Here is a 125,584-nt window from a genome sequence, read left to right on the forward strand (position 1 = left end):
GGGTGTTCAAGGAAAAGGGGGACGTGGTCCTTGGGGGCATGGCTCAGTGGTGACATCGGTGGTAGGGGGTGGTTGGACCAGCTGACCTTGAAGGTCTTTTCCAACCCTACTAACTCTGTGACTCTGTGTGGAAACCAAGCCCGGGCCGCGGGGCTGTGAACCCCGCAGGCTGCTGAGGAGCCGCGAAATGGCGGCCGCCTCCCTCCCGCCCCGCTGTCCGCAGAGCCCCGCCCCCAGGCGCCATTTCCGCAGCCGCCGCGTCCGGGGCGCGGTCTCCATAACAACGCCGAGGCCGCCGCGCACCTCACGGCCCGCGGGCACCGCTGGGCCCCGGCCCGGCCCCGCTCCGCGATGCTGCACGGGCAGCAGGAGGAGGACTTCCAGCGCTTCCTACGCCGCGTGGACGACATCAGTAAGAGGGGCCGGGCAGGGTGGCGCCAGGGGGACCCGGGCAGGGCACCTGGAGAAAAACTGGGGAAGGAAAATGGGGCAGGAAAGGGGAAAAAAGGGAAAAATCTGACATGTGGTGAGGCCTTGCTGGTGGCTGAAGCCGCTTTGTGACTGGGGTGGCCGTTTGTTTATCCCTTTATTGGTTTCTTTATCCCTTTTTTAGCCAACTTACTTCAGGACTTAAATTCGCCAGACCCAGCTGTGAAGGAAAATGCCATTGCGGAAACAGAGAAAAGGCTCCGTGAGCAGGAGGCCGGCAAGGAGGAAGAAAGCAAGACTACGGTGAACAGGACAGTCATCAACACACGGGCTTCTGTAAGGGCTTTTCCCTTTAGAGTTAAAGCAGTATGCAGTTCAGGCATTTTCAGATAATACTAACTCACATACCTTACCCAGAAGAAAAAAAAAAAAAAAGAACAATACATAAAAGCCTGTTCTGAATTTAACATTTTTTTATTTTGTTCCCTAGCTCTCTTATTGGGAAGTAGTTGATGTCATGTTGACTTTGTCTTAAGGCTGCTAATGACACAAAGTACTTCCCTTTGATTTATTCAAGGTAGATGCAAGTATTGAGTTGCTCTAACTTCCAGCTTTTACTTGCACTTCAGGGATTTGAGCCATGTAAGTTAAACCAGTTGAAGACACAGGAGTCTTTTTAGTAAATTCATTAGGCTTTGATTCATGTGAGAGGCCTGGATTTTAGTGACCTGCCTCATTAGTGATGCATACAGAAGCTCTTTGGTAATGCTGGAAAAAGTTAAGTCCATCCTTGCCATCTCTTGGTAAAGTGTCAAACTGATATTCCTAATGTGTGTCAGTCAAAGATTTTCAGAGCCCCTGTAGCTTTGAGCAATTTAACCACGCGTTCTTTTGCTGTTTTACCGAAGTATCTGTGTGTGTACATGCATGTGCTGTATTTCTCTTTTTTAGGACGTGTCAACTGCAGAGGCAGTGAACCCAGGTAGGACAGTGTTCCCTCTAGCGTTTAGCAACTCTTCCATCTGTTTTAGCAGAACTGGAGTGAGGATTGCTGCTCATGTAAGACCCAATTCCACTCCCCCTAAAATCCAAGATAACTTTTCTTTAGAATTCAGTCACATCTAGAAACTTAAGTGTGGTTGCTAGGTAAGAAGTTTGTTGGTGTAGTTTGTCATCATATTCTAGCCTCATGTACAAAGCTGGTAGTCTGAATTTAGAAAGAAACAAGCTTGTATCTAGACATGAGCTGTTTTGTGGCAAGTATGCAACTCCTGAAAGGTAAGATGGTCTTTTTCTGTGATTGTGTGACATTCGCATTGCAATTTTACTTTTGAAATAACCCCTTAAGCTTCTGTATGTAGAGAAGTGATGAAGAAATCCCCTAGAAATTACTTCTTTCTCGTCTACAGATTGATTTTAATAAAGCGATTATTTTGTATTTTTATTTCTGTAACTAAAATGCCACTAACTTTTCTGTCTCAAAGATGGCTTTCTGGCAGCTTTGGAAAAGGATGCAAAAGAACGAGCTAAACGAAGGAAAAGAAATGAACGCTTAGCCAATGGTAAGTGCTAAAGGCTTTTCTAGCTAATTCCTTCAGAAACTACCTAGCAGGAACTGGGATGATTTAAGAGTCTGTTGTGCTACTCTGTTAATGCAATTCTTAGGTACACTGAGGCAATGATTTGCTTTTCCAAGACAGTGGTCCTGTGGGCAGTGCCGATTAGCTGGATATAACAGGGTTGTATACTTCATGTAGTGTTGCAGCCTATTCTTCTCCATTATGTCCTTATGGTAAGGGTTTGGGATGGATGCAGGAAGTTTCAGTGCTTGAGAGGTGGACTAGGCAAAGACAAACAATTCCCTCTTTAAAAGAGGGATGGACACCAAAGAGCTCAGAGGTCCATTGCAAATAATGACTAACAAAGATAGCTGCAGTGGAGCGGGACTGGAATTTTCATGATTATTCCAACAGGAGGATATGGCTTCTGTTTCCTCAGTCACCATTTTTAGGGACAAAAATAAATGCCAAAACGTTATTCTGAATGCGTATGTGTTGTTCTACAGCTCTGAAAGAGAAGGGAAACGATGCCTTCAGGAAAGGAGACTATGACACAGCCATTCAGAGATACACTGAAGGTCTGGAAAAACTGAAAGACAAGCAGGAACTCTATACCAACAGAGCACAGGTCAGCACGTGAAAGTGAGCTACCAGTGTACTGTTTTCAGTATTTATATTGCCAGGATAGAATCCAAAAAGGATTTTTCTGTTACTTAAGTGAATTTCCTAAAAGGTAATACCTGTTGCCTTACAGAGAGGCTTAAAGTGCAGTGCAAGCAGTTTTTCATGGCCATTCTCCACTTCCAGGAATTAGTGAGTTCTGCTTTACTACAATACTACCAACAGTAAATTTTTCTGTGGCTAGAAGTTAACAGCAGGGCAGTACAGACTGAAGTTTGTAATCTTTTTAAACACTTTATGAAAGAGTTGCACAAAGAAGATGATTAGAGGTGTAAACTTCTTGCTCTTGAGTAAAGTACCTGATGCTCCCAGGAACCTTCCCTTTGGCAGGGGCAAGTCCTTGGGGAGACATGCATGTCTCCTCCTTCTTGGATGTGGCCCAGGTCAATCCCTGTTCCCCTAAAAATAAATGGGAGGAAAAATATCATTACAGAGTATAGTTTTGTTTAAATGCACTTTTTCCTTTTTTTTTTTTTTTTTTTTTTTTTTTTTTTTTTTTTTTAGGGGTCACTTTTATAATTGCAGAATGTTAACATTTACTTTGCATTCTTTTATTGCCTGGTCTAATTCATTTGCCTCTCTTTAAATTTTGTTTTATTACACGTATTCTAAATTACTAACTCCAGTGAAATGGAAAAGAAGTTCAAAAACAGCTAGCAATTATCCTGCTAAGTCAATAGCTAGGCATATCAGCAGTGTAATTTTTTTTTCTAGTTATCTAATGTTTGTGCAATAGTTAGCGGTAATCATTTGACATACTTTAATTCTGATCTCCGGACTTCCTTGGTTGTATTTCAGGCCTACCTGAAAACTCATGAATATGAAAAAGCCATTGGTGATTGCGAATGGGCATTGAAGGTAAGTTCAGCAATCTGTATTTTATGATCAGGTTAAATGCTCTCAGAGGAAGGATGTGTGTATAGGTGATGATATGGAGACAGCTTGCAAATGGAAATAGAAGTATGTGGTGGTATTGCACAGACTTCTGCATCCTGAGTTAACCTGAATGCTGTAAGGCAGTTTATATTTCAGTGCTGCCTGTATGCAGAAGCCTTCTTAGCTCTTAGAGCTTGTCATTAAAAAAAAAAAAGAAAGTTTGAAGTGACAATAAACTATAACTATAATCTTGCCTATCCTTCGGAGAAGGAAGAAGCAAGTCTTTAAGCTCACAAAGAGCAAGTATTGATGTCAGGTAGAAAAGGTGAATATTACATCAAATGCCAAAAAGCTGAATCCATTTGTGTTACACCGGTGATGCCCATGAGTACAACACGATTAACAGATTATTAATAATACTGGCAGCATTATTTAAAGAAATCACTATTCTGGACACGTAATTGAGCTGTAAAAGGTCACCTGGATTGTTAGTTTTGAGTTAGATGTTTCAACAATTTTACTTATTTATTTGTGTACAGCTAATGGAAATTACTGCTCACTTTATTTATGGTAGAATTGATAAAAACACATCCGGAAGTTGTGTTATACAAGTTCTGTGATTACAGACTTATTGATGCAGGCCTTAACATTACCTAAATTGTTCTGGGTAAGTTTTTGTGGGAAGGATATTGGCACTAGCAGCTTGCAGCATTTAACCAGACCAAAGCCTGTGTTCCTTGCATGCAGAAGGGAAGTTAGTACCAGGGAGTACTAATTCAGCATATAAACTTTAGATGTCTCTAGTAGATCATAGAATCAGGTAGGTTGGAAAAGGCCTCTAAGATCAAGTCCAACCTTTATTTATTAATTAGGAATCTGAAAAAGTATTTCTAGTCTCAAGTTTCTAAATACGTTATGAATAATTCCTTTTTATCACAGTGCAGTGAAAAATGTATTAAAGCGTATTTTCTAATGGGGAAAGCTCACCTGGCCCTGAAGCACTACAGTGAGGTAAGCTGACTAAATCCTGTGGCTGTGAGACCATGCTTCATTTGGATTTTGGTGTGACATTGTGAGTGAGAGGGACTAATTTGTGGTCTTGCGCATTGGACAAACAAAAAAGTGTTCAAAAACTATTAAAGAGCCTTGCTGAGGAAAGCTTTCAGAAATGATTCTAATAGAAATAACTGTAGAGGATGGACTGTAGAAGTCTACACAAGTCCACTGTGAGAGGGTTGTTGGCAGTTTGGTCTGTGAAGAAAGTTCTTGCTATCCCAAGCTTAGTGATGTGTTTATCACAAGCATACTAACAAGATACAAGTTTGTAGTGGGTTTACATGGCAAGGTTTTGGTAGCAGGGGGCCACAGATGATAGTTAGAGTTCCTGCAACTTTCATTTCATGCCTTATTTGCTGTTTTGTCACTGGAACTTTGTTGTTGTTGTTCCTACCAGCATGTTCCTGGGTATGTACTTGACTTTTTTCCTTCTAATTTGGAATAGCAGGCTACTGCTGTTTTGGGTTTAGGAACTGATGATAATATTCTTCTCACACTTTTGGTTAAAAAAAGTTTTGATTTGCCTTGCTTCATAAATGTTATTCGTCAGATTTTTTAAGTACAGTAGCCCAAGAACTTCTGAGCTTAAACAGCATGATTCTGACTAGGATATTTTTTTATCATCTTCCCATTTTTACCGTAAATTAAGAGTCTGTTTCTTTTTCGAGTTAAGTCTAGGCAGTGTTACCAGAAGATCTTAGAAATTGATCCCCAAAAGGAAAATTTGTTTAAAGGTAAGAAATATAAGTTCTTATACTGTTGTCCCTTGTTTTCTGATCTAAATATTTAACCAAAATGCTTTGTTTTCTTTTGACTGCCAAGATTGTATAAATGAGGTGAACTTGGAGGAAAAAAGAATGAAAGAAGAAGACAGAGCAATGAAGGAATTTCTGTCTGGGAAACTTGCAGCTCTGTCAGTAAAAGAATTGCTGCAGAAACTTGACAGGCCTGACCAGAATATCCTCTTCTATGCAGGAGGCATCAAAGCTCTGACAGGAGCTGTGAAAGATTGTGAGTACTTGATGCAAAGGTGATTGGTCATGGGAGTTGTAATGCAAGTAGATGAATACAAGTGGGGTAGTTTTTAAAGGAACAAAAGCCCTGTTCCTCTGAAAAAAACAAAATCAACAATGTTTGATATTTCAAAATTTATGGCCAGTAAATTTTTTATTTTCATTTCTTTTTTAAATATCTAAACTGATGTTGTCGCAGAGCTGTTGAGACTTCCTTAAGGATTTGGGTATTTATTTGTTTATTTGTTTAAGAGGTATTTATTATTTTAAGTAGGTAAATCTCTGTTAAAGTGTATGGATTTTCAAAGCTGTTCTCATTTTTAAGCCTTCCTCAAAAGCCTTTAATGTGAAGTTGATCATTTTTTATAGCACCAGGCATGAATTAGAGTAGTCTTGAGCTTCAAAGCAATTTCTACAAGTATTTTTCTTGAAGATTTTCCCTTCTTTTCATGATGCAAACATTCTTTCCCCAAAGCTGTTGATCCAGTGACCTTTTCCTTCAACATTGTATTACAGAAGAGCAGGTGTCTGCCTTCACTATGATGCATCAGCCAGATGGCTCATAGAGCTGACTTGTTTATCTCTGAAATTTTTTCAGGCACTGAGCAAACTTTATTTAGAACAAACAATGGATTCAGTATCATCAATGACAACGAGGTCGTAAGACGGTAAGAGCTCTCCAAAAGAGAACAGTAGCATGTTACAGCATAAGGAAATGAAAATATTGTTTTCAAGAAACACAATCACCTCATGAAATGCAGATGAAATGATCACATAATAATGGAATAACTGATTTTAATGTCTGAAAAGACTGGCTTATATCTGACTCAAACAAATAGTGCTCTCTTAGATGCAGTGGACAGAATTCCTGAGTTCCTGCTTCTGTCTCTGATCTCCTATTTCTGTACAGTTGCCCTGTCTTTAGTGGTGAGAGCAATTTTGTAAAAGCTTTCTATAAAAGAACATCTGATGTAAGAAGTTAGTCACTTTAAGTATGCTGACTGGCCTCCCTGGTGCTATTAATTGATGTCAGTAAATAGCCTCAGTCCTGTAATCAGGAATAGGATTCTCTTTGGAGACCTGTATCTTCTGCTGCTGTATTTTCTTGGCAGGTATTATAATGCGTTTTGGTAAATAAAAAACAAATCTGACTAATACCTACCTAAATTGCTTTCTAATCTTTGCCTCATAAGGAATCTCCTGTCTGAATGTATATCTGAGTCAGTTCCAGACAGATGATATAAACAAATAAGAGTTCTGCAAAAGTTGTGCTCTGCAAATTTTGCACAGCTAAGTTGGTTTGGAGCAGCACGATCTGGTTAAACAAGGCATGAGAGCTGTTCTTCTCCTGAGGCATAATTCCAAATTGGTACCAAGCTGGTACGCCCTGGCTAGCCACAACTTTCTCAGTGCAGAACTGAATTCATTACTTGTGGTTTACAATGATTGTGTAGGGTCTGTGTGTGTTGAGGGTCGTGTAGAGGTAGTAGTTCATAAATCTGGCCTCAGAGGAGGTCCTGGGGAAAACAAGTCTGGGAGTCCTAAGAATGTTGAACTAATAAGCTAGTATTGGGGTTTATAAGCTTAAATGTTCATATGGCGATCCTCATCTGCATGAGGCTTTACTGATTTTTTTTCCTAGCCAGAGAGCTAACTGTAACTGTTTCATCTGTCCTTAGTTCTTTCTACAAGCTCACGTTTCTAATTTAGGGGCTTCTGTGCAGAGAGAAAACACATCGCTGAAGTGGATCTGTCTGTTTCTCTTCTCCTCCTTTGGCAAGCTGTCTGCGCCGGGAATGGTAAAACAGTGTAACCAACATTACTCATTGTTAATGCACTGTTAATATGGCACTTGCTGTGTCTAAAATAGTTGTTTGGCACGAACATCACTTTCCCAGAGCACTTGGGTCTAGACCTTATTGTAAACAAAGATTTACAGGTCAAACACAAGTGTTGGGTGTTTGCTGCTAAGAGCAACCACGGCAGTGGTGCTTCTTTCTATCATGAGACGAAACTTAAGAGTCTATTTATATAAACATTTTAAATTTACTGAAGGGGCAGAAAGTAAATTCTCTGTGATTATTGCTGGTTCTTAAGATAATATCACTTCTATAATTTTATCTTTTTTAAGCAGTTACAGCAGTGAAAAGCAGGGCCATGTAGAAGTAGTGTTAGAGAAGGGTTAATTCCTTTGTCATTCACAGTAAGCAGTCACTGGTTAGGCAGCCTTAGCCTCTATTTCTAGGAGGTCTGGAGGCAGCCCAGAAATGGCCCAGGGTAGCAAAGTGGCCGCTGGTGTGGCAAGATTGCCACAGGAGGGCAATACAGAAAGTTTGGTATCTGCACCTCAGCTGGGGTCCTGCTGATGCCCAAGAGAATGTTCATGCAGCATGGTAGGAGGAAAACTTGCTTTATATTCTTAAAAGTAGCTAGAAGAAAGACTCATGTGCAGCTACATGTGTTTGCCTGGTGGGGCAGTGTGCTGTTGTGCCTGAACAGCCTGGCTGATAGCAGTTTGCAGGCAGCTGACACGGATCTGTTGAGAGGAGCACTTTGTGCTCACAGTTCTGGTGTCTGTTCCTTTGAAGCAACGCATGGTGCCAGAGCAGGTACTGTGTAGCGTGTGAGAGCAGAAATTCCAACACCTGTGTGTGTGATGAAGTCATGAGGCTGAGAGCAGATTAGTGAGTTCTACTTTACCATTGCTCTGCGGGAATGTTATGCAAGGTGAACGTGTCAGAGTGAATGAGCGCGTTAGTGGATGAAATAAAGATACTAAACCGGTTAAATCAGCACTTAGAGAGAAAAAAGTGTCAAATAATGGGGATTTTATCATGTGTGACATTGCTCTTAGATGTGCTCTGCTTTCAGAAGAAAATCAACGGCTTCTATTGACTCACCCTGATGTGAATGCACAGCTGTCAAAACTACTTGCTTCCGGTGTATTGGAGATCCAAAAGGAGACATTGGCACTAATCTTGCTCTACTCAGAGAATGAGAATGGGAGGAGATTGTTGGTCAGGCATCAGGACCTATCCAGGTAGTTAATGCAACTAAAATTCAGCAAAGCTTGCTTAATCCCTCAGTTCAGAGATCCCAAACTCATTGCAGTAGCACTACATTGAGCAATAAATAAGTGTCAGACTTTCTGAAAATAATATAATGATATTGAGGGTTCTGCCCTAGAGGGCTAGGCCTAGTTGAGCAAAAGTGGAAGTTATGCATATGGAGAAAACAGCTTTAGTAAACACTGTACCTACAGAGGTCTGTGCAGCTAAGTAGAAAGGGCTTATTTCTGAGGACATTAATGTAATTTTGAGGCATAGTTACCTTTTTTTAAACCTACAAGTGTGTGTTTGTCTAGCACTCCAGCAAGAGCTTATATTGCTGTCTCTTAATAGCTCATGGTTTCAAGCTGCGAATTGCTCCTCATCTGGTAATTGGCATTTATGATTATTCAGTGTTGCCATGAGTCACTGAGTGGAGAAAGAAACAGTCTATTACCTCTGTGCTATTGTCCTGCTATTTTATTCTACAGTTAAGCAGAGGAGAAATCTTAATGTACCGGTTTGCACTAAATGGTTTAAAGAGTCGGGTGAACAGAAAAGATTCTCCAACAGATGTACACACTTCACTATATTATATACAACATTAATCACAAGACCTTTTTTCTTGCAATAAAGGCTAAAGAAATGAGCCATGTCTAAGGGGAAGCTTAAAAGAAGCAAATAATATTACTTTGCTTTGGCATATCAGGAGCCTGAAAGCTCTCCAGGCAACTTCTGAAAGAGATCCTGGGTTTGACTGCTATAAAAGAATTAGGATGTTCAGAAGATAACTTATAACTATAGGTTCTATCACCAAACTACAAAGTTGGAGAAGAGCAGCAGGGAATTTCAGCTCACCAGAGGAGCACCTAGAAATGCCAGCACGTGTTTGCAGAAGTGCTTATTGTGGGGCAGAGGTTATGGGTTTGCAGTCTCAAGTCCTGTAAATTCCATGCAGCTCCAAATCCCATAGCAGCAAGCATGCTGCTCCAGAAGCTCAAAAGGTGACTGGTAGGATGTTTTTATTCAGGCAGGAGACGGAATTTTTCTTTGTTCCTATAAAGATTGTAAATTTACACTATCTGACCCATACACACACATGGACTGTTGGGTTTGCTCAGCATGTCCTTTTAAGCCATGCAATCATCACTGACCTTCCATGTGAGCCTTTACAATCTGCAGAAGCTCTTCAGTACTAGGCTATGCTGACAGTGTTCTCTGTCCTGACTATTACATTCTACTTGTCCATCTCCTAAGACTTTTGTCAGTAGCAAAGCATCTAGGCTTCAGATGCATTGTGAAGCTTAGATGCTTATAAAATGTTCTGATGCTGATGGAACACAGTACTTGTGGTTGTGCAAAGAGGTATCACGCTGTGAGAGAATACAGTGCCAAAATCCTAGGGGTTAAATATATTTGGAGGGCCTAGTACATAAGACCTGGGCAAAACCTAGTGAGCTTGAGGAGAGTAGATCCTAAGAGTATAAACTGTTGGTACACTTAAAGTACAATTTTGATCTTTAATTATTAAGCTAGAGCTGATGCAAGTTTTGTCTGTTTTGTTTCTTTTTTAATAACAGATGGCTGCAGATATTGGTGATGTTCGTCAAAAACACTGATGCCAGAGCTAGCAGTGCCATGAATATACTGTCTGATTTAACTCAAGAGGAGAAGTAACTTGCATTTCTTCTTTTTTATAAGTTGTGCTTTGAAATGTACTAAATGACCTAATGATACAGGCTGTTGGGCTTTGCTGCAAGGGTACAGTGTTGACTTGTTTTACTTTCTCTGTATGTTCCTGTTTTGTTGCCTTTTGTGTGACTTCAGTCTAAAGCTCGAAGTGTCCAAATACAGCTTTCTTTATCCCCAACAGGTTCAAAACCCAGTGTCGCATCATGTTTTCCACGGGTGTTTTACCTGTATTCACCCAATTACTGGTATGAAAAGACTCAGTTTCGATATCTCTCATTTACTCTCCTGTAATACAGCTTGACTCCTTCCAGTTCTATAGCCAGTTGCTCATAGACAGAACTCCTCTGTGGCAGGACTACAGTAGTTACACTTCTAGTTCTGTAGGCGTAATAAATCCAATTTTGTCATATACTTCCCTTAGGAAAATGTTCTGTCTTCAATATTTAGTGCTTGGTTTCTACATGTTGCATATTCAGTGAAAGCTCTAGACTTGGCTGCAGGTTCCCACTGGAATCTGTTAGGCAATGATTTCACCCCCCAGTTTTGTTTTACTCTTTTTGTGATGTGACTTTAATCCACTGTCACTAACTAATTAGATCTTGGATAGTGGCTTATTCTGTATTCTCCTAAGAAGAGATCAGGGTAAAAAGATCTCATTAGGCTACAAGTAAAACATGCTGGATTGTTTGGTTGTAACCAGAGAAGATCCCTTGTCTGGTTATTACTTACTTAAACTACAAACTTAAAATACTGTTGACACAGAAATTCATCCTCAGGAAGAAGGAAGATGACAGTGGAGACGGGTTCTGTTGCAGAAGTGCAGGTGCAGCTGGAAAGTAAACATTGCCACTTTGCTCAGAAATTTCCACTTCTCCAGCTGAGCACCAAGAAAATGCAGTCATTATACCACTTTCATATGGCTTATTGCTCTCTCCTTTTGAATGTTCCTGGAATTGCAACTAAAGCAGAGGTTGTTCTGTTCTGTGGCCCAAGTAAGAGGTTCGAGGTTAGGGGCTACAGAAGCCAGTCACTTTTTCCTGCGATGTAGGACTGTCAGAACTTCAGTGGAAGATTAGCTGTGAAAATGGCGTTGATTTGTAAAGTTTGTGCAGTTCGGATTTAATACAGGCAAGAAAGAGTCTGGAATCCCAGACAGGGAGGTAACCAAGGAACATACAGGTATTCCTGTCATTTGTTCTTAATTTCATATTCCACTTTTTTGATTTCTCTTTTTAGACCTCTGCCAAGATGGTGAACCAGGCAGCGCTTGCCCAGTGCATTGGCATCATGGGGAATCTGTGCGCAGATACAGTCATCCGAATGCAGATGGCTGACTGCAAAGAGTGCTGGCAAGCCTGCATAAAGCTTGTGGTAAGGAGGCTTGGTGGCTCCCTACAACACTGTTTTCAACCCGATTGCTTAGGAAAATGGCACTTGTGTGATCGTGTTTGCCTGCCTCCCCTTGTCCTGGACCCTTGACTGATATCTTTTACATCTGATAGCATGATAGGAAGTGTCAAAGCAGTCTCTTGTTCACCTAAGTGGTGGCTCAGTAAATGGGTGGAGGAGAGCAAGTGGTCCCTTATTGTAGGCAGCACCTTTCAGGGTAAGGATGCAATATGAACTCAGTCTTCAGGAACAGAAGAATTCAGGGGTTGGGAAAGGATCTTGTCAACTTGCTACACATCAGAAGCTTCAAAGCAAAGCACGCACGAGAACAAATCCGTATCAAAAAGATGTTGTTGTCCCTGCTGCTCACAGAACTTGTTCTGCCCTGGAGTTTGTAGTACATGGGGGAGCATTGGTCAGTAGGTGAACGCACAGAGGAGTCTGAAGAAGCTCACATCCTCAACCTCTGAACTGACTGCACTTTTCTCTCCTTTGTGTACAGGATGAATATTTTGATGTGAACACTCCCAAGTATCAGGAATGTTTGTTTGCAGTGCTGGGCCTAATGATGAACTTACTGCTTGAATCAAATGCGATCATCCAGGTATGCAAGATTTGTGAGCGTTCTTCGGTAGCTTTCTTGTTATGATCGCTTTCTGGGAGATTCAGAATTGTTTGAGCAGTTGGAGCATCTTCTTCCCTTGTCCCTGTAAATGGGCCTGATAGCAGTCTATGAAGCTATATAGGAACATTCCAATACAGTGCTGAACTGTTGCTGACAGAGCTGTGTGTGCCCTAACCTCCGCGGGGTTCTCTCGTGTAGAGTAATTTTTCTATTAACCTGTTTCTGCTTCAATGCTTTCTGGCAATCAGCTGTTCCTGAGTTCTTGACACTTTTTCAGTGCCTTGCTGTGGACATAAGTGGCAGATGCATGTCTCTTCTTGGGGATAAGGATGGAAGAATTGTGACTGTAAGTAGATACCTGTAGACTAAGAAAGGGTTGACAGATGATCTGTCCTGATTACTACAGTGCAAACTACTGCCCAGTGCAACTCTTGTGGAAGCCTGTACTTCAGGCTTTAAAGCCTACGAAGAGTTTTGAGTATTGTTATTACTAAAGAAATAATATACCATTTAGGTTATTTGGGTTTGGGTACTCCATTTAATGCAAGAGGTTTCAGTGTTCCCTTGAAATCAGTTAAATAGAAGCTCATACAAAAGATTTCATCCTTAGGCTCGTTTTCAGTATAAAGTATTAAATCAATGGAGAAGCAAAGGAGCAAGAACAATTTGGGTGTTTAACAGCTGTTTCTTTTTACAATTCCTCTATGTGAATCATTCCTAGGAGGCTGTACTCCTATTAATGGTGTGTAACTCCCACAGATAGCAATTATTCAAGGCAAATGGGTAGAAGCAGATGTGGTCTCAGCTGGGAGTCGGTTCACCTCTCTGAACTAAAATGAACTGTACTGATCTGCTTTACTTGCAATTACTTTGACTCCTCAATGCCAGCAGTGCTGGGCTGGTTTCTGCTAGGTACTTGTTTCAATAAATAACTATGCCGGTAGTTGTCCTGATCATGGTTTGGTCTCGCCTCTCTGTACACTGAATTTTTAGAAACTGTGCTGAGTTGAGTTTCCAGTAAGCAATAACAAAGCCATGTCCTGAATGTTCCTCATATTCCTGTAAACTTCTATCACTTTAATTACTTTTCTTTTATTCAACAATTTGCGAAAAGGAAATGTAAAAATTCCTTAAATAAAATTGTCTGTATAAGTAAATTACTTTTTTTTCCCTCTCACACTGTTCTTGCTAAGAGAGCCATTGGAGTGTTAAGTCGTGTCCTGCCGGCATCATCTTTGGCAGTAGAAGCAGTAGTGAAAGAAGGGGTGGTGAAGAAAATGATCAAATTCTTGAAGGTAAATTGTGTCAACTGACTTCACTTTATTTTTGTTCTTATAGTCCCTGAAGAAAACCCTGTGTTTAGCCTTCTTTTTTAAGGAAAAAGACACATGCAGTCACACTGACTGCACGTATTTCATCTGTGTTGTCCATTGTATCACGGTAATGGTGGTCTCAAGTACAATTTTGAGTAGTTTTGAGCCTAGGCTTCCCCCTTGTAGTCTGTAGCCCAAATTTTTTAGGGGTTTATATGTGAGCCAGTTGCTTCTACCTGTGCACAGCTCTACCTGCAGGGACGTGCAAATTTTAAGAATTCACTACTGCAGGCTCAGTTGGAGGATTAAAGCTTAAAATAGGGGTGGTCAAATTTTGACCACTGAAAGATAATGGAACCCTTTACCCTGATTACCAGTGAGTGTTGAATTGTGCCAGGGAGGAATTTATCCCTAAATATATACATATATTGATCTGTAGACACTGACTGTTTTGCCATATATCTGTATATTTAGTGGAATGTGTATCCACCCAGGCTGCTGTAGATGCTGCAGTCCTGCTATCCAGTGGATAAAATAAGTCTAGAAAAAAGCTGTGGTGCTCAGTTTAACTCTACTAATTAACCAGCATCAGAGGATTTGTTATTTTGAAAGGAATTGGGCTCCAGAGATTCAGGGAATTGTGTGTGCATGTTGTTGGCAGGGAGGAGACGTTCTTGTCCTAGTTTTCAGCATCTGTTCATCTTGAGATACCTACTGAACCAAGGTCTTAATTTTGTATTTGGGTTTAGATATAAGGAATAACTGTATCCATGGTACCTAAGCTATTCTGTAACCTACAGCAAGTTGAAGCATGGACTGTATGGTTGTTAGTGTACACTTTATTCTTATCAAAATCTAGGCTGGAGGACAGATCACATCCAATTACGCTATAAAGACTCTTTCCATCTGCACAAGAAGTAACAGACAAGCCCAAGAAGAGGTGGTGAAGTCAGATAAAAGTAAGTGGCAACTTCATTAATTGGAGGCTGAATGCAGAGATGTAATCTTAGCATCATCCAATTACTTTCTTCTCTAGAACAGAACTGAACACTTTTACACTTGCAAGATTTAAGCCATGTTTTCTGAATAACATGGCCTGACATAGTGCTTAATGAGCCTTAGCTCTGTGTGTGGATGGAAACATGCGCATCAGATAATGAGCCTGAGGTAGAGAAACTCTGCTTTACTTTTGTAAAATGGCTTGCTATACACTTTCAGGGCCAGAAATCCGTATCTGTGAAAATAATACTTGTAAAGTTCAACTGAGTTGGGTCATATTCCAGAAGTTAGTGGCTAAAACAAGCAACTTCATTGAAACATCTAATTTCAAGAGGTTGAGATTGTTTATAGTTTGCTTCAACTTATATGTGGATATTTGGCTTCATAGTAAAAAGAAATGTGTCTGGAGATGGAATGGCAATATCAGACAGGTAGGTGTCTTGGAGCATTTGGAGTTACTAATATCTGCTCTAGTTGTTTGGTGTAACACTACTTAGATGGCTTTAAAATCCAGGTTCAATTAATGCTTATGCAGTTACAACTGAGAATACTTAAATGTTATCTAAATGGTTGAACCTGTCAAGAAACTGTCAGCTCATGTAGTTCAACTTGAACCCTAAGGATTTACACTCATTAAAAGCCTCTCAGAGCACCGTCTTCCTTTTGTACACCCTAAATTAGTTTCACTGTCATATGCAGATGAAGCTTACATTACCTTAGATTAGTGATAGCAATTCTCTTTGCTTTTGCCAAAACTCTGGATATTCATCTTTTGAAAAGTCACTATTTCTGTCATCTCAGTTTGCCAACCCAGACATAGCTCTGCTGCTAGGAGCTCACTGAAATCAAGCTATGAAGCCTGTGACATGAAATGGTGTTCTAGCTGGGCCAGTTAGTTCACCTTCACTGGCCAGTGCTGGTACCACTGTGGCAGTCTGGAGCAGCCCTCCCTTTTCAAAAGGTATTATTGCAGCAGAAAACTGAAGAAGCCTAATGTGATTAGGAAGAACAGATGGGGACGTGAAAGCAAATAAAATCAAACTTACATAACCCCAAGGAGACTTGATGCATGTGAGGGCCATGGGTGTATCTTATTTTGAAAGCAGCCTCTTCCTAGACTGTATGGCCTGAGGAGATGGGGCTTCTGTTCACAGATGCCAGCAGCAGCCACTGTATAACTCTGTGTCAGGAGTGTAGCCCAAATAGTCTGCTGCTGTACATTAGGTTAGGTTACAGAAGCACAGGGAGCTGAGCTGCTTTGTGTAAGCTAAGCATACATTTATTCACACACACAGAGAGCTTTTTTTATGTTCCTTTTCCTTTTTTTCCCACCTGCTCTTTCCACAATCTCAGCCCTGTTCTTGGTTTGCTGGTATGGTAGGGTGAGAGGGGTTGCTTTTTCAAGTTCAGCGCAATATCCCTTAGCAAGCAAAGCATGTTCAGTTTCAGGGGAACGCTTAACAAATGGAGAGTAGAGTGTAGGTTGAATTTTGTGAGAAAACTGTATAGGTAGGTGAAGCAGGACCGGACCTTGAACCTTGCTAAGAAATTCCCTTGCTCTCCAAAGTTTTCTAGAAAAAAAATCTAGAAAAATGCACTCCGTGGAACAATGCTTGCTCTCTAGTAGTTTAGGTAAAGGCAACAGAAAATATCAGTGCTATTTGAACAAGTCTGTGCTTTCTGTACAAAAAATCACTCTTGTTCACAGGGTTCAGTGTGCTGTTGAAGCTCTTGGACTCAGAGAATGAAATCATTGTGGGAAATGCTGCTTTCTGCCTTGGCCAGTGCCTCGTAGTTCCTGGAGCAGCGACATCCTTACTGAATTCCAATATTGTGATGACTTTGTTGAAACACGCTGGTGGTGATGCTACAAGAACGTCAGTGCAGGAAAATGCTGCAATTGCTCTGGGGAAGCTGTGTGTTGCTGAACCAAGGTACTCCATAAATAAATAAATACTTTTCTTCTGCACTGTTCACTTATTACTAGTTGATAATTCTTGAAAAACTGACATGGGAACTTACTCTGGGATCTAGAGCCTGTTGGGAGGAAAGGAAAAATGGGGAAATCTAGTAATGCCAAAATAGAATAAGTCAATTCCATCCATAGACCTGGCAGGTACGGAGCAGATGAGGCATTTGTTTAACTATCCTGTGAAATGTATCACTCTTCCTCCAATGGAATTTCCATTTGTGGTACTGTCCACCCAAGTTTGCTTTAGGAGTTTTGTGTTTTTAGCTGTCTTATTTAAGTTTATTCCTTCCGTTTATTTCACATTGTTTGATGTTGCTTCTGCTGGAAGAATGGGAGAAGCGGTGTTCCCTCTGTAGAGGTCAGAGAAATGAGCTCAAAACCAAAGTATAAATGTCAGCAAAGAATGCCTGTGCTGCTGCCTGCCAAGAGTGTGCCAAGTCCTAGCTAGCTGCAAACTGTCAGTTGGACACCAAGCTGCATTCTGGTAGAATTGAATTTCAGCACACTTACTATTCCTGCAGAACCACTGAAGAAAGCAAAGGATAACGTTCAGGTTCTGGAAGTTGAAGTACTTCGCTCCTGCTGGAGTTCTCAGATGAGCAATAGCTGAACTATCTGCTCTGATATTTGCAAAACGCTCCCCAGATATGAAAGGGAAAGACCTTGTTTAGTTGCTTCTGTTAATTTGAAATTTCAACTATTTGAACAACTGTCAAATATTATATAGAACTTGTGTTTTCCTTTATTGTGGGGAATAATAATTTAGAAACATTGTACTGTTACTTTAAATGTAGCATTAAAAATCCTGGATGGTTTGGTCATGGGGTACAGCAGAGCAGTGGTGGCTTAAAACTCGTGTTGTTAGTCAGTTCATGTCTCTGAGCAACCTTTTTTGTTGTCTTTTTTCAGGCATATTGTTCAACTACGTGAACTCAATGGCATGGCCATCCTGAACTCCTCTATGAAATATGTACATAGCATCTGAAGTCCTCAAGAAAGTTTTTGTATAAGCTGTTAATATCCCTTGCTGTTGAATAGCTTCTTCTTTTCTTAATAAAACTAACTCAAAGCAGATAACCTGTTCAACCACTTATCAAAAGTGTGTACTTATCCTACAAAGAAGCCAGTGAAACAACATTGATGTAAATATCAGGAGAAAGAAGTTTGTTTATTATCTAGGCTTACAAAAATAACAGTTCTGCTGTGATTGTATTTACCTTAATAAACAATGTTGCCCTTTCCTATTGGCAAGTCCTTTGTTGTTTAATTATTGAACAATGGGTCATCTACTCTACTTTCTAGTTGGTGTCGGAACTCAGTATTTAGGAGAAAATAGAAATAATCGTCTACACTTGTGGAGTAAGGTGCCACTTTGGAGAATCCTTTTCCCCACATACTCTCCAGTGGTTGCTAAATTATGCTTTGGTATTGCACGTGTGATATCACCTCATTCTTAGCTGCTTAAATACTTGGGTCTTAATTTCACTAAGCTGCGAGTCTTTCTGATAACTTATGGTAATGCAGTTTATGTGTGATTTGGGGGTGGTTGCTTTTAAAAGCATTACTTTTGCTGTTTTGGTAAATTTAGTCAGATTCCATTGCCCTTTACTTTTGCGCAGAGTAAGAACAGTAGCTGATCTTCTTGATCCAAAGTGCTTTCTCATGGCCCTTTGTGTTCTTCTCTAATCAAGTCTAGGGTCATTTTTATTTTTTTTTTAACGCAGTAACACAAGTAGTGCATCCTTCAATTGTCTGTGTTGTCGGGAGAGGTCAATAATGACTTTAGGGTAAGGGCAGGGGAAGTGTAACTTGAAAAGCAAGGCATTAATGCATTGCTGCTCTTCCAGAAAGGCAGTTTAAACCACGCGAAGAAGAGTGGGGTCTGAAGAACCTGCTTTCTCCATTAAAGTATAGCAGCTTTACTGCCAAAGTTCATTGTCAGCAATAAAACACAGCCTTAAAATCAAGGCAAAGCACTAGGAGTGTTTGTTAATCATCTGGAAATCAAAAAAAAAGCACAGGTTTATTGGGTTTTTAAGATGCTTCTCTAAAACATATCCCTTGAAGACTTTGAAGTCTATGTATGTAAACTTATCTCTTTAGAACAGTGGCTGACAAATTACAGATCATCTCCTTTTTCAAACAGGTGCTGAATCTTCTTGCTTCAGAAGAAAAAGATTCTCTTGTGCCTGTTTTTTTTTTTTTTCTCCACTCACAGTGAAAATCAATAATCACGCTGTTTTTTTAAAAAACGTTACCTTTAAATTGTGGGCTGCCTAGGCAAATATGTAACAAACATTGATACCTTTGTGGAGTATTCCAGTCCAAATAAGCACTGCTCTTTCACTGTGACAAATGCCAAGCATTGTCTTAGCAAAAAAGTCCATTGAACCCTGTGTTTACAGAGGTAGGATGTCAAAGGGGGATTGCAGGTGTACTGTGACACCAGAAAATTGCAGGAGTTGAAATCCCCTTAAAAGCCTGAAAGCTAAAGGTCTTTCTTGACTTTGACTGACAAGTCGGGTGTTGCTTAAAAGAAGCCCTGACATTCCAGTTGCTATTGCTCCCAAAAGAAAATGGTGAGCGGGTCACAGAATTGCTTCTAACTTCCCTCTGCAAAAGGTCGTTGAACTCACTCATCCTCATCAACAAGCATTAACGCTGCAGTGTTTATGAGCAGGCTGGGCACTATTGCCATTTGGGATTGGGACGTGGACCCAAGCAATTGGGCCATTTCAGAAGGGTCATTGAGCTTGTACAAGCTATAATCCCATTTGAAGTACAAAGAACCTGCCAGCATGATACAGGTTGAATGGCAGACCTCAAACTTTGATCACAGTGCCTTGGAAGCAGTAACAGCAGCTGTAATCTAAGAAATGCAGGACTGGGCCTGCTGACAGCTGTGTGCAGACAAGGCCAGGCAGGGGTCAGATTAGTGAGCAGCAGAGAAAGGAGGCTGCAGCTGGGAGGTGTGGAGCTGCTGGAAATGGAGCTTTCTCCATTCCCCAAGCATTTTGTGTGCTAGGTAACACGACAGATTACTCTGTGCTGGTTGGGGGTAAGACTGACTAAAACTGGAGTCCCCATGTGTCAGGTGCTGAACAAATGCCAGTCAGGATAACTTCCTTCTCCAAACGACTTAAAGAGTGGCAGAGAGATGAAGTGGCCTGACCTTGCTTATCCTGCTCAGGTGAGTGACGTGGCTGGGACTGGAAATGGGATCTGTCAGTACCTAACCTACTGCGCTATCTGCACAACACTTCATCAGTTTGCTGAAGGGCGGATAATGCCTTATTGTTATTACCCTCAGCAGCAGTCACCTCTTCCTTGGTGTCCTTTACAGTGCTTTTCTGAGCTGTCATTATGCTGCTTATCTGAATTACGCTCATTTTTTAGATGCGATTTCCACTGCACTCACAGCACTCGTGGCTATGTAATAATGTTCTCTCTTATCTCCTTCGCCTACATTGCTCGAAATTTCCCATCTCCCAGAGTTTCTCTTGCTTTTGTGTGTGTGCAGCTGCCTGGTGCTAAAAGGGTGCCTGACCCGTACTGCTTGCAAACTTCAGGCCAACATTTGCGAGGACACTGGAGCCTAACTCCCAAAGGAGAAAGGGTGTTACTCTGACTCTGCTTGACAAGCCTCTGGCCTTTTGTTATTATGAAAGTTTAAGCTGTACTTGTTAAGCCGTTTGTCATGCTTGTGCTTTCCCTACGGTCCTTACTCCAGCCTCACAGGAGCCAGAGGGGTCAGGCCCGTGCTGCAACCAGGCTCCCCTGGCCGATCCAGGCCAGGCCTGGTGGGGTGGTGGTGGCAGCACCACAGCCGCTTTCCTCTGTGGCCTAGTCCTACCCAACAGGTCATGGGGAGAGAATGTGTGCCCCTTGGGCTCACGGAGGCAAAGAGTGGTCAGAATGGTTTGGTTTTTTTTTTAGTGAGGTGCCTCCATCAGGCATCCAGGCTGATCCCTGTGTTTGCCTCAGCACAAACTGTCAAAAACTTCAGACCCTCGTTGGCCCAGGCACCATTTTACCTTTTAATTCAGAAACAAAGTGCTGCTTCGCACAGGCAACCTCTCATGTTCACAATCACTTTTTCAATTTTTGCAATGCACATGAACACACACGTTTCTGTTAAAAATCAACAGATTCCAATTGGTGCGGGCTTTTGATTTTTTTATTTTTTTTTTTTTTGGAACAGGTTATTGGTTGCTGTCTGACCTAAGCTCTTATAAAGTAACCCAATACTCTGCCCCTCCAGAACAAACCCAGCAAATGCTCCCTGCTGAGGAGCAGCAGTGAGTCCTTAGCAGGCTGCTCCCCATCTGGATAGGCTGTTATTGGGGTGACTCAGGAGCTGCTTCACAAAATGCAGGAAACGTTTCCCATCTTTATCCTGATTGCATCTGAACTATTGGATTTATCTGGTGAGTAATGTGCCCTGTCCTAAGCTCATGTGCTGACTTTCTGCCGGCTTCTCCTGTAGGGTCAGTGAGCAGAAAAGCTATGTTAGGTACTGTGCCATCAGTCTCAGGTGTGAGACAGCAAGGAGATCAAGGAGCAACCTCTTTGTTTGTGCAGCTGTGCTGTAAGGCTCGAGATTTTGTTTGAATGGTTTCTGCTGTGGGAGTGTTGGGATCAGGGCACAGCTGTGATATGAATCTGACCTGGGAGAGGGTCCCTTCCCTGAAGGGTGTGGAGGAAAGCAGAGCCAAACAGCCACTTCTCACAGAGCTGGTCAATAGCACAACTGGGGGCTAAACTCACATCTGCTGCAGCCTAGGTTAAAAAATATATTTCCAGGCATCATTGTTCATTACATTAAGCGGGGTCTTGCCTGTTCACTGTACAGTAGTGCACTGTTCTGCATTTTCTTTGGGTACAGCTGGCTGGCCAAACATTTCTGACAGCTTGAAAGCAGTTTGTAATGTTGTCGTGCCTCAAGCAACTTCCTAGGGCTACTGTCACTCATGGCAGGGCACCACTCAGTCTTCACTTTCTACCTCTTATTGTGAGCCTCTGAGCATACACTGCAAGGGTGCATAAATTAAACTTGGCTCTTGAAAGCAGCCTTGAGTCTTCAGGCAGAGTAGTTTCTTCAGTAAAGATAAACTTAGGAGTGGGCGTTCAAGGAATTTTCCACCAAATTTGTAATTCTATTTGTCTTGTTTTTAAATTAACTTGTCCCATTGCAAGGTGTATTTATGTATATTTATAGCACTTTTTTAATCTGAGACCTTGATTCGGTAAAGCATTTGAGTGCATGCATATCTTTAGGCAGATCACTTATGTTGCTTTGCTGAGCTGGGGCTAAATACAACAGGAATTCTGTCTGTTTATGCGAAATCACAATTCAAAATATTTTGTAAGCTTAATATCCCAGCCTCCATCATCCTTTAACTTCCTTTTTTTTTTTTTTTTTTTTTTTTTTTTTTAAGCAATATTTCAGCTCCTTGGGTTCCCTTATATTGCCTTTGCCTGCTCATTATTACCAAAGTACTACTGGTTCTGCAGGTGACCACAGGGAAGTCATCATCTCCTCTCGAGGCACTGCACTTGGGCACCAACCCCAGGGCTTTTATCTGAAATGAAGCTGCTCAGCCTCTGCTTTGGCTTTGTCAAAAACACAATTTAAATGCATAGCACTTAAATGCATAATCACATCTTAGTTTTTAGATGCATGCAGTCGCTGGCAGGTGCCTAAGGGAAAATGCTTAAAGTTTTGGGGGAGGAAAGTCCATTAATATTTTAGTCCATGGCTTTGAAAGCATCCTTGCAAATGTCAACCTTCTGAATGTGAGGAGAAAAAAATTAAATGTGTGGACTAAACAATAGCATTTAAAATCTTAGGTCTGCCTCTAAAATGACAAAGTGTCTGCTCTGGATGTGAAAAGCTAAAGGTAGCACGCTTACTAAGCTCTGTGTCACTTTTTCAAAACGAAACAGCTTGGTACAGCCTGGTCAGCCACTGTGAATGGGGAAACTCATCACAGGACTGGGGTACGGGGGGGCCAGGCAGGTATGCTCAGTCACATAGACATGGATTTTTTTGATGCTGTTGAAGAGCTACCAGCCTGTTCCTGGGCAACCCGGGGGCTTCGTTCTCTGTAATGCCTGTAAGAACAGCAGTCCTAGAGCTGCCTGTCCTTCTCCTGAAACATTCTCCTCCCCTCTCAGCCTGCTGCAAACCATGAAGAGCTCACCTACAAGGAAATAGACAAAAGCTTGCTTTCTGTTCATCAGGTGCCTCCAGAGACGAGCCCCACATCAGTGGAGCACCAGGCCTGGGCTCTGCTGGAGGAGCCCAGCTGAGAGCCGAGAGCAGCCCGGTGCCCAGCGAGGAGCAACCCGTTACAGGAGCTGACTCGGAGGAGGTGACCTTTCACTTCCAGACTGCAGCAGTTGATCCTACCAGTGAAATGACAGCTGACTTCATTGCTGTCCACACAGAGAGAGCTCCAAGAGCAACAGCCACGCTGCCTAAGGAGGTGGTTAGGAACTTGGAGGGGTCTGATCGACTGCCTGCTTTAAAACTCCAGGAAGGAGATGCATTTCCTAACAATCTCCTGAGTAATGTAAGTGTCCCCTCCTCTGCACAAGGATCACAGGCCACCACCCATCCAGAGCAGTCAGAGAGGTCAGTGCCAGGCAGAGCTCAAACTGTCCCCGAGGCTGCCCTCAGCCCGACCAGCAGTGCTGGGCTGCCCCAGCCCACTCCCACTGTGGGGGTGCACCAAGACTCTCGGGGGGTTGCAGCCATCTCTCCCATTCCTGTTCTCAAGCAGAGGGAGGTGCCAAGTCCTAAAATTTCTCTTCTGACTTCAACGGTAAATTTCCATCCTCCAAGAAGAGAAACAGCAGCATATCCGTTTCCCACCAGTGTTAGGACGGCTCTTGTAAATGCAGGGGTGGGCCAGTTACCAGCACTAGCACCCCCCACTACAAAAAGGCCAAAGGATGCAAGTCCCCAAGTCCAGCCTGACAGCAGAGCTGCTGTGACACCTGCATACGTCAAGAGTGTAGATGCTCAACTTACTACTTCTGTAATCGCACAAAAGCCAGCTTCGGTCGGCCTTGATGCAGCCTATTTCAGAGTCACGAAGACAACTGCTGTTCAGTTTCCCCCTCTTTTATCTCTTAACCAAGAACCAGCAGGCAGTGAAGACAGAAACTCAGTAACAGCTGTAATAAAGGGCTCTAGACACACAACTGTGTTGCCTGCTCTTCAGCAGCTCCTGCAAGGCACTGGGCACTCTTCTTCATTACCAATGCATCCTGAAGCTCTAGGTCATGATGATTTGATTCCACCTCCATTTCAAGGGGCCCTTAATGTAGCTGGTAGACCACAGCCTCTCCTGTTGTCCCGGACTCTCAACTGTACTAAGCACCATGCTTCACATGACACTAACAGGAGCACTCAGGAAAGCACAGTCCTAGTTTTACAAAGAGATGCTGATCACCAGATGATGACAAGTAAGCCTGAAAAATCCACATCCTCTGAGAGCCCCCGGGCTTCTTCTAATTCACCTTCATTAGGGCAGTCACAAATCTCCACGGTAAACCTCTCCCAAACTACCAGAGAGCTAAAAGGAGCCACATTTCCACCCCTTCCAAGTGCATCTACCTTTGAGAAGGCAGCCCTTCCACCTTTAAGCACTCCTGCTGCTGTTCACGCAGCAATTCAGCCACGAGCTACATCTGTTCCTCCTCATGCTGGATTGCAGCCGATGGGTGTCCCCACCCCTGCTGCGAGAGGACTCCACGTACTGACTTCAACTGCTGGTTCTGGGTCTCAGGTTCAAGGCGTTTCAGCCCATCCTGGACCTCAGGAAGCATTTGCTGCGATGCCACAGATGAGCACGGTGGAAGATTCCAAGGGACAGAGAAGTCTTCCACATCGGATAGATAAGGCTGGTTCTCCACTGACTCCACAAGCCAGCGTGGTCTCCAGCCCCTCTGGACTGCATGAGGAGAACCAGAAAGCTTCTCGTGACAGCTCTGCCCCTTCAGCCTCCACGATCCAGCATGCTGGCAGCCTGGAAGCTTTTGTTGCCAGCTTGCACCCACCTCACACACAGGAAAGCCAGCCCAGCACAACAACAGCACGTCCTGAGCCAGCAGTGCCCGTTGTTTCTGAGATCCCGGCACATCTGGCCCAAGCACTGCTGCAGCAGTTTGGTGCATCGCATGATGCAGCTACCAAAAACCTCAGCATTTTCAGAACTGATCACCCCAAAATGTTCCCATCATCCCTGTATTTGTCCTTTCTGCTTAAGAATACTGATGGCATGATATGCCTGCTTCCCATGCAAGAGTCCCCTTTGCCTGCAAGTTTCCCTAATATCAGTGTTGGGACTCTGGTTTCTGTTCAGCAAATCCTGGCAGCATCAAATTCTTCATTAGTAGATCTTGCAAACTTGCAAAATGGGAGTCCTTCTAGCTTAATTCTGGTTAAGCCTGTTTTTATCCTTTCTCCCATGGACAGAGCAGACTTACAGATGGTGCCCTCTCCTCAGGGTGAAGATGACCACAGAAGTGCCCTCTTATTCACAAACAAGCAAGGTCTGACCATGGTTACCAATGGACACAGCCGTGATGTCCCAGAGAAAACCAGCTCCTCATATCCCACTAGTGAGTCTCGGAGACCTCAGACTGCTCTCTCCACTGCTTCTGACCAGCGAGCAGAGAAAGCAAAAGTAACTTCTCAGCCAGTGCTGACTACTGCGAGTTACGTGGCCAACCCTAGTTCCTTTCAAGCCACTGCCCCAGCAGCAGATCACTTTCTGGACCTGCAGCTGAGGATGAGCACAGCAGCACAGGCTGCTCACCTGCAGGAGCTGCCTGAGGGGCTGCAGGCAGTGCCTGCCCCTTCCCCAGGGGCTGAGGAGCCTTCCCCTGGTGGTACGGCAACCAAGCCTCCTGCCTCCCCAGGGCCACCAGTACTGGTGCCTGCACAGCATAGCCCTACAGCCCCCACAGGATTTTTAAAAGCTGAAAAGCCTCTCTCTTCTTCTCTAACCCCTTTGCTGTCAGCAGTGGGGCTCACTGCTCTTCCGAGGCCAGCTCAGCCTCCATTTACTGTCGCAGGGGCTGGGGGTCAGGGGCAGCGCGGTGCGGGACTGGCGCTACAGACCACCACCCGTGGCCGGGGCTCAGTGAGCCCATCTTCCTCTGCCCCAGTGCAGTGCACAGAGTGTTTGAGCTCAGCTGGAACTGTAAAATATCCATTAAAGATGTCCCCAAGCATTGTGTCTTTGCCGTCCATGTCACAAAGTCAGCCAAGCACCGAGTCGCTCCAAAGGCTGCCGTCACAAGTTGCATTTGTACCCAGCACCGTGTCGGCTTTCTCAGCATTTCTAGCTGGAAATGATGTCAGAAGCTCAGCAGCGGACAGCACTGCTTCTTCTGGAGACACTTTGCATGCTAAAGCAGCATCAGCCCCCCCCACCTCTATAAAACCTGATCTCACCACGCACTTGGAATTTATTACCATGGTGCCCAAGCCCATTGTCAGGATGGAGACCCCAACAGCAGTACCAGCACGCACCATGCTGGCAGCGAAGGTCAAAACAGCAGCTTCTGGGAAACTGCTGGTGCCCAGCACCCCCCCAGGGATGTACAGCACGTCCCCCGTGAGCCTGCCCTCACCGGTGTCTGTGCGAGTTCCCCAGCCATCCGCTGCGAAACGTGACCAAAGCAGTCAAGCACCTTCTGCATTGTCCTCACCGGCCAATGTGGGAGAAAATGGGAAACCAACCGAAGGCACAAGCCCAGGAAAACGGGGATTCTTGGGAACCAGCACGTCCCTGCCGGCCTTGTTTAGCACAAAGGCAGAGCAGCCCCCTGCAGCAGCTCTTGGCAGCCAGGCTGGTGTAGCTCCAGCACAGCCGTCTGCGGCTGCAGAGCCTGTGATTGCTCTTGAGAGTGAGCCTAAATTAACACAGACCACCTCGCCGTCTCCATTAGCGGTGACTTCTCTCTCTGCAGCTAAGAATGATTATATCACCACTTCAGTTACCCAAAAAAAAGTGTTTTTCCTGCCAACATCAGCTCTCCAATCTGACCCAAAGGTGGTGTTTCCTACAATGGCTGTAATGAACAGCTCGGCTAAGGTCCCTGCATCAGGGGCAAAGAGTGAGGATGTGTTTCTGGAAGGGGACACGGCCACTGCCAGCCAGGAGCTCAGCCAAGCAGCCACATCCTCAGCACCTCAGGCAGGGGAGGAGAAGGTGCCCAGGGAAGCCCGCATGGAGCAGGACGCTGCTGGGCAGCCCACGGGGCCATCTACAGCAAAATCACTTTCTGTACCTGCGAGTAAGGTTACCAGCGAGCCAGCTGCCTCCAATAAAGCAGCTGAGGATGATGCTGAGACACTCCTAACCAGAGACCTGAGCCCACTGCCTCCTACCACAGAGAGCCCCTCGCGTCCTGCGGGGGCCATGGCAGCACGCACTGCGGTGAGCGATCCCCAGCTGGGTGCCACGGGCACGGAGGCCGAGGAGGATGCCGAGGAGGAGGCTGGACCACACTGGATGACCCACAGAGCCCCCACAGGCTCAGAACCTGCCCTTACACCCCTGGGTTCGGAGCTGAGTGACTCCCGGCAGAGGAGGGTTCTGCAGCAGGACGGTGCCGTTCTCAGCGGGTAATTGTCACAGCGAGTTGGTGTTCAGGCTGTGTGATTTACGGGGTGTGGGGGCTTAATAGCCAAATTGCTCCATGAGCTCAGCATCACGGGTATGATGTATTGTTGTTTCCAAAGCATCCAGTTCATTCTGCAGTGACCTCACAGCTTACAGGAAAAAATCTTTTCCTGTTTCAGATATTAATGCTGTCCTTTGGACCTCACTTTCTTTTTCACAGTAGCCTTTGACTCTCTGCCTCTCCTCCCAAAACAATTCTACGTGCAGATTCACAAGTGGGAGCATCTGCTAGCACTGTTTGCACACTGAGCTCACCGATCTGCTTGGTTCCACCGAGGGACCTGATCTTATTGCAGAGCTGGGCTGGGCTTCAGCTTGTTTCCTTCTTTCCCTGCAGGATCGCAGTTGTCAGCGATGAGGCCTGCGGCTCTGGCAACTACACGGTGCAGATGAGCCTGCGCCCTGTGGCAGAAGCAAGCCCGGAGCTGCAGGGCTCAGCGCTTCCCCAGGACACCTTCCTGGCCTCCCTGGCCATGCGGAGCAGCAGCAGCCAGCCCGTGCTGCGGGTCCGCTCCTGCTGCGTGACACCCTCCAGCAGCCCGGGGGGCCCCGGCGCCGTGTGCTGCCTCCTCCCCAGGTACGGCATGGGGATGGCCTGGGGACACCCCTCTGCTCCTGTCCCAGGGCTTCAGCCCAGTCTCTTTGGTGCTGAGTGAGATGAAAGTGGTGAGAATGAACCCAGGAGTGCTCTGCTCCCCTCGCTGTCAGCACCAAGGGCTCCATGAGGCATGGGGCTCTCCTCCCTTCACCTGTTATTTTATGCAATGAGCTTTTTTTTTTTTTATGCACTTCCACATGATGTTCACGGCTATTGCTGCCTGGGTTGAGCACAGGGGTGTTGGAGGATTCATTGGTTCGTATTTATAAAGCCACCAGGGCATGAAATGTGTGCTGCAAGTGCTACATGTCATTGCCATCAGTAAAAAGGGATTTCAGATTTACCTGTACTGGATAAAGGGAGGTCACCTCTACACTGCCTCTGGAGATGTCTGGATCAGGGAAGGGTCATCACATCACAGCAGCCTTTGCAATGGTTTAGCACGATAACCCTCCAAGAAACAGTTCTGCTGTTCCAGGGTGCTGCCCTCCACAGCAGGTACACGTCCAGGCTGGGGTGCTGAGGTCTGCTGGATTTCTGTTTGGCTCTGCCTGCAGCTACAGACACCTGCCCCAGACCTTGTGCAGAGCAGTGCCAGCACATCTCCCTCCTCCCTGCCCTTACACAGGGAGTGCTGGAAGTTCTGGAAGTTGAAGCTGCTTCCATTTGTCCTTGCCAGGCTGCTACCTGAATGCAGACACATCCAGCTGCTGCAGAGCAGCGAGCCCAGAGCTGCCAGCTTCACCATCCAGCTGTTCCAGATGCTGAATCACTCGGTGGCTTATTTGCACTGCGAGCTCAGTGTGTGTCTGCACGGCAAACCGGGCTGTGAACAGGTACGTGGGCAGGGTCCGCCCTCACTGGCCTCAGGATCTTTTGGAAAGATTTGGTGCTTCCAGCAGGTGCAGTTGATGTAAAGAGCCTTGAAGGAAGGCTATAAAGCTCCAGAAATAATTTATCTTTGCCTTGAGTAATCCAGATGAGAAGTATATTAACAAGCAAGTTAATCGCTAGGGAAAAGGAATTATGGACTAGATACTGACACAGGGCCAGGTCCAAGCATTGGGCGAATCATCCTTGGAGCAGCAGCAGAGCTGGACGGAGCCCGAGCACAGGGGATGGCTCCGGCTGCTGGGACAGAGCAGAGCCACTGGTGCAGCGTTTGGGATGCCACATTTGGGACATGTTCAGAGCCTTCCACCTATCTTCCCCAGGGCTGCATTGACAGTGTGGAGCCGCTTCCCCAGCCAGGTGACAGGAACAGCCCTGGGCAGCTGCGCAACCTGATCTCGTTTGGTCCAGTTCTGTGGCTCAAGGACAGGTTTCTCTATAAGCCTGTGCAAGGTGGGTCCCTGATTTGCATCCCTCTCTGGCTCTCTTGCAGGAGTCTCTGCTCAGGGTGACTGCCTGCTGTAAGAAAAATGACAGCGGAATAAGGCTGGTCACCAGTTGGGAGCATTTTCATTTCCTTTCTATCCACAGATGAAATACAGCAGCTGGTTTAGTTAATCAGATGTTGTCCAGCAGTTAGAAAGGGGAGAGAGTCAATCCAGCATGTCACGAGCATGACAGACTACTTAAATCACTGGCACCATCTCTGAGAGTCACTTAACTTTTGTGTCTGATGTTCTTATGCAAAGAGTATTTACTGTGAGATCTGAAGGCAAAGTGTGTTAGAAGGGGAACTACCGGTCCAGGCTGCTCTGTGGTAGAAACAGCCCTACGTGCTTGATGCGCTATAAGGACGGATGAGGTTTTAGCCTCCTCTTTCTTCTTACTTATCTCCTTAACGCTGTTCACAGCTCGATTACTTTATTTCCAGGTCCCGATTCTGCCGTGCTGGTGCCCATTCTGCTGGGGTCCCTGACTGGCTTTGCTGTCCTGGGCAGTGCTTTCATCAGCCTTTGGCTGCATCACAGACGGAAAACCAAAAGCCCAGGTTGTCCACGGTTTGGAGAAATCCGTGGCCTGTGAACTAGGAGCAGCTGACTTCTGCAGATCCCACAGCACAGCTACAACGATCAGAAAAGTGACTGATTTTGCATTGCACGCTGTATTGCTTTGTAGAGCTTCTGCAGACCCGGGGAGCAAGCTCTCCAGCCTCTGCCTCAAGCGCATCTCTCCTGCCTTTCTTCCCTTCATTGTGAGCTGATCCACAAGCTGCAGCATAGCGAGGGCTGTAGGAGCAGCTCAGCTAAAAGGGAGAGCAGAGCTCACAATGCCATATGTGCAAGCACCAGCACGCAGTCTGTTCACAGAAATGGAAGAGTTGTCAGGGTGCAGGGATCTACCTAAAATAAAGCACTAGACTAGAGCCATGCCAGCGGGCAGACCAGCTTGTTAAGAAAATAACAAAACTCAAGGTTAGTGGCTGGGAACAGGGAGAGGAACCGAGAGCTTCAGAGATCCAGCTCAGCAGCTCATCTCAGCAGTTTTTCTCACGTCTCAGGAGCTGGGTCCCCTTTCTCTTCGCCTGTCCTCGTGCTGGTGTTCTCTTGCTTTTGGTGGAAGCAAGTTTCCAGTATCCTCCTGTTAGTAAAATCTACATAATGGGAAAAAAGTTCAGCACACAAAAGCTTTGTCTGTAAGCCTGCGTTTCAGAGCACATAAAAAATACCCCATTCACCTTCTACGTCCTAAGTTTTCTTTACCCCTGGGGCCAGGATGCAGGCAGCAAAGGGGCTGTTGCCAGAGCACCTGTGTCAAATGCAGCAGAGGAGTAACTCACACTTCTACCTGGGTCCATTTCCCTACAAGAATCTCTGCAGATCTGCTATGTAGCTACAAATTCTAGGTCAAAACCCAGAGACAACTACCCTGCAGAAACACTAATTATTATTTGCACAGCAGCAGCGCTAAGGAAATCAGCACCGCATTGCATTCAACAGTGCCTTACCTACACAGCCCCTGTGCTAGGCTCTTAATGCCATTTATGCCCCAGACGAGTGTCATTAAACCCTCTTTACAGCTTTCAAGGCATAAAGCAAACTAAAAGCTTGTGTGCATCATAGCTCAAAGTGTTTGGCTCTCCTGCGCCCCAGCCCTGCAGTTTAGCCGAAGGGCTGCCCTCCTCCCTACAGCCGGCTCTGCACAAGCAGCAGGGAGCGGAGCAGACACAGAAAGCCATGCTGCTTTGAGCACCGTGCACCCACAACACATCCCTGTCTGAAGCACGGCAGCTTCTCAGGAACATGGAGAGAGGCTGCGCCTGGCTCAGGAGCTGGGCACAGCACCCAAGTGTGGCCAGGGGCAAAGCAGGGGACACATGGGGGTCTTCTGCAGTGGGACCAGGGCCCGGGGGGGCAGCGGCTGCCTCTGGGACAGGCGGGGAACTGTCAGGGTGGTGCTCAGTGGGCACCCTGTGGTAACATGGGTATGGTGGAGGGGGTCAGAGTTATCTGGGGGGGAGCTGGTTTGACCTCAGCACCACACAGCCGCCCCCTTACCCTCCCCTCTCCGGGATGGGGGAAAGAATCAGAAAAATGAAGCCTGTGGGTTGAGATAAAGGCAGTCCACTAGGACGGAAAATAAAGGAAAATACCCCTTTGGCCAGTTGGGGTCACCTGTCCCGGGTCTGGCCCCCTCCCAGCTCCTGCTGCTCCCCAGCCTGCCCGCTGGCAGGACACAGATTGAAGCCGAAAAGCCCTTGGCTTGGTGTAAGCACTGCTTGATGTGGGACAGGATGGGGATTTGTGCCCAGCGAGGCTCCAGGCACTGCAGCACTGCAGCTCCTTGCATGGGGTGAGCGTGATGCTTCGGGATCCACCTCTTGGCAGTGAGTAACATGGCTCGTTTTGGGCAACTCCCCACCTCCCCATGCAAATTGGGAGCAGAGGAGCTCCTTGGTTCTTCCCCGAGAGCGCCCGAGCAGGAGGCAGCCAGCCAGGCTGCCTTGTCTGTCATGACTGCAGAGGCAGACCCACAACTGGGCAGCTTGACCATCTTCAGCAAGGAGGATTTCGAAGAGGACTGGGTTAAGGTGGCCAGTGGAGGCTTTGGGTGCGTGTACCAAGTCAAGCACAGGAGGTGGAGGACGGTCTATGCGGTGAAATGCTCCCCGTACCTGCTGCAGGACTCCAGCGCAGACAGGTAACCACCAGCTCTCTTCCAGCTCCTCCTGGTCGTGCCACCAAGGACAGATCTGTGGCGATGTGGGGCTAAAACTGGTGGAGGTGTCCAAAGGGGCACCCCAGAGGTTTTGGGCAAGCACCAGTGACCTGGAGGTCTGCCTCGCTTTCCTGTGTGTCTATGTGCACGTGCAAGAGGAAAGGAGAGCTTATTTCTGACAACATTGAAATCTGGGAATTAGGAGTAGCTTTTAAACTAAATTAGTAAAGTTGCTAGATTTAAAGCCCAGGGACAGAGAATTTCCAGCTTTTTTGGCTGGGCTTGCTGAGCCAATGAAGTTATTTATCTAAAATTCTGATCTGTTCAAGCTGGAAGGATCCCGTCTGGTTAAAAATCACATAGCAATAGGACTTTCTTGTAACATTACTGACAACAGTTGGTTTCATCTGGGCAGTGATTAATGGTATCATAGATTGTATGATTGTCCCCTTTAATTTGCAAGGCTTGCGTTCCTCAAATGTTACATTTGCACTTTCTCTTCTGGGGAAGAAGTGTGTCCAGTCAATCAGTTTTACTTCTGTGTCTACCATTCCAATGAGTTTCATCTTGCGGGTTTCATGGATTATCTCAAATGCTAGTAGATGTTCCAGAAGAATTGTTGAATGCAAGCAGAAATGTTCACTGGTTTTTAAAAACATTTCTGCAGTCACCAGGATTTGAAAAACCAAATCTGAAAATCTGAGTTTGGGAAAAATATCTGGGAGTGTATGTGCCTTTACGAGTTATTGTACAGGTCTCCTAGGGATTGGGGTTATGCTATTTTGTCCTTAAAACAACTTTGCACTCTAACGTAGGTTTCTCAAAGGCCTTCCCCTTACATATGGCAAGTAGCCTTGGGGCTGCTCTGGCTAACGTTATCCTTCTGTCACCCCCACAAGCTCTGCATTACAAGGCAAGAGCAGGCTGTCCTATGCCACGGCTCTGCCCCAAATCCTTCCTTTCCATGAGAGCTGGAAGGACCAGCATCAGTCCCTCAGCCCTGAAAGTCTGTGGGATGTCATTCAGTGGATTAGTGGGATGATGCAAGGGATCCCTGTGGGCACGGGCATGCCGGGAGGGCAGGAGCTCGGCGGGTGCAGCTGAACCTGTGCATCACCTGGAAGGGTTGGGGGTGTCTGAAAGGTGCTCTTGCTTCAACCCTTGTCAGCTGCAAAGGTTTTTAGTCTGCAGATCTGCTGGGGATGACAATTCTTAGGGAGAAAAAGAAAGAAAAATCCCAAGGAACACATAGAAAAAAAAATATAGCCACAGATGCAGTCACAGGTTTCCAACACAGTTAAAGCACTTGGAATCTTGTAGGATTGCTTCGGGGCTCTTGCTCTTCTCCCTGACAAGCCTCATTTATTGTGGCTCCAGCGAAGGGAACTGGAGGCCACTCAAGTCACTTCTTTCTTTGGGAGGGACAAGCACCAAGAGGCAGCACTCTGTGCTGCAGGTTGCGGCTGCCTTACTGGGGTAAGCCTCTGTTCCTCCGTGGGAAGCAAAATACCCGAGACAACTCCTCCAGAGCTGCGTTTTACCCGGGGAGCCTGCTGGAGGAAGTCTGGCAGAGGGATTTGCTTAGCTGAACTAAGTTTAGACACATTAGTGTCTTGGCATAATGTAGTTGCAAGCCCAGATCCATTCCCAGGTGTGCTTTATGAGTGCAGGTTTGGCACTTTTATTGCCTGGCTGCTGTCAGCGTACTCTGAGCTTGTTCAACAAGTTGGGAAATGCAAAGATTTAGTGGAACAGGTCTGGCAAAGCTGGCAACAATGGGCAGACATGTCTAGACTGCCCCAGGACCAAAGCTGCAGGCAGAGCTTAGCCATGGGCAGGTCCCTGCAGGTTCGTGCATGCCCTGGGGACAGGGGGCATGGAAAAGGCAGGGAGCACCCTGCTGCTGCCCATGGCATGCTCGCAGGGAAGCGGCACTTGGGGAATGCACCAAGGTGTGAAAACAAACAGGTGGACGAGGATTCTCTAGGAGGCTGGTGGTTGAATTTGCCCACAAAATCCTCAGGTCATTTTGTAAAGTCCTGTCAACTCATGCTTTTGATTTGTGGCAATGAATCTTGCTGGGGTTTGCAGGGCTGCTTGGAAAGGCTGGATACGCCTAAGCTATACAGTCACTCAGTAACTGCCTGTGGATCAGCACTGATGACAACTCTTGGTTCATTTTATTTTATTTTATTTTATTTTATATTTTATTTTATTTTATTTTATTTTATTTTATTTTATTTTATTTTATTTTATTTTATTTTATTTTATTTTATTTTATTTTATTTTATTTTATTTTATTTTATTTTCCAGAAACAATGTGAACTGCCTAATGGAAGAGGCCACCAAGATGGAGAAAATCAAATTCCAGCACATTGTCACTATCTATGGGGTCTGCAACAGCCCTCTGGGCATAGTGATGGAATATATGGCCAGAGGGTCCTTGGAAAAAATTCTCCCCACTCACAAAATGTCCTGGCAGCTCAAATTCCGGGTTATCCATGAGATGGGCTTGGCTATGAATTTCCTGCACAGCATGACACCTCCTTTGCTTCACCTAGATCTAAAGCCAGGGAACATTCTCCTAGACGGCAATATGCATGTCAAGGTATGACCTTCATGTTTGTAGGGACAGGTTATTTCGCTTAGTAGCAGTGTGTATTGCTTGTTTTGAGTCCAGGATCCTAATGAGGTGGGGTCTGCAGGAACACTCAGTGAGATGTTGACCACTGGGGCTTGTAGGAAACAGCTGGTAAATAAATTATGTGGAATACTCCAGGCAATCTGTGCCAGAAGGGGGGATTTTGGGGTCTAGCTTGGGGGCAAATGCTGCTCTGTTGGACTCAGAGGAAAGCACTGGCTTCAGTTTTGCCAGAGTCCTATTATGTTTCAGGGGCTAGGTGCCTCCTCATGCTCCTGATTCTGAAGGACAGAGAGATATTTAGCTCCCAGCTAAACCAAGGAAAGGCGTGTGAGTGCTAGGGGGGTGGCTCTCATTGTCTCTGCTTGCAGATCTCAGACTTCGGGCTCTCCAAATGGATGGAGCAGTCGAGCCGAATGCAATACATTGAAAGCTCTGCTCTGAGAGGCACTTTGAGCTACATCCCCCCCGAAATGTTCCTCCAGAACACCAAGCCCCCAGGAATCAAATACGATGTGTACAGGTAAGGGCTGCCTTTGTGCACACAGGTGAGACGGGGTTGCCACCTGGCTCTTGCACAGAGGAAGAGAGACTGTGGAATTGCCTCATTTTATTGCCCCGTCTCTCTGCCTTGCAAATGTCCTTGGTGGGGACGTGCTGGGAGCACTGGAAGCTACGTGTGCTGCTCTGACCTCAGAGGTGCAGACAGAGAGCAGGGGTTGGTGTGTGGATAACCAGCTGGTCCCAGCCAGGAGCCTCTCCTGATCCCATACGAGCTGCAGACTGCCTTGCCTTCGGTTCCCTCACACCCCGCTAGGCTGCTGGGAGCTGTTCTGGGCAAGGAGTAGGATTAGAGCGCAGAGCAGGCAGCGTCACTGCTAAGATTTATTTTGATTTTTAAGACAACTGTAACATTGCTTGGCTACTTGGGTATTCAGCTTCATTTTGGTCAGTAGCAGGTGGAGAAAAGATGTGTAACTTTTCCTTTTGGCCAAATTGCTGTGCTGCCCACATATGCAAGGTACATTATGGAAATTTGTCAGCTCCTTGGTTACTGCATTACACAGCAACCCGAGACAAAAAGCAAAGGATTTGCATGAGCACATGAACTTGCAACAGGGGACTCTGTGACAAAATAGGGATAAAATGGACTCCAAAGGCACTTAGAGCCTGACTTTCATGGGAAATGCAGTAAGTCACTCATTCACTGCACCAGCCCTGCGGCTGAGACGTTAGAGATGTATGCAGTGATTCAGAAGATATTGTCCTTTTGGGGCATGGGGGATGAAATCCTAGTTCTTCCATCCTGAAGGACGCCATTACAAATTTTTCCATTTCTCAAGAAGATGAAAGCAACAGGTGGATTTTATGTCCATGCACAATGAGAACATGATGGGAATGATTGCTCACGATCTCTCGTTGCCTGCAGCTTCGGAATCGTCATTTGGGAGGTGCTTATGCAGAAGAAACCTTATGCAGGTAAATATGAGAGCACTTCTTACATGCTCTGCACTTATGAAATGTTTATTACAGCCACATTCATGGAGAAAAGCCCAGCACACACAGCTGTGACTCTTTCAGGAGCCAACATGATGGCCATTATAGTCAAGGTTGCAGCAGGAAAGAGGCCGTGCCTGGAGCCCACTCGCGATGACTGGCCGGGGGAGTGCCAGCAGATGGTAGACTTGATGAAGAGGTGCTGGGACCAGGACCCGAAGCAGCGGCCGAGCTTTACAGGTGCAGTACCCAAATGTGGCACAGATTAGGGAAAGGTCAGCTGCACGGATTCACAAAGGGGGATAAGCTTGTGTTTAAGTCATTACCAGATAAATTGCCTGTTGCCGTGGAAATGGTTGGTGCCCATCTGCTGTCAGCACATTCCCTTTCTCCCTTTTTCCCCCTCCCTGTGCGGGGGCTGTGTGGAGGACTTCCACAGCCTTGGGTGCCAACTGGGCTCCGAGCACGTGGGCAGCTCCCGGCCTCCTTGCAGATATCCCTGTGGAAACAGACATGCTGCTGTCCCTGATACAAAGCCTCGTGGTAGATCCGGAGAACGAGCGCCTCGTCAGGAAGATGTCCCACAAGCCTGCCATCTCGGGCAGCCAGCAGGTGAGCCTTGGAGGCCTCCCAGCGCCCTCGGGAAGTTTCCCAGACTCCTTTCCCTTGTCTTACCAGTTCCCAAGGCTGGGTTTCCTTTCCCATCACTGGGCACACTTTGCCCAGTTTGTTTGCATAGGGTTCCATCCACGGTTCTTTTAGGAAAATAAATAAATAATTTAGGAAGCTGGCTGGTGTGCTAAATGATAGACAGTCCAAGAGGAAGACCCTTCTTTCTGCTTGCTGAGAGGAAGAGGTTTTATCAAGGAGTCCTCGGTCATAAACAGAAGCTCAGGCAAACACAGATTCACTCAGGTTCTGCTCATGGCACTGGCAGATGTGTTCACTGGATCATTTTCTAGCTTCAAGAAATGGAGGACACTGCAATTTAAATAACCTTTGGGGAGGGAAACAAATAAAATTAAATCCCTGTGTTTCTGTGACTAATAAAGAATCAGGTTTCAGCAGAATTAGTAGCTGAGGACTAGTGCAGTTCTGGGGGTTAGCCAAGTTGTGCAGTCAGCAAGAAACAAGAGCATCCAGCACAGCACGTCAAGGAGGTGGGGGGGTCTGGATTCCCTGCACAACAAAGCAAATGACCAAATGCGTTGCTGCCATGGGCACGTGCTGAAATAAGAAGGTCGTGTTTGGGTATGTTTGGTAGCAGAGGAGTGAGAAGGACAAAACCTCACTGATCTCCAGAGATCATTTTCAGGTTCCTGCATTCCCATTAGTGCCATGATTTGCTCTGCTGACTTTCACAGGACTTGATAAAAAACACATTAATGGTAATATGAAATTCTAGAGCAAAGAAGAAATCTACAAAAAGTATATAATGCAAAGAGGCAACTTTCTCTTACGGCTTTTTCTTTTCCCCTTCCTGAAAATGAGAGTGACAAAGAAGAGTTTATCTTCTCCCAAGCCCCCAGAAGTGCCGGTAAGTAGGGAGCTTTTCTTCATAATTCAAAGATAAAGAAGGGGAAATCCACGAGAATAGCCTATTTCCTTGCTCTCTAGAGATAAAGATGTGGCTCTAGGAAGTTTTCCTTGTGGGTGACTTTTCATTTTAAGTTAAGGAAGATGAACTATAAAGGAAATAGCAGAGCTCCCATGATGGAGAGCTTGGCCTCTCTGCTTTGTAAGAGCCTGCTTGTAGCCATCTGGCCTTACTTCTCGTTCCTTATCTCTAAGATGCTTTTTATCTCATCGCGTAGTATGAAGATTCACCTGCTGTCCCTCCCTCCCATTTTGTGCACACCAAGCTGCTTCGCTTGGTCTCACTCCCTCCCTGCTGTTTTGTTTCCCCCGCCGATAGAAACGGGTAAAGAGGAGGTCCGTGTGCCACCTTCTCAGGGTGAGACTGAAAGTCCCGAGGACGTCCTGTCCGAGGAGATCTGCAGAGTCCACGACAACGGCCTGACGCTGCTTCACGTCATGGTGATCCAGGGAGACGTGGACAAGGTGAAGTTTCTCCTGAGCTGTAGAGCCGATGTGAACAGCCAGGCGGTCTGCGGCTACACCCCGCTCATCATGGCTGTTCAGAGGAGGTCCCCGGAGATCTGCTCGGTGCTGATAGAGCACGGCGCGGACATCAACATGCCCGACGAGGATGGTTGGACGCCTCTTCACTTCGCAGCTCAGAATGGGGACGACAGAATTGTCCGCCTCCTGCTGGACCACCAGGCGCAGGTAAATGCTCAGGAGCACGACGGGTGGACCCCCCTGCACTTGGCATCACAGAACAACTTTGAGAACGTGGCCCGCGTGCTGCTGTCGCGCCAGGCTGACTCCAACACCCAGGAGGTAGACGGGAAAACAGCCCTCCACGTGGCAGCCTGCTTTGGGCACGTCAGCTTGGTCAAACTCCTCGCCAGCCAAGGGGCAGACCTGGAGAAGAAGCAGAAGAACCACAGGACGCCGCTTCATGTCGCGGTGGAGCGGGGGAAGTTCAGGGTCGTCCACTACTTGCTGAAGAACGGGGCCTCCGTCAACAGCCTGGATCAAAACCACTACAGCGCCCTGCACCTGGCCGTGGCCAGGGGGAAGTACCTGATCTGCGAGAAGCTCATCAAATACGGAGCCAACGTGGAGCTGAGGACAGACAAAGGCTGGACCCCGCTGCACCTGGCTTCTTTCAAAGGGCACATTGAAATCATCCACCTGCTGAAGGACAGCCACGCCAAGCTGAACGCCAGAGGAAGCATGGACTGGACGCCGCTTCACCTGGCCACTCGCTACAGCGAAGAGCCGGTGGTCTGCGAGCTGCTGAGATGTGGGGCAGACCCCAACATCGCCGAGAAGTCGGAGTGGGCCCCCCTGCACTTTGCAGTCCAGCGGGGCTCCTTTCTGACCGTCATCAACCTGCTGGAGTGCAGGGCAGATGTCAACGCCAAGAACAAAGTGGGCTGGACACCCTTGCACCTTGCTGTCCTCAAGGGCAATATGGCCATTATCAAGACCTTGATTAAGGCCGGTGCTCTGCTGGATGTGGAAGATATTACTGGCTGTACAGCCCTCCAGCTGGCAATTAGACATCAGAAGGAAAATATCATTACGCTGCTCCAAGGCAAGGACTCAATGATGAATAAATCAGGGAATAGGACTCTGGTGAATGATGCTAAGATTTCAAGACCCAGATTTGTTCCAAGAAGGACAGATTTGTAGACTCATCAAGTCTGGCATTTACGACTTGAGTTTTCCAACATCAGGTGCTATGTCTTAAACCACCATCTCCTGGCACCTGGTGATTGCAGGAGATTATTTTTTTTTTCTTTAATGGAAGTTCCAAAGTATAAACACTAAAAAAGTAAAAGTACACAGAGCTATAGAAGGAAGATGACAAGTTATTTTTGAGAGTCTGACCAAGTTTGTAGAAGTTAATAGTTGAGTCTAATCCAGTTTATAGTTGACTTTGTGATGTTGGTGTTAGGCAATGCTTTCCTGTTGTGATACTCATTGTATCACAACGGAGATGGAAATGGATATATGAACTCCCTTTTTATAAGGACAATGCTGGAACTGCACAGCAGTGCACATATATACATGTCTTCCACAGATTTTATTTCTTTTATTCCATGTTTTCCTACAGAGCAGATTGGTGTAAAATGGCTTGGCACAGGTGGGAATTGAATCTTGAGATTCTCACCTGCTGCTGGAAATAGACACTAAGCATATGGTACAGCAATGTGTCAGATTTTCTGACATCTCATTTTTGTAACAAGAATCTTTATTAAAAATAAAACTAGGACGAAAAATCACTAGTAAGAACGATTTAAATGGGTGCAACACAGAGAAAAAATAAAATAAAATAAAACAAAACAAAACAAAACAAAAAACTTCCTGAATAATTCCACCCCATCCTTTCAGAGAAAATTTTAAAAAAGAGCCAAGAGCTTTTTTTTTTATGAATGTTCGAATTATTTATTGACCACCTCCATGCTTCAGGCTTTCAGCACTGAGGCTGTCATTGGCAAGATGGCTTGAAGGACTTGAAGGATAAGCCAAGAAAGGGTGCAGTTCTGGATCCTGTTCTCTGCTGTGAAGGCTGCCAATAACCTCCAGTCCTAGTGACAAAATGCTGTTTTAAGATTTTCACAGGTTAAAAGAGTTCCTTCTTAGAAAAGCAGTATTTAATCTGGGTAACCAAATCTCATGGCCTGCTTTTTTAAAGACACTGAGTAGCTGGGAGCTTACTTTGCATTTCTGTGGGAGCAGTCAGGTGGGGCTTGCTTGCACCCTTAGCTGCAGATTATTAGCACACAAGGCTTGATTATCCTTCTGGAAAACATGCAGTCTTCATGGATTTGATCATTCTGGTCTCAGACCCCGCAGTGCTTGCACAGCAGTGCTCAGCAAGTCACAGCCCCCAGCAGCCCTCCTCCAGGTCCCAGCCATCATGCCAACAGGTCATTTTGCCCCAGCAGTGAGCTCTAGAAAAATAACTCTGGTAGCTGTGCTCAGCCTGCAAAGCAGCGGAGCTGTGCTGGAGGCTCTGTCTCCTCCAGCTGGATGGCTCTTACTGTTTTCATTTGCTCTGCTGGTGTTCCAGTGCCATCTTTGGTGCTTTACCCACTCAGAAAGGCTGGGTCTTTAGGGTCTCAAGGGTCTTTACCTTGTGTGAGCAGGGTGAATGGTAGAAGACATGGAACTCCTCGAAACAAGCAGAGCTGCCCTAACACCGGGAGGTTGTGCCCAGTAGCTCCCTGCAGGCTCCCTGCAGCTCCCCTGCAGTGTCTGGGGGCTGCTGGTTGTATGGGGAAAGCTGGCAGCTGGCTGGGCAGGACAGAGCAAGGGGGTTGGAACAGAAACATCAGGCTTCAAGTGCTCTGTGGAAATGATGATATATTGTCAAGAGTGAGTCATAACTGTATCTCAGTGCTCGGCACAGCGTGCTTTTCCTTAGATTAGCTTTAACCCACTGAAGCTCTCTGGACTGCGCTAAATAAAAGATCAGGTGGGACGGCTGTAATGACCACGTCTGCTATTAAAAATCTCTTAGTCACTCCTTGCGCATTTATTTTCTTTTGATATTTGACCAGCTGGAGATGTAACGAGGGCTTTGCCTTAAACCAGGCGGAGGGAGGGGGCAGCAGCGTCCTCGACTGGGCTCTGGGCTCTGGAACCTGCCTCACCCGGTGGGAACAGGGCTGGTGTCTGCAACACAGCCCTGCTGTTTTCTGCCTTCAGATCCTGAAGGAAACCTTCCCCATTTTTCATATGCCAAAAAGGTTTTCTTCTTCTGGCTGTCTTCAGAAGACTAACTTTATTACAACATGATGGGATGTAATTGACTTTGTTTTCAATTGAACCATTTTCTGTGGGGAAATGGATGATGTTACTTATGGGGAAAAAAATGAAGTGGTTCATTAACTGCTCCCTAGTAAAACCCAAATACTCTATCTTGATAAGATTAAAAAAAAAAAAAAAAAAAGCCTACTTTTTTCATTTTAATTTTTATATTAACTACAGATATTGACTTGAGTTTCCAAAGAGCTGGAGGAGGATGGGGATGTACAGGGTGGGTTCAGAGGCTGCCGTAAGTGAGACAAAGGAACTCTGTAGCCTGTGCCCTTTGTGCAGTATGGGGTGAAGCCTTTATCAGATGGTGCTGTTATCTCTTCAGTTTCCTTCCTTCCTTTCCCCAGTTACATCTCCCTAGGGGGTGCCTTGTGCAGTGTGGAGCCTGTATATATACATCAGCTGTATCATTTCAGACAGACCTTCAGTGGCTGTTCATGGATGAGCTTCCCTTTGTAAGGATGAAGCACTGTGTGCAGAGAGAGCATCTGCAGAACTGCCCTGCAGGTGACCGAGGAGCTTCATTTGCTCAGTACTGTCCCCATGCTTTTCTCCACCATGCGAGTAGTTCCCCAACAAGGAGCTAAACCCATCTGTTCAGCTTTGGAGCCCAGTTCTGGAATTCCGAGTTGTTTCCCAACATTGGCTGCTAAATGTGCCCTCCCTGATGGGAGCTTGAAATTCAAAGCAGTTTTACTGCATCGTGTGGACAGCAAAACCGTGACAAATATCTTCTGTTTCTCATGGGTTTGTGTTGCAGGGGAGTAAAAAGGACAACATCTCTGCATGCGTCCTGCAATTGTTACGGTTACTTCTTGAGCATGCTGGAGACAAACTCACTGCACTGTTATCAACAACAGCAAAGCTGGGAATGGCTGCCTGGCTAAAATGCCACCACCATGCTCTGTGACTGGTGGAGAGGACGGGTGTCTGCCCTGGGGACAAGCAGCATTTGCAGGGGTCCCACTGGCCGTGGCAATGCCCAGGGCCCCTATGCCATGCCACCACAGCGCTCCTCACCACGAGCCTCATGCAGAGGGGTGGCAGCAGCAAAGCGGAAGCTTTGCCTCTAATTAAAATGTCTTGTTTCTCATTCTCAAACAGCTTGGAAACCTCTTGCTGAGACCTAAGCTGTTTAGCTGTTGTTAAGCTGTCAGAAGCAAAACATTAAAGAAGGATGAGGCGCAGACAGATAGCTCTCCCTTGGTGTGACATTTTTACTCCAACACCACTTTGAAGATGTTTTTCTTAGCAGTGATGCTTGAAATTCTGCGAGATGATGGATGTGGCTGGCAGCAGACATGTCTGTCTCCCTGCACTGGTAGCGTCTTGCTAATGAAAAAATCCAACAACCCAAAAAATAACCCAAACCATCAGTGGTAACTGAAGTAAGTCGGGGGGGAGGACTGTTGATGTGCATTCCCAGGGGCCCGGATTTGTGACAGGAACCTCTGGTGTTCATTTGATGTGCTATAATCTCCAAATAGAGAGGCAGAGGGAGAAAAGTGAGGCATGAAGGACGGGCTCCTGCCCGTACACAGGGCCTGTGTCCCAGCCTGTCTGTGTTGTTGTGGCTTTCAGCAAGGGGCAGGGACATAGGAGCTCGCTCCCTTGTGTCTTATCCATATGTTTTGGCTTCTTTGCTGGCCTCTGTACTCCTACATGTGATGGCATTTGTTATGATGATAGGGGAGAAGCAACGAGGGAATGTGTTAATGTGTAAAATTAAGACTTTTTTGAATATTAGTGATTTTTTATTATTATTATTATTTTTTACCTCTTCAGCCTTGATGTAAGCCCATATCTCATGAGCTTTTCTTGCTTACTTCCTTCTCTTCTCAGGGACACAGATGTGACATTACCGCTCTGCTTTCAGGGCTGAACTGAAGGCTGTAGGACAGCAGCATCCCTGACAAATGCTGAGCAATGACAGGCATTCAATCTTTAATTATTCAGTAATGATGGTGCCACCTGAGGGTTTATTTTTGAAGTTTGTGGCCAGCTCTCGAAACCCTGTGGCTGAGATGTGGAAAAGACTGCCTGTGTGTCTTTGGCAAGCCAGCTGCTGAGCTCGAGCAGAGCTCGTGGCAGTGCCGCAGCCGCCTGCCGGGCGGGAGGAGAGGCAGCTGCTCTCAGCTGCCACTTGGGGAAAATGGAAAATTAAGGGGCACAGGTTTGGTTTTCACACAAGAGACAGCCTAGATGCTGCTTTGAGAACCCTTGTGTTGGTAACATAAATTGTAATTATTATAATGCCTTCAGATGTAATTTGTGTAACTGCAGATGCTGGTAATCTCATGAGTCGATAGATTTTATCCAGGATTATCAACTAATTATATGAAGCAACCAAGATGCTGAGAAACAGGGGATCAGCCTACAATACATGTAAATCTTCTCTTCAAAACATGCAGAGAGGCAAACAAGGAGAGGTGCCTTGGTCCTGCTCTGCGGAGCAGGGAGGATGCTGCACGTGTTGCTTGGTAACTGGCCCCGTAAAGCCCAGGGCAGCTGCATCCCTCTGGGAACAGCACCAACATCTTGCTCTGAGGGCACCCACAGCAGAAGGCACCATGAGGCAGCGGTGTTTGTCGGAGCCCTAGTGCAGGGAGGATCCTCAAATGCCAATTTCCCCAGAAAAAGTGAGATGCTTCTGGATTCCTTTCTGCTGTGGTGCTGAGAGCTGCTGTAATTCTGATTTCCTCAGGGATGTTCTGCAAAGTGGGAGCTGCGGCGCTGAACCAAGGAGGAGAGGAGTGGCTGGAGGCACTTCGGCCTCTTGGGCATCCCCGTGGGGCTCCTGCACTCAGCTTTGGTGGCACAGATTGACCTGGGGGGAGCAAAGTGCTTAATCTCATTTGAAAATTAACACGGAATAAAGAAATGCAATTGCCACATAATTCAGCAGCTCATTTCTATCATCGCTCTGATAGAAAAACAAAACTCAGCTCGTATGTCATAGAGCGTTCTCCAGAAGAGCTTAATTAAATTTATAATGAAAATAACAGGGGATTAAGAAGGCACAAGGGAAATGTATTCCTCTTACAGAGCATTACGGAGGTGATAGAAGCACTTTTCAGAGAAAATTACCTGTTTGCTGCTCAGTTTCTATAGAAATTAAATGAGTCTTTACAAACTCTGGAAAACTGCATTCCAGCCCCCGCTTTGTGACTGTGCAACTTGCAGCTTGTTATTTCTAAAATTAATCGTGGGTCTCCATCCCCCCTTTTCCCTTGTTCAAATACATTTTAGTCTTTTGTCCCTGCTGATAAATATACGGATGATTATATCATGTTCTGAACCACGGGCTGCCAACGCTGACAGCCGAGGCAGCACATCAGCTGTGCCTTTCGAAAGGAGCAGTAGCAGGACGTAAATCTTCCAAACAGCTCATTGCTGGAGTGCACCACTTTGACTCCTTTAAAGACCTATGTCATCGAGCCTAAAGCCTCACGAAAATCATGTCTTTAACGTATCCAAAGCCGCCTGGGAGAACGCAGAGCAGTGCTGCTCACTGCCCCGATACACAACACACTCCTGTTGTGTTTCTCATTTTCTGCAGCGCTATTATATTTTATTATTATTGCAATAGAAGAAAAGCTTTTATTGCAGCCACTGTGTGAGGACCACATAGGGAGTGGGATTGGATGAGGCTTTCCCAGCATCTAATTTCTGCACTCGAGCTGGGAAGGTCACTGCTCTGCTAATATTTGTAAAAGGCTCTGAGGTTTGTGGATGGAAAGCAAGGAAGGAGTGCCAAGTTTTATTTCCCATCAGCCTGTGTAGGCCAAACTTAACCTGGCTCTTTTTGGACCTATGTGCTTGGAAATTAACTTCCCCTTTTCCATCTGAAAAGTGCCATTGATAAGTGGTGCTGAGCAGCACGCTCCTGTCGGTGATCCTAGATGGCAGGGCTCCCTGTGATGTTATTCACAACAGACCTGCACTGAGAGCAACTTCTGCATCCTGCTGAGACACTGAGGCTGGAGGGAAGCTTCTGAGTTTGTTCTGGACATGGGGTGGATGTGATGGGTGCACCTTTCCTCACTGAGCTGCTGCTTTTCCCTTCTGGTCACAGCTGCTCTAGAGAATAAACTGCAAGCAGCCAAGAGCTGAGAAGAATTTGGACCTGGAGCTCAAGCTGGCAGCACAAAGAAGTGCTACAACCCTCCAGGTTGGCTGCAGCTTGAAGAAGGGAAAGCAGTCCCCATGAGGCAGCCCCGGGTGACCCATAGAGAATGGATGCTTTTTTGTACCTGGTTGCAAACCACAACCCCAAGCAGCTTCCTCCCGCGGTGGGTGCTTTGTGTCAGGGTTTCTGTGGAGTTGTGCTTGAGGCAGGATGGCTCCGGAGTGCTCCAACACCCCTATCCTGTGCATTGCCCCCCGCTGCTGGGCTGGTTCCAAACCAACCCTCCCCAAAACTCCTTTCCTTGTCGCTCAAATCCCTTGGGAAATGCAATGCTTTACAGTGCAAGGGGGCAACGTTCAGATTACATCAGCGCTGTGCGTGGTACAAAAAGGACCTAATGTGTCTGAAACTCGGGTTTTCTGTGATTTGTACTTGTGAAGCTGAAAAGCTAAAGCCAGACAGGCTGAACCTCTGTCAGCTGGCACCTCACAGAGTTATAGATGTGTAAGGGTAATGGGTGTAATTCATTCCCGGTCTGATTTCACAGTGTTTTCCATTTACTTAGCATTATGCTTGTAGAAGATGTTGAAGGATCAGCTCCAGAGGCAACTGGGTTCATACACAATTTCAGATGCCTTTAGTTAATTAAATGCCTGCTGCTGAAATGCAGAGGGTGGAGGGGTGCTTTTAAAGTATTTCTATTCAGGTTCAGTCACAAGACTGGACCCCAGCAGCTTCTACTAGCTCTTCAATAAATAAATATTAAAAACAAAACAAAACAAACAAACAAAAAAAAAACACCACTCTGGTCACTTATTTTTTCAGTTGGATGTTTTATTTCCCTTTGCACTGGGTTGGAGGCACCACTGTCCTTGATCCTATTTGCTCTTCCTGCAGCGATCCTCACTCAATTAACCACACTGGTTTAATTTGGGAGTGCTGAGCCTGCTGTCTGCGCTCAGTTCTCACTGCTTCCACCCAGGAGATCCACGGAGAAATGGCTGGGGTGCTAACACGATGTAAGTGGGGAAATCTTGTGTTTTTAGGACAAAGGCTTTCCATGCGCTGAGACTGTCTGCATTAATGGACCCTTACAGACATTCAAGTGACCAAGGATTTCTGCCCGTATTACTGAATGTCCACAGCATCCTCCAAACCTTTTAAATCTCCTCAGGTTATTTAAGCAAAGGAAAACAGCTGTATCCACAGAAAGCCAAGGTCTGCAGCCATCCCAAGGAGCATTTTGGAGTGCAGTGGATGCTATTAGTATGCTTTTTGCTTCCTCTCTTAACACACACAGTTCTCAACAAACACCACAAACATATTCAGTGGAGAGGTAACAGATCTGCAGGAGCAGGGAACGGTCCTGCCACATCTCACTTTCTTACCAGAGGGGTGAAAGCTGGGACTGCTATCGATTTCTTAAGTGCTGTCTGCTCTCTTAGTGCTGCATCTGACTACAAACAATTTTTCACATGAGAAATTCACAGTCTGGCTAAGAGAAAGCGAGCAAGTGGCATTCGTCATGCTTAGCGTGGAACAATAAAGGTTCTGATGAAAAATTTGTTTGCAGGAGAGGTGGCTTTGTTGTGATCAAAATAATTTGTGGGAATTTCAGTAAAAGGTTTAGGTTTTCTGTGGGGAACTCTTTACAGCAGAATGTCTTGAAGTATTTCAGGTTATGTTTTGTATTGGTGAAATGTGAAATATTTTTGTTTCAATAATATGGAAATCAAAATAATGGTCTCTGTAAAATAATAACTCTTTGGCATTTTTCTGATCTGAAATAAATGCAGGTGTCACACCTAGAACTTCTCCTCTAGAGGAAAGTGTCTAGAGCTGTAGAAAGTATTGGCTTGAGGAAGGTTAACTTCCATTTGTGATTAGACAAGTCTTGGGGTCCTCCTAGGAACAGGGCTAGAGGCAAGGGCTGGCCAGTCATTCTGTTATCTCCTCCCCCCTCCAAAACCAGGGAAAAAAACTCCCCCAAGAGATTCTTCTCCCGACTGAAGACTATCGTGCATAAGTGCATGATTTATGGTTCTCAAGCGGTTATGTAATTTATCCCTCCTGATTCACTGTGGCTCTTTGGGAAACATCACTGAAGGAACGAGGATACTTCAGTACAAAGAGTGTCTGTACGGGAAAAAATATTCCCAACCTTTAAATTCAGGTCCAGCTCTGGGAACCCCCTTTCTAACTTCCCATCATCATGTTGTGTTTATTTGCAAAGTCATTTGTAACAAGAGACAGAAGAAGGAAAGGATTTCAGTGTTTCCTGCCCTTTGCACCACCCGGTTCTGCTGCATAGCCTGGTAGGAGGGGGGTCCAGAGCAGGAGAGGATGGGGGGGAGAAAACCCTTTCTGCAATAATAGGTATTTGCCTTCAGCTCGGTGCAGACAGGAGGATGTCGTGCTCTGGAAAGGAATCAGAAAGCTCTTGTCCAGCTTCAGTACAAATCCATCCCCGGAGTTACCCACGTGCTGAGTCAGCTCGCTTGCAGAGTGCCCTCCTCTGTCGGGACGATTCTGGTCGGAGGATCACAGCACGGCGTCACCTCCTGCCTGGGGTGCCACATGTCTGCCTGTGACACACTGCTCTTCTTCTCTATTGCCAGCTGCTCGATTCTTATATTTAAAAATTGCACATTAAAACCTAGGCTCTTCCTTGTCCGTGCTGTCCACACCCCAGTGCAAGACATGAGATCCTTCAGCAAGTCAAACTTCGTCACAGCCTCTGTCTTTTCATCCCCTGCTGTCTCCAGAGCTCCTGACATACTTTATCACACAAATACATCTTCAAAGACTGTCTGCAGCCGTGGCGCTTCCTCCCAGACAGCCCGGGCTGAAGCTGCGCTCCCCCCATAGGCGATGTTTTGCTCAAAGTGTTTTAGAGCCTTGGATTTTCACAACAGAAACCTTTTGAAGCCACCGCTTTCCTCTGGCTGTGTTTCCAGTGTTTGCCTCCCGAAGTGGCTTTTTCTCAGCAGTGGGAAATCCCAGGGGGAAAACTCCTTCTGCTCCACAGTGACGAAGGTGTTTGTTGGGCAGCAGTGGAATTATGATAGATATGGGATTAAGTTTAAATAATTGTGTGCTGGGGAGAGGGGAGGAATAGATCTGAATTAAATACAGCTGGAGGAGAAGTCTGTTCAGTAGAAATGCATATTGTTTTTTTTCCCACATGGCCCCATAGGTGCAGAGAATCAAGATGTTTGACAGCACTGATGTGATTTTAATGTAAGAAATGGTGAATTATGTGTGTTTCCAAGTCAGCAGCTGTAGAATCTGTATGAATCAGGTGCCAGGTGAGCAAAAAAACTGCTCATCCTTCGTGGGCTTGGCCAGGCCTGATGTGGGGAACCGGAGGTCCCAGGGCCAGGCTTCACAGCTCCCAACAGCAGCTCCCCAGCCGGCTCCATCCTTGCGTGTGTCAGAGGAAGGGGTAAAAAGAAAAGAAAAGAAAAGAAAAGAAAAGAAAAGAAAAGAAAAGAAAAGAAAAGAAAAGAAAAGAAAAGAAAAGAAAAGAAAAGAAAAGAAAAGAAAAGAAAAGAAAAGAAAAGAAAAGAAAAGAAAAGAAAAGAAAAGAAAAGAAAATATTGTTTTTAATGCTTTGTGTCATTGTAGTTGAGTTGAGCAGCGTGGGGGCAGTTGAGCAAGGAGATATCTTCCACTTCCAATTGCTTCAACACTGAACTCTTGGTGCAGTTTAAAAACACACAAAAAAGATGTAGAGTTTAATCTGCATTTTCTCTGCTGTAGTTTATATAAGGATTCAAATAATTACACCTGCAAATAAGTCAACCCCAAATTAAAAGTATACGTAACATTATTACTTTTGCTTGCAAGCCATGGATCATGGGCCAAGCTCTCCTGTAGAGCTTGCTTACAAATTGGCTAAAAGCCTACGAGAACAGAATTAATCATATAATGGTTCAGAGAGGCAGTTGCTCATTGTATCCCTGTCGAAAAGCTGCGCTCTGTTTGGTTCACAGGCAAGACTGCAGATGCTTTTATGAGTCACTAATAAGCACTGCTGCATTTATTAAGTTGCTCTTCTGCAGGGAGGTGACGGTGGAGCTTTTCTGTAAGCGAGCCTCCAAGATTTATTGTTGGAGCTGGAACTTCTGAAGGCAGGTTAACAGACTGGGGCTTCGGGTCCCAAAGCTGTACTGTGCAGCCATTTAACGGAGTCACCCGTATACGTGCTCAGCCTGAGTTAACCAATTTCCTCAGCAGGGCAGCGTGAAGAGCTTAACACTGTTTTTTTACAGCTCCCTTCTGTCTCATGCCACTTGTTAGGGAGGGCAGGTGTGAAGTCCTGGGATAAATATCCCAGAGATTTTTTTGATCTGCTGGCTGCAATAGCTCGAGAATACAAATATCCATTTATGATATCCTGAGTTGCATGAGTGCCACTCAGGCAACAGAGGCAATTTGTGAATCACACAAGTGATATCTCATTAGCTTCTTAGTTATTTAATTACTAATTAGTTCCTTTTTTCTTAAAAAAAAAAAAAAAATTGAAAAATGGAAAATGAAGAAGGTAGAATATCAAAGTTGTCCAGTGACAGAAAGCCCCCCAAAAACATGACTTAGCTCTCCAGCCTAGAGACTTGTGACAATTGTGCCTCTGAATTTAAAAAAATAAAGTTAAATTAAAAAGATACTCCTCCTCTCTCTGGAGCAATTATGGAGAGGAAGGTCAGGCTAGGGTCGATAATAAAGAGGTACAGAAATTAACTGCAATAAGGGATAAAATGAGACTTTGTTCACTGCTGTGAATGTTGTGGTACAGTGCCATTGCCTCACAAAGAGAAACCCTCTGGGTGCTGACAGAATTTGGATTTGACAGATTTTAAGTTTGGGGCATCTCTGGGCTTATTCCATGGCACTTCTGCTCTTCATAAGAGCTTGTTTCTCAGCAAGGCAGAGGAGTGTTTTCATATAACTGGAGATGTTATTGCTATTCTTTGGATAAACCTATCTGTCTGCTCCACATAGGAAAAAAAAAATCTTTATAAGAGGTCTGGGGAAATAATGTGTTGATTTGGAAGCAACGCAAGTCTGCCGAAAAGTTCTGGAGAGCTTGACCTGCCTTTATTTTTCTGGAATATTTATTGTCTCCCAGGGGAGCTGAGTGGGTCCACTTGCCAGCCAGCTCGTTCCCAGCAACTGCACACGGCTGTGCCATGCTCAGGGCCTGTCCCCAGGGACCCCAGTGAGACCAGGGAGATGTCACAGGGCACGAACCCTCTGAAACATTTTTTTAAGAGTAATGGGGAGGGAACAAAACCAGCAGCCACCATAAAACAAAAGCAGACAAAAGGTGGAACGTGTTCAAATCCTGCTGAGGCTCTGGCAGAAGAAGAGCTTTCAAGATCGTTTTCACGTTGACAAGATGTTCAGGATGTCAAGGCTCTTCACATTGCTGAACAGCTGGGAGAAATGGGCATTTTCTGATGGAAAAATACCCATAAGGGAGCAACAGAGGAATCCCATGTTGTCCTTTGCACCTGGGCTTGAGTGCTTTGATGAATTTAGAAGGGAATGGCAGTACATGCCAACGGGAGCTGACGTTCCCTCCACAGCTCAAGAAAATCTCTCTGATGTTCCTTCCCTGGCTTGAAAAGGATCTCTTTGGCCTTTTTGCCTGGCACAATTGGTTTGCCAGGCTGAGGTTGGTTGTGCTGAGCACCTGGGGGTGGCAGAGGGACTGCTGCCTGCTTCCACCTGTTAGCACAGTGCCGGGATCCTCAGCCTGTCCCCTGGGTGCACACCCTGGGGCGTTGGCTCTTACAGGCCAGCAGAACAGACCAGGGTAATTGCAATAATTAATTATTTTGGCTCCAATTGGGTTTCCTGGGTCACAGCACATTGACAAATTGCCTCTTTTATGCAGCATTGATGTAGCTGAACCCAGCAAATACAACAGATGCGGAAGACAGCCAGGTCTGGTGCTTGAACCTCGATGTCAAGTGCCCTGTGCTCAGCTGTCTTAATGTGGGTAGCAGGAGCTAAATTGCAAGGATTGGATCCTTGGGAGCTGGCTGCACTCTCATTTCAAGAAGAAATCTGCTTTAGATTATGTGAGCAGAAAGGCCAAAGCTTTATCAGGGATTTTTCTGCCCTATGTCAGACAGGGGAACGACTCACAAATTGGTATTGAATGTATTTCAGCTCATCTACTCTTTGCCCTCTCCATGTGGAAAGATGCACACCTTTGGTTATCAGCAGAGATTAAAGAGTTTCAGACTGTTTGGGTGAGCTTTCTACAAGCTGCAGGACATGTTCCAGCAGCAGGAGACGTGTGTGCTGTGCTCGCTGTGTGTGCTGTGCTCAGCAGCACAGTGCCCGTCCCACCCGAGCAGAGTTTTTCCTCTGCAGACCGGGGTCTGGAGCCCAGCTCTGATGCGTCCCTCGCTCTGGGCCTTGGCCTCACTGTGTTTGCAGACAGGGTGAAACATTCAATCTACTTTTCTGCACCTAAAGATCTGTTTCCAGCCGCCCTGCATCACTCAGAGAGCCTTTATTTGTCGGACTGGAGGTGAAGAAAAGTCTCAAAATTAGGCTGCCTCATGGAAAACTGTCTTTTTTGTGAGTAAGTAGATAAAGTCCGCCACCATTGCACCAAGCTCACTGGATCACATTCCAGTGCTTCACTCTCTGTAATCTTCTTCTGTGATTCTGCTTTCATCCCTCAAGTCTTTTACTGAGCTCGTTTTCCAGGAAGGCGGTCGGACGTGCCCTGAGATCCCCCATGCAGACCTGGGGGATCTGTGCCTAGGTGGGCTCAGACACACGGGCACAGCTCCGTGGCTGAACAGGTTACTCGTGTACCTGAGCCACAGTAAATCTCTGTGTAACCTTAACCCAAAGCAAGTGCAAGGTAAGTGTGTTATTGTAAACGCAATGCAAGCGTGTAACCCAGAGCATTTTGCTGCACATCTGCCACCCGCTGAGAACATGCCCAAACTCAATTACCATAGCGCAGTAAATTGCCAAGCCACAATAATTCAGTCATAAATCTGCATCCGCAGGTTAATTTGGTGTGACTTCCTCATCTAGACTCCAGCCTGCACATATACTGCAGGAGCTGCTTCCCCGTTGTTCTGTGCTTGTACTGTCATTTATAGCAAAACATCTTCTCCAAGTCTTTTCTGACCTTAACGATGCCATGATTCTGTAACAGCAAAGTGAGTGCACTGTGCTACACGTGCTAAGTCTATTCCCCAGTGTCCCTGCCGTTAGCCAGCCCACTCGTTAGGCTTGGATCAGCCCCTTTCCAGACTCACCAGTTTTGGTTTTCGGTCAAACCCTTTCATTCATCCTCATCCATGCTATTCCCTGACAGTGAGCCCAGCCCACGGCCCAGGGGGCTGTCAAAGCTGTAATTCAGCTCTTTAACATCAGCTCTGTGTGCCACTGAATCATCTGATGCAATGGATTTAGTCTTGGCCAGACATGGGCACGTCGGAGTGTATTTGACCTGCTGGCACTGTGGTTATGTCAGGGTTTGGATCAGCCTCAGAGCAGGTGTTGGATGCACTGCTGCTGCTGGAGTCTTTTGGTGCCCTGTGAGGAGCCATCGCAGCCATTCTGCAACCTTCATGCTTTTTTTTTTTGCTTTTTTTTTTTTCTTTTTTTTTTCTTTTTTTTTTCTATTTAATCAGAAACATTATGCCTGATCAAAGCCAATTTTGTTTTGTACTAAAGCTGTCCCGCAGGGAGGGATTCTGCAAGCCATGTGCAGGGATATTTATTCAGATCAGCAGTGACTGCTGATTCCTTCACATAGACAAGCTCTAAACTCACAACCTGTCTCCTTCCATCATCTTCTCAGCTCCTGTGTTTTCCTCTGTAGCCCTGGACATTTTACAGCTTGGTTTGACAGAGCTCATAAGATCTGCAGAGGTTTTCTTGGTTGTTGACTCCTGAGTCACTGTTACAATTTGGAGACAAGATTAGGTTTCTTGCTAATGCTGATTTGGGGTTTCCTTGTTTTATCTTGTGGTCTAAAATCACGTTCATTGCTGCATTAATAGATCTATATTAGCAATAGTTAGCATTAAATGCCTGATGCAGATACAAAGCCTGTAGCAATGGCCTGATTGCCCCCAGGTGAGGTTTGCTGCCTTTCCATCTGCTCTGCACACAACTCGAGGGGGTTCACACAGTGCTTAAACCACACGTGGATACGGATAGGAAGGAGAGGTCTCTGTGAAGACAGTTGTCATCTACTAATTTATTTCCCCACATGCAGGAGCCACCACCAAAGCCCATGGCAATAGCCCCTGACCCTGGCACAGCCCAGCCATGCCCCGTCTGCCTGCACAAATACACAGCGCAACCCTCACATGGGATGTGTGCAGCCCTGCTCCACGACTGTGAAGAGCCAGGGCCTGGCCGTGGACCTGGGACCACAGACACAGGTTTGGTACCTCCCTGTCGTGCTGCCAGCCCAGAGCTGCTGCTTTCGGGAAGCTGCAAGGCCCTGCCGCAGGCGTGTGCTGTGCCTCAGGGCATCCCTGGCCCCGCCACTTAGCAGCAAGTGTCCCCAGCCCCAGGGCAGGCACCCAGTGCTGGCCCCAGAGGGCTGAAGTCACCCCCTTTGGGCTTTGGTTTTATAAAGCTCGCTGTTAACACGCAGCACATCGTATTCCAGTTACAGGCTCCCCTGGCAGCGCATTAATCTCCCTGCGGTGGCTTGGTTACAACCTGGGCTCCTGCTGCACAGCCACCACAGCCCCTGTGCTGCCTGCTCGCCTCCGTTCAGCACGTCTGGCATGAAATCCTGCAGCTGGGGCTGAAGTGACACAATCCTTACAGACTCATCAGGGCTATGGACACAGCTGATTGCATGCAGCAGGGAAGCGCTGCTAAGCTTGGGGAAACGCGCTCGCCAAGCACGGCGGCTTGGGAGTGCAGGCTGCTCCTCCTCACTTAAAGGGCCTGGATTTTGCTTTGTTTTTTAAATCTCTTTAAACTCGTTTCTAGGTCTGTTAATTATTCATCATACATTAATTATATTTAGTCCGTCTTCATCACTCTTTCTTTGGTGAAGAAAGTTTTTGTTTATGAGTCAAAAGCTATTTATGAAACAGACAGTCTGCTATCCTCAGAAAGATGTGAGTTGAGGGACTTGCTTTAATTATTAAAAGAAGCTTTGATTACAGAGAATGAGTTAATTTAACAGGTACAACTGGCTGTGTTTTTGTTTTTGGCTTTGTTTTGTTTTGTTTTTCCCCCTTCCTAGATGTGCAGAAGAAAGCATCTCCATTAATCTGTCAGGGCTGATCTGAAACTGTAGGGCTCACTGAGATGCCCCAGGAGATGGACAGATCAGCTCTGCCTTATTTCTTTTGAGTGGTGTGAACAGCTCTGGCTGGCACTGGTGGCTGGGGTTGTTTTGTAGTCTGCAGGCTCCAAAATACAATTTTGCTGGAAGGGAGGACCTCCGCAGTCGCTGGCCTTTTATCCTGATGGGCTAGGGCTAGACATGCTAAAAACAAGCTGGTGTGTGTGTCCTGCTGTCTCATCTGGGAATACCATTAATTGTGCTGTGCTAGGAGGGGGAAGTAATCTCAGCACCTGATTTTTGGGTGGTTGTGGGGGCGCTGAGCTGGGTCACAAAGCAAGGGGAGTTCAGCATGAGTTTAACGGGGTGGCTTTGGAAATCCTGCTGACTGTGCAACTTGAAGGCTTCAGGGCAGGGTTTATCTTTCTGTTCTGTGTTGTTTCAAAACCGAGTAGACCAAAGCCTTTGGTTCGTGCCAAGGATCCAAACTGCCATTAAGCAGAAATTTCACTTTTCTAGTTCTTGGAGATTGAAAGGTTTCTACCTTAGCAGTAAGAAGGGTTGGTGGCTTTGTTTTTCTTTTTTCTTTGTTTGTATTGTTCTGCTTGTTTGTTTGAATAAAACTAATCTGGAGAGAACCCCATCTGCATGCCAGCTCAGGCTGGGGTTTTGCTGTCGTGCTGACTAAGCTTGGCAGAGGTTCACATGCATCTATTGGATTAGTTCTTGAATAAATATTTTACTGCTGCCAACCGAGCTTGTAACAGGTTGCTACTTATGTTTGACTCATTTCTGTTTGTTTCTCCTGATTTTTGCAAGCCAGGTCGACAAATGGTGCCCTGGTGAGAGCAGTGGCTGTTAATCACCACCTTCAACCTACGCTGCTATGTGCCAGAATGAGCAGTGCCAAGAAGTAAATGCAGGCAGCTGTGGCGATGCCAAAAGCACCTGTGTGACTGCTCTTGGCTGGGTACTCATCTGGTCTTCATCCCTTCCTCCCCCAAATCCTCCCCAGTCCACTTTTGTCTAGAAGAGAGGAGAGGTAGGAGATTTGAGCCATTTCTTTTCTGCCTGTGCCTCTGTTTTTTTTTCCCAGACTGAGGCTTCTAGGCTTCAGTCTAGAGGAAAGCTGGTATTCTTGCAGAAACTGAGATAAGGGAGAAAAAGAAAATGCCACTAGTCTGCAAAGCAAGTCAGGAAAAAGACAAGATCTCACCTGAAGGCCATCTTTTCCTGTTATGAGTCTGTATGATGTACAGCACAACCATAGGTCCCTAGAGACTGACCCATTACTGTAAAGCACCTTTGTTGCAGCTTCTGGTAAAAAGAACAAAATAAGCATATGACATCAGGGTAGCTTGTGCAAGTCTCTGTTTAATTACAGTGCTGGATGAGGACATTTGGTGGTGTCACACGTACTGGTGATGGGTAATATACATTCCCGACTCTTCAGGGAGTCATGTTCTCACTGGAGATTTTCACCACAGAGGTAGTGGCTTTTTTTTTTTTTTTTTCCTGTTTTCCTTTTTATTTCAGCAAGATGTAACAAGCTGGTTAGAGCTACTGTAATTAGTTTACTCTTCAATCAGGAAGATAAACAGTCTCATAACTGTGGTGGGAGCAAGCAGGCAAGCGCCGATACAGTGCAGGCAGGATTCACCAGCTTCTTAATTAAAACCCGTTTGGGGTGCAGAGCCACCCGGGCTTCAGCGAGCCGTGAATCACAAGGAGGAAAAGCAGGAACGGGAAGACTCAATAAGCAGAACTAACGCTTCAAACACAAATGATGATTCACAAAATAGGGACTACCGCAAGGGTCTGAACAAGTTTTTTTTTAAATAGGATTCATCTTGCAATTTTTTGTTTTCTTCAGGAACGGAGAAATAAAACCTTCTTATATTGTGTTAAAAAAAAATAATAAAATAATAAGAAAATTAGTACCCTCGCCATCATCATCATGTTCTGCCATCTGAAGTCCCGAGGAAAGCAGTACTTTTCAGAGGGAAGCGACAGTGAGGACTGTATTTGCCAGACCCAGCTCTGGGAGCAGGAGGCATGGGAGCGCTGCACGCTGCAGCTGATTACCTGCCATTTTCACAAGGTTCTCCAAGCACCTTCCATCACAACCCAGAGCCCCACGGCACCGTGCCAGGAACCACAGCAATACAGGTTGCAAAGGCTGTGCTTGGTCTCAGCATTCATTTGTTCTTTGCAAAGCCAGAGATGATGTGTTCTTGTCTTTTCTCAGCGTTATGAAGGTTTGACTCACGGGTGGAAAGTGCTGTAGTTTGTCCTTTCCAAGGACAGTGGGGATGCACATGCAGATATTGTATATCTCATCGGATACCTTTGAGTCCAGAGTGTTAGGAACAAGTGGCTTAGAATGTCATTGAGATGAGTGATGGGCTGCAGGTAATTTTCCCACTAATACTTAATCTCTAGGAAATGATGCTTGTTATTTTTTGGTACAATTTAGCAAACTTATAAAGGACACAGGCCCTTCTCAGCAGCTTTTTCTCCGTGATGTTTTGGGAGAGTTGTTCATCTAGTAATTCAGGTGTGTTGAGCTATAAGATTCTGCATCCAGACTTAGGAAAAAAAATCAGGAAAATGTACAGAGTATCAAAGATGATGGTTTTGTCCCATCCAGGGTTAACACTAAACACGAGGTAAAGGTAAAGCATAAAATTAAGATGTTGTTCACATTCAACTTATTTTTGGGGCTCACACCAGTTGTTAGTACAGGGAAAATATCACCTATGGCAACTTCAAAATGCTCCAAAGGTTTTTTTTTTTTTTTTTTTTTTTTTTTTTTGTGTATATGCATATTATTCTCTATTTTGATTCAGCTCCCAACCCGGTAATTCACTAAGCCAAATGGCACTTTTCTACCTTGCAATTGTAAAAAAAAAAAAAAAAAAAAAAAAAAGTAGAAAACTGAGCAGTAGCTTGTTACTATTTTTTCCACTTTATGTGATTTTTTGACTCTTTTCATTCAGGTCAGTCTGAAGCAATTCCCACCCCTGAGTGAATGTGCATGGTTAAAACTGGCAAAAGAAGAACAGGTAATGTCTTTGCATCTTGTGCCTGAAACCCCTTCAGTTGGTGCTTCCAGTCTTCAAATCAAAAAAAAATACTTCTTTTTTTTACATTTCTGTGAGAACCGTTTTCCCTTGCACATAATCCCACTAACTCACAAAGTATGAAGCTTCCCTAGATGTGCATTACAGTGCCAACACAGAAGGGACTGGCCACATCCTGACTGTTCATTACATTTTGTTCTGGCAGCACCAGGTAACAGCTGGTTTATATATGTCAAGAAAAGGTTGCTCTGATAAGCAGGAGCTTGTTATTCAGTTCCTACACAGGACCTATTTCTGCTGAAACTATATGCAAAATCCCCTCACTAAGGCAGGTCACATCCAGGCATTTGTAATTTATATCTGTAGCTGTGACCAGACCTTGAAGAGCCACATTCAAACGTTATGCAACCCATGGGCTAAATACTGGTGACACTGGGTATCGGCCTCTTCCAGAACAGAAGGATTAGATCGGAAAGCTGTGGCTCAATTAGATAGGAAAGCTTTGGATCAAGGTGGGACTCCTTTTGCAGCATAAGAAGACCACTGAGAGCGTGCATTACAGCTGCTTGGCACAGTCTCTCCTCGCTCTGCAGCTAGGACACATACTGCCAGTGCAGCCCATCCCACAGGGAAATGCTTTGTTAACAACACAGGAAAAAAAAAGGTAATAAAAGAAACCCACCTTGGCAGCCGTCTTTATCTCTGCTGAAGTGGAAACTAGGTGGATGTTCAACAAACTGCATAGAGGAACAAGGGATTCTATTGCTATGTCAATTGTATTTTAACATCTTTAGAAAACAGCAGGTAGCTGGAGCATGGATGCCTGCCTCTTCGTATGGCTATTGTAAGCATGGAGCTCTCCAGAGCCTGTATTGATTGCTAGCCAGACCTATTTCTGTGTCATTTTATTCATCTTACTGTATTTTATTTACAGAGATATTACAAAATAAATTGTGAACTGAGTACAACTAGTAAGTACAGACTGGATTTGGCAATGCCAGAGTCAGCATGGTAAAATTATGCTGTAATGGAGTTTCAGTTCTTTTAAAGTGAGAAACAAAGCTAGCAAGGGGTAAGGGAAGCTGGAAAGATCCAGACATTGCTGGAGTCTGACTTGGACACAAAAGCAGATTTAGATAAGGATGTACTTGGGCTTTTATTCTGGCTTTTTTCCAAAATACAGTCTTTATCTCATTCTCTATTTATTTAAATTAGGCACGATGTCACTCTGCACACTCTCAGAGACTTGGGCAAATCATATCTGAGGTGATCCTTGGCATGATGGTGCCTTCAAGTTAGGTAGGAAGAACTGGACCTAACTTGGACTTGAAGTTCACATCTGAGATGGACATGGCCGAAGATGCTGCTCTTGGCAAAGTGTCCCTGTTTCTACATTCCTCATGCTGTCACTCCTCAGCTCATCTTGTAACTCCCTGGGAGAGACTGGAGATCAAACAGTGGTGGGCAGAAGCTGCTGCTGGGCTGGCTGATGGCACACAGTAGTTGGTGTCCTCTTGGATCTGAGTGCAAACTGTGCAGAACCAGGTATCACTCCTTCAATTCCTCTCCACTTTTTTGGGTTTGGCCTTCTGTAGGATTGATCCTGTTTATTCATATTTACGCTGATGTAGCGGTCCCACCTGAGACTGATGCTCCCTTTCTTCCTCCTGCCCATTGCTTGTTACAAGGATTGGATCCTTAGGTGGGAGAACCTTCTTAGCCCACCTGGGAACCTCTTCCAGTTTTGTTTTGTTTTTCCTCCCTCAAGGCTGCAGCAGTTTAATACTGGTTAAGTCAGCTGGAGGTGAAGGCAAAGCTATTGCACGGAGTTTCCGCAAGCTCTGTCTGGCTCCTATTGCAAAGCGGAAAAGATGGTCTTGTCTTTGGTGAGATTGTGTCAATGACTTAACACGCAGGCCAGCAGCAGTGACCCATTGCTGCCTGCACATGGCTCTGTGAGCATCTGTTTAATGCACTCCAGGTTAGATGGCCACAGGCAACAATCAAGTGAGCGTTTCTCCATTTTTGCTTCCACTCCAAACACAGTGTGAGGGTAGCTCTTAGAAGCGCCCTTAGTATCAACGTCCTGGAGTCCAAAGGTCACCTCAAGGGGCAAGAGAACCTCCCTCCCGCCTGAAGGTCCTCATTACGTCCCTGCCAAGAGGTGCCTGGGCACGGCCCTGCTGTGGCACTGCACTCCCCATGCCCAGTGCAAGAGCTCAAGACCTCTCCACGGCTGGTCGCTTGTCTGTGTGCGTGAATGGCATTGGATTCTTTTTTCCCCTCATTCTCAAAAATGTGGTTATTGTTTTTCCTTCTAACAGTGGAGGATCTTCATGAAAGCTTTGCGAAATTCAATATTGAAGGTGGTATAAATAATTGGGTTGACAGCACTGTTGACATATCCAAGCCACGTAAAGGCGCTGTACATTGCTGGGGGGATGTTGCAATCGCAGTGCATGTTCAGGATGTGGGTGATGAAGAATGGGAGCCAGCAGATGATGAAAACACCTGGGGGAAAAAAATAAACAGATTGTGATTGCTGAAAACTGGAAAATTTCTGTGACTGAGAACAGCAAGCCTCCTGTCTGTGTGCTATGTCTGTCTTCATTCTGAGTACCCAAGTAGCAAAGAACTAATTTGCTGCTCTAAGTAGACTAGTTACAGTAAACGAGATCTGTCCTGCAGAGGTGCCAGCTTGTTGCAGAACTACTCAGCCTATTGTGCCGTAGCTATACCAGAAAGCACAAGGGCTTTCTCACCCATGCCTTTTGGCCATGCACACCCCCTGCACCGGGACAGCTTTCTGAGCCCCTTGTACAGCACTGTGTGCTGTTCCTGGCTGGGAGGGAGGTAGTCTGCCTCTCGAGGGCCACACTGACTGATGCATGCAGTGTAACTGTTTATGTGGAGGCCTAGGAGAACAAACAGTCCACACTGGACATTTGAAGTGGATGCCCTAATCCTGGGTAGCTCTTGGCTTTCTGCAGGACCACGAGACAAAGCCAACGTGCACTCTCACCAAGTACGATGGCTAGCATCTGGGTGGCTTTCTTTTCCTTCTGTTGTGACAGTTTCCTCCTGTTCATAGCCTTGAGAAGAGTGGTCCTTAACTTTCCATTGGGCATAGACTGGATCTCGAAGACCTTGGCGGTGTGGGGGTTTTCTTTGGCATGTCCATTCTTCTCTAGTTTCCCAGGGCTGCCCAAGTGTGCCTGCAGGGTTGAGTTAGTGCCCCGATTAGAAGCAACTGGCACAACCAGCTGGTGGTTGCTTGGGGCTGCTGGCTTGATGGTGGTTTTCTCAGGGGGACTGGTACTGGACACCATCTCCATTTCCATCTCCATGTGACTCTCTGCCTCCTGGACAAGAATCAAATGCCCACAACACGAAGACAGGTAAATATACAGGGAGCAGCAATGAACATTTCTTACAGACAGAAGCTGGGTGATGCTGAAAAAACAACCAAGCCTTCTTCTCCCTCCCTACCTTTTTTGGTAAATGCTTGAAGAAACAGCTATAAATCATTTACACGTAAGGGTACATTTGATGAGATCGACAGAATGCAGACAATGACTCTGCCTCCTGTACTGCACAACGAGGCTGAGAAATTGGAGACGCTGTCTCCACTCCCCATGTATTATATTTCAGAAGATAGGTAAATGAAAACAAAATCAACAAGCAAAGCCCAACATAGCCAATGCAGTCCAAGACTTAAAATAAATACTAGACGGGAGAAGAAAATCAAAGAGAATAAATGTTAAAATGTCACGGCTTTTATAGCTGATCTTTAGGTGAGCTTAGTCTGGCTTTTTGAGCTCTACGTTAAACCCCCTGGTTCACTCTAAGGAACAGGAAGAATATTTAAATTTTTAGATTGAACGGTAACCTTTGTTCTTAGCTTATTTTCTCCCACACTGCATAAATTCATTTTGTGTCCTGAGAAGAGACAAGGGGAAAGCTAAGCGCTCTGAAAAGCTACCACTTCTCTTTAACACTCACCACTTTGCGCTTATTAACTTGGAAACTCCCATTGGACTTCACAATAACTGTGCAGAGCTTCACGTCTTCTGGATGAGTGCATTTGTCCTAAGGGGCAAGCACCAGCTCAAAGGTTACACAAGCAGATAGTAATTAGGAAGGGTAGCTGGTAAGGGAGGCGAGTGAAAATACAAACACAGGGCATGAAGCAGAAATTAATCACTGACTACGGTGCTAACAGAAACAGAAAACTACCCTAGGGAAGCAGTAGTGGAAGCAAGTATCCCTTGTGCTTTTTACCAAATGAAGGAAGCCACAGATGTCTGGTTATGTTTCAGTCCACCGCGCCTTGCTGCTTCCTCTCCTTGCCATGGCCCTGGCCTCTGGGGCTATGTGGGCTGGAGGTAGCACCTTGGGGACCACATAGCCCTGTTGGCTGCTTTGCACATGCTGCAAGAGGAGAGTTTGGACTGCCTCACACTAAGCATGCTCAGCTGGACCCCACCAGCATCATGCCACTCACATGCTTCATGAGGCTGTGTCGTGGTTTAACCCGGCATTTAACATAGCACTCTACCAGCTGCTAGGAAGAAAATTAACTCTGTCATAACTAAAGCCAGGACAGGCTGCTTGCCCTGCAGATGTCCTGTTAGCAGGGATGGAGCTTGTACCCCAGCCATGTAACTGCCTGCCACTGAGCTTCTGCATCTGTCAGCAGGGCTGACTCAGAAGGTGGCACAGCTTGTAGTCTGGGGTGCCCAAACTCAGAGCCAGAAGAATGCAGTCGAGTTAACAGAATGGCTCCTAACGCAGACCTGCTGGAGCATCCCTGTGAAGCACCAGCCTGTGACCCGATAACCCAGCGCGTGCAGCTGGGCCTCCCAAACAGCTCAGGACGCAGCTTTCACCACTGCAATCCAGTACCTCACATCCTGAAGACAGCCTTGTTTGGGGAGAGGAGGAAGCGCTTTGGGGATGAAGTGGAGGAGGAAAGGGAAAGGATGGTGGCAGGTGGGCGCGAGGCCGAGGCTCTGGTTACCTTCAGCGGTGCCTGCGTGTCCGAGTCCAGGCCGTGGCTGCTGCGCTTGGTGTTGACACGCTTCCTGCGCTTGCGGAGCACCATGTAGATCTGCACGTACACCAGCAGGGTGACGATGAAGGGGACGTAGAAGGAGACAATAGAGGAATACACGACAAAGGCAGGATTGGCAATGACGCACTCATTATCATCTGGAAGACAAAAAGTTTTGGGCTCACTGTCCCTGCTGCTCTGGGCTAGCACCAGCTTCCCCGTCCTTTATCTCTGAAGAGGGGTACCCAGAGAGTGGGGGCCCACCACATCAGCCAGAATCAAGTTCAAGGCCAGCAAACCTCACATGTATCACTGGCAGTCGCACACAGAGCCCAGAGCCCCGGCTATTTCTCAGCCAACAGCTGAGAGCCTGCTGATGCCGGGCTGTTTGCAATCCCGTCCTCCCATGAAACTGCCAGCTCAATTGCCATTTCCATTCTCTCCTGTCTCAATGAAGACATTTGCTCCATGCCTTTCCTTATTATGTTTTAATGCAACACAGATTTGGTTTTTGTAGCAGACAAACATTAATGTGACATTGACCAGCATCATGTAAGCTTCATCTCACTGCAGATCCAAGGCCTCTGCCACCCTGGTATGGTACAAGGAGAGATGAAACAGAACCAGCTGGCATATCCTGGACTGCTGTGGGGAGGGCATACCTGAAACAGGGATGGATGCATCCCAGGACACCTAAAACCGGACTCAGACCTTCACTCCTATCTTGTAACAGAAGACTATCTGGGGAGCTAGTAACGCCAGGTTGATGCCAACAGCCATCTGCAGGTGGCATAACTCACCTGCGGTGTTGAGGCCAAACAGGAGAGGGCAGGAGATGGCAAACGAAAGCACCCAGACCACAGCAATCATGACGGTGACCCTGCGCTTGGAGCTGTAGCGGGTGTTGTACAGCATTGGCATCGCTACCGCTGTGTACCTGCAGAGTGAAGACACAAACCCAGGCTTTGGTCATGCTGCAAGTGCCAACAAGCTTTACAGGAAAGCACAGCTGGTTACTGTGTCTGAAGGTTTGGAGCAGCACAAGAACACAGAGTGAATCAGGAACCTCCATCTCCGACATCTCCCCACTCCCTGCTTTGGAAGGCGTGAGGCTGGGGTCTGGGCAGCACAGCTTTTTCTCTTCTACTCCTTCCCAGCTCCTGCCTGCCCACTGCTCCACCACTCACACTTACAAACAGAAGGACTGAACTAGTGTAGATAGACGCAGACAGCCATTTATATTCTCAGGTGGTGTTTCTGTGACTGTTTCTGAAAGAATCCTGCTCAGCCCTCACAGAATGTTAGAGATTGGAAAGGACTTGGAAAGATCACCCAGTCCAACCCCCCTGCCACAGCAGGAACACCTAGATCACATCACACAAACACATCCAGGCAGGTTTTGAGTGTTTTCAGAGAAAGGGACTCCACAAACCCCCTGGTCAGCCTGATCCAGTGCTCTGTCATGTTCAACATAAAGAAGTTTCAGCTCATATTTAAGCAGAACCTCCTATGTTCCAGGTTGCACCCATTGCCCCTTGTCCTTTAATTGGATGACAGCAAGAAGAGCCTAGCTCCATCCTCCTGACACTTCCCCTTTACATATTTATCAATGTTAATAAGGTCACTCCTCAGTCTCTTTTGCTCCAAGAGGAAGAGACCCAGCTCCCTCAGCCTCTCCTCATAACAGAGGTGCTCTTCATCACTGATAGCTGCCTCAGCTGTGCAAGCCCAGCTGCAACCCCATCACCCTTCAGATCTAGTTTAAAGCTTTCCAAATGAGCCCCACTAATTCCTCTCCCAGAACACTTTCACCCCTTGAGATAAACCTTTCCCACGTATTGCTGCCAGTCCTTATGTCTTTTAAAACCAGTCATTAGGAAAGAACCCAAACCCAGGCCTGTAGCACCAGTCACATAGCCAAAGCTTTTATGGACTGGATTTTTATATTCAGTCCCACATCATCACCCCACAACAGAAGGAGGGAAGAAAAAAAGACCCTCACCCCAGACTCTTTCATGAACCACCCCAATGCCTTGAAGTCTTTCCTCATTCTCCTCAGCCCTCAGCTTTCTCCCCACCTGCCTGGAGGATCAGCAGCAGGCAGCAATCTGTGCAGCATCCTGGTGGTGTCTTCACTCCACACAGACCTCAGACTTCCCTTCAATGAGGACCCAGCTCTCCATGTGGCACCCAGCCTCTCCCACCAGGAGCCACCCTCCCAGGGACTTTTGTAGGCAGAGGCCAGGGGCAACACCCACCCCCATCAGCCTCTGGTGAGGCAGGGCCCAAACCACCTGGGGCTTCTCGAGTCTTGGAGTCCCCCAGGCCAAGTAAAGGTGGCCATGGGCTGCTGCCACAGAGCCCTCACCTGTCAATGCTGATGGCACAGAGGTTGAGGATGCTGGCAGTGCACATCATGACATCGAGGGTCATGAAGATATCACAGTGGATCCGACTGAACTTCCACTCACCGACCACCTGCAAACAGAGAAAACATGGTCAGGTTGCAGCTGGAATCTGGTCGCATTCCATCAGTCCCACGCTGAGCCAAGCAGGATTGTTCCCTGATCCCTTTGAGCACCTTGTTTTCTCTAGACTAAAGGTCTCAAATGATGGCACTGCCAGGAGGAGAATCATCCTAACCATCCTCTAGAGCATTTCCCTGAGGGCTAGTGGGGTTTTTATCCTTCTTGAGTCCAGCCTGTAGGTGTGTATAGCAAGCTGCACAGCCCAAACAGCAAACACAGACCTGGCTCCCGTTGCAGTGAGACATGGGAGTGCAAGTCTCAAAGTCAGGGAACTGTGCGGTAACTTATGTAGGTCTCTGAAGCATTACAAATAAGAATCAGAAAGGAAATACATTAATTTTATATGACAAGCAACCCCAATTGTAATTACAGCTTTTTGTTAAACTCTTCAGATATATATATATATATATATATATATTATACACAGCAAAGATAATTAATAGAAAAGCAGAAGGTTTCCTTTGTCCTTTGTTTCTTAGTTTTAAAATTGGGGACATAATTCCTTGCTTATCATTTCTTGTGAACAAAATGAATTTAATGCAGGCTGCTTTTTTTTTTTTTTTTTTTTAATGTCTTATATGTTGCGATAAATACAAATAATTTATGATAACTCTCCTTAGTTTCCAGCAGACTTTTTCTTTTTCCATATCTCTCTGTTGAAACCAAACTTTGAAAATAAAGTTTAATAGCAATTATTAGGACTACTGTATTTGGCATGTGATGAAAAAAGTATATTTCCCTCTAATAAAAATAGAGTCCTACTGCATTTGAAAATAGAATGAATAAGATATCTATTCTTTGGTTATTTCTGCTCTGATATACATAACCATAGGCAGCATGAAGAAGAAAGAAAGAATGACTGCATTGAAGCTTGAGTGACAGATGAACACTCAGTGATTTAAAAAGCACTTGAGACAAAGTCACATCAGTAACTTTGACTAGAATTTGCCCGAAGGCAAAGGTTTCCAGCCAGATAGAAGCCTGTGCAAAATCAGTTTCCTGAACTCCTAAATTTGAGTTTATGGAAGATGCTGCAAACTACAGCAGTTCTTTCTCTTAGTGCTTTCATTTATGTAGGGGAAACCTCAGAAGTTTGGAGGTAGGAGGTTTGTTTGCACCCAGAAGGATTTTTAAAAGGATTTTCTGTCTTTTGACATTCATTTCTGCACCACTTTGTGACACAAAGCCTAAAAACCATTAAGATATTTACAGAACAAAGGGCTCCGGACAGTTTTGATTTCAGATTGCAGAGCCAGCGAGGCACCATAGTGTGCCTAACACACACCGTGGCAATAGCTCCTCTGTCAGCAAGCACCGTCAGGGGTTCTGTTGCTGCAGGCTAGCAGTAGGTTTAGCAGAGTGTGGTTATGAGCACAGAGCGTAGAAGTCCATCAATAACGGCAGCAATCTAGAGGGCTGAATTTGTCTCACTTTGTGGGTTGAGAAATCTGAGCTTCCTGGCCCATTCCGTGCACATCTGAGCGCAGAAAGAGAGGAGCATCTTACATCATTTCTGCTTTACTCTTCCACACGACGTGTCTGAGAGACTCAGACGGCCCTAAGAGCCAGAGCTCCTCACAGCATGAGCCTCTGCTGAAAGTGGAGTGTTGTAAGAGAGAAATACAATAGATGAGTGTAACTAATCCCAGAGGCATTAACTACAATCACAACCAGCCTGTGGTCATGTTAATACGCTTTAGCACAAGCACAATGCTTTACATTTTTAAAGTGCAACACAAACAATAATTAACTAGAGTGATAATTAGTGTTGTGGTTTCCCAACAGCCCATATCATGTCAGTGGGCTTGTTTTGCTTCGCATTAATACTTAATGGACTGATTGATTATGGCTTCCACTGCTCGCCTCTCTGTTTTATCATTTTCTCTCCTAAACAAATGCGTGCATATAAATTGTAAATTGAATGGAGCTTTGGTCTTACGGTTTCACTCTTGGTTATGATGTATGGTGTTCCAGCTCCTGGCTGGCTGAAGAACATGAGCATCCCAGCAAGAAGAAAGAGTAGCTTCTCCTGCTCTTTCCTCTAGAGATGTATTTTTTTTTTTATTATTTTTTTCATGCTATTTACTGTTGCAAGGATAATTTGCTGTCAGGTAAACAGGTAGCAGTCTTGCGAGTATTTGGCTTTCACACAGCACTGTGCCACTCAAACATGGCTCTGTATGCAGAAGCACAGAGCTCTTTTGTACCGAAACGATGCGCTAACAGCAGGAATGTGACAAGCAGCTCACTTGTGATTCTGTTTCTCATATATTGTGACATAAAAGCTCTGGATTTACATCCTACTTCTACAATTGCCTGCTCTTCTTACTACAGTAGTCCTTCAGAAAGAGGTTTTGGATTACTGTTTGTTGCAGTTTTTTGAATGCTATACCCATGATGTAGTTGCAGATTCATTCTTATGCTTGGGAACGTATGCTTTGCCTGTGTAGTTTTGAAAATAAACCTGGTGTTCTTCCACTCTTGACCCCTATATTTATTGGACAGATTTTCAATGTGATTGGTTTTATCGTTCAGCCCTCTGCACAACAGTGTATTGTCAAGTGAATCTGTTGTTATGTGCACTTCCTGGCAAGATCTGATCACCTGTTAGGAAATGTAAAACACCTTTGTCTGGTGAAAATCAGGAGGCCTTGAAATAGCTGATGTCTGGGCTGTTAAACTTCCTTCTCTCCATTCACTTGCCACAAACACTCAGTACTGTGAGAAACGTCTGGGCCACCTACCTCCAGATAGACCACCCATGGCATGACCAGAGTTGCTACCAAGAGATCTGCCACTGCCAGGCTCACAATCAGGTAATTCGTGGTTGTCTGAAGGGCTTTTTCCCTGGACACAGCCATACACACCAGCACGTTGCCAAACACGATAACGAAGATGAGGAGGGTGAGCAGCATGGCATAGTAGTTATACTGAGGCTTCTGGTCTGCATTGGTCTGGTTGAGTGGCTTGCTCCAGTTCCTGTCCCCGATGTCACCGTTGTACCAGGAGAGGTTTAGGGGATCCATGAAGGTAAATGTGCCAGGTCCCAGCTCCACCCTGATGCAGAAAAGGTGTTGAAAAAACAGTCAAAAATAAAGAATAAAATGGTCACGCATGTGCTACCTCACTCCTGGAGTTCCCCAGATCCTGCTCCCCCTTCCCTGCGTTATGTGCAGATGGGTAGTGGACTGGAAACGTGATGAAGAGCCAGAGGGGAGGCAGAGCTGGTGGTCGCATGCTGCATGCCCCTCCTGGTGTAACGTGTGTGTTTAAGAGCAAAGGGTTGTGGTCTCTACTTGAAGCAGACGTTCCATCAAGAAATGGTGATGTGTCAGAGAGCACGGTTAAACAATAAAGGCAAGAGCTGTTTAGAAGCAACTGGAGATTTTGGTTGCTTTGGATTTGAAATTTCAGGTTTGAGAGATCTTGAACAGACTTCATTTCACTGCTCAGCACTTCCTAAAATCAAGTATTTCACATTTCTCAAGCTGCATCTCCATAAAGACCACTGTGATGTGACAATCTGGCCATGTTCTCAAGACACCCTACAGCAGGCCACTTCATTTTCTTAATAAAAGACAAAGCGAATTAGATTTATAAAGCCATGCAAGTGATCACAATAGCAAAACATTTGCAAATATCAAATTCACCTGGGAACAATGGTTTCTTTATGTTTCACTGAGCTTTTGTGTGCTTTTTTCATTCAAAGAACAATTTGTATAATAAACCCTGGAAATTTGTTGCATATGGGTCCTTAATAGCTGATAATTCAAAAAGTGTCTGTCTGACAGTGCTATCAGCGGCACTTGATAGCTCTACAAATGTCTTCTTAAAAACTGTCAAAGTGTCAGAAATTAATTAAATGGTAGCTTATGTGACTCAGAGTGAAGGGGAAAAATCAATGCTAAATGCAGCAACTATTTTTTCTTTTCTCCCATTGCCCTTTGATAATGCAAAGCTATCTACAGAAGGCAGAAACATGCATAAAATGCAGGATGGAGAAAAAAAATCAGGAACATAGAAAAGTATCTGAAAAGTATAAAAGCAGTGGAATGACTCGGTATGTGCAGGATCAGCCCCGTGGCTATTCCAGCGCCTGAGCTCTGACTGCAGTTCATTTCCAACCTGATAACTCCACAAAATTTCAAAACCACAAGTCAGGTTCATTTCAGAACCCAGAAGAAGTGATGTGAGAGGGTGTTTGCTCCCAGTGGGAGTCACAAAGAACAGCTCGGGCTCAGTTCTGGTTTGGGGAACAAAAACAGCTCAAGGTCGTGCGCATCCGTTCCCTGAGCACCCTGCCCACGTCAGTGGCTTTCGCATGAAGTTCGCGGTGTATAAAGGCAGAAGGGCTTCACGCATTAAAACTACAACGCTTTCGTTTGCAGCACGTCTTGCAGAGGTGTTTTCAAGACCATTTTGTGCAGGCCACAGTGGCATCATATTGCTGCACAGCAAGGTTATTTTGGAGTGCCAAGTAATAAGACAACCTTGTGCCTCTCCTAATTCTGTGCGATGGCTTTGGTCTGTTGCAGCTTTTAGCCTGGTGAAAAAAGGAGAAAAGCATGGGACTCCTTTTGATTGCAAACCCATCTGCACCACAGAACTGCTACACCAGCCACCAGCATCCTCAAACTTTGTTTTCATTTCAGGAAAGAGTTGTGAAATGAGGAAGTGGAGGATCTGTGCACAGCCAGTCCACCAGGTCCAGCTATCGGTGATTGACCTGGCAAGTCTGGGGGGATATTGAAGACCCTGAATAAATGGAACCAAAATTCTCTTCCATTTTCCTCTGTAGATTCTGTAAGATTTGTTTTTTTCTTTAAGTAGACCTATCAATAGAGCAAATATTTTTTGTTTGTTTGTTTCTCTTTTTCACAAGGGCTTCATACACCGGAATTTTTAAGTTTTTGGATCATGAGTCGTGACACATTCTCAGCATCTGCAAATTAGGGTAAACTGATGGATGCTGCCTGACATTTCCTGATGAGACATTTGCAACACAACCTCTCTTTCCCTGATGCTCAGATGGTCAATTGAAGGCTTATCCCATCAGCAAACCCCGGGTGTTTCTCCCATCCACCCTTCCCAAACCCACTGTCAGGCGAGGCTGTGAGCAGGTCTGCTCTGTTTTTCTGCTGTGGTTAGACAGAGAGATAAGATCAGCAGGGAATGCTGATCCTTCTCTCCACAGTTCCACAGAAACAAACAATATCACAGGAACAGAAGCAAAGGCTGGAGTTTGTGTAAGGCTCTGTGGAAGCTGCCGGTGGGGCTGTCTGACAGCGCAGCTGCTCTGCCTCTGTGCTCCTGCAGGCAGGTCAGCACGGGAAACGCTGAAAGCTTATAGCTGAGCATGGGAAACATGGAAAGGTTTGGTGATTCGACTGAATATATATATGTGGCAAAATAAAACACAAAATTCCAAATATTTTGTTTGAAATAAGGGAACTAAAATGGCACAATTTGTGATGGTATAATTAAAGGCTGTACCTAGTATGTATCTACATGGTAGAAAACAACAGTTACCTGCACACCTCTGTTAATCTCTGTTAATTCCTAATTTTGGACGGTTTGTGTTTTCAATCCTAAAAATAACCTGAATTTCTCTCTGGCATCAGTTGGCAGCGTTACAGTGGCCATTAGAGCATCTTGTGAGACTTTCAGTGCTGTGGTGCGGAGCTCTGCTTCTGTTGCTGCTGAGTCTCACGGCAGCACTTTAAAAAGCTGACTCAGAAGAGAGTGCTTTGTCCAGGCACCTGCAGGCTCTTACAGAGGCTGAGGGAAGGGACCAAAAATGCAGAGGAAAGGAGATCTCAGGGCACCTCGCTCTCCCTGTGGGACCTGTGGAGTGTCGGCAGCCCCAGGCAAAGCAGGGAGCCTCAGGGGTCTGTCAGTGCACAGACTCGGGGCGTGGGTGGGGGTAGAGTCCTGAAACAGAACAAATTATTTGGTGAATTAACGGCGGCAAAGCCTCTTTAATTCCCACTTGGAGTCCGCACAGACTGTGAGCGTGCTGGGGTAATCCAGCTGCGGATTTGCTGAGCGGTCAAGGGCAGGACGGAGCAGCAGGGTCGCAGCCTTGCACCTGATGCCGCAGCACAGCCGTGTGCCAGCACCACCCAGAGCATCTCCGCTGCCTTCCCCTGCATGGGACTTTGTGGCGAGCCCAGGCTGCTCCCCACTACACCAGCTTCCTCGAGAGCCTCTGGTTGGCACAGCCTGCTGGGGAGCTGTTTGCCACCCCGAGGAAATCAGCCCCACGGGTCCACATGCATCCGGGTGGAGGCTGTGAGCACAGATTTTCTCCCCTCTGTACCTAACTCCCTGCTCTGTTTGGAGACAAAACTGGAAATGGATTTGTTTGCACTGCAGGTATTTCTCCTTGGCTTCCACAGACCCTCCACTGCCGCCTGCCAGTGCCTGCAGTGGCTGAGCTCTGCACAGACCCACCAGCAGCACAACAAAACCCACCAGCAGCAGCACCCCGGTGCCAGGGGCTCCTCCTGCAGCCCCAGAGCATCCCCTGCCTCCCTTCCCAAGACTTTTCCTGCAGCCACGTTGCCCATTTCCCCCTGCAGCAGCTACCCAGAGGTGCCCATCAGGTTTCCGAGCGCTCCAAAGGCAGCTGTTTCACAGCAATCGATGTCTAAGTGATGTTTGCACAGTACGGTGCCTCCCTGAACATTGTCATTTTCCTCGGAAATTTTGGAATCAGTGGGCCACAGGGAAGCTGTCAAACTGCCATCCTTTCTGTCCTGAAGATGCCTCTGGATGCTGTTTACTGGGTTCCACCGAGAACGCTGCTCAAGCACCGCAGTCAAGGGAAATGACACGCTGGGGTGGAGGAGGGAAGTGGTGGAAGAGGAAGAGAAGGGAAACTGCTTTAGAAGAGATGTTTTGCCTCCCTGTTCAGGAGCACTGTGCAAGCCTTAGCTACCTTTGCACCTAGAGGTACAGAGACTGGAGACAAAGATATTTTTTTGGAGCTGAAATCTAACTCTTCGGCACCACACAGCCTTCGTATCTTCCCTTCATCTCCTTGCAAAAGCTTCTTGAAAAGCTTCCTCCTCTCCTGCCTTCCTCTATGGGTCCCCACTCTTCAAGTCCTTTGTTATTCAAAATCCAAGTGCACAGCATTTTAACCACAGTTATTGTTCACTTCTGAGTCAGAAACCTTGCTGCGTTTCACCTGGTCTTGTGTAATACCTAATTGTGTCTTCCTACTAGGAAGCTCCACCAGGAGCATGTTGTAAAGAGGCAGCTCCTCCTGTAAGTGCCCAGAACTAAGGGTTTGACGCTATGGGGTGTGGGGTTTGTTTTCCTTTTTCTCTGGCAAGATCTAGTGAAAGGGAGGAATTTGGTGATATTCTCCCCAGAGCAGAGGAACTGCACATACACCTTGCCTTAGCATGTCTTTCTGCCAACAAAATGCAGATTTTGTTTCCAAAAAGGCCCTCTCTTCATTCAAGACCCGCAGCTTCTCAAAGGCGTTTACCAGAACTAACTTTGAATTTTCCAAGTTTACCATTTTTAAATTAAAATCAAAAATAATGTTAGCAAGAAAAAGTTGTGTATTTTATTTTGAATCAATGAGGTTTTCAGAACACATCAAGACTTCAAACCTGTCACTTCTCACATTAAAATGAAAAAATAAAATAAAACCTAAGGAACATAAAATAAGTGCCTGCTCTGAAATTTTAGTTCAATCACACTCTTTTCTTTGAAAAGCTTCAACTCAAGATGGCTTGGTTAACCAGATTTGGAACATATTCTTTGGGTATTTCTAGGGATTTGATCCTCTATCACGATGTGGTAAATCCCGAGCTGTTCCTGCCCTGGGGAGGTTCCCCAGCCTGGCAGTGGCTGCTCCAGCTCCCCGGCAGCCGCTGCTGCTGGCCCTCCTGAAGGCAGGCCTGGCAGTTCACAGGCATCTCGGATGCAGAAGGGCACTTTACATTGCAAATCAGTAGATTTCCTTCCAAAGTGGAAGCACATATAAATAGCTTCCTCCAGCAATCATCTCCTTCCAGAAAACCCCATCCCTGCCTTTACCCACGTAATTTGGGAGAGGTTTGGCTCCCGCCTGGCAGGCTGCTGGGGCAGAGCCATTGATTCCTGTTACTCTGGAAGAAGCCGTGGGTACAGGGCGAGCTTTAATCCTCTGAGCATTTGGCAGATGAAGAATTTTGCAGGCTGGAGCTGCTCCAAACACAGCCCACTTCTTGAACACTTCTCAGCTTGGTGGAAAGGATGGGCAGACAAGGATTTAAATCACTTGTATGTGCGCTCGGTTCTGGACACCCAGGCAGACACTGCACAGACCTCAATTTGCAGTTTCAAGGCTGAACGATTCCCTTCCTAAAAACAAAGACCCCTTCCAAAGTCTTCTGCCAGGCACACCCAAAAGCTAATTGTGGGAACCACCAGGTCTTGTGCTGTGGGATCTAACCAAGTCCGCAGCAGCCACAGATAAGGCTGTGAATTAATAGGGTGGGCATCGCACATCGCTTCGCTCCAGTGTTCTCGCAAGGAGATCGCTGCTGTCAGCGACAGCTCTTCTGACTAGAAAGACATCGGTCCCAATTAATTATTGCATTAGTACAGACCTAACATCCTGTTTTGTACAAAAGGCCATTTTTCCCTAATTCTTTTATACGTATACCAATTCTATATCTCTGACTAGAGACTCTGACTAATCTAATCACCTCCCAGCCCTGTGATGCTGGTGATCCTTTTAGATTTTGTTAGACATTTGAGATCATCCTCCACTGTCTGCAAATAACCCTTAATCATTGGTAGAGCTAATTGCATTATTTCTGAGGAAATGAAAAGGATGAATCTCCTCTCTCCCATCTGCAGGAGTTATCTACAGAGGTGGTTGAAATGTGAACAAAATGTTTATTTAAGTCCTGGTTAAAATGTGGCAAATGGTGAAGGATTTTAAAAATTACTTGGTTCTGCCTGTTTAACGTACACTCCACATTTTGATGCTTGGTATTTGAAGAGTATAACTTAATTTGATTGCAGAAGTAGATTGTGTTAACTCCTCGGTTGAATAAACATTTTTTCCCTGCAGTCAGGCTGCCTGTGTTTATGCAGCACCTAGCACAAGGATGGTTCAGCACCGAGGCCTTCAGCCACACTTTATTAAAAGTAAATAATAATAATTCAGATTGAGGAGATCAAATATTTGCCTTCCACTTATGCCACCTAACATTCATTTAACATCTGCTCTTTTCATTGCCACTCTTGTCACTAAGCTTGTTTGCAAAACTGTTTGCCAAAAGAAGCAAATTCCAAAGGAAAGGGGAACCCTTCCCTTCCCTTCCTTTCCCTTTTTCCAAGATTTTGTGGGTGTTTGCCCTGAACTGTACGTGACTAATAGTTTCCACGAAGCCCCTTTTAATAGACTCTTTGTGCAGGCTCGAGGCAGCTGTGTCAATCACACAGCAGATCCCGTGACTGCATCTTCCTCTCTGTGCCATTTCCCCGTGTCTCAACCTTTGGGGTCCCTGAGATGAATTTCTGCCCCGTCCTTCCTTCCAAGTGGGCACAAAGGGCAGCCACAGTCAGTGCAGGGGAGGCGAGGAGGCTCAGTGTGTTCCTCCCACATCAGCCAGTGCTTCTCAAATTTCACATCCTAACGATCTTTAATCAGTTAATCCCTGACCCAAATCAGCTGCGCCTAAATCAGCTTAAACCCTGACTTCCAGCACCCACCTTGCTCAGCTGTGCAAGCAAAATGTAAGTGGAAGCAGGAGGCAGATCCAGGCTGGACCTGTCCTGTCACATCTCCTGGCACACAGCGGGCTCTCAGCCCCCAGGAATGGGGCTGGATCCTCAGCACACCGGCCTCTGCTGCCCTCGCAGTAGTGCTGGGAAGGGCTGGGAGGGATGCTGTGGCTCCTGCTCTGCACCACGGCTGTTCCGTGGCACGCATTTGTCTGATCATCTCAATCCAGCCTTCCTGAGCATCTTCCAGACATGCAAAGCAGCACATTCCCTTTCTTACGAGCAATATACGTGCAGCAATAATGCTGTGGCATTATCATGTCCCCCTCCTTGTTCTGTTCAGCCGGCCCATGGAGGCAGGGATCTTATTTGCTGCTACTTGTTGGGATATAGAAGCATGCGTTCCTAGAAGAATTATTGCTACTAGGCATGATTTCCTTCCCACCGGGAGCTTTGTCATTATTTCAAATGCATTTGGCCCCCAGCTTGTGGAGCAGAAATAGCATATGTACTTGGATCTCGAGCAGACATGTAAGGGAGGGAGAGAAAGAGCTACATGCAATATTTAAAATAAAACTCGCCTGGGAGTGCCAGGGCATTGATTGGAAAAAAAAAAAAAAAAAAAAAAAAAAAAAAAGGAAGGAAGAAAGAAAGAAAGCACATAAACTGTACAGAGAGTGAGCCTGCAGAGAGATACCAGCATCGGGACCCTCTCCCTGGTGTCCCTCACCCTGCAGAGGCAGGGGAAGGGAATTGCTGTGCCTGGCCGTGATGCTGAGGCAGCGACACCTCGCTGCCACCCCTCCTGTCCCCGGGGCACCCAAGGACAGCCCCTCCTGCTGGCACACGCAGCGGCGAGGCAGGCTCCAGAGGACCCAGGCACCTTTCCCCCAGCTTTTGGCTGAGCTCCTGGAGATGCGATGTGACAGGGAGTGTCATTCACAATCAGACAGCCCCGTAAGATGCCGGAGGTGCCCCTGCCTGGCTCCCTCACTGGGATCCTGGGAGCCAAGCGCTGCCTTGTGCCCTGCTGCAGCACCCAGCGTCCGCGGTCCCAGCCTCTCATGGAGGCAGAGGGGTGGAGAGAGGCTGTTCTTCATCCCACCGGTGTCTCAGGATGGGATTTCAAGCATGGGCAAAGAAATTAAATGTCTTATTGAACCTCTCTTTCAATGCTTTCCTAAAGGGCGATGCTCCCCTGGCTGCACTGAGCAGGGTCGGGAGGAGGGGAGGCTGTTGTCTGTGCTGGGGGTGCATTTTTCTGACTATTATGAACCATTTGCCTGGTGTCAAACAAGCTGCATGAGAGCACAGGGGGTTACACCATGTGTCAAGTGCTTCCATGTTTAGTGGAATTGGGTAATGGGAGGGCACAGCCACCTCCTTGTGCTCTCCAAGTCCAAGAGATGCTTGATTCCCCAAGTGATTTGAGGCAGTGGGGTAGCTCAGGAGGCCAGCTCGGAGCAGCTGCTGTTGACAGAGCTGCTCGCAGGAGCTTGGCCACATGAGTGCTGGTTTTAAAGCCATGCTGGCTGCAGATCTCGAGGCCTCTTCCTGCAGCCCACCGTGGTGGAGGCTTTTGCCAGTGCTCCTCTGGCTCTCGGCACACTGAACAGCCACTCTGGGAGGTTTCACCTGGTGGTTTCCACATCCTCTGCGGAAATTTCCCCCTGCTGTGAGCCATTAATGTACAAGAGGCATCAGTATACACAAGAGCCATTTAGCCCTGAAAAGTTAGTAAACCGAATTGGCGGAACAAACACCAGGGGAGGATGAGAAAGGAAACATCCCACAGGCTGCTGTTTGCACTGCAAAAATGCCTCGGTCCCCAGGGACCGTCCCCAGCTCCCCTCCGTGCAAGCGAGGGAGGGGAGAGAGCTGGGGATGATTTGTGCACTGACAGCTCCTCCGGTACAATTCCCTGGGTGCAGCTGGAAAAATCCCATGGCTGTGACCATTGTACCAAAGCACTGCCTAGGTGCCCACCTAAGACAGCAAGGACTTGGCTTAATCCAAAACTTTTAAATCATCCAGAGCAAACAGCATCCGTAAGGAGTTCAATTCATGTACCCAGCAATCTGGACCTGCTGTAGTTATGATTTCCATATCCTTTGCATATTCATTTAATCCAGAACGTCATTAATGGGGCTCCAGATAGTCATGAATATTTCCATCCTTCCTCAGGGGGAGCAGATACTCTTTCCGATGAAACATTACGAGGAGCCACTAATGTTTTTAATTATGGAGTGCTTGGAACAAGTAATTGTGACAGCTAAAGCAAGGCTAAACCCAGTGCTATCTTCAGCGGCTGTTTTATTCATCAGCACTGTAAATAAGGGAGCAGGGCCAACTAAAAGCAAAATGTGCATGGTGTGAACAAACACGGCCTGTTTGCTGAAGGTGAAACAAGCGGAGAAGTCCAAGGAAAACCTCCAGCAGGCAGTAGCCTTCCCCACAGAAATGCCTGGTAACATTGCCAGAAGGATCCTGTTCTCCTACATGCTCATCCTGTCCCCTTCATCTTCCCATCAAAGCTCAGTCTTGGCATCCCCTTCTGAAGAAATAATTTGCAGTGAGGTTCAGAGGAGGTTTTAATTGCTGTTTTCGACCAGACCCGTGTCTGATTCTTCTCTGCAAACTGTTGTGTAACAGTACGGAAATAACAGTGAATTTTCTCCTAGTGTTAAATATTTTCTCGTTCGGATAAACACAAGGCAGAAGAGTGGAAAGCCTCAGTCAGGAAGGTGTGAATGTGCCATCCCTCGCCCATGTAAAGCGGCCTCCTCTGCTGCTGCTGCCAGCTGGGGCCTCTCTGCTGCGTTTTGCAAGGCTGAAGCAAAGAGCAAGCACCAGCACTTATTATTTGGTTCTGAACACACACTTGGGGTGAGTTGGAGGGGAAACTACTGGTTCCCCATACCCAGCAGACCAAATGCTGAGCTGGACAAATTCTAAGCCCTCGTCCCAGCTGCCATTGCTGATAAGGCCTCCTTTCATTTACCTCGGAGCCCCTGGAGTAATTGATGAGAACACTTCCATTACACCCCTCCGTATATTCTACATCTCTTTTTGCCTCAGGGACCTCTCAGCTCTATTTGTTTTGCTGAAACTCGGTACATCTGTCCAAAATCACACCTACAGCAAGGATGCAAATCTCATGCAGTGATAAAGCTGTTAATAATATATTGACTATTGAATATAAATGATAAACCTCTCCCGTTGAGCAGAGACGAAGGAGGATGTGGAGCAGCAGCGTGCCAGGGCAGCAGTCTGCACAGCCTTGGAGTGAGTGGTTCTCTCCAGGAAAAACAGAAAAACAAACCAAAAAAAATCAACCCACGTCTGTAAGTAACACAGCTTGCTGTGTAAGCATGGGTTGCTGTTGTTGTTTCTGACTTGAATTTTTTGCTCAGCTGCAGGTCAGACACATTCATCGTGGTCGAGGTGCTGCCACGCCTGGCACGTGGAGAACATCTGCATAAAAAGACCTTTGGGGTGAAATGCTGGTAGAAATGGCCATTGCTGGACTGTCTCCAGCAGATATTTAGTCACTGCTTTTCTTTATTATTTCCTCCAAATGTTCTTTTTTTCCTTTCTTTTTCTAAAATGTATTTATTGTTTCTATAAACTGAGAGATTTTGTGTGTTTGTTTGTGTGGCCTTCTGAATCAGAAATTCAGCATTTAACTGAATTGCAACGTGAAGTACCAAAGGATCTTAACTATATTATTATCCCTTTTACATCGTTTTCTGTTGCTGTTGTAATTTCCTAATTGATTCTTCTTTCACACTAAGGGAAAAAAAATCTACAGATAAATAAAAATAACACTTGGAAGGATGGCAAAGGAAATTGCAAAGGAATAGACATCATATGTAGCCAAACATCCTCCTACAGAGTGAATAATTGCACAGCGTCATCGCATGGAGCTCTCTTTTCATTAGTAAAGCATCTTTCAAAGGAAATGCATATGGCTCTGTTTTAGAAAGGATATTTGGGCTTTACTGGTGATGGTAAAACCCTAATGATGGAGATGGCCTCCCTTTTAGGACCATTAATCTCTGTCGGAAGCTCTGAACCCCGTAGGTTTGCAGCTAAACAAAATGTTGGTGAGGAAATATTACTGAATTTGTACTGGGGAAAAAAGCAAGTGAAAAAACCTGTGAGAAAAGGGATTACTTTCTGCAAAACATTGATTCAGATCAACTTCCAATGGAAATGGTTTTGGCCGGGAAGTTTTTGGCAAGCCCTGGCTGTTACAGCCCTGCAGAAGCAGAGCTGTGGCTGGGGCACCACATCAGCCTTGTTGGAGTGCTGCCTCCCCCCCGCCAAGCTGCTGAACGAGCTCATTTCCTTTTGCACCAAGCGTAGCAACATCTCCCGGTGTACTCGAAGCTTTCTGAAACCACGTCGGTGGCAGCCAAGCCCTCGGTACAATGTGATTCCCAGCGTGCCAGCTGTAAAAGAGCACCAGTAAAACCCTCAGCCCTTCATAACCTCCTCTTGCTCCTGTACAGAGGTCTGGGGTCCCCAGACACGGATCGTGGCCAACGTGAGCCACGCTCTGTGAATAACAACGACCCCATCCGAACAACACGCAGAAACCTTCGTAGCACGGGGATTGGGATGTTGACTTTGTGATTCCCCTGTTAGTCAGATAATTAAAACCTTCCAATCGTTACTGTCAGTTTGCCGTTAAAAGGCACAGGCAAGGAGCTTACACACGGCCAGTTCGTTCACACAGCCCGGGTGTGCCGAGGTATTCCTGTACCACCACAAACACATTTTTAAAGCATCCACGGCCCCACATGCGTTATAAATGATGCACCTACTGGGACCAGGGAGGTTCTTGTTTAATTGTATATATGCCTTTTTTTTTCCTACTTTTAATGTTTTTTAAATTAATAAGATCACTCTAACCGAAGCTTCTCAAGCTGGCTGCAGGCACCCTGCTCTCTCTGATGTGGGAGAGGGCGAGATTTCCAAGCGTGGAGATAAGGCTCTACCTCAGAGGTATTCTTGCCTGGAGTGGCCACCAGAGCAAGCAGATAACAAGGTGAGACAGCTAACTTCAGGCTTCTGCAATCCTGCAGATAATCACACTTCTCTGGATTGTGACAGAAACACGAGAAAGCCTGAAATATGCAGATAGGGAGGTGACTGGAGGTCAGCAGAGTGCCTGCACCAGACAGAACCGTAATCTGTTCCAACTCCAAATTGTCTGAGAAATGTAAATAGAGTTTGGGGCCAGTGCTCGGCTCAATTACTTGTTCAGACAAGTAATTTGCAAGGTGTAATATATGAAGTAATGCATTTAACTTTTCCAAGACATTTTCTCAGTTCTAGCATCCCGGGGAACATGATTCAAAAACCTGCGATGTCGGTGAAGAGTTCATTTTTCTACAAAGCTGCAAATTGTGCAGCACATCCTCAATAGTGTTGATTTTGCTGATACATCCACAGCGCTAGCAGTTGGCAACCTGAAGCAGCGAGTAAAATCAAATACGTGTATTTATCAGCTAATAAGTGTGTTTTCAGCTCTTGGGGCATCTCCGATAGAAACAGCTGAGGCTACAGAGTCTGGGATAAATACTGGAACACACACAGGAAGGGAGGTGGGAATCAAAATGAATGGTAACTGCTGGGGCTGCACAGGCACCGCGCATTTCACTGAGTTCAGCAGGGCTGCGCTGCACTCTGATTAGCCCTCCCCAGACAGCAGTGCACAGGCCGGGTGTTTATTTAGCTCCGTTAGAAATTGGAAGTGTGGACGTCATCCCCATCACCCAGGCCTACCTACAGGGCTCGGCACTGTGCTGTGTGCCTGCCTGCCTTTATTGCTCCTCGCAGTCTCTCTCTCTTTCTCCAGTGCTACATAACACATCAGGCTGCATTTACATTTTCTGAATGGACTAATCACGGCTCTCTGCTTTGATAAAGAGTGTGCAGCCTCCCACATAACCACATGGAAACCAACAGGGAAGAGTAAACCAGAAATAAACCCGTTCTAGGGGGCTGAGAGAAAAATACCCACCAAGATAATTGGGAGGGATGTACAGCAGAGAAGCAATTGAACACATAGTCACATCTTTAAAAAAATTATAATGCTAAAAATATCCCGGTGAAGGACAGCAAGAGAAAACATGATTGAGGTGGAACAATTGGTAGGGGAGGTAATACTTATTAGCAACCATTTTAGATTGAATATAGGTTGGTTTTGTAACAGCACAAGGAGTGATGCATCTGACAGGACTTAAACAATTGCCTCCCCCTTCCCCAGAGAAGCTAGTTAGCAACACTGGCACAAATTAATCAGTCTCATTTGTGCGCGCCTAAAGAATTAGCCAAAGCAAATGCAGTTACCAAAACTTTTCCTTTGTAAAATACAGCGGCATTAGACCCCAGACAAATCCTTAGAGATCTTTCCTCCATACATTTCAAACCTTCATGTGATTTGAAATATAGCCTACTGTATTTTCTGCCTGTAGCCTTACAAGGATAACAACAAGAGATGAGACAAAGTTCATCTCGTCCAGCGTCTTTCTCCAATGCTAACCAAAAACTGGGCAAAAGCATAAGGATGAAGCAAGTGGATGTGGTGTTTTTACAAGCACTCTCTCATCATACAGCAGTTTCTATCGCAGGCATTCACTAGGCAAGGGTGCTTTCTATGCGTTTATTAACCACCGGTGGATTTCTTTCCCTAGGAATTGATATTGCCTCATCTCACCTTAAACCTTAAACTTCAACAACATTTAGGAACATTTAGCATCCTGTGGCAAGAAGCTTTACAGCTAAATTGCATGTTATATGAACTTACTCCCCATCCTGCATCTCCTAGCTATGAAAAGCCAGCTGTGTCCATGTGAGAAAGCCAACGCTCATTTCCAGATTTGCTGTGTTCAGAAGAACTTTGTGCACAGAGGGTGAAATTGGAAAAGAGTTATTATGAGGTGCTTGTAAGGTTCATGAGCCAAATCCGTCTTATTCATATCCGAAGAGCTACAAACACTTGTGCCTTTGAAGATAAGTATTTTTTTAATTCCTTGTTCTATTAGAGAATTTGTATGTAAGATTTGTCAAAAACATTCTGATTTACATAGAGAAGTGTATGAGAAAAAGGGTAAGTCAAGCAAAAGGTTGTCAGAGATGAGCAAGCAAAAGCTTTGTGGAAATAGAGTAGAGCTTAGAAGTGCATTGCATGGCTTCCTTCACACAGTGGAGATAAAAACATCCAAATGTTTCCAAGTAATATGAAATTCTGCTCTCTTCTGGAGGAAGATTGATTTTGTAAGGTTTGGTTGGTTTTGTTTGTTTGTTTGTTTGTTTCCCATCGAACTATTCCCTGCAGAAGCAGCTTCAGGAGATAATTCTGTGTAGTACCTCGGATGCCAAGGGTGAGAAAGCCTCGGGGTAAGGCAGCTCTTATCTGCTCCTCGGGGTTACTAAAACCCCAGGGTGATTGGGCTGTTACACAGTGTGGGCTCTCCTCCGTCCAGTGGCACTGAAGTGACCCATTTGGCAGCAAGGGCCTTTAAAATAAGGCAGTCCCTTTATTTATTTATTTATTTAATTAATTATTTTTAATCCAGTGGTGAACACAGGGGCACCCAGGGTAATTATCCTTTCCAAGAGTAGGTTTTACCATAGAGACAGCAATTCCCTGTGGCCTTTTGAGACATGTCAAAATATAGGCAATATAAACTCTTTAAAAGCAAATTTGAATCCCAAAGTTTAAGTAAACAGAGCGTTGGATTTTGGTTGTTTTTATACAAAGGTGTGATTTTAGAAGAATGCACAGGAAATGGTAGCTACGTGCAGGGCCTTTCTGCTCATCGCAGCCTGTGCCACTGCTCAGCCCTTTCAACCTGACTGCAGGACGCTGCTGTTCCCTCGCAGTTGCGTTTAGCAGCACGTTGATCGCTGGGGTTATCTACTGACCGGTGCCTTTGGTAACGGCAGGAGCAACCTGAGTCTGCTGCCCTGTGAGGATGTGAGGAGGAACACAGCAAACCCGCAATGAAGTGCCACGAAGGGAAGTGCTGACTGTCTTTGCCAGGCAGGTGTCTCCTGCTTCAGCCAAGCTGGGAAGGATTCAAGTGCAATCTCCGTGCCGGCTGCCAGGCATGCAGTGCGTGCAGAGTGAGCGGATGGCCAGCTGTGATCCCCTCACGGGTGGAGCACATGAAGGAAATCACCTTCCCTGTGCATGTTTGCAGGGATGGAACCTCCCCACGTCAGTGGGCTGCCCGAGGATTTGGGACAGGGTGAGGATTTGGGATGGGGCTGTGCAGCAATGCCAGGACAGGCACTGGGTGACCACCCGGTGACCATGACCTAAGCTTTCAGGCAGGGTATGGGAGTGACACAGAAGGAAAATGCATAGGAAAAAGGAAGCCGTTTGCTTCCAGATATGATCCATGTTTGCTACAAGTTGACCTGTGCTATTAACCCAGCCTCACCTGCTTTCCGGAGGTTCACGTAGTTCCCTCTAGGTCTGAAACATGCACTTCTGCCTTATGAATGCCACGGAATATCCAGAGTTGGAAGGGATCATCAAGTCCAACTCCTGCCATGCTATGTGACACATCACATAAGGCAAATCATTTATATCAGCTGATTGTGGCTCTACAGCTACCTTTATAAATATTAAGGGGAAAGGCAGTGTCCAAACTCACACCGGTAGAATCTGTTGATATATGGTTATTCCTTCCAGTTTTGCCATTTGTAGGGGTAGAGTCCTCCCTTCTTTCCTCCTCTATGCACCACGTTTGCCTGCCATGCCATCCGCTGCCCATGCAAGCAGCAGGTAATCACAGACTACACAGATCAGTGGAAATACTTTCACAGCAACTCTGCTCAGAAGGACGGCACATAAAGAATAAAGATTCTAAAGGAGCAGAATTTATGCAGCATGAAAAAGAAGATAAAAGGAGAAAAAATACACGAAAACTACAGAGTTTGTGCTATTCAGATTTCTTTGTTGGGGTTCTTTACACTCCTCTGATGGATTTAGTAATATCGTCAATAGACTTTTTTTTTTTTTTTCTAAATTGCTACAAAAAAACACACAGGCTTTTACTTAATTTAAGACGTGAATTCTGAACACCATTGTGTGGTTAAAGAGGAACAACTAAATGAAACACTGAACATGAGAGAATTGTATCCTATGTTATTTTGCAGTGAATTGTCTGTGCGATCTCTTTGATGAGTTATATCATAATTTCGTAGCTGGTTATTTATAAAACAATAAAGTTATTTTTTTCTTTTTGACTCCAAACCCTACTTGCAGAGCAGTGATTCATGCTCCACATGCTGCTAGCTCTGTGGCTCCAGGCTCTGCATGTGCGTAAGTCAGGCTGAGGAGACTTGACAATTAACATGTGAGGATGTGCGATCTGTGTAGAAACCACCTACAGTCAACAACTTGCAACCAAAATACTTCAGTGCTCACTACAATACGGTGCTGACCCAAAACAACCCTTCTGTCTGCCTCCCTGCCCCAGCTGCCTGCTTTATGCCGTTTGCAAAAAGGCAAATGCAACTTGTAGCTGAAGGACAATGGCAAATATTAAGATAGAAACAGGAACAATTCGGGCTTCCTTCATGCCACAGACGTTATTCCAAACCTCGCAGAAAATCTCTTCCCAGTATTTAAAGGAGAATTTCTGACAGCCTGCCTGCCTTTCGGGGCTTTTACTGGAAAGGGTGATAGGCACGGGTCTGCCGTGCTTCACTGGGAAAGATAGCTCCACATCAACACTGGTGCTGGGAAGCAGAGAAAGGACAGAAGCTTTGCTTTACGTAAAAAAATAAGTGTCATAAGAATGTTTTTCCTCAAACACTGTATCTGAACAATCTCACTGTTTTGGGGAAACTATGGATGGACCTACACTATATTCCATCTACGCGTCCTCCTCCGACAGTTTTCCCCGTCACTTTATTTGCACTGTGTGTACGTGAGAGCAACACTCAGCATCAAACTTCTACAAACAACCCCAATTTCTCAGCATCCCTAAGCGCATCTTTAGTATTTAAAACAACTGTTCGCTGCTTTGCAGTTAGTGTGTTAGAAGAAAAAAATAACCAAGATACTCTGTATGGTTTTCATTTCACAACTTGCTTTCACCTAGTCTGTTTAAAAGCAAACAGCCTCAATAGACCAGACGGTACAATGAGAAGTGTTTTCTTTTTTTGCTTGTCTTTATTTACCCTGCTAGGCAGTGGCGGTTACAACATCTGCTGTTCTCTCTATCACATTCCCGGCATGTTCCCAACGCTTGCATTCCTTGCAGAAAAGCATCAGCACTTCTCTTACCTTCAAGCCATAGGATGTCTCCAGCAGCAGTGCAGGACTTTGTGCCCAATAGATCCACAGCACCCCAAGTCTCCGCCGCGGCTCTCCGGGGTTTTGGGGCAGACTTTGGGGTATTCGCTGGCACTCCTCCCGACCACGCTCACGCAGCGGAGCAAACCCAAAGCTGCTCTGGCAGCTGCTGGAACTTGCGGAGAGGTTTCGGAGCGTTTTGCTTTTTTTTTTTTTTTTTTTTTTTCCCTGCTGAAATCCCCCGGCCCTTTTCCCCCGGCTCAGCGCTGGGTGGAGAAGCGGCGGCTCCGGCCCCGTTTCGCGGAGCCTGGGCTGGGCTCGCCCCTCCTCGCACGCCTCGATCCTAGCGCCCTGCTCCCCCCGAGACCCCCGGGGCTGCCCCCGGGCTGCGGGGTCCCTCGGCGCTTCCCTTGGCCCCGGGGGGGGGAACGAGGACGGGGCCGGGGGGCGCCCGGCGGGGTTGGCACGGAGGCGGCCGCAGCCCCGCAGAGGGGAGGGCAGCGGAGGCCCCCGCCCCGAGGAAGCCCCCCCCGGGAGGGGAAAGGAGCCCTTCCCCCCCTGCTTTGCCCTGCCCTTCCCCTCCTGCCCTGCCCTGCCCTGCCCCGCGCCCCGAGGGATGCTGCGGCAGGGCTGCCGCCTGGTCCCCGGCGGCGAGGGGGCGGCGAGGGGGCGGCGAGGGGATGGCAAAGGGATGGTCAGGGGATGGCAAGGGGATGGTCAAGGGATGGTAAGGGGATGGTCAAGGGATGGTCAGGGGAGGGCAAGGGGATGCGGCAGCCCCCGGCCGCTCTGTCGGGTGAGAGCCCGGCTCCCGGCACGGCTGCGGGGTCTCAGGTGGAAGGCAAAAGCAGAGTGCCCCCCCGGTACGGATAGGGAAGGAAGGCAGGAATTTCCGAGTCGGGATGCTGCCTCTAGGCGTTATCTCAGCTGAAAACAGCTTGTGTACTTTCTTTGTAAAGAAGCGGATCGATGGCAGAGAGAGGGAGCGAGCAGCCCTCTTCTGCATCCTTCCCCAGCCAAAGTCCCAGCACGGGCGGGGGCTGAAAATCCCAGCGGTGCTCCCGGTTCGGACCCTGTGCAATGGTAAAAAGGTCTCCTTGCAACTCAGGTACCAAGAGGAAACATTTCCTGAAAGGATGATGAAAGTGTAGCTGCAATATTTCATTATCTTATACTTTAATATCTTTCCTGCTGCCTAACTTTCAGAGTGTGAGGGATCCATAATTTTCAAGGTGTTTCCTAATAAAGCTTTCTTTTTACAGAAATGGTTCGATTTACTTTTCTGAATGTGTTGTTTCTTATTACCACATAACCCTAGACAGAGAGAAAAATGAATGAAACCCAACTCTTTGGTTAGGTTTCAAAAAGTGTTTATTTCTAGCAGGTTTCCTACAAAGGAGTGGATCCCGGAGCAGTGCTTTCAAGCTTGTCTGAATGTGGAACCTTAAACATCTTATTGCGGTACTACTGACCCCTGTAGGGTATCACCCACATGAATTGCTGTGAAATGGACATATACTTGTCCGTCTGAGGCATCTCAGTCACACTGAATCAGTTCGGCTTTCCAAGCATTATTGAAATACTGTCCTTTTTGTCCAAGTACTGCTACAGCGTGAGGTTTGCAGGCAGTGCCAAGGGAGACAAATGAACACCAGAGCTGACACCTTCAGCAGAAAAGCCAGGAACAGCCACGGGCATTGCTGTAATGCTGCAGTAACCTGGACGTTTTTCTCTGAACTGCTTCTCAGGACCTGCAGAGGAAATTTCAGCTGAAGAAAAGTGCAAGAGGCTTTACTCGGACTAGGTAGCCATCCTTGCAAAGTTTAAAGTGAGGTTAATTTCCCTTGGATTTTGTATCAAGAATTTCAATAAATGCCCCAGAGCTAGATGAATCATTGGAGAGAATGAAACACAGTAACACCAAAAAGTGATGCATTTAAACAAAAACACACAAAAAAACAACCCTGAAACTGAAGCCAAAGTAAAATGAAACTCTGAAACCACAACTATAAACTTCTTATAAGAGTTTTGTCCGCAAGCAAAACCTTTTTTTTTTTTTTTTTTTTTTTTTTTCTATTTTTTTCCCAATGCATTTCTGGTTTCTGATTGCTCATCGAGGAGGCTCCATGAGTTGCTCTTTGGTTGGAGGTTGTTCAGCAGCAGCTCTCTGCAAGCAGGCAATCGTGAGGGGTTGCTACTGCTTAATTTGGAGTAGACACATCTCTCCTGGGACATATCTCCTCTTTGATTTTAGGGCTATAATTACTGGAGTGCAGTTCCTGAGGCAAATATCATGAGTGCTCAGCAATATTTCTCCAACATGTGTTCTTGCCTTTTGCTTCTCTGACAGAATACTTAGTCATCTGATCGGCACTGGAAGCAGATTAAGATAAGATACCTCCTGCTTTGCACCATGCCACCGACAAAGTAAAATGGCAGTGATATATCAGTCATCAGGATCATCACGGCTGGATGGCTTATTATGGTACTCCTCTATTACATGCTGCTGGTGTGGAAATCTCTGAAGAAAAAGATCTTGACTGACAGCTTTATTTCTCTGATGTGAGGAAAAGCTGGCAAGAAATGCAGAGGATGAAATGTTTCTGACTCCACTGAGGACAAGACGGAGGTTTCTTAGGGTCTGGTCCCGAACCACGGATGGATATTCACTGAGTTTATCACAACTGTGTTCCCATCTGTGTCAGGCGTGTCTCTTTGTCTTTGTCTTTCTGGCATCAGTGTTAAATAAATACAAAAATACAGAGGGTTTTCAAAGCAAACTCCTTCAGCATGCACAGTTTTCGCTCAAGGGTAACAAAGAAAATCTAACTCCTTCCCAGGATGTAATTCATACAAGTGTTTCCCGCACACTTTGAAATGGTGCTGAGACTTCTCATGAAGTCTGTCACAGGAAAACAAGGAGCGAGCATCTTGTGCACAGCTCCAGATCTGCAAGCTCCTAGAACACTGATCTTCCCCAGGTCAGCGCTGTGCCGCCAGGGGCAAGGTCAGAGAAACAAAACCATGAGCCCAGGCCACTCAACCCCAGCAACTCCTCTCTCTGTGGCCCAGCAGCCAATATTACACCCTAGATTTAGCAACCGAGACCTCAGATGAGGGCCGAAATGCCAGTCCAGCTTCCCCTTGCCCTCCCCAGTCACAGTTTGGGCTGTCATTCTCTCTTCATCTCTTTACGGACACCCACGAGCAGCTGGAGTGCTTGCAGGGAGGTGGAGATGGATCCACGTGCGCATCTGAGTGGAAGCTGGCAGGGCTTCTCTCTCACCTCCTGCTCAGTCCTCTGTCACAGAGGACTGCTCTGAAGTCTTTTGGCTGCAAGTTGTGCCACCTCTATTAGAAATAAAAAGCATACTAACACTTTTTAATCGTAATTTATTATTATTATTTATAATACCTGAGTAAAAGTCTCAAAGCTCAGGAAGGCAGCTTAGTCAGAACGTGTCTTGTGAACTTAAATGTCTGCATTATTTTTTAATCTATGTGCCAAACAATTAACAGTACCAGATTCTTCTATCTTATTTCTTCTGTCGAAGAATTTTTCCTTCCAAAAGACCTGTTGCAGTCTCAGTGCATGCAAGCTATCAGAAGAAGACTGAAAAAGGGGAGCTGTGACCTGCATCTGACACAGATTTACTGTGGGGCACTGGGCAAGTTTTTTGTCTTTTCTTTGTCATGGCTTAAAGTTAGGACAAAGTTTCTGGATTACCAGGGACTTGGAGCTTGTGTATAAATTAGCATCTCGTGCTCAGCCACGATTCAGCCTGATCTGTGCTCTCTACCTCTTTTGGTGACAAGGTCTGTCTCTTGTAGATGGATTTACTGCTAAGTATTTAATGTGACTTCAGCTGCTCTGTGTGCCATTATGCAGTAGCCTGCCATGACCAAGCACAGCTAGCCAGATTTGACCCTGATGTCTTAAGCTGAGGCCTCTGAATAAGAAAGGGAAAAATCTAAGTGTGGGTGTGGTGAACACCTTGCCATTTGCCTCTCTGCCTCTTTGCCTTTCTGCAAAAGGAGAATAAAGAAACTAAATCATTTACTTTCAATGCACAGGGTGCTTTGAAGACTTTCCAAACTCCGTTTTATTTACGAAAATACGTATGGACCTGGAAGAGCACTATGCCACTCCTGCTGTTTCTCCTCTAATCATTTGGTATTCCTTACAGCTGCTTTTTCCTCTAAAGTGCTCTGTTCAATTCCCACAGGATTCCCGACAGGGGAACTGCTATCAGTGCACATTGAAGTAAAATAAAATTTGCTGGAGCTGTTTTAAAAACATTTGTTTTAGCTCTCTAGAGAGCGAATCCGGGTTTGAAGCAGATTGTCAATAACAATTTGTAAGTGAATGAAGGGCAGAAATATGCATACCAAAGCTCTTGGGGCTGCGGAGCACACTCCTTTCCTTCAGGGTGGCTGCTGGGAAACTAAAGTGAGTTAATTTGCTTCTTGTGGATAACTATAAAAAATGCAGTGCTAAAAGTTAGCACGATTTCATAGTATTACCACTGTTCTTCCCCAGTTGGTGCATTTTGTGCTGGGTACTCATCTCACCATATGCAATATTTGTCATGCCAGGTAAGGACAAGTCCGTGAGGCTTTGGAAGCACCTGTCTAGGTACAGTTTATGAACTCTGATTAACCTTAAGAAAATTCAGTCCTGAAGTATTTCAGTGTAGATGGAGTTGAGCAGGTGCTGTCAGACATCCCGTGTCAGACATCAGGGGAGTGGAGAAACATTGAACTGTGATGGGCACCGTTCAGTTGAAGACAGGTGCAGAGTAGAGGTAGAAATGTCCCAGATTTTGAATGCTAACTAGGTTATTTTAAAAGAGAGACCAAAAAGTCTCCCTGTTCAATCCATTTCTTTGTCTGGTGGTTTTGCTCTGCTAACAAAGGCCCCTGGGAACCTTGAGCATTGGCAATCTGCGTGGAAAAATTCACCTGGATTGCAAGAGCTTCATTTCTTCCTTTTTTATTTATTTTATTATGATTATTACTTGCACCCCTTGTTATTTTTCCAAAGCTCAGCAGCCAATGAAGAGGTGTAATTAAAGCTAATTGTGACTCGTCAGGGATGCCCACACATGGCTTCAGGGTGCCTGTGGCTGTCCCACAGCTGCTGCCTGGGAGTACCAGTGGGCACAGTTCCTGAGGAGAGGTGGGCAATCCCACCTTGTCCCCCAGCAGCATCCTTTGACACAGGTGCAGGTGACGGTGCTGGACTGGCGCTGAAGACACTTCTGGCTGTATAAGCCAAGGAATTGTACACTCCGACAGCATCAGGAGCCAGGGAGTTCACTTTTTGCAAGGGTTTTAATGCCTGCCCAGCATGGCTGGCTGTGACTGATCCATGGTTGAGCAGATAATGCATGGATCAGCCCATGGGGATTTCATTCCCCGCTGTAGCATGGACTCCCTGTGTGGCACATCAGTAAAATGGACTTAAAAGGGTCTGTTTTTTTTGTCCTGATCATAAGCTTTTGTGGGCAGAGGTTTTCTTTACTTCATGGTATCCTGTTCTTGACTGCAGTCCCTAGACATTACATTAATACAAATAGAAACACCACTGTAATTCTGCAGGAAGAGATTTAAACTCAGGTTATTACTAAAACTGAATGGAAAGCAGCTTCCCTGCTGCCCAGAGGAGAAACGATATACACTGATATTAGAAATTTCTGTGGAAAATTTATTAACCAAACTATGTATTTTTACTTAATTTGGGGCCACCTATTTCCTGGAAAGGGATGTATAACATGTTCCCGGACAGAACTCTTGCAAACAGGCGGTTTTTAGCTTTTTCTTTGGCCGGGTGCGCACGGGTTTTCCCAGGGCCCCTCCGCAGGGCGCGGGCCGCTGTGACGGACACAACCGCCTCATAATTGCCAGAGTGACGGGCAGGGCCGCGGGCACGTCGGCGCCGCCAGCAACAGCCGTTACCCTCAGAGGCCTCGACCAATCAAAGCCGGCCGCGAGCCCATTTCCACCAATGGGCGGGCGCGATTGCCAAGGCAAAAGTGGCGGGTGCCGTTCCGCGTTGCTATTGGCTGGCGGGCGGGCCGGGCGGGTATATAAGGCTGTGTGAGGTAACCCGTCCGGTCAGTGCCTGAGCGGAGGGCGGAGGTGCTGCAGGTGCGCGCTCTGCCGGCCTGTCCTCCTGAGGAGATCGCGGTGCGCAGCCCCATCGGGGGGCGGTGAGGTGTCGGTCCCGAGTGGGAGTGTGGTGGGGCGGTGTCGGGGGGCTGCACGGGACGATGTGGGGAGAAGAGGAGACGGTGCTGAGGAGCCCGCCTGGGCTGAGGTAACGGAGGGGGGGCGAGCGGTGAGTGAGCAGGGCCGTGCTGAGGGGACTGGAAGGGGCGGCAGCACAGAGTCGGTTTGGGATTTTTGGGTAGGTGCTAATACAAGCAATGTCTGTAGGTGTGGTGGGATGGTTGATGGAGGCTTTATTTTTAATTCTCCTGCTGAGGTTGTGAGAAAGTTGGAGAAAGCCTTGTTCAGATGTCCCTATTGGCTAACTCTCAGTGATAGCGTGGAGGAATGGATGATGTAAAAAAAAAACAAAAAAACAAAAAAAAACAAAAAAAGAGTATATGAAAGAAGAAAAACAAGAATGCTAAGAAAAATGCAATGCGTAGTAATTTTTATTTGCTAGATAGCTGGTCTTTAGGAGCAGATACTGGTAGACACTAATCTCCATTTAAGCTGTATGTTGTTCCTTTGGCAGCAGGTGCTAGGGGAAAAAAAACACAACATAAATCAAAGGGAATGAACAGTATGAATGAGTAAGAAGAGGAGAGTAGCAGCAATGCTGAATGAAGGAAAAACCAGCCTGGACAAAGGTACTGCCCTGTCAACAGGTAAGGACTTCAGCTGGTAGCAGCCAGTGCACAAGAAAGAAGACGTGTCATGTGGAACTGTGACGCAACAATGGGTGACAAGAAGACCACCAGAAGACTGAAGAGGGGAAAGAGTAAAGGCACTGCCCTGTCAGCAGGGCTACAGTAAGCAGAACAGCGCTGGCACATTAGGTGCTCGGGTTGGTTTTCTACTGTGTGACCGCTCTGAAAGCAAGGGTGCAGGTGCTCAGGCTGCTTCTGTGTGCGCCCTACCCTACTTACCCGGGGTTGGAGCCGCACGGCAGAAGTAGCTTGAGGAGCTCTGTGCCTCAGGATGGTGAGAAAAGTTGATTTAAGTAGGTGTTGGTAAGACAAAGCCAGGGATCCAAACGCAGCTCCTCAAAACAACCACCCTAATGAACACAAACTTGAAAGTCCTCCCCATTTCTTTCTGGCACAGGAGGTGGAGCTTCGAACCCATGTCTAATGGCTTGTGCTTTGTTTGCAGCAGCCAGCGCAGAAGGAGGAGGCATCGTGTGGAACGGCGAGGCAAGAGGGAGCGGCAGATGGAAGACGGGCAAAGAGGACGACACCCTGGGCAAAGGCTTGGCCCTGTTAGCGGGGCTGAGATGAAGGATAAATTCTGATGCATGCTGTGTTTCAGCACCCCATAGCTGGGATGCGTTGTCCAATTGGGTCTCGGCAGAAGCCGTTTCGGCTGATGCTCTGGTTCCCTGGGCACTTGAAATTGTCAATGGCTCCTCGAAGCCCCCCTGTAAGCCAGGGGTCCAGGCTCTTGGGCCGTTGCTGTGTGTGCCCAGCTTTCATTTGCCCTTGGTGCCAGCCTTGGAGCCCTGCCGCAGCGCCGCATGAAGGTCCTCTGCGTGTACAACACGGTAAGAAAAGCTGCTTTCGGTTGGCCTTGTTACAGCAAAGGGGGAGGAGGACCTCTGAGGCTCTCCTTGTCTGGGGGGTGGGTGGAGTGGGGCCCTGCCTTAGGGTCTTGGGTTCCATGTTTGTGTCGGGCACAGGAGGTGGAGCTTCGAACCCATGTCTAATGGCTTGTGCTTTGTTTGCAGCAGCCAGCGCAGAAGAAGGAGGAGGCGTCGTGTGGAACGGCGAGGCAAGAGGGAGCGGGAAGAGGGAGCGGCAGATGGAAGACGGGCAAAGAGGAGGACACCCTGGGCAAAGGCTTGGCCCTGTTAGCGGGGCTGTAGGTAGAGGAGAGCAGTGCTGGCACGTGAGGTGCCTGGATTGTTTTGTGCTGGGCGACCTCCCTGTAAGCAGGGCTCGGGTCTTTGCGATTGTAATCGGCCTTTTGCCTTGTTGCTCCTTTGGCTGCCTGGGGGGAGCGGCCCCCTGTAATCAGGGGCACAGCTGCTCTCTCCGCACCCGGGAGGACTGTGGAGCTTGCCGGACCCCAGGGCCTCCCTGTAGTCAGGGCAGAGCCAATTCCCCACCCCCTTAATTTTAGCCGTCTGGCTCTTTGTCTAAACTATTTGTCTAAACGTGGTGGACTATGGAAACTTAGTATATGACTGATGCCTTCGATAGAATGCCAACTATTGCATAAAAAGCAATATAAAAGCGATATATATATAATGTGACCTATATGAATACTGTGAGAACAGATTCTCTAAAGGAGATGAACGATAAATTCTGATGCATGCTGTGTTTCAGCAGCCCGTAGCTGGGGTGCGTTGTCCAATTGGGTCTCGGCAGAAGCCGTTTCGGCTTCTGGACGTCTTTGGCATCACTGTAATTGATGGTGCGTGGGATACCGCCCTGTAAGCAGGGTCAAGCGTAGCCCCGTGTCTCTCGCTGCAAGGAGCCCCCAGTAGCCAGGTGGGTCTCCGTGTCCCCCGCTTTACATGGGCCTGGGGCCACTAGAAGTAGGGCCGGGTTTTCACCCTCCCTGTAAGCAGGGCTTGGGGCCCGAGCCTCGGCATTTGGCCGTCTCGCTCCGCTGGCGGGGGGAAGGTTGAGCTCTGCGGTTCCATGGGTGTTGCGGACCCGCCTTAACCAGGCTTTGGTCCGGAGCCTTTTGCTCCGCTGGCAGCTGTGGGGTGCCTGACCCGTTAGCGGGATGCAGGCTTGTGGATTCCCCACTTTGGGGAGAAGGAGCCTCCCGCGGCCTCTGGGCCCAGGGCAGCCCTGTAACTCAGGGTGCTGATGCTCTGGTTCCCTGGGCACTTGAAATTGTCAATGGCTCCTCGGAGCCCCCCTGTAAGCCAGGGGTCCAGGCTCTTGGGCCGTTGCTGTGTGTGCCCAGCTTTCATTTGCCCTTGGTGCCAGCCTTGGAGCCCTGCCGCAGCGCCGCATGAAGGTCCTGTGCGTGTACAACACGGTAAGAAAAGCTGCTTTTGGTTGGCCTTGTTACGGCAAAGGGGGAGGAGGACCTCTGAGGCTCTCCTTGTCTGCGGGGTGGGTGGAGTGGGGCCCTGCCTTAGGGTCTTGGGTTCCATGTTTGTGTCGGGCACAGGAGGTGGAGCTTCGAACCCATGTCTAATGGCTTGTGCTTTGTTTGCAGCAGCCAGCACAGAAGAAGGAGGAGGTGTCGTGTGGAACGGCGAGGCAAGAGGGAGCGGCAGATGGAAGACGGGCAAAGAGGAGGACACCCTGGGCAAAGGCTTGGCCCTGTTAGCGGGGCTGTAGGTAGAGGAGAGCAGTGCTGGCACGTGAGGTGCCTGGATTGTTTTGTGCTGGGCGACCTCCCTGTAAGCAGGGCTCGGGTCTTTGCGATTGTAATCGGCCTTTTGCCTTGTTGCTCCTTTGGCTGCCTGGGGGGAGCGGCCCCCTGTAATCAGGGGCACAGCTGCTCTCTCCGCACCCGGGAGGACTGTGGAGCTTGCCGGACCCCAGGGCCTCCCTGTAGTCAGGGCAGAGCCAATTCCCCACCCCCTTAATTTTAGCCGTCTGGCTCTTTGTCTAAACTATTTGTCTAAACGTGATGGGCTATGGAAACTTAGTATATGACTGATGCCTTCGATATAATGCCAACTATTGCATAAAAAGCAATATAAAAGCGATATATATATATATAATATGACCCATATGAATACTGTGAGAACAGATTCTCTAAAGGAGATGAACGATAAATTACGATGCATGCTGTGTTTCAGCAGCCCGTAGCTGGGGTGCGTTGTCCAATTGGGTCTCGGCAGAAGCCGTTTCGGCTTCTGGACGTCTTTGGCATCACTGTAATTGATGGTGCGTGGGATACCGCCCTGTAAGCAGGGTCAAGCGTAGCCCCGTGTCGCCCAGGGCAGCCCTGTAACTCAGGGTGCTGATGCTCTGGTTCCCTGGGCACTTGAAATTGTCAATGGCTCCTCGGAGCCCCCCTGTAAGCCAGGGGTCCAGGCTCTTGGGCCGTTGCTGTGCGTGCCCAGCTTTCATTTGCCCTTGGTGCCAGCCTTGTAGCCCTGCCGCAGCACCGCATGAAGGTCCTCTGCGTGTACAACACGGTAAGAAAAGCTGCTTTCGGTTGGCCTTGTCCTCTTCTCCGTTTGCCGTAACCTCTGAGGTTGTCTTTGTTAGGGTGGTTGTTATGAGGAGCTGCCTTGGGTTTCCTTTTACCTTTAGTTACCAGATTGAGAACTGTGTTGTAAGCTCTAACTGTTTTGCCTTTGGTTTGCAACAGCGTATGCAGAAGAAAGAAATAACAGAATTCTAGGGCTTGGGAGCGACCTCGAGAGGCCATCGCATTCAACACCGTTAGCAAAAAAGGTTCCCTTGATGAAATGGCATAGGGAGGCATCCATACAAGTCAAAAATAACTGCAGAGAAGGTAGCTGAGCAGCCTGGTGCAGTATTCCATCACCTTCCACCATAGTGGTACAGAACTTCCTGTGCTCCATTCTGTGGCCATTGCCCCTTGTCCTGTCCTCACAGACAGGTGAAATATTCTTGGCCATTTTCTTCTTCCTCTTACACACCACTGTAATTCTGCAGGAAGAGATTTAAACTCAGGTTATTACTAAAACTGAATGGAAAGCAGCTTCCCTGCTGCCCAGAGGAGAAATGATATACACTGTATGAAGCCTGGTTTGGAAGCCTGCTTACTAAAATAGCAATTGGGAACAAAAAAAACTCAATTTGTCTTGGAGAATTTGGGGATCTTAAACTTTTTGTTTTCTGTTTAATGTCAACCTTTTTCCAAGAAAGACAATAATACAAGCATTTGAAAACCCTACCTCTGTCAAAAAGCACTGAAATGGAAAATTTCTAAGTAAACATTGTTATCATGTTATTATTAATGTGATATCCATGATTTCTCACTCCCACTTTCCTTCTCCCTTTCACCCCAACCTCATTCAAAAATGTCATATAAGCATAAAACAGGTGTCTTCCTCCATTTGGCCTTCTTTGAAGTTTGTAAGTGGTGATTTGCTTTATCTATGCTAGAAAAAAAATATTAGCTGGTACTAATAAATAATTCTGCTACAAGATTTCAACCCCGAGGCAGAAGACGACCCTGAGGACACTTTCGTATGGGACCAAAGATGTTCTTGTCCCATTCCACAGTTAAATCTAGACCTCACTGGGAATTTAGCTCCAGTGTGCCTTTCTGACGAATCATGATTGCAGAAGTACCTCTGTTAAATAGCCTGTCTTGTTTTCTGGCTAAAGGAACACTGCTGAATAGCCCTCAAAATGTCTAATTTACCCTCATTGTGGGCTGCTGTAGTGGTTACTCAGTGGACAGCAATGCAGTCCATGTAAAGAGAGGCTTCAGTGGTGCTCTGCCTTGCTGATAGCACTTGTCTGAGCTCCTGCTGCTGGCTGAATTAATTGCTGGATCCTTGTGCAGTAGCATTGTAAAGGAAGCACACAGATATGATGCAAATTCCATTCTGATGCTATAATGAATGTTTGATGGCAATGTTAAATTGCCACTAGATGAACTATATATAGTGTAAAATGCAGCCTTGCAAGAGGATTGTCCTGGAGAAATACTTGTCTGCAATAAGCTTTTGCTTCCTAATTAAAACCAGAGCGAGTGCCAGCACCGGGTGTGGAGGTGAATCTGATTATATAAAAGTCACCGGTCAGGCACTGATTTGCAAGGAGAAGCGATCAGAAAGGGACACAGCAATGAACGAAACCAAGCCATTGGTAAATCCAATTTATTATTTTATTTATTAATAACATTAATAAATCCAATTTATTATTTTATGTATTTGCCTGAGTGTAGTGGGTTTACGTGGCAAGGTTCTGGTAGCAGGGGGCCATAGGGGTGGTTTCTGTGAGAAAGATCTAGAAGCCGCCCCATGTTTGGGAAGGGCCCCGTTGTTTTCCAGATCTGAGCCAATAAGTGATGTTGTTTTGCGCCTCTGTGAGAGCATATTTAAGACAGGGAAAAAAACGCTGCGCCACACAGCAGCCGGGAGAGTCAAGGGAGTGAGAAACAGCCTTGCAGGTGCCAAGGTCAGTGTAGAAGGAGGGGGAGAGGTGCTCCAGGCGCCGGAGCAGAAGTCCCCTGCGGCCTGTGGTGAGGACCATGGTGAAGCAGGATGTCCCCCTGCAGCCCATGGAGTACCACGGTGGAGCAGGGTTTCACGCTGCAGCCCGTGGAGGAGATCACGGTGGAGCAGGTGGCCCTGCACCGACGGAGGCTGCCGCCTGTGGAAGACCCCTGCTGGAGCAGATTCCGGGCCGGACCTGTAGCCCGTGGAGAGGAGCCCACGCAGGAGCAGGTGACCTGGCAGGAGCTGCTGCCCGTAGGGGAGCCAGGTTGGAGCAGTTTTCTCCTGAGGGATGGACCCCGTGGTACGGACCCATATCTGGAGCAGTTCTGGAAGAGCTGCTGCCTGTGGGAAGCCCACGCCAGATCAGTTCGTCAAGGACTGTATCCCGTGGGTGGGACCCCACAGCACAGGGGACGAGAGTGACCGAGAAGGAGCGGCAGAGAAGAAGTGCTGTAGACTGACCATAACCCCCATTCCCCCGTTCCCCTGCGCCGCTCGGGGGGAGGAGGTGGAAGAGCGTGGATGGGGGGGGGAGGTGCTTTTGGTTTCTTTCCTTTGTTTCTCACTTCTCTAGCTTGTTAGTAATGAGCAATAAATCTTACTATCTGTCTTCTTATGCTGAGTCTGGTTTGCCCGTTACGCTAATTATTGCGTGATTTTCTCGTCCTTATCTCAATCCTTGAGCCCCTTTCACATATTTTCTCCCCATTCCTCTTTGAGGAGGGGGAGTGAGAGAGCGGCTGTGGTGGAGCTCGGCTGCCCACTCGGGCGGAACCACGACACTGAGTAGCTGAGAGCTCTTTATCCACGTGGTATGGAGCTAAGTGAGCATCTCTTCCAGACACCAGCCGTGGTTTGCCACAATGCATGCAGCAGAAAGGCCATCACATTTTTGAATAGATCAAGGTTTTGAGGCCCCACAGCAGTTTCAAATGAGCATAGTGGAGCCTTCCTGTTACACGTGGAGAGCGTCAGCTGCAAGTGGTGATTTTAGGGATCTGTGAGACCTCTGCCCATTGCATGCCTCCTTATCCTGGCTAACCTCTAATTGCTGTAGTTTATTTCTCCAAAATGGCTCTTTGGCAATTCCCCCTCAGACAAAGTAAGTGTAAAGTTTGTATTAATCATGAGGATTAACATTTATTGGTGCAGGAACACCTTGTAAAGAAACAAGTTTTGCCTTGATGTTCTGGAATTAGTAGTCAATCTGTGTAATTAACAGATTGGCTTGGCAGAAATCGACTTCCTTCCTGTCTCCTCCGTACCCAAATGTATAGCACTAACTAAATGTATACCACTAACTAATCAAGCCTTCCTGCACTTTTCTGGATTACAGAGACATTTCCAAATCCTTAACTCTGCATTCCTATATTTTGTGCAGAGGGCGCTCTGCTAGCTCCTTTTTTTCGGAAATGAGATTCACAAGCTACCTGGATCCTCTTTGCAGTTAGGGAAATAATTACTTTACGCAATATAATTTGCTTAAAACCATGACAGTTTTAACTATAGTTTAAGGCTAAATGACTGCTCAGCAAGACAGCTGGTAAAATTCACCCTGTAATAAGACTGAAGCAATGTAAACAAGCCCAGCCCATTTAGGGCTTTAGTTAATATAGATGTCAAATTCTTCTTTCAATATCTCTAAATTTCCCAAGCCATCCGACATTTTCCTCCTCTATAAATGTATTTATAATAAATCTCATCCTTTGCCACCTAAATTCACAACATAGCTCTGTCCCAAATCCCTATAATCGATTATGTTTGAACATAAATTAACCTCCAGTGAAACATCATCTAATTTGTTGAAACACTATAGGTGCCTGTGACATAATGTAATGAGGAACTCCTGCTGCAGCATACTTCTAGGGAGCTCCAAGCCTGGCTTTTCTTACAGCTTGGAAAGTGGCTCTTCCAAGTAAAAAGCAGCAAATGACCATGCTTTTCCCTTGAGAACATAGCATTTCGTGGGTGTTTGCAGTGGGGCATGCTCCAAAGAAAGCTGAGGGGACGTGTTAGTAAGAGTTAAGTGTGTGTATACCTGCTCTGCTGAATTGTGCTCAGATCTTAGAAAACTAGAGTCAGTTAGGGCTGACAATCAAACTGAATTTAGGCAGGAGAGATTGAAAGAGTTTTTCTGCTGTGACCGTCGTATTTTTAACAAACGGGGGGGCCTAGGACTAGATTTTGGGTTTCTTGATAGCAGTAGGAAGGCTGGTGTTCCCTTCAGTATGCTTTGGATTAGGTCTTTGACGTGTCTGAATCAGCCAGAAACCAGGGTACCAGGCAAGTGGAAATCATGGCTGCAGAGAAGCCGAGTCCAATTTCGGAAAACTGAATCCATTTCTACACAATGTCCCTACAGACTAAATAATGTCAACCAATTTAAATTGCGACCAGTGGGGAATAATATCTGGGGCCTGATGTCCTCTATGCTGCTCAGATAATAACAGCAATACAGTTGTAATTATGGTGATAATGTTCAAAATTCATTTGCGTTTGCCTGAGTTGTGGTGATTTATTGTTTGATGATTATCTTGCTAGAATGTTGTGGATGGAATAATCTCCCTTATTTACATAATCAAGGCTTCAAAATCTTTACAGCAGGGCTTGCTATCAGCAGCTGGCTCTGCCATGTATGGTAGGATCCCTTAGTTTTTACACCTTGTGTTGCAAGAGATCTCAGTATTCATTAGACTATACTGAAAATTTACTGTTTTCTACAACTTTTGTGTAAATCACATTAATATAAGGAGTTGTTCCTGTATTAGTGACAGCTAGTAAGGGCAGTTCTGAGGCAGAATGTGTGTGCTGTTGCAAGGTAGAGCTGAGAAGGACAGTTGGAATGATACCTTTGTCAAAAACCAATAAACAAAGAAAAATACACAAAGCATTAAATTCGCAGGCAAGAACTGATATGTGGATATGACTTATAATACGTGCTTTTGTGCAAGTTGCTGAAACATTAGAAACCATGTGGTAAGTGCTGACTTCGCCTGGGGGATATGCTCCAGGCTCCACAATCCACAGAAATCCTTTGGTACCTTCTGAAAAGCTCCTAGACCCCCTCTCTCCCAGTACAAGCCACAAGCTGTCATCAGCTGCAGGACAAGAAAACCAGGTACATCCGAATTTATGGGGGTGCAGCAACACCACCACATTTGAGAGGCTGCGCTGCTAAAATCTACCCTGACCTGGGCCTGTTTACTTCAGCTTAACCGAAGCTTACCATTTTTCAATCGGTTACTTTTATAAAACCTTTAAAATTATTTGTATTTCTCATGACAAGTGGATAGTTGAAATACTCGTTTTCATTAACATTTTTGTAAAATGAAGTGCATTTTAGTATGCCTTCCACTCAAGAAAAAAAAGAGTCAAGAGCTAGGGATGCACAGCTGCCAAATAGATCTCAGCTGAATGCTTTTTGCCACAGCTGAGCTGCTCAGACACTCTGGTGACCCTGGCAGTAAAAGTTCAAAAACTGCAGCCTGAATTTAAAGAATAAACTGCTGTGGTAGGATCTGATATTTCTTTAGAGTTTTAAGAGCAAGTTAGATCAGTCTGTAAGAAGGTTTGAGAAAGGGCTACCTGACATCAGGCTTCTTTTTTTAACTGTTTTCCCTGTAATAATATTCCCTTTTCTCAGAAATATTTCTGAGGTCAAAGGGATTTTCTTTGTGGAGGCAGTGATATTAGAAATTTCTGTGGAAAATTTATTAACCAAACTATGTATTTTTACTTAATTTGGGGCCACCTATTTCCTGGAAAGGGATGTACAACATGTTCCCGGACAGAACTCTTGCAAACAGGCGCTTTTTGGCTTTTTCTTTGGCCGGGTGCGCACGGGTTTTCCCAGGGCCCCTCCGCAGGGCGCGGGCCGCTGTGACGGACACAACCGCCTCATAATTGCCAGAGTGACGGGCAGGGCCGCGGGCACGTCGGCGCCGCCAGCAACAGCCGTTACCCTCAGAGGCCTCGACCAATCAAAGCCGGCCGCGAGCCCATTTCCACCAATGGGCGGGCGCTATTGCCAAGGCAAAAGTGGCGGGTGCCGTTCCGCGTCGCTATTGGCTGGCGGGCGGGCCGGGCGGCTATATAAGGCTTTGTGAGGCAACCCGTCGGGTCAGTGCCTGAGCGGAGGGCGGAGGTGCTGCAGGTGCGCGCTCTGCCGGCCTGTCCTCCTGAGGAGATCGCGGTGCGCAGCCCCATCGGGGGGCGGTGAGGTGTCGGTACCGAGTGGGAGTGTGGTGGGGCGGTGTCGGGGGGCTGCACGGGGCGATGTGGGGAGGAGACGGTGCTGAGGAGCCCGCCTGGGCTGAGGTAATGGAGGGGGGGCGAGCGCTGAGTGAGCAGGGCCGTGCTGAGGGGACTGGAAGGGGCGGCAGCACGGAGTCGGTTTGGGATTTTTGGGTAGGTGCTAATACAACCAATGTCTGTAGGTGTGGTGGGATGGTTGATGGAGGCTTTATTTTTAATTCTCCTGATGAGGTTGTGAGAAAGTTGGAGAAAGCCTTGTTCAGATGTCCCTATTGGCTAACTCTCAGCGATAGCGTGGAGGAATGGATGATGTAAAAAAAAAAACAAAAAAAAAAACAAAAAAGAGTATATGAAAGAAGAAAAGCAAGAATGCTAAGAAAAATGCAATGCGTAGTAATTTTTATTTGCTAGATAGCTGGTCTTTAGGAGCAGATACTGGTAGACACTAATCTCCATTTAAGCTGTATGTTGTTCCTTTGGCAGCAGGTGCTAGGGGAAAAAAAACACAACATAAATCAAAGGGAATGAACAGTATGAATGAGTAAGAAGAGGAGAGTAGCAGCAATGCTGAATGAAGGAAAAACCAGCCTGGACAAAGGTACTGCCCTGTCAACAGGTAAGGACTTCAGCTGGTAGCAGCCAGTGCACAAGAAAGAAGACGTGTCATGTGGAACTGTGACGCAACAATGGGTGACAAGAAGAGCACCAGAAGACTGAAGAGGGGAAAGAGTAAAGGCACTGCCCTGTCAGCAGGGCTACAGTAAGCAGAACAGCGCTGGCACATTAGGTGCCCGGGTTGGTTTTCTACTGTGTGACCGCTCTGTAAGCAAGGGTGCAGGTGCTCAGGCTGCTTCTGTGTGCGCCCTACCCTACTTACCCGGGGTTGGAGCCGCACGGCAGAAGTAGCTTGAGGAGCTCTGTGCCTCAGGATGGTGAGAAAAGTTGATTTAAGTAGGTGTTGGTAAGACAAAGTCAGGGATCCAAACGCAGCTCCTCAAAACAACCACCCTAATGAACACAAACTTGAAAGTCCTCCATTTCTTTCTGCATTTCTTTCTTTCTTTTTTTTCTGCATTCCTCCGTTTCTGTCGGGCACAGGAGGTGGAGCTTCGAACCCATGTCTAATGGCTTGTGCTTTGTTTGCAGCAGCCAGCGCAGAAGAAGGAGGAGGCGTCGTGTGGAACGGCGAGGCAAGAGGGAGCGGGAAGAGGGAGCGGCAGATGGAAGACGGGCAAAGAGGAGGACACCCTGGGCAAAGGCTTGGCCCTGTTAGCGGGGCTGTAGGTAGAGGAGAGCAGTGCTGGCACGTGAGGTGCCTGGATTGTTTTGTGCTGGGCGACCTCCCTGTAAGCAGGGCTCGGGTCTTTGCGATTGTAATCGGCCTTTTGCCTTGTTGCTCCTTTGGCTGCCTGGGGGGAGCGGCCCCCTGTAATCAGGGGCACAGCTGCTCTCTCCGCACCCGGGAGGACTGTGGAGCTTGCCGGACCCCAGGGCCTCCCTGTAGTCAGGGCAGAGCCAATTCCCCACCCCCTTAATTTTAGCCGTCTGGCTCTTTGTCTAAACTATTTGTCTAAACGTGATGGGCTATGGAAACTTAGTATATGACTGATGCCTATGATATAATGCCAACTATTGCATAAAAAGCAATATAAAAGCGATATATATATATATATATATATATATAATATGACCCATACGAATACTGTGAGAACAGATTCTCTAAAGGAGATGAACGATAAATTATGATGCATGCTGTGTTTCAGCACCCTGTAGCTGGGGTGCGTTGTCCAATTGGGTCTCGGCAGAAGCCGTTTCGGCTTCTGGACGTCTCTGGCATCACTGTAATTTCTGGGCGGGTCTGAGATTCTCGCCTTATGCTCGCGGGTGGCGTCTTGCTGCCCTGTGGTTGGCTGCGCTGGTCTCCTTCCCCACAGGGACGTTGTCTGTCCCTTTTCTCTGTTCTTTGCTCCTTCTCCAGGTGCGTGTGAGCGAGCGATTGAGTTTTTCCTTAGGGCTCTCCTAGAAATTGCTGCAGCTTAGCCCACACTTCCCTGGGGGGACCGAGGCCTTGCAGCAGCCTGAGCACAGAGAATTTGATAGGGACGGCGGAGTCCGGGCTTGGCCCTTTTTTTATGGCAGTCAAGCGACACGAGAGTAGGATGGGCGGCGGCACCCTGTAGTCAGGGCCTGGGTCTGCGCCCGTGTGCTTGTGTGTCTGCCGGAGACTAGTGCTCGTGACAACCCCGTCGTCGGGGTCTGTGTCACGAGGTGCGGAGCCCTCTGTCCCCGCGAGCAGGGCCGGCCTGTAAGCAGGCGCCGGAGCCAGTTGCTCTAGTCAGCCAGCAGGAACGAACAGCCCCCTCGCGGCCCTCTAGAGGGTGCGGGCTGGGGTGCTGCTGTTGTGGTCGGGGATCTGCTTGGAGTCGGTATTGCGTGGGCTTAGTCTGCCCGTAGGGCTCCTGAAGCGGTGGAGTTGTGGCACAGCCAGGCGGGCCGGGCCGGTCCGTGGGTGGGAGCCTCGTGCTCCACACAGTGTTGTGGCGCTGCTGGTGCGTGGGGTACCGCCCTGTAAGCAGGGTCAAGCGTAGCCCCGTGTCTCTCGCTGCAAGGAGCCCCCTGTAGCCAGGTGGGTCTCCGTGTCCCCCGCTTTCCATGGGCCTGGGGCCACTAGAAGCAGGGCCGGGTTTTCACCCTCCCTGTAAGCAGGGCTTGGGGCCCGAGCCTCGGCATTTGGCCGTCTCGCTCCGCTGGCGGGGGGAAGGTTGAGCTCTGCGGTTCCATGGGTGTTGCGGACCCGCCTTAACCAGGCTTTGGTCCGGAGCCTTTTGCTCCGCTGGCAGCTGTGGGGTGCCTGACCCGTTAGCGGGATGCAGGCTTGTGGATTCCCCACTTTGGGGAGAAGGAGCCTCCCGCGGCCTCTGGGCCCAGGGCAGCCCTGTAACTCAGGGTGCTGATGCTCTGGTTCCCTGGGCACTTGAAATTGTCAATGGCTCCTCGGAGCCCCCCTGTAAGCCAGGGGTCCAGGCTCTTGGGCCGTTGCTGTGCGTGCCCAGCTTTCATTTGCCCTTGGTGCCTTCTTGGAGCCCTGCCGCAGCGCCGCATGAAGGTCCTGTGCGTGTACAACACGGTAAGAAAAGCTGCTTTCGGTTGGCCTTGTTACGGCAAAGGGGGAGGAGGACCTCTGAGGCTCTCCTTGTCTGGGGGGTGGGTGGAGTGGGGCCCTGCCTTAGGGTCTTGGGTTCCATGTTTGTGTCGGGCACAGGAGGTGGAGCTTCGAACCCATGTCTAATGGCTTGTGCTTTGTTTGCAGCAGCCAGCGCAGAAGAAGGAGGAGGCGTCGTGTGGAACGGCGAGGCAAGAGGGAGCGGGAAGAGGGAGCGGCAGATGGAAGACGGGCAAAGAGGAGGACACCCTGGGCAAAGGCTTGGCCCTGTTAGCGGGGCTGTAGGTAGAGGAGAGCAGTGCTGGCACGTGAGGTGCCTGGATTGTTTTGTGCTGGGCGACCTCCCTGTAAGCAGGGCTCGGGTCTTTGCGATTGTAATCGGCCTTTTGCCTTGTTGCTCCTTTGGCTGCCTGGGGGGAGCGGCCCCCTGTAATCAGGGGCACAGCTGCTCTCTCCGCACCCGGGAGGACTGTGGAGCTTGCCGGACCCCAGGGCCTCCCTGTAGTCAGGGCAGAGCCAATTCCCCACCCCCTTAATTTTAGCCGTCTGGCTCTTTGTCTAAACTATTTGTCTAAACGTGATGGGCTATGGAAACTTAGTATATGACTGATGCCTTCGATATAATGCCAACTATTGCATAAAAAGCAATATAAAAGCGATATATATATATATATATAATATGACCCATATGAATACTGTGAGAACAGATTCTCTAAAGGAGATGAACGATAAATTCTGATGCATTCTATGTTTCAGCACCCTGTAGCTGGGGTGCGTTGTCCAATTGGGTCTCAGCAGAAGCCGTTTCGGCTTCTGAACGTCTCTGGCATCACTGTAATTTCTGGGCGGGTCTGAGATTCTCGCCTTATGCTCGCGGGTGGCGTCTTGCTGCCCTGTGGTTGGCTGCGCTGGTCTCCTTCCCCACAGGGACGTTGTCTGTCCCTTTTCTCTGTTCTTTGCTCCTTCTCCAGGTGCGTGTGAGCGAGCGATTGAGTTTTTCCTTAGGGCTCTCCTAGAAATTGCTGCAGCTTAGCCCACACTTCCCTGGGGGGACCGAGGCCTTGCAGCAGCCTGAGCACAGAGAATTTGATAGGGACGGCGGAGTCCGGGCTTGGCCCTTTTTTTATGGCAGTCAAGCGACACGAGAGTAGGATGGGCGGCGGCACCCTGTAGTCAGGGCCTGGGTCTGCGCCCGTGTGCTTGTGTGTCTGCCGGAGACTAGTGCTCGTGACAACCCCGTCGTCGGGGTCTGTGTCACGAGGTGCGGAGCCCTCTGTCCCCGCGAGCAGGGCCGGCCTGTAAGCAGGCGCCGGAGCCAGTTGCTCTAGTCAGCCAGCAGGAACGAACAGCCCCCTCGCGGCCCTCTAGAGGGTGCGGGCTGGGGTGCTGCTGTTGTGGTCGGGGATCTGCTTGGAGTCGGTATTGCGTGGGCTTAGTCTGCCCGTAGGGCTCCTGAAGCGGTGGAGTTGTGGCACAGCCAGGCGGGCCGGGCCGGTCCGTGGGTGGGAGCCTCGTGCTCCACACAGTGTTGTGGCGCTGCTGGTGCGTGGGGTACCGCCCTGTAAGCAGGGTCAAGCGTAGCCCCGTGTCTCTCGCTGCAAGGAGCCCCCTGTAGCCAGGTGGGTCTCCGTGTCCCCCGCTTTCCATGGGCCTGGGGCCACTAGAAGCAGGGCCGGGTTTTCACCCTCCCTGTAAGCAGGGCTTGGGGCCCGAGCCTCGGCATTTGGCCGTCTCGCTCCGCTGGCGGGGGAAAGGTTGAGCTCTGCGGTTCCATGGGTGTTGCGGACCCGCCTTAACCAGGCTTTGGTCCGGAGCCTTTTGCTCCGCTGGCAGCTGTGGGGTGCCTGACCCGTTAGCGGGATGCAGGCTTGTGGATTCCCCACTTTGGGGAGAAGGAGCCTCCCGCGGCCTCTGGGCCCAGGGCAGCCCTGTAACTCAGGGTGCTGGTGCTCTGGTTCCCTGGGCACTTGAAATTGTCAATGGCTCCTCGGAGCCCCCCTGTAAGCCAGGGGTCCAGGCTCTTGGGCCATTGCTGTGTGTGCCCAGCTTTCATTTGCCCTTGGTGCCAGCCTTGGAGCCCTGCCGCAGCGCCGCATGAAGGTCCTCTGCGTGTACAACACGGTAAGAAAAGCTGCTTTCGGTTGGCCTTGTTACGGCAAAGGGGGAGGAGGACCTCTGAGGCTCTCCTTGTCTGGGGGGTGGGTGGAGTGGGGCCCTGCCTTAGGGTCTTGGGTTCCATGTTTGTGTCGGGCACAGGAGGTGGAGCTTCGAACCCATGTCTAATGGCTTGTGCTTTGTTTGCAGCAGCCAGCGCAGAAGAAGGAGGAGGCGTCGTGTGGAACGGCGAGGCAAGAGGGAGCGGGAAGAGGGAGCGGCAGATGGAAGACGGGCAAAGAGGAGGACACCCTGGGCAAAGGCTTGGCCCTGTTAGCGGGGCTGTAGGTAGAGGAGAGCAGTGCTGGCACGTGAGGTGCCTGGATTGTTTTGTGCTGGGCGACCTCCCTGTAAGCAGGGCTCGGGTCTTTGCGATTGTAATCGGCCTTTTGCCTTGTTGCTCCTTTGGCTGCCTGGGGGGAGCGGCCCCCTGTAATCAGGGGCACAGCTGCTCTCTCCGCACCCGGGAGGACTGTGGAGCTTGCCGGACCCCAGGGCCTCCCTGTAGTCAGGGCAGAGCCAATTCCCCACCCCCTTAATTTTAGCCGTCTGGCTCTTTGTCTAAACTATTTGTCTAAACGTGATGGGCTATGGAAACTTAGTATATGACTGATGCCTATGATATAATGCCAACTATTGCATAAAAAGCAATATAAAAGCGATATATATATATATATATATATAATATGACCCATACGAATACTGTGAGAACAGATTCTCTAAAGGAGATGAACGATAAATTATGATGCATGCTGTGTTTCAGCACCCCGTAGCTGGGGTGCGTTGTCCAATTGGGTCTCGGCAGAAGCCGTTTCGGCTTCTGGACGTCTCTGGCATCACTGTAATTTCTGGGCGGGTCTGAGATTCTCGCCTTATGCTCGCGGGTGGCGTCTTGCTGCCCTGTGGTTGGCTGCGCTGGTCTCCTTCCCCACAGGGACGTTGTCTGTCCCTTTTCTCTGTTCTTTGCTCCTTCTCCAGGTGCGTGTGAGCGAGCGATTGAGTTTTTCCTTAGGGCTCTCCTAGAAATTGCTGCAGCTTAGCCCACACTTCCCTGGGGGGACCGAGGCCTTGCAGCAGCCTGAGCACAGAGAATTTGATAGGGACGGCGGAGTCCGGGCTTGGCCCTTTTTTTATGGCAGTCAAGCGACACGAGAGTAGGATGGGCGGCGGCACCCTGTAGTCAGGGCCTGGGTCTGCGCCCGTGTGCTTGTGTGTCTGCCGGAGACTAGTGCTCGTGACAACCCCGTCGTCGGGGTCTGTGTCACGAGGTGCGGAGCCCTCTGTCCCCGCGAGCAGGGCCGGCCTGTAAGCAGGCGCCGGAGCCAGTTGCTCTAGTCAGCCAGCAGGAACGAACAGCCCCCTCGCGGCCCTCTAGAGGGTGCGGGCTGGGGTGCTGCTGTTGTGGTCGGGGATCTGCTTGGAGTCGGTATTGCGTGGGCTTAGTCTGCCCGTAGGGCTCCTGAAGCGGTGGAGTTGTGGCACAGCCAGGCGGGCCGGGCCGGTCCGTGGGTGGGAGCCTCGTGCTCCACACAGTGTTGTGGCGCTGCTGGTGCGTGGGGTACCGCCCTGTAAGCAGGGTCAAGCATAGCCCCGTGTCTCTCGCTGCAAGGAGCCCCCTGTAGCCAGGTGGGTCTCCGTGTCCCCTGCTTTACATGGGCCTGGGGCCACTAGAAGCAGGGCCGGGTTTTCACCCTCCCTGTAAGCAGGGCTTGGGGCCCGAGCCTCGGCATTTGGCCGTCTCGCTCCGCTGGCGGGGGAAAGGTTGAGCTCTGCGGTTCCATGGGTGTTGCGGACCCGCCTTAACCAGGCTTTGGTCCGGAGCCTTTTGCTCCGCGGGCAGCTGTGGGGTGCCTGACCCGTTAGCGGGATGCAGGCTTGTGGATTCCCCCCTTTGGGGAGAAGGAGCCTCCCGCGGCCTCTGGGCCCAGGGCAGCCCTGTAACTCAGGGTGCTGATGCTCTGGTTCCCTGGGCACTTGAAATTGTCAATGGCTCCTCGGAGCCCCCCTGTAAGCCAGGGGTCCAGGCTCTTGGGCCGTTGCTGTGCGTGCCCAGCTTTCATTTGCCCTTGGTGCCAGCCTTGGAGCCCTGCCGCAGCGCCGCATGAAGGTCCTGTGCGTGTACAACACGGTAAGAAAAGCTGCTTTCGGTTGGCCTTGTTACGGCAAAGGGGGAGGAGGACCTCTGAGGCTCTCCTTGTCTGGGGGGTGGGTGGAGTGGGGCCCTGCCTTAGGGTCTTGGGTTCCATGTTTGTGTCGGGCACAGGAGGTGGAGCTTCGAACCCATGTCTAATGGCTTGTGCTTTGTTTGCAGCAGCCAGCGCAGAAGAAGGAGGAGGCGTCGTGTGGAACGGCGAGGCAAGAGGGAGCGGGAAGAGGGAGCGGCAGATGGAAGACGGGCAAAGAGGAGGACACCCTGGGCAAAGGCTTGGCCCTGTTAGCGGGGCTGTAGGTAGAGGAGAGCAGTGCTGGCACGTGAGGTGCCTGGATTGTTTTGTGCTGGGCGACCTCCCTGTAAGCAGGGCTCGGGTCTTTGCGATTGTAATCGGCCTTTTGCCTTGTTGCTCCTTTGGCTGCCTGGGGGGAGCGGCCCCCTGTAATCAGGGGCACAGCTGCTCTCTCCGCACCCGGGAGGACTGTGGAGCTTGCCGGACCCCAGGGCCTCCCTGTAGTCAGGGCAGAGCCAATTCCCCACCCCCTTAATTTTAGCCGTCTGGCTCTTTGTCTAAACTATTTGTCTAAACGTGATGGGCTATGGAAACTTAGTATATGACTGATGCCTATGATATAATGCCAACTATTGCATAAAAAGCAATATAAAAGCGATATATATATATATATATATATAATATGACCCATACGAATACTGTGAGAACAGATTCTCTAAAGGAGATGAACGATAAATTATGATGCATGCTGTGTTTCAGCACCCCGTAGCTGGGGTGCGTTGTCCAATTGGGTCTCGGCAGAAGCCGTTTCGGCTTCTGGACGTCTCTGGCATCACTGTAATTTCTGGGCGGGTCTGAGATTCTCGCCTTATGCTCGCGGGTGGCGTCTTGCTGCCCTGTGGTTGGCTGCGCTGGTCTCCTTCCCCACAGGGACGTTGTCTGTCCCTTTTCTCTGTTCTTTGCTCCTTCTCCAGGTGCGTGTGAGCGAGCGATTGAGTTTTTCCTTAGGGCTCTCCTAGAAATTGCTGCAGCTTAGCCCACACTTCCCTGGGGGGACCGAGGCCTTGCAGCAGCCTGAGCACAGAGAATTTGATAGGGACGGCGGAGTCCGGGCTTGGCCCTTTTTTTATGGCAGTCAAGCGACACGAGAGTAGGATGGGCGGCGGCACCCTGTAGTCAGGGCCTGGGTCTGCGCCCGTGTGCTTGTGTGTCTGCCGGAGACTAGTGCTCGTGACAACCCCGTCGTCGGGGTCTGTGTCACGAGGTGCGGAGCCCTCTGTCCCCGCGAGCAGGGCCGGCCTGTAAGCAGGCGCCGGAGCCAGTTGCTCTAGTCAGCCAGCAGGAACGAACAGCCCCCTCGCGGCCCTCTAGAGGGTGCGGGCTGGGGTGCTGCTGTTGTGGTCGGGGATCTGCTTGGAGTCGGTATTGCGTGGGCTTAGTCTGCCCGTAGGGCTCCTGAAGCGGTGGAGTTGTGGCACAGCCAGGCGGGCCGGGCCGGTCCGTGGGTGGGAGCCTCGTGCTCCACACAGTGTTGTGGCGCTGCTGGTGCGTGGGGTACCGCCCTGTAAGCAGGGTCAAGCATAGCCCCGTGTCTCTCGCTGCAAGGAGCCCCCTGTAGCCAGGTGGGTCTCCGTGTCCCCTGCTTTACATGGGCCTGGGGCCACTAGAAGCAGGGCCGGGTTTTCACCCTCCCTGTAAGCAGGGCTTGGGGCCCGAGCCTCGGCATTTGGCCGTCTCGCTCCGCTGGCGGGGGAAAGGTTGAGCTCTGCGGTTCCATGGGTGTTGCGGACCCGCCTTAACCAGGCTTTGGTCCGGAGCCTTTTGCTCCGCGGGCAGCTGTGGGGTGCCTGACCCGTTAGCGGGATGCAGGCTTGTGGATTCCCCCCTTTGGGGAGAAGGAGCCTCCCGCGGCCTCTGGGCCCAGGGCAGCCCTGTAACTCAGGGTGCTGATGCTCTGGTTCCCTGGGCACTTGAAATTGTCAATGGCTCCTCGGAGCCCCCCTGTAAGCCAGGGGTCCAGGCTCTTGGGCCGTTGCTGTGCGTGCCCAGCTTTCATTTGCCCTTGGTGCCAGCCTTGGAGCCCTGCCGCAGCGCCGCATGAAGGTCCTGTGCGTGTACAACACGGTAAGAAAAGCTGCTTTCGGTTGGCCTTGTCCTCTTCTCCCTTTGCCGTAACCTCTGAGGTTGTCTTTGTTAGGGTGGTTGTTATGAGGAGCTGCCTTGGGTTTCCTTTTACCTTTAGTTACCAGATTGAGAACTGTGTTGTAAGCTCTAACTGTTTTGCCTTTGGTTTGCAACAGCGTATGCAGAAGAAAGAAATAACAGAATTCTAGGGCTTGGGAGCGACCTCGAGAGGCCATCGCATTCAACACCGTTGGCAAAAAAGGTTCCCTTGATGAGATGGCATAGGGAGGCATCCATACAAGTCAAAAATAACTGCAGAGAAGGTAGCTGAGCAGCCTGGTGCAGTATTCCATCACCTTCCACCATAGTGGTACAGAACTTCCTGTGCTCCATTCTGTGGCCATTGCCCCTTGTCCTGTCCTCACAGACAGGTGAAATATTCTTGGCCATTTTCTTCTTCCTCTTACACTCCAGGTATTTATAAACATGGCTATGATCCCCTCTAATCGTTCCCTTGTGAACAGTGAACAGATCGAGTTTCCTGCTTGGTAAGTAGGGGTGTAGGCTGTTGGGTTGCTGCTGTGCATGTTCGCTTCTATTTGCCCAGGGTGCCTGCTTTGAAAGCCTGCTGCAGCAGTGGGTGGAGCTCCTTGCACAGCAACATCCTGAGAAAAGGTGATTTAGGAGGTGGTTGGTGGGGTGGGCATGTTACGTTGTCCTTGAGTTAGTAGCAATGCATACTGTGCTTGGCTCACTCACGGCAGCTGTATCGGCAACTTATATTCATATGGGAAATGCTTTCTTTATTTTTCTCTGGCTCTTCGGTCCCTGTGGAGTGCAGTGCTAGAGGACTTGAGAGCAGAATTTTGGGATGTAGGGAATAATAGAGCAGCACTTTGACAAAGGGTACTTCTTTCTGTGTTCTCAGGTAGTGAGGGGCCAGAAGAGGTTTGGTAGGTAGTTCCTCACACCTGCTGTACTCAATGAAGTAATTCCTTCTACAGTGTGTTTCCTTTTCAAAGAGTGTGATACACAACTCCCCATGGAATTAAATTTTACTGTTCCAACCATCCTTGGCTCCTTAATTACTGTTAAACTGCTCTTGCTTACTCATAGGCTTTGGTGTGGTTAATTACAAGTGGTGCTTTCCACTATTTCAGTGACAAGGAAAACTGCAGTATTCAACTTCTGACCCTCATATGAGGTCTGTGCTTTCTTAACAGAAACAGCATCTTTTCTCCTAAGTTAGGGCTGTGTCTAGAAGTATTCCTTATCCTTCTATGGTGCTATCCTTTTTCTCTTTTTGTGGTTAGTATCCTCCCCGTGGTCTGTACTTGTCCTAACCACACTGTATGTCATAATTTCTTATTTTAGATACTGTAAAATTATCTTTGATGTAAGCCATTTCTGCCTAGCCTTTCTTAATTGCCAAGGGAAGAAACAAGATGCATAAAAACAGATAGGTTTCCTTAAAGAAAGCTCTTCTCAGTCAGTGTTCCAGCATGTCATTAGACTCAAGTACTATATCTAAAAGGATTGGAATTGTATTTTAAAATGAAGTTTTGACTTGACATTTCTGAGCTTTGTAACTGCAGAAAAAAATGACACCGGCACTTTTCATCTGCCTTTAACACTGGTTTTATACCAATAATTACCACTGCCTTGTAATTAGTTGAATGTTCTGAATTTCTCTGCCTGTCATCACAGAATTTGGGTTGTTGCAATGGAATTGTGAGTGTTGGTGTTACATGGCTGAGGTTTCTGCATTTTTCTTCTTTAACTCATATGGTCAGTGGAGATGGAAGCACTAATCAGCAAAAGCTTCGGTGGTATCAGTCAGAGCTCTAATAGATTTTCTTTTTACTTTTTTACAGTGGTAGGAGCAAAGGCAAGATAGATGTAGTAAGTCAGGTTCTGAGTGCATATTTTTACTCCCCATTTTTTATCTTTTCAACTCAACTTTTGCCAGCCTCTACATTTTTGTCTTAGACTCTGCCTGTGTCTACCACTGACACCAGCCTCTCTCAGATTTTGTGACATGAAACTACTAAGAAAAGTGAGCCACAAGCAGCAAAAATGCTACCTTACATTTCTTGTGTATTTGTACAACAGTGTTGGATCCTTCACCAGGATCCTTGACTTCTAGGACTGGTGTTCTCATTGTCACCATTTATCTTCTAATACAGTAACAGCAGCGGTGGCCTACCTGCCCTTGGGTAGGCGAACTCATTTCTTGAAGGTGAGACAGGAGCTTTTGTCTCTTATTCATCAATAACTGTCTCTCCTCCTGTTCTGCACTAATTCACAGCATGTGTCTGGATTCCTTTTCAGTAGAGATATGTATGAGCATCTGCGACAAGTCCTAGAATGAGTTCTCAAGGGGTTGTAAGATGAATACACGTAACTTAACCTTGAAAGAGCAGTTAACTGGATTGTCTGAGAGGGCAGTAACTCCACTACCTCTGTTTCCAAGAGACTTAGTCCAGTAGTCCCTCTCACACAGTCTTGCTTTTAACCTGAGCTGGAAAGGATTTTCTTCCCTTAAAAGGGAAAAGAGAAACTGTTTTTTTCAAGTGCAGTTTTTTAATTATTATTCTATTAAAGGAGAAACTGTCACAGAAATTATGCCTTTGAATCCTCATGCAAAGAAAATGAGGTGCTAAGTTCACTTATCTCTCATTACTGTGTTCGCCTTCCACTGCAGCAACTCCTCCATAGGGAGCATTTTGTTGTGTAATGCAGTATGTGGAATACTAAAAATCTGTGGTCAGGACCCGGAGATGGTTTGTGCAAGAGGAAGTCAAAACACAGGGTGTGAAATCTGTGCCAAGTTTTCATCCAGTCTCATTGACACAAAAGCCACTTACCGTGCATGTGTCTTGATCTGAAAGACACAATTGAAAGACCTTTGTTTGCAGACAGAAACCCTACTCTACAATACAGCACAGAGTCTATGTCAGGCTCTACAGACTGGGCTTTTTTAATGAGGTTGTTCTTTAGGGATCTGGTTGGATACTGGCAAAGATCAACCCCACAAGCAGCATCTGCAATGTGCAGTTAATCTTCTTGAAGGATCCTTTACCCAGCCCTTGGTCTGATGGTGCTGATGGAGGCTTTTCCTTAGCATCTTTCCCAGAGTAGCTGACATGACTGTATGTCAGTCTAACACAGAAGTCTTCTTCTCATAATCAGTCTTTGCATCCAAAAGGCATGCTAGGGTGCACACTGCAGCTTTTGCGTGCTTTCAAGTGCATGCAAGAAGGGGTTACAGTACTGGGATGCTCCTCACTCACATGTGTGTTTGTCTCTCCAGTGGGAGCCTCTGCAAAGTTCAGTAGCAGACCTACCTGTGTTTGCACAGAGCTCGCCTGTTGTGATGAGCCTCAATCCTTTCAGAGAGTCATTCTTGTTCAATAAAAGCCAGTAAAGGTCACTGCTGCATGCCTGATGAGTTAGGTTGGATCTTGCAGGATCTTGCCCAAAAGAGAGGAGTTGACTTTGGGTCTTCTGCAGTTGAAGCTAACATCCCAGAGAGAAGGACTTTTCTTTCATGCTCTCACTCAAGTTTTGGTGAAATTTGGTGTAAAAATGCTGTTTTTTTTTAATAAAAAAAAAAAAAAAAAAAAGCCTCCATGCCTTTGGTAACCTCTTGGGCTGTGTGTCTAATTCACTTGGAAAAGAAAAATCCTTCCCCAGCTTTTTTATCTCTCTGCTCTACCTTTTGTCCTCTTCTCCTGCCCCTGGCTGCCAGCAGGTGCTAATGCCCAAGTACAGGAGTCAAAGCTGATTTCACGGTGATTTCCAAAAAGCATATCCTACTGGAGAGACCGTTTATGTTATGGGGAAGCAAGTGAAGGAGAACAAGTAATAAAACTCCAGTAAACACAAACCGAGATGTACATTAGCAGGGAACTCAGCACACTACTACCTCAATGTGTAATCCAGCCAGGTTTTAAGCAGATCCAAATTACTGTGACGCTGTGCACACAAACGGCATCCATGCTTCTGTGTGTTGCCACCCAGAGTCTGTGTGTACCCAACATGCCAAACACTGACACGGGTTTCTAGCTCTCTAGCACAAGGTCAGTGCAACATAATCTATTCTCTGCATTCCCCAACGCTCAAGTATTGCTTTCCTTATTGGCATGAAAAGCAACTTTTCAAGACACTTCTGAAGGCAGAGAAAAAACAGCAAAGGAAGGGGCTAGACATTGCCCCTTGTCCCTGCTGCGGCAAGGACTGTGCTGGGAACAGGCCAGGTGCAGAGGTGCTACAGAAACAGCTGGCGAAGAGCATAGATGAATGGAAAGTGCTGTAACACTTCCATTCCTCATGGGTAGATGAGATGTGCAGCTGCCACTTCCCAGGTGTCCCTCGCAGTAAGTTTTGCCCATACATTATGAAAACAAAATCTCAGTAACCTTAAGCAGTACATGTAACAGGGGGCATGAATATACCTGCAGGTGTTGGTGGCTGTAATTAGGATGGTTCTTCCTCTTGGATTAGGACTCTAAACTGGGGCCTCTTATTAACCCCAGCCCAGTTCTGTTCAGCATACTGAGCAGGCCTGCAGTGAAAAGACATAATTAGAACAGTAACATTGTGGGTTTAACGATCTAGTAAATGTTCAGGTGTGAAGCCATCATGCAGCAGGGTGCACATTGTTAGGATGATTTAAAGTTACTGCTGGGTGCTTGGGGCAGTGTCCTACGGCCACATGCACAGTACAAGCAGGGAGCTAGCTTGGGCCCTATTCAACAAGTGGCTGCCACTTGGCTCCATGCTCTGCCCAGCTGACACATGCAAAACTCAACCAGGGGAGTTGTCAGATTTCCGCAGAAAACTTAAATTTGAGTGTCATGACACGGAGGTCTTTCTACGGGTACAGTTACTTCAGAAGGCAGTACGGAGCCCCCTGTGCGTGCAGGATTATTTAACCAGGGAAGTTGGCCTCGACTGGCCACTGCAGGACTGACATATGTTGAAGCAGGGAGACTCTGAACCCTCCCACAACATCCAATTTTTGAACCTATTTTCTGAGTAAGAAATGGTACCTGTCCGCACGTCCCATTCAGTGCTCCTTCTTCTGCTTATGCGTTTTCTATTTTCCACTCACCCTGCTACTCCTAGACCTGCATCTGCTTATGGTCACAAAGGAGTTGCTGGCTGTTTCTTTTTCTCCAATTGGCTTTCCACCACCAAAGGAAAATACAGAAGTCTGCAGCAGAATGGGAGGCAAACCAATCACTTAACAAGATCTAATTAGCAAGGGAAGCCCTCCCTGGGTAATTGCCACTCATTTTTCAGCTGTGAGCAAGAGAAGAAAAATAGTTTTAAGGAGCTTAATCAAGTCTTTACAAAATCCTGGCAGCACTCAGTACCTAAACCCTGCTTGATCAGGGCCTGAGTGGGGAGAGTGAGAAGTTATTGACAGAGTTCCTGAAAAGCCCACTGAGCAGCTCATTAGACAGATTTCTACTAGCAGCTTTCCCAAGACTTCATTTTCTTGTCCTTCCAGAAACATTCAAAACCCAGCTGGGCAGTTTTAGTAGTTGCGTTTTTGGGCAACTTTTGAGTCTGCTCGCTGCCCTGCCTCAGAGATAAGCGTATGCAGTTGTGCATACAGCTTGAGGCTGGCTTTTGTCTCCTCTGACCCCAGGTCTTGAGTATCTGAGCGAGTTTCGTTGTCTTCTGCACACAGAAGAGGCTGTTTGGGGTGCCAGGCAGGGGCTCCCACAGGTTTTGCTTCCAGCACCTTCTGCCCATAGTGCTCATTGCACATATAACCAGCTATCCCACCTTAAAAATCCTCTCCTTTGCGTTTCTGCTCCCTGCAGAACAAATCCAGCAGTGCTACTGCTGCAGAAGGCATGTGTGCTGCTGCAGCTCATGACTCGTACCCTGTGAGCGACTGATTCTGTTGGCATGATAAACACATGATGCAGAGGAACAGCACTAATTATGACCCTGTCACCTTCATCAGCTCCCCACTAATTGTTTTGGCTTTTTTTAATCTCGGTGCCTGGAGATGAAACATGATGTTGGGTTCTGAAAAGGGGTTGAAAAGAAAAGAGAAGAAAGAATCGGATTCTAAAATAGCAGCATCAGGTAGATCTTTCAGTTGCATTTGAAATTCAAATGACAGAAATTATAACTTTTTAGTGTTATTAAAATAAGGCATGGGATTTTTTTCAGAGGACTTTCTGGGACTGCCCATGCTGACTCTCAGTCCGTAAGATCCACTTTGCTGCTCCCAGCCCAGAAGAAGGGATCTCTGGTTTATGTCGTAATAAAATTTTCATCTCTCTCCAGGCACTGTCAGTTCAGAAACCTCACAAGTAATAACTTTTCCTAGGTTTTGAGGATGAAGGGCGGTATCTCCTTGTCATCTCTTTCTCCACAGCTGCGTGCCCCATCTGAGGGCAAGCTGAATGCCTGCCCTTTGCAAGCTCATTATCAAATAAATGCGGATCATGCTCTGAAAGCAGCTCTCAAGGCTCCTTACTGACAATTTTGTGTCCTTACCCCTTGCACCACCACGCACAGATTTCAGGTGCAGGCCCTGGGTCCTGAGCACCCTTGTAGGTGGATTTTCATTTCCAAAGAGCAGCAGAGCAAAAACATCAGAGAAAGGCAACACTCTTCATGCTCAGGAGACTCAGTGTGGTAAATAACTTAATGACTTAATCAGCACGTTCGTGGTCTTGCTGCACACACTTGCAAGAAATAAGTGCTAAGGTGCCCGTAAAGGAATGAAGCCAGGTATATCAATAATGATGAGAAGTGTAAGTGTATTTCTCCTGCAGCAATCCAGTCAGTTTGGTGCCTGAGCTCTCATAGCTGCCCTGAGTAATTTCCACAAGCTTTTGCTGCGGTAGCCTATGAGAGAGAATCAGCTTGCTAAGTGAACCCAGTGTTACGCAATCACATGAGTTTCCATTTTACCTCCTATTTATTACCAAGAGGAAATATTTGGATTTGCTGAAATTTGCTTTGCAGAAACGTCTCGCTGACCTTGCAGCAGAGTTCCCACTTCTCTCTGAATGGCAGATGAAGGCAAGGTGGTGTGGATGAATGAACAAGCTGAAGTTTGCCCCCACTGAAAGAGAAAGCAGTGCTTGCAGGGAGGCTGCTGTGACACCAGGATGACAGCCTGCCTGCCTGTCCTCAGCTGTCCAGGCTGGGAAATGTTTCAAAGGAGAGTTTCTACCCCAAACTGTAGCAGCAAAAGCAGTTCCAGAGGCTCCCTCTGAACAGCTACAAGACTGATTTAACAACAAGAGCACCAGCCTGAATCTTTAATTATACTTAATGATTAACTTGCAAACAGGAACGTGCTTTGGTGGTGCATAATTATGCTGCAACATCATTAAGCTCATCCATGTTGTATTTTTAGATGGCAGCCTTCCTTTGGAGCTGACCCGGGGTTATTCCACAGTGCTCCCAGCTACTGGAAGGTGCACCAGCAAGGTGCCGCTTCCCCAGGAACCCTTCGTTCTCACAGCAATCAAACACAGGCTTGTTCTTTAAAATCCAGACTTTAATTGTAAGCCCACATCTCTGTGCAGTGGCAGAAGGGAGAACTCCTCACCCAGCTGCAGTCAGATGCTGGCTTTTTTGGGGAAAGAAACACCAAGAGCTGTGTCCAGCCAGTGCTGGAGCACTTTTTGCGCAGAGCTGTACAAAGTGGCTCTCCCTGCTGTGGGTGCTGTCCCAGGCCAGCCTGCATAAGGTTGTGTGTTCATTTTACAGTCCCATCACATGCTCATTGCCCTTCCTGGTCACACATGAAGGTGTAATTCCTCCTCCTCAGCACACACCACACACGGACACGTGTTTCTTCTCCAGCACTCAGCCTCCATGCACGATGTGGACAGAGCTGCACCACTCCAGCCAAATAGCCAGCTGTCAACACCGGATCCAACCAAGGAAATCTCCCTTTTGCCTCACATTTTGTTCATAATGGGCCCTTTTCTCAGAAGAGCTGAACTATAATTGAGTGAAATCTTCCAGCTGCCTTGGTGCGTCTCTGCCGCGCGGCACCGGAGGTTTCAGTCTTTTCTTTTTCACACAACAGCAAAGCTGTTCATGACAGTTTCTTTTCATTTCCGATTCTAAAGCATAATAAATAACAGACTCTCCTTCCACTTGCTTGGCATGGCAGATACTGAAAAAAAGAATTGGAATGACGTGGAGAACATATATTAAAATTCTCTATCTGGATGAAATTCGGCACTGCTGAGCGTGGCAGAAATGTAGGGTGATCTCTGTGATATGGCACTGAAATGAACGGAGATATCCTCACCTTGACCTTTTCTTTCTAAAATCAATCTAGGAACGAATTGTATGGACTCGTGGCAGAACAGGCAGGATGGGGGCAGCTCAGCATGGAGCGCTCCTGGCACGCTGATCAGACACTGCCTCGCACTGATCAACCCTACTGACACACTGATCCGTGCACTGAAAAACAGCAAAATCTTCCCATTTGCAACACAGTGAGAGAGCAGCTGGTCTGGCGTTAGCCACACAGGTCAGGCTTATGCAAGACATTCATCTGCATAGTTTTATTCTTCAGTATGAAGGCATTCCTTGCCTTTTTCTTCAGCCGAAGGGAGAAGGAAGAGCCAGTCACGTCACATCACAAGTCCAGGCGTGCAGGTCACCTGCCAGAAGCCAGGGGGCTGTTTTCGTGCAGGGCCTGGCTGTGCACACCTCCAGCCACTGAGCAAACAGCTGCTGCTGAGCACTGTTTTAGTGACATGGGTCCTGTGTCTTGGTCAAAGCAATCAAACCTGGTAAGGAGATGCTATGAGAGAGTCCTGGTCAGTCAGATTAATGCCACTCACCCAATTCCCTAAGGAACCGGGCAGCACAACTTCATTCATATGGAAAATGATGCCTGCTAGAGCTATCTATTGTTATGTAACTTTGTGGATTCGGGTGACAGAAGCTAATTTCTTCTTTCCTATAACTTCCTTTTCGTTGCCTTTGGCGGCCAACCAGCAAAGCAAACGAACTGTCCCCTAATTGATTTTCTAAGAATAAACCCTTGGCTCTGCCTCTGACTCAGCCCAGGACTGCGAAGCCCGTCGGAAGAGGAAGAAATCTCCTCACGGCTGTGCCTATGGCCCAGGACGGGGCAGCCCTGCTGTCCTGCTGCTTGCCCATCGCTGCCCCATGGCAGCCTCTTTGCTTTGGGGTCACCTATTGCCTCCTGTGGATGCTCTGGGGGCTTTGCTGGACTTCACCATTAGGAAACAGCTCAAAGCAGCTACTGACATTGTGGTGGGTACCTGGAGCCAGCCTTGCAGTCCTCCCGGTGTTCCTCTCCCTGCTTTGCTGCTGGGGTTTCAGTAAAATCTGCCTCTTCTCCCCCTGCTCCCCTCTCCCTGTTGGCTTCTGGCAAATGGAGGAGAAACTGCTCCGCACCACGGGCAAGGCAAGGCCCAGGGGTGGGGGGAAGATTAACTGAAGACTTAATTTCTTTTATTCTTATTTGATTAGCTAAGTGGAAGAGGCACGAGTCTCTGCTTACGTGCTAGCGGAGCCTTGGTGTCGGCCATGAATCACAGCTCCCAGCTGCCACTCTCCGGCTGCGAGTCAGCTTAATTACGATGTTGTAGTAAATATTCTTGCAGGCAGAGCCCATCAATTAGAGCCCTCCATGTGCCTGCTGCACAGCTCGCTTGCCATCACCTACCTGACATGGGACAAAGAGGAGGAAAAGGAGCTCGGATAGCAGGGACTGGGGATGTTGTGGCAGGGACGGGGCACTTCTGCAGGCAGCGGGCGGCTAGAGCCGAAGGAGCCAAGCTCCTTGGGCACTGTCCTGGGTGCAGTAAATAAATCAAAGCTACAAGTCATCGATGAGCAGAAACATGCTTGCAGAGTGTCCTCAAGGAAAGTTAGATAATCCTGAACCTGTAAGTGACCAGCAAACCAGAAAAAGGATTCCCCTTGGCAGCCTAACGTCCAGCTTTTCTTGGTGCTGGTGCACTGCAATGCCACCCACATCTTCCCCTGCCTGGCTGCTGCAGATCAGAAACTCTCTTTGCCATCAGCACCACTACTACACACAGAGCAGGGCTTTAAAACAGGCTGTGCTCCCTGCAATATGAATACTGGGAGCCCTTAAATCTGCCCTTTCCCGTTGTGCCACTCATTCTCTCCGTTAGCACGTTTATGTTGATTTCTTTCTGCCTTTCCTTCTTCTTATCTTAATCTTAGAGCCCAATACAACACAAAACATCTTATCGGTACTTGCTTTGAGGTAGATGGAGGGGCAGAGAGAAGATTGAGTGACAAGTTTCCATCGGCTTGCCTTTCATCACTAATCCTGCAGCGGAATCAATTAGCCACCAGCGTGTTGCTAGCATTGGAGAAATTCCCTCGCGCTCAGCCTCCCCAGTTCTGCCTCGTGCCTGGGGCTGGTGCTCTTAAAGGATGCTGGAATTAAATGGGCCACTTCTGTCTGCTGTGCTCTGCCTGCAATCTGCTGGCCAGCCTGGCCTGTGTACGCTAGCCATGCCAGCCAGTGCTAAACGTTTATTTCAGGCCCTGGAGAGGATCCAGGTGGGTTGGCCCCACCTGATGACCATGCACATAGATGCACATAGTCAGCCGTCCCTTGCACAGCACCGCCAAAGCACCACCCACTGTAGCACCTCTCTGTCCTTCTGCACGGTGAGGCCCACAAACTCTTTGTGCATCCTGAGAAAAAGAAGGATTTCAAGTTGCCCACCAAGAGACCCTATCCTGTACCATTTTTCTGCTCCTGACTTTTCCCTTTGTTCATCTTCCCCCTGCATGGGTGGGCTTTTCACTGGAGGGCTCCACACCCTGCATGGGTGCCAGCCCTGTGGGGAGGCACCAAGCACGGGCAGCCTCCACCCCTGCCGCAGAGGCAGGGACTCCAGCTGGCACGAGAAATCCAGGCTGAGAGCTGCCTAAGGCTTTCCTGGAGATTTGGAGTAATTACAGGGAGCAAAAAAAAACCTCATATTTTAAAATGTCAAGGAGTGTTTATCTGAAACTGTTCCCAGCTAAGGGGAAATGAAAGGAGATGCGGCAATAAAAACGAGGAACACCAAATCTGCTGGGCTGCCTGCCTGCTAGGCTCCCCCCGGGGACCCGCATCCAGGGGCACCATCCATGGGGCCACAGCTGGGCATGGCCGGGACCTTAAAGCCTCCCACAGCTCTCTGCTCAGTTCCACTCTTCTGGGTGCACTGTGGTGCCCAAGAGGGCACAGACGTGATGTTTGGGATGCCCTCCCTTCCTACCAGTTTGTGGGTGTCTGAGCAAACACAACCAGGTCTCACGTCTTTAGGTGCTGTAGGTACGTGGACGTGCTTTGTATCGTGGTGTGCTGCCTGAGGGAGAGCCGTGTGCTCCTCACCAGGCACTTAGAGAAAGTCACATCGGCTCCGCTCACGGGGCTGTGAATTTCAAACCTCCAAGAGTAACGTCGTGGTTCAGACCCCACGTTTATTTCCTTGTACGTGAGCAATCTGAGCACCTGCTGATTGCATTTGCAGACGCAGTGCTACGCTCTGTTTTCTGCAGGTAGGTTTGCCCATGCAGCACTTACAGCATGAGCCTGGCACTGCCTTGGTTCCTGCCTCCCAAAATTCCTGACTTCCTATCCTGCTGGCTGGGTCTCGCGGCTACACTTCATATGGAAGCAGTAAGCAGATAGTAATGATTTCTCTCAGAGTCTGATTAAGTATTAATACACATAATTGGCACTCATAAATCTCCATATCTTTGACCTTCCTCGAGTCAGAATGGCACAAAAGCAGATCTGTTTAAATAAAATATCAGCACATATACCGGGAAAAAATGCATTGCAGTTATAACAACCTGTCATTGCTGACATTATTGACTGGCTAGCTTACAGTAGATAATAAAAAGGAAAACGTTAATTGCTGCAGTAACAGACACACATCAGCTTATGAAGCTACTTGCCACGTTTCCAGAGGGATGCTTGTTTTTAATTTTTGTTATCAGCTGAGTGCTTACAAAGGTTTACTGGAAGCAGAGTGTTTTCTGCCAGTGGAATCAGCGATGTGCTCCATTGCTTTAAGCTGTGTGATGTGCTAAGCCCGCAGATAAACCCACAGCTGTGAGCAGAGGGGGACTTTGTGGCACTTTCTCCTTTCTCCTCTTCCCCACCTGGGTCCTCCAGAGCACCGTCACGATGAACATTTCCCTCCCCGTGCTCTGGCAGCACCCGGACGTGCATTGTTTCTAGCAGGGGCTGCACAGGAACCTGCAGGAGAAGGAGTTTGCTCTGTGTGGGTCCACATCTGCTCCCACATTGCAGCACGAGAGCCAGAGAGCACCCCAGCTCTGCACGGGTGCCTGCCTCCGTCCTGTTCCAGGAAGGAGGGACATTACTGACACCAACCTCACTGCACTGGAGAGGGATTTCACTGCAGGAGAAGCATAAAAAGGCTCTAGAGAATCTAGGAATGTCAAATTTAGTTTAGAATATGGCACAGAAGAAGCCAGGTGAGATTATTCCTTCCTTGCCCACACTTTTCAGCACCAGTTCAATATGCTTTTAAGATTTATTCCCCCCACCTAGCAGTGGACGAAGCATCTCCATGCTCTAGCACACGCTGCAGCTTTAACAGGTGTCTTCTTAGCAGGAGCCCTTAGGATCCCAGTTTGTAATTCATTCTGCTGCAACAAACTGGCTCTAGGGTGCCAGCTGGTCAAAAAGTGGCCAGAAAATGTTTCACAAGCCCTGGGCGAGCTGGCAGGCGGCAGGGAAATTGCCCCCCCCAGGGGCATCACCAATACCCTGGTGCTGTGCGGGCACCGGGAGCTGCCCCTGCCCCAGCCTGCAGCCAGCGACCCGGGGGATTCCCTCCAGGACTTTTCTCCCCTTTGCTTCCAGCTTTACACAGCAGAATGAATTTGCTGCCTCTGCCTTGCTGCGTGTTGCCAAGTGATCGTGGTTTTGGAGGAAAACAAACTAAAAAAATAGACCGTCAAGAGGAGCCCAGTGGAGGTGGCAAACTTCATAAAGGCAAACCTAACGAGTTGGAAACCAGCGGAAAGGCGAGGCTGTGCCAGGTTTCAGCTAAAACCATTTCAAACAATCAAGTTCTCTGCATCCAGGGGATAAAAGTCCCATGCAGAGAGATGAGTCTGCATCGCTCCCTTCCACAGCGGGACCGGGAGAAGGATTTTTTCCCTGTTTTGCTCAGGGGTTTAACTTTCCCCTGAAACTTCAGCTGTGGGCACGGAGAGCAGCAGCTCCCGTCTGAGCTGTTGGAAATCACGATCACAGCCTCTCACCTCGCTCCTCTGCCCATTGCACAGGCAGCCCCATGGGAGCAGGCAATTCATCGGTCCTCTCAGCACTTTTCTGCTAATGACTTTGGGAAGGTTACGTGTCCCCGAGTGCTTATAATTCTTCCTCTGCAGCAGCATAATCAGTCATTATTAGCAGCAATTTCAGACTCTAATCATAAAGCTGTTATTTCTGCTTAATCCAAACCACGCTAAATATTAATTTGATGTTTAATCCCCCTGGTATCTGGCACTATTGTGCTATTATTGTTGTATATTATTATTATTTATGTGGCAGAGTGGCAAACAAAGCACTTTAGTAATCATATCCTTATTTATTTCCACTTGCGTGC

The 125,584-nt window shown here is 47.4% G+C and overlaps 4 protein-coding genes across 8 annotated transcripts; 3 read left to right on the top strand and 1 right to left on the bottom strand.

Moving 5' to 3' along the window:
• The first annotated feature begins 242 nt into the window (after positions 1–242).
• On the top strand, positions 243–17,764 carry TTC12 (tetratricopeptide repeat domain 12). 4 transcript variants are annotated; one of them, XR_011089606.1, is made up of 21 exons: positions 243–412; positions 614–765; positions 1,381–1,411; positions 1,914–1,991; positions 2,495–2,616; positions 3,468–3,527; positions 4,485–4,556; positions 5,275–5,335; positions 5,424–5,612; positions 6,213–6,282; positions 7,325–7,413; positions 8,486–8,654; positions 10,242–10,334; positions 10,535–10,598; positions 11,590–11,724; positions 12,245–12,346; positions 12,645–12,713; positions 13,561–13,662; positions 14,540–14,639; positions 15,481–15,640; positions 16,388–16,516. XR_011089606.1 is itself a non-coding variant. In XM_068659161.1 (21 exons), the coding sequence occupies exons 1-21, from the start codon at positions 352–354 to the stop codon at positions 17,634–17,636; spliced, it is 2,118 nt and encodes a 705-aa protein (XP_068515262.1). In that variant the 5' UTR covers positions 247–351; the 3' UTR covers positions 17,637–17,764. The 4 variants fall into 4 exon arrangements, 3 of the variants coding, with proteins under 3 accessions (XP_068515263.1, XP_068515262.1, XP_068515261.1); XM_068659161.1 differs by lacking the exon at positions 15,481–15,640 and adding an exon at positions 17,561–17,764 and having other exon boundaries at positions 247–412; positions 8,489–8,654; positions 16,388–16,613; XM_068659160.1 differs by lacking the exon at positions 15,481–15,640 and adding an exon at positions 17,561–17,764 and having other exon boundaries at positions 248–412; positions 16,388–16,613.
• Positions 17,765–19,532: 1,768 nt separating this feature from the next.
• Positions 19,533–31,122, top strand: LOC137843831 (pneumococcal serine-rich repeat protein-like). 2 transcript variants are annotated; one of them, XM_068659517.1, is made up of 7 exons: positions 19,533–19,841; positions 20,853–21,078; positions 22,895–27,296; positions 27,692–27,931; positions 28,632–28,788; positions 29,167–29,296; positions 29,775–31,122. In XM_068659517.1, the coding sequence occupies exons 2-7, from the start codon at positions 21,021–21,023 to the stop codon at positions 29,924–29,926; spliced, it is 5,139 nt and encodes a 1,712-aa protein (XP_068515618.1). In that variant the 5' UTR covers positions 19,533–19,841; positions 20,853–21,020; the 3' UTR covers positions 29,927–31,122. The 2 variants fall into 2 exon arrangements, with proteins under 2 accessions (XP_068515618.1, XP_068515619.1); XM_068659518.1 differs by lacking the exons at positions 19,533–19,841; positions 20,853–21,078 and adding an exon at positions 21,282–21,388.
• A 731-nt stretch (positions 31,123–31,853) lies between these two features.
• Positions 31,854–41,631, top strand: ANKK1 (ankyrin repeat and kinase domain containing 1). Its single transcript, XM_068659240.1, has 8 exons — positions 31,854–32,041; positions 34,373–34,667; positions 35,072–35,223; positions 36,130–36,179; positions 36,282–36,437; positions 36,691–36,809; positions 37,689–37,734; positions 38,113–41,631. Exons 1-8 carry the CDS (start codon positions 31,854–31,856, stop codon positions 39,459–39,461), a joined length of 2,355 nt encoding a protein of 784 aa, XP_068515341.1. The 3' UTR covers positions 39,462–41,631.
• A 16,453-nt stretch (positions 41,632–58,084) lies between these two features.
• Positions 58,085–86,053, bottom strand: DRD2 (dopamine receptor D2). Its single transcript, XM_068659313.1, has 8 exons — positions 85,736–86,053; positions 68,430–68,742; positions 65,526–65,635; positions 63,958–64,094; positions 63,125–63,315; positions 62,107–62,193; positions 61,127–61,466; positions 58,085–60,615 (listed from the first exon to the last, which is right to left on the bottom strand). Exons 2-8 carry the CDS (start codon positions 68,709–68,711, stop codon positions 60,422–60,424), a joined length of 1,341 nt encoding a protein of 446 aa, XP_068515414.1. The 5' UTR covers positions 68,712–68,742; positions 85,736–86,053; the 3' UTR covers positions 58,085–60,421.
• Between the last annotated feature and the right edge of the window lie 39,531 nt (positions 86,054–125,584).

Source organism: Anas acuta, chromosome 23, assembly GCF_963932015.1.
Source record: "Anas acuta chromosome 23, bAnaAcu1.1, whole genome shotgun sequence".
Lineage (NCBI taxonomy): Eukaryota > Metazoa > Chordata > Aves > Anseriformes > Anatidae > Anas > Anas acuta.

Coding starts and splice junctions, on each gene's coding strand:
- TTC12 (XM_068659160.1), top strand. CDS start 352: ATGCTGCACGGGCAGCAGGAGGAGGACTTCCAGCGCTTCCTACGCCGC. Junction 413..613: donor ACGCCGCGTGGACGACATCA/GTAAGAGGGGCC, acceptor TCCCTTTTTTAG/CCAACTTACTTCAGGACTTA. Junction 1,412..1,913: donor TGCAGAGGCAGTGAACCCAG/GTAGGACAGTGT, acceptor TCTGTCTCAAAG/ATGGCTTTCTGGCAGCTTTG.
- LOC137843831 (XM_068659517.1), top strand. CDS start 21,021: ATGCAGGAAACGTTTCCCATCTTTATCCTGATTGCATCTGAACTATTG. Junction 21,079..22,894: donor TGAACTATTGGATTTATCTG/GTGAGTAATGTG, acceptor TCTGTTCATCAG/GTGCCTCCAGAGACGAGCCC. Junction 27,932..28,631: donor GTGTGCTGCCTCCTCCCCAG/GTACGGCATGGG, acceptor TGTCCTTGCCAG/GCTGCTACCTGAATGCAGAC.
- ANKK1 (XM_068659240.1), top strand. CDS start 31,854: ATGACTGCAGAGGCAGACCCACAACTGGGCAGCTTGACCATCTTCAGC. Junction 32,042..34,372: donor CAGGACTCCAGCGCAGACAG/GTAACCACCAGC, acceptor TTTATTTTCCAG/AAACAATGTGAACTGCCTAA. Junction 35,224..36,129: donor ATCAAATACGATGTGTACAG/GTAAGGGCTGCC, acceptor CGTTGCCTGCAG/CTTCGGAATCGTCATTTGGG.
- DRD2 (XM_068659313.1), bottom strand. CDS start 68,711: ATGGATCCCCTAAACCTCTCCTGGTACAACGGTGACATCGGGGACAGG. Junction 64,095..65,525: donor TGTGCCATCAGCATTGACAG/GTGAGGGCTCTG, acceptor TTCACTCTGCAG/GTACACAGCGGTAGCGATGC. Junction 61,467..62,106: donor AAGTTAATAAGCGCAAAGTG/GTGAGTGTTAAA, acceptor ATTCTTGTCCAG/GAGGCAGAGAGTCACATGGA.